The following is a 144,179-nucleotide window of genomic DNA, read 5'->3' as shown; positions in this document are numbered from 1 at the left end:
TTCTCCCAAAATCTTTCCATCTATTTTTAGTACAATAAAGCCATGATTTCAGATTTGTTAATAGAGTTGTAATCAAACCCTTCTATGTCCATTCCCACACCACAAATAAACCGCATTCGCCACGCAAGTCCATATGCTAATGATTGATTTTAATAATTGGACGCCTGCCACAGTTTCATCCAAGGCACTAAACAGATTTCTCCCATCGAGTCTCAGCCAAGAAGGCCGACGCAAAAGCGCTCCAAGCGGCTCTCAGCTATCTACCTTTAGAGGTTTCTGAAAGCGAGTGGCCGTGGAAACTTTCCCCTAGATTCATTCCAGCTCGAATGAACAGGCTCGTATAGCGCATATTGAATAACATCATTTAACCTCGGCGAACACTCTGTCTCATACAGTACAAAGACAGGATCTTGCATCACAGAATATCACAATATTTGATTGAAACGGATTTGGAACAATAGCATCCGTTCTTCAATTACTGCCATGTGTGCTCAGCTTAAAGGCAAACCGGTGCATTGAGTCAAAGCCACCGCTTTCCTGTCTAACTGGGCCAAGAGCAAGGGCACAGTCATTCCAGCGGCTGGGGAAAGCACTGCGTCTCTGCAGGGCTCACCTGCACTCACTGCCAGCCTCCTCACAAACAGCAATCAACAGAATATGAAGGCCTTTACAGAATCACACCAGAGATAGTGATCAATCATGAAAGACCTTAACAACCATGTCTTTGACTTCAAAACGACGTCCACAAACACACCAAAAAAGGCCTCATTTCTTGTGTTGTTGCATGTTACGGTGTCGTTTTACGTGGTTCCGTGTGGTCTGAACTCGATTCTGGACAAGGTGACTTTCTGTCCAGTGTTGCATGAAGCAAGCTGAACAAAGTCTGAGTTTCAGAGTGACCCGCTAAAAAGGTTCACTCAAACCTATGAACAAACGCTCTTCTAGTAACATTAATAGAACATTTGCTCAAAGTTCTCTGGTCTTTAATAATGTTCTCAAAACGTTACACAAAAAACGTTATTTATATATCATCCATGGAATTTTTTTTTCCTGAAACCCTCTAGCTGAACATTCGTCTAGCATATAGCTTTCATTTCTTATCACAACAGTTGTTATCTTCAACTACACCGTTTCTTCGTATACACGACTGCCCACCACAGACATTTATGATGCTCGCTATAAATGTTCTGTCAACTCAGAGTTTATGATTAGTGTGTGCACTTGAAAGTGTGGCATCTGCAGTCCAATCACACAAAACCTCAAGAGCGTTTGTTTGATTCACTTCTCACAAGAGGAGACGGTACAATCCACTTCTCTGCTGAAGATTAAGAGATTGTTACCAAAATATTATGAATTTAATTATGCATTTACAAGGCATTAAAAACGCTGCTGCTGCTGCCGTCAAAGATATTTTTTCCTTTTTTTATTTAAATCATGGCCACAGTTACTCTACTCATTCCCTCGTTTATTATTAAATTAAATCTTAATTCTTCATTATTGGCCTCAATATATACATATAGATATATTCCCCCAGCTGTCATGTAAGGGGTCAGCTGAAAGAAAGTATCTGAATAAGAAAGTAAATCAACTGAATTTATTTAATAATTTTGTTCAAAAAGAGCATATAAAAACATGTACATTTAGCTATTTTAAATGCTTTATATGTTCCAAACTGATTTTAATTCAGACTTCAAAACAGAATATAATATTGATCCAAAACGATCCCGTTCTTGGGCTGATGGAGAAGAACAGTAGGAAACGGAGCAGTTTTCTTTTTTCCCATGTTGTCTCGCTGAATAAAGATGTCTGCCCTGACAACATTTCCCAATCGCTTACAGTTTTTTAAAGAGAAAACGTCGTAATGACTTATGCATGTCATATCAATCCATCATTTCTGTTAGTGCGTGTTTAACAGGGCAGGTTATTATGAGCGAGAGGCGCTTGTGCAGCATGTCAGCCCCAAGGGATGCTGTTTCTCCTGCTCTCAAACACCGAGACGTCACTCCTGCTGATGCTTTTCATTGTGAATATTTCACAGAGCCTCTCCTGCCCATGAATAATGGATGGCAGCGAAATATAGAATCTCTTGTACATACATGGAGAATTCTGTCTGTGTTTGTCCTCTTTTCTCTCTCCCTGTTGTTTGTTTCCACGTCCCACTCGCTCTGAATATTTCAGTGTGTTTTTTAAATATGTCTCTCTGGCTTCCCTCAAATGGGTTTGTGGTGTCTCTGCTGCTCTCACTAGCCACGTAAATCATTAAAAAACAGCAACAACATAAAGATCCACCTTGAAAGGCAGGGAACAGGAACAAAGAGTTACGATCAGACTGCAGACGGCACAGCGTCTCTTTGCTGAACGCCTGTCTGAAAATCAAGATCTTTCACTGGAGAAACTGTTTCTGATAACTGGACAAATTCTGTCTCCAAACAGTGCGGAAACTGTAGCACAGATCTAAATGGATCAATGAACTGCAATGCAGACACAGCTCATATCACAGTAAAATATGACAAATTCCTAGAACTTAGAAGGTTCATCTACTTAATTTCATTCAATAAACCTAAACGTTATCATGGCTTAAAATCTGCCCATTTACACTCACCTAAAGGATTATTAGGAACACCATACTAATACTGTGTTTGACCCCCTTTCGCCTTCAGAACTGCTTTAATTCTACGTGGCATTGATTCAACAAGGTGCTGAAAGCATTCTTTAGAAATGTTGGCGCATATTGATAGGATAGCATCTTGCAGTTGATGGAGATTTGTGGGATGCACATCCAGGGCACGAAGCTCCCGTTCCACCACATCCCAAAGATGCTCTATTGGGTTGAGATCTGGAGACTGTGGGGGCCATTTTAGTACAGTGAACTCATTGTCATGTTCAAGAAACCAATTTGAAATGATTTGAGCTTTGTGACATGGTGCATTATCCTGCTGGAAGTAGCCATCAGAGGATGGGTACATGGTGGTCATAAAGGGATGGAGATGGTCAGAAACAATGCTCAGGTAGGCTGTGGCATTTAAACGATGCCCAATTGGCACTAAGGGGCCTAAAGTGTGCCAAGAAAACATCCCCCACACCATTACACCACCACCACCAGCCTGCACAGTGGTAACAAGGCATGATGGATCCATGTTCTCATTCTGTTTACGCCAAATTCTGACTCTACCATCTGAATGTCTCAACAGAAATCGAGACTCGTCAGACCAGGCAACATTTTTCCAGTCTTCAACCGTCCAATTTTGGTGAGCTCGTGCAAATTGTAGCCTCTTTTTCCTATTTGTAGTGGAGATGAGTGGTACCCGGTGGGGTCTTCTGCTGTTGTAGCCCATCCGCCTCAAGGTTGTGCGTGTTGTGGCTTCACAAATGCTTTGCTGCATACCTCGGTTGTAACGAGTGGTTATTTCAGTCAAAGTTGCTCTTCTATCAGCTTGAATCAGTCGGCCCATTCTCCTCTGACCTCCTCAAGCATGCCACGCTCAAAATTGCTTAAATCACCTTTCTTTCCCATTCTGACATTCAGTTTGGAGTTCAGGAGATTGTCTTGACCAGGACCACACCCCTAAATGCATTGAAGCAACTGCCATGTGATTGGTTGATTAGATAATTGCATTAATGAGAAATTGAACAGGTGTTCCTAATAATCCTTTAGGTGAGTGTATATTAAGTCAAACAAGATACCTTAGGATGTGTGCTATGCAAATTGTTCCCTTTAAATGTTCAGTCTTACATGCTTCATCTCATGTTTTCTATATGAAGTGCATATTATGGTGGTCATTTCTACAGCAAAAAAGGGGCCACTGTAGAATTCAGTGAAGTCAGGAAATAAACTTTCCCCTTTAAATTGGTTTCCAGGGATATTTATAACCTTTATAAGGGCAAATTCTTACATTTACTTAACAAATGCAATTTGAATAATAAGACACTATAGAGCGACTGTTATCAATCAAATTAAATCGCTATAAACAAAATCCATCTTTGCACTGCAGAAGTGGCACAGAAGCTGCATCTGAAGTGGCATTTAGATGCATCTACACAGACTGTTTAATGCAGCTCAGAGATGCCATGAATGCATTGAAATACACTACAGTTGCAATAGCCTGGTATTTCAGAAATGGACTGCCCGAACTAAAACCGGACAGACTGGCTATCCTATGCACATTAAGAACAAAATACGTATTGCTTAAATTAATGACAATGTCATATATTGTCAATGGCACTATATAAATATAAATATATAAATGCCTCATTCATTCGTTCATTCATGAGAACACCTATTACATGAACCCTCATGAGACGAAAACAACAGAAAAAAAGTCAAACACCGACTTCAACACTTGGTACATGACACACAACCGGATTGACAGTAAACTAGCTATTCACTCACGGTCAAGAGGAATCAAGATTTGAATTTTGGCTTCGGTCTGTTCCTGTCTGTCGTGCTGCTGAGAGGTTTGTGATTGTAGCTCTGTGTAACTTTGCTTTTCTGTTGAATCTCTATCTTACTTTCACTCTCTGTTGTTTAAGTGGTAAAATATAACTTAATTCCCACCATATTTCTGATATTATCTATCAAACTAACCTGACTAATTTGATCGTTCGCTTTTAATCTAAAACTTGCAGCGCGTTAGGATTTTGTTACATGGTTAGCTTGTCATAAGTGTTTCTACTAGCATCTATTACGGTTTTATTTTTTCTTGCTCTGTCTCATTTCTCTCTCGCTCTGTTTTTCACGAGTTCATCCAACAACAGTGGTAAGTGGTAAGTTAAGTTGGTATCATTCATCAATCACGGTGAGTAATGGCTTCTCCTGCTATTGTTGTTTGCACTGCTTGCCACATGTACAGTTTATCTCTCTCTGTCGGCGATGAGGGATTCACATGTGATAAATGCAGGGAAATAGTTAGGCTGACAGAGAAGGTTTCAGAACTAGAGACACACATCCAAACTTTAGTTAAGGACAGTAAGAATGTGAGGGCTGTAGATACGGGCTTGGATGCGACTAGCTCAGGGAGTACTGTACATTGTTCGGTTCCGGTAGAGACCGTGCAGCAGGGCAGCTGGGTGACTGTGTGCGCCCTAGTCGCGGGTCAAAAAAACACTGCTTTTCCGTTCCGATCAAAACATCAAACAGGTTCTCCCCACTCAGTGACGCACCCACTGAGAAACCTGATGAAAGTGCTGTAGTTATTGGTGATTCTATTGTATGGAACGTGAAAATAGAGACACCAGCCACCATAGTCCAATGTTCCTCTTCAGGAACTCGAGCTGCACCAAACGACGCTTTGGGGAACGCCTACAGCGAAACCGGCTCTGAATACCAATCAAATCTATCCAGAAATGGGAAGGGACGTCACGAGCGAGGTGACGTAATGACCAGCTGGTATAAAAGCACGTGCGAGTCTCTTTCTCCATCCTCACCTGCCGGATCCCGCGACCGCTCCCCGAGTCCGGAAGCACGCGCTGCGGTTTCTTCCCCTCGGGCAGCGGCATCGGCGCTTCTCGCGTCTTCCTCCGAGGAGATTGACATGGGAGGTATCGAGCATGTTGCACCCACTCTGTCGCCCCATATGAGGAGCCTGTGGAGTGTCTTGTCGAACCGCAGAGAGGGTTATACTAGCGTTCTCTGCGGTTTCAGACTCACCTCCACATCGGAGCCTGCCTTTTTTCCCGACCTCCACACTGAGGTGTCGAGGTCGTAGGGAAAATATTTCGGCCCGCCTCTTCGTCCCCTCATTCTATTACTACGGTAGTGTGATGGGGACGAGTGAGTGCGGTTACAGAGCGATGCCGCAGGTGACGCTGACGCTGACGCTGCATCGTCTCTGAAGGCAAGGGGTACGCGACAGCAGGTCGGGCTGGCTTATGTCTGCACATCATGGTGGCATGCCAGGCTGACCTGCTCAAGGAGTTGGATGAGGGCAGGGGATTAGTGCGGAGCACATCCGTGAACTCCGCAAAACCACTGATTTGTCTCTCCGCGCTGCCAGGGAGACCGTCATGGCGATCTATGGCAGCCCTGGTCGCGGTGGAGAGGTATCTTTGGTTGACCCTGTCGGATTTATGGAAAACCGCGACAGGGCCTTCCTTCTGGACGCCCCACTTTGCCTTCTGGCCTTCTTGGTTCGGGAGGCAGGTGGCGGCGTTCCAGCGGTTTCTCCCTCGCCGCTCTCTAGCTCACGGGGCTGCTGGGCGAGAGCAGCCCCTGCCGCGTGCTGGCTCCTCGTATAGGCAAGCTTGCGGGAGCGGGTTGGGGCGGTAAGAAGGGTGCGCGGTCAAAGACCTCCCAGCCAAGCAGGCGAAGAGGTCTTCGGCCAAGAAGCCCTGATGTGAGTGGGATCAGGGCTTATGAGGATAGCCCCCGCTGGGGTAGAACCCTGCCACCCTGCCACCTATGGTGCTTCATGGGGTGAATTCCACGTTAGTGGGCCCCGAGCAGGCTCTGGTAATGGAACAAGAGGTAGATACTCTCTTAAGGAAAGATGCCATCGAGGTGGGTCTTCCTTACGAAGAGAGTCCGGGTTCTACAGCTGGTACTTCATAATTCCAAGGAGGATGGAGGATTGCGTCCCATTTTAGATCTGCATCAGGTGAACCGCTCAGTCTGCAAGACTGAAGTTCAAGATGCGCAGGTAAGTATCTCAGATCAAGTCCGAGGACTGGTCTGACAGCAGGTAAGTTTCTCAGATCAAGTCCGAGGACTGGTTTGACACATAGATCTAAAAGACGCATACTTCCATGTCTCCGTGTTTCCTGAGGGAAGTTCCTGAGGTTTGCTTTGGGGGCAAAGCTTACCAATATCGGGTACTTCCCTTCGGCCTAGCACTCTCACCCCACACTTTTACGAGTGTATGGGTGCCGCGTTAGCTACGGGGCGCCCGCATACTCAATTACATCGACCATTGGTTGATTCTCGCTCTATCAGAGCGGAGGGCGACTCAACATTGAGGTGTTGTTCTCGCTCACTTAAAAGTGTTGGGGTTAAGACTGAACCCCAAGGAAAGTGTGCTTTCTCCATTACAGAGAACCACTTATTTGGGGGTGGTGGGGATTCGACCACGGTGCAGGCATGTATGTCTCCTGCTCATCGAGTCAATCCTCACGAAAGTCAGGAGGGTGAAAGAAGGCCAGTCACTCACTGTCAAGCAGTTTCAGATACTGCTGGGTCTGGTGGCAGCTGCGTCCAACGGGATACCTTTTGGCCTGCTGTACATGAGACCCCTACAGTGGTGGCTCAAGACCAAGGGGTTCTCCCCGAGGGGAAACCCGCTTCGCATGATCAAGGTCACGCGGCGGTGCCTACGTGCCTTGGACATGTGGAGACAACCTTGGTTCTTGTCCCAGGGCCTGGTGTTGGGAGCTCCTTGTCGCCACGTAACGCTAGCGATGGACGCATCCCTCACCGGTTGGGGAGCGGTCATGAGTGGCCACCCTGCCCAAGGTCGGTGGAGAGGTCGTCATCTCGCCTGGCACATCAACAGGCTCGAGATGTTGGCCGTGTTTCAGGCTCTGAAACACTTTCTCCCAGACCTGAGAGGTCACCATGTGTTAGTTCGCACCGACAACACATCAGTGGTCTCTTATAGCAACCACCAAGGAGGTCTGCGGTTCGTACCACCTGTACAGGCTGGCGCACCAGATCCTTGTGTGGGCTATGAGGCCGAGCTCTCCTGGTTGGTCGAGCTGGCATTGCTCCCCTCAACTTTGAGGGTCACCTTGAGCATGCCGCTCCCTTCTGAGCGTCTGAGTTAGCATCTCAATGGGGAGCAGACACCCTGCCGAGGCAGGGGCTGTTATCCGGGGAATGGATGCTTCACACCGAGGTGGTGAAGCAGATCTGGAGAGTGTTTGGCCAGGCTCAGATGGACCTCTCCGCTACTCAGGCAGCGCAGTGTCCCCTCTGGTACTCTCTACGTCATCCAGCTCCGAGGGGCTGGATGCCGTGGTACAGACGTGGCCGGGGCTTCGTTTGTACGCCTTTCCCCTGATTCCTCTGCTCCCTGGAGCTCTGGAGAGAGTGCGCCGGGACGGACTCCGGATGATGTATTAGCCCCGTTCTGGCCGGGCCGAGTATGGTTCTCGGACCTGATTTCCCTCCTCGACGGCTCTCCTTGGGAGATTCCAGTCAGGAGGGATCTCCTCTCACAGGCAGGAGGCACCTTGTGCATCCCCGCCCGGAGTTGTGGAAGCTGTGGGTGTGGCCCCTGGGGGGCACAGCTCATAGCTTCCGGTCTCTCAACTGAGGTTGTTGAGACCATTCTCCAGTCCAGAGCTCCCTCTACGAGGAGACGATACGCCCTGAAGTGGAGACTCTTCACTTCATGGTGCGGAGATCGCCAGCTCGACTCTCTGCAGGGTTAGCCCACTCTACCTTGAAGGTCTATGTGGCGGCAATTTCTGCTTACCACACCCCTCTTGGTGGACTGACAGTGGGCGCACAACCCCTAGTTACATGTTTCCTCCGTGGTGCACTGAGGCTAAGGCCTCCGGTACAGTCTCGGGTCCCTCCTTAGGACCTGGCTGTGGTGTTGAACGCTCTCTGTAGGCCTCCCTTCGAGCCTATTGAGGAGATCTCAGATCGCCCTGAAGACCGTGTTTCTTCTGGTGATTTCATCTCTGAAGAGAGTTGGGGATTTGCGGCCCTGTCAGTGGCCCTTTCTCACTTGGACTTTGCAAAGTTCCTTTGGTCACGCCACAGCCTGTCGTACTGCAGGCCTTTAGTCCTCCTCCCTTTCGGGAGCCTGACCAGCAACAGCTAAATCGTATGTGTCCAGTGTGTGCACTGGACGCATACGTCCACACAGCTGCCATGTGGAGAAGGGCGGACCAGTTGCTTGTCTGCTACGGTCCCCCTAAGAGAGGTCTTCCTGCTTCTAAGCAGACCCTCAGTCGGTGGACTGTGGATGCCATTCCGATGGCCTAGGAGTCTTCTGACCTCCCCTCGCCATGGGAGTCAGAGCTCATTCCATGGGGAGTGTGACGGCCTCCAAGGCCTTTCTCGCAGGTGTCCCTATCCAGGACATCTGCAACGCTGAGGGTTGGTCCACGCCTCTGACATTCGTCAGGTTCTATGGCCTGGACATGCGAGCCACTCCAGGTTCTTCCGTTCTCTTGCCCTAGCTGTGCGCCTCGTTTGGACACACAGGGCAGGGGTGCGGAAGTCTGGAGCCGTTGGTATCTCATTCCCCAAAGCGTCGTTTGATGCAGCTCGAGTTCGTGAAGAGGAACGTCTTGGGTTACTTATGTAACCCCAGTTCCTCGAGGGAACGAGACGCTGTGTCATGGGGCCACACTTCCGGCATCCCTGCCAGCGCTTGCTTCATTCTAGAAGCTGATGCCGGTTTCACCGCACGTGCTTTTATACCAGCTGGTCATTACGTCACCTTGCCCGTGACGTCCCTTCCCATTTCTGGACAGATTTGATTGGTATTCAGAGCCGGTTACGCTGTAGGCGTTCCCCAAAGCGTCGTTTGTTTACCGGGAGGCCAGAGCGCCTGAAATCTTGGCAAATTTAAAAGTGCTGGCTAATGCTAAACGTAAATTCAGTAAGATTGTTATCCACGTCGGTGCTAATGATGTTCGACTTCGCCAGTCAGAGATCACTAAAAATTATGATAAAGAGGTGTGTGAACTTGCAAGTACGATGTCAGACACTGTAATATGCTCTGCCCTGCTCCCTGCTTACCAGGGTGACGAGATTCATAGCAGACTACTGTCACTCAATGGCTGGATGCATAAGTGGTGCCCGCAGAATAACATAGACTTTACAGACAATTGGATGAGTTTTTGGGGCAGACCTGACCTGTTGAAAAGAGATGGTGTTCATCCCTCCTAGGGTGGTGCCGCTCTTCTCTCTATAAATATGGCACATAGTCTTAGAGTTCGTACTTTGTCAGGAAGCAGACAGACTGGCTAAACCGACAGTCTGCTAGCCGCCTCACGTCACAGAAGTCACTTAATTCTCAGCACATAGAGACTCCTTCACCTAGATATCACACTATAGAGACTGTGTCTGTTCCCCGAACTAGAAAATACAGAAAATGTCCAAACCAATTTATCAGTAACAACTTAATTGATGTTCAACAAATGAAAAATGTATATAACACAGAGAAACAAATGATAAAGCTTGGCTTATTGAATATCAGGTCCCTTTCTACTAAAGCACTTTTTGTAAATGATACGATCACTGATCATAAATTAGATTTGCTCTGTTTGACAGAAACATGGCTAAAGCCAGATGAATACATTATTTTAAACGAGTCTACCCCCAAGATTACTGTTATAAAAATGAGCCACGTCTAAAAGGCAAAGGGGGAGGTGTTGCTACAATTTATAGCAATATTTTCAGTATTTCACAGAAGACAGGACTTAAGTATAACTCGTTTGAAGTAATGGTGCTTCATATAACATTATCTAGTGAAAAAAGTATAATTATATAAAATTTATACACTCACCTAAAGGATTATTAGGAACACCTGTTCAATTTCTCATTAATGCAATTATCTAATCAACCAATCACATGGCAGTTGCTTCAATGCATTTAGGGGTGTGGTCCTGGTCAAGACAATCTCCTGAACTCCAAACTGAATGTCAGAATGGGAAAGAAAGGTGATTTAAGCAATTTTGAGCATGGCATGGTTGTTGGTGCCAGACGGGCCGGTCTGAGTATTTCACAATCTGCTCAGTTACTGGGATTTTCACGCACAACCATTTCTAGGGTTTACAAAGAAGGGTGTGAAAAGGGAAAAACATCCAGTATGCGGCAGTCCTGTGGGCGAAAATGCCTTGTTGTTGCTAGAGGTCAGAGGAGAATGGGCCGACTGATTCAAGCTGATAGAAGAGCAACTTTGACTGAAATAACCACTCGTTACAACCGAGGTATGCAGCAAAGCATTTGTGAAGCCACAACACGCACAACCTTGAGGCGGATGGGCTACAACAGCAGAAGACCCCACCGGGTACCACTAATCTCCACTACAAATAGGAAAAAGAGGCTACGATTTGCACAAGCTCACCAAAATTGGACGGTTGAAGACTGGAAAAATGTTGCCTGGTCTGATGAGTCTCGATTTCTGTTGAGACATTCAGATGGTAGAGTCAGAATTTGGCGTAAACAGAATGAGAACATGGATCCATCATGCCTTGTTACCACTGTGCAGGCTGGTGGTGGTGGTGTAATGGTGTGGGGGATATTTTCTTGGCACACTTTAGGCCCCTTAGTGCCAATTGGGCATCGTTTAAATGCCACGGCCTACCTGAGCATTGTTTCTGACCATGTCCACCCCTTTATGACCACCATGTACCCATCCTCTGATGGCTACTTCCAGCAGGATAATGCACCATGTCACAAAGCTCGAATCATTTCAAACTGGTTTCTTGAACATGACAATGAGTTCACTGTACTAAAATGGCCCCCACAGTCACCAGATCTCAACCCAATAGAGCATCTTTGGGATGTGGTAGAACGGGAGCTTCGTGCCCTGGATGTGCATCCCACAAATCTCCATCAACTGCAAGATGCTATCCTATCAATATGGGCCAACATTTCTAAAGAATGCTTTCAGCACCTTGTTGAATCAATGCCACGTAGAATTACGGCAGTTCTGAAGGCGAAAGGGGGTCAAACACAGTATTAGTATGGTGTTCCTAATAATCCTTTAGGTGAGTGTATATGATAAGTGAAGTGAAGTGACATACTGCCAAGTATGGTGACCCATACTCGGAATTCGTGCTCTGCATTTAACCCATCCAACGTGCACACACACAGCAGTGAACACACACACACCGTGAACACACACCCAGAGCAGTGGTCATTTATGCTGCGGCGCCCGGGGAGCAGTTGGGGGTTCGGTGCCTTGCTCAAGGGCACCTCAGTCGTGGTATTGAGGGTGGAGAGAGCGCTGGACATTCACTCCCCCCACCTACAATCCCTGCCGGCCCGAGACTCGAACCCGCAACCTTTGATTTTTTGAGTCCGACTCTCTAACCATTAGGCCATGACTTCCCCACTGAATCCCCATAAATTCCCTGTGATGCTTGTACTGGCTACTGTACACAGGGCACCACGCAGACTTTATTAAAGAATTTGCTGATTTTCTATCCGAGTTAGTACTGGCTGCAGATAAAGTCTTAATTGTGGGTGATTTTAATATCCACGTTGACAATAAAAAAGATGCATTAGGATCAGCATTCATAGACATTCTGAACTCTATTGGGGTTAGACAACACGTTTCAGGAGATACTCATTGTCGAAATCATACTCTAGATTTAATACTGTCACTTGGAATTGATGTTAATGGTGTTGAAAGTTTGCAGCATAGCGATGATATCTCAGATCATTATCTAGTCTTGCATAAACTCCATATAGCTAAAGCTGTAAATTCAACTCCTTCTTACAAATATGGTAGAACCATCACTTCTACCACAAAGGACTGGTTTGTAAGCAATCTTCCTGATTTATTTTAATTCCTCAACATATCCAACAGCGCAGAAAAACTTGAAAAACAGAAACTTCACTTTAGATACGGTTGCTCCTTTACGCTTAAGGAAGATTAAGGAAAAGAGTCCAGCACCGTGGTATAATGAGCACACTCGCGCCCTAAAGAGAGCAGCCCGGAAAATGGAGCGCAGCTGGAGGAAAACTAAACTAGAGCTGGGGTCGACAATATAAATGGCCCGGTGGCCCGGACGTGCTTTTAAAACCGTCAGGGCCACCAGATCGCTCCAACCACTAACCCGGTGGGGCCAGTAAAAATAATGCCTCGATTAAAAAAAGTCTAATTTCACATTAATTACCTGTGGTTCTGTGTTTTGATTTCTGTTAAATCGTCTCGTTAACCACCGCTAACACGTTACGTGATCCCGACAGCCTTACAGATGCAGCGGTTTATGCGCTCCGTGACGTCTGCACCGCCTTGCTCGCTCCCGCGGTTACGCGCGCAAACTGCACACTGCTGCTCAGCACCTACCTATAGCTAAATTAAGCTAGGCTACATGTTTCTGAAACCCCCATCACCCGGCCAAACGCCGGGTAAAAAAAGAGAAGGCAAGGAAGAGAAAATCACCAGAGGAATTGAGGGAAAGCGAAAGGGAATACGAAAAGAAAAGGCAGAGAAAGTTTCAGCCCCAGTGGCGAGACCGCTGGAATTGGCTGGGCTTAGGGGTGTGCGATATGACGATGTTTGATCGTGGACGATAAAAATGTCTCCACGATCTGCTTTTGAAGAAATATGGTAGTATCGTGCTACAGCGACATTATGTCAAATACAGTTCTGACGCCTCCATCTCTATATACTGTACAACACGACATACAGCAGTAGAGTTACTCTGACAGGACACTGCACTTATTCGCGATCGCAAAAGTACATTATTTGCACACAAGCCTTGCTGGTTAAATGTTTAATTCGCGCGCTGGTCTGACGTGCGCTTTATCTGAGCGCATACACCTGAAGCACGCGCACTAAAAAGCCTGTCTAACAGAGCCTGATTACTCAACTAACTTATCTTTTGCGCTAATACTTTCAAAACACACAAGGTTTACATGCAGACTCAGTTGGTTATCTCTAAAATGAAAGTAAATAGTTAAGAGAGAAACAGATGCGTGCCTGTATATTAGATGCGTGCAGCTCTTAAAGGGACAGGACACTAAACATGCTGTCGACTGTCATTAAAGGGATAGTTCACCCTAAAATTAAATTTCTGTCATTATTTACTCACTCACATGTTGTCCCAAACCTCTATTAATTTCTTGTGCTGAACACAAAATAAGATATTTTGAAGAATGAGGGTAACCAAACAGTTGCTGGTCCACATTGACTTTGATAGCAGGAAAGAAAAATCCTATGGAAGTCACTGAGGACCAGCAACTGTTTGGTTTTCCACCTTCTTCAAAATAGCATTTATGTTCAGCAGAAGAAAGAAACTCATTCAGGTTTAAAACAACTTTTGAGAAAATGATGGTATAAAAATAAAACATTATGACAGAATTGACAGACAGATGACAGAATATTTATTTTTGGGGGAACTATTCATTTAACGTTAATAAAACGCAAAGAGAAAAATCACTCCCTATTCTTGACTGAAAAACTTTAATACAGTTGCTTTAGGAATCAGTCTATCTAGTGTTTTATTTTTATATTTGTTCATTCAATTTCATTGAATGCTCTGCTAAATACACCTATTGTACCTGAAAATAAAGCACTGTTTGTTTTATTTGTATATTATGTGTATTTGTAATGTGTATCTTTGTTCTTATTTTTTAATAAGAAAGATAGAATGATGACAAAGATTTTTATCTTCGCCCACTTTGGCCTAAATATCTGCCATGTCTGTTTTTGTTGTTTTTTGTTACCTTGAAAGGCTTTGTCTTTCTAGTTTGGCTGTAATGCTCAGACAACTTGTAAAACCAACATGACAAAGAATCGTGATAAAACCGTGAATCGTGATATTTCAAAAAAAAAAATTGTGATATGATATTTTTCCCATATCGCCCACCCCTAGCTGGGCTACGATCAAGAAAAAAAAAGGGGTTTACTGTGAGCTCTGCAGATCAATGCCCACATATGCAGACAAGTAAGTTAGAGAAAAGTTAACGTGTATGAAACCTATGGTATGAACATAATATAATGAATTGCTGTGTGACTACGGAGAATGAATCCTATGCAATAGGTTTATTTGCACTTGTTTCATGTTTTTGCACAGTTTTGCTGCACTTTGCACTAAACCTACCTTAAAAAAATAAATGCTATTCATGTTGTTCAAGCAAACTGTTCTTTTTCGTGATTATTGGGATCAGTACCCGACGCGTTGACCTGGGCCAGTGAACCCGGAGGGCCAGTGGCAAATTTCCCTTATTGTCTCCCTGTAGAGGTATTTTGTATTGCTTGGTGGGAAAGTACCCTATCCTACAGAAAAGCATTAAAAACTGCTAGATTTGATTACTTTTCATCTCTTTTAGAAGAAAACAAACATAACCCCAGGTATGTATTCAATACAGTGGCAAAATTAACAAAAAATAAAGCATCAACAGGTGTTGGCATTTTCCAAACAGCACAGCAGTAATGACTTTATGAACTATTTTACTTCCAAAATCGATACTATTAGAGATCAAATTGTAACCATGCAGCTGTCAGCTACAGTATCGCATCAGATAGTGCACTATAGATCCCATGAGGAACAGTTCCACTCATTCTCTACTATAGGAGAGGAAGAATAGTATAAACGTGTTAAATCAGTTCCACTCATTCTCTACTATAGGAGAGGAAGAATAGTATAAACATGTTAAATCATCTAAACCAACAACATGTATATTAGACCCTATTCCAGCTAAACTACTAAAAGAGGTGCTTCCAGAAGTCATAGATCTTCTTTTGGCTATTATTAATTCATCATTGTCATTAGGATATGTCCCCGAAACCTTCAAATTGGCTGTTATTAAGCCTCTCGTTAAAAAACCACAACTTGACCCCAAAGATCTAGTTAATTACAGATCGATCTCGAATCTCCCTTTTCTGTCAAAGATCCTAGAAAAGGTAGTATCCTCACAATTATATTCCTTCTTAGAGAAAAATGATATCTGTGAGGATTTCCAGTCAGGATTTAGACCATCCCATAGTACTGAGACTGCTCTCATTAGAGTTACAAATGACCTGCTCTTATCATCTGATCGTGGTTGTATCTCTCTATTAGTGCTACTGGATCTTAGTGCTGCGTTCAACACTATCGATCACAACATTCTTTTAAATAGACTAGAACACTTTGTTGGCATTGGTGGAAGTGCATTAGCATTGTTCAAATCGTACTTATCTGACCGCCATCAATTCATAGCAGTGAATGAAGAGGTATCATACCGATCACAAGTGCAGTATGGAGTACTTCAAGGCTCAATACTAGGGCCGTTACTTTTTACACTTTAAATGTTACCCTTGGGATATATCATCAGGAAACACGGGGTTAGCTTTCACTGTTATGCTGATGATACTCAGCTCTATATTTCTTCGTGGCCTGGTGAAACACACCAATTTGAGAAACTTATGGAATGCATGATGAATATAAAAAACTGGATGACGAGTAATTTCTTACTGCTAAATCCTGGACAAACAGAGGTGTTAATTATCGGACCTAAAACCTCCAAAAGTAATAACCTAGAACACTGTCTTACACTTGATGGCTGCTCTGTAAATTCTTCGTCATCAGCCAGGAACCTAGGTGTGCTATTTGATAACAATCTCTCCTTTGACAGCCACATTTCTAGCATTTGTAAAACTGCTTTTTTTCATCTTAAAAATATATCTAAACTGAGACCTATGCTCTCAATGTAAAATGCAGAAATGTTAATTCATGCGTTTATGACCTCAAAGCTAGATTATTGTAATGCATTACTGGGTGGTTGTTCTGCACGCTTAATAAACAAACTACAGACGGTTCAAAATGCAGCAGCTAGAGTTCTTACTAGAACCCGGAAGTATGACCATATTAGCCCGGTTCTGTCAACACTGCACTGGCTCCCTACTAAACATCGTATAGATTTTAAAATCTTGTTAATTACTTATAAAGCCCTGAATGGTTTAGCTCCTCAGTACTTGAGCGAGCTCTTATTGCATTATAGTCCTCCACGTCCATTACGTTCTCAAAACTCTGGCCGTTTGATAATACCTAGAATATCAAAATCAACTGCGGGGGACAGATCATTTTCCTATTTCGTACCCAAACTCTGGAACAATCTACCTAACACTGTTTGGGAGGCAGACACACTCTGTCAGTTTAAATCTAGATTAAAGACCTATCTCTTTAACCTGGTGTACACATAACACACTAATATGCTTCTAACATTCAAATCCATAAAGGATTGTTAGGCTGCATTAATTAGGTCCACCGGAACTGGGAGCACTTCCCATAACACACAATGTACTTGTTACATCGTAAGAAGTTTGACATCTACGCTAAAATTAGTCTGTTTCTCTCTTATTCCGAGGTCACCGTAGCCACCCGATCCGGTCCGTATCCAGCCCAGATGGTCACTGCAGTCACCAGATCCAGTTCGTATCCAGATCAGATGGTGGATCAGCACCCAGAGACGACCTCTACAGCCCTGAATGTCAGCGGAGACCAGGACACCTAGATGAGCCCCAGGGACAGATCCCCAGTGATGACCCCGTCACCTAGACAGTATCAGGAAAAGACCACCAGTTGAGCCCTTACAATCTGACTTTGCTGCAGTTGGAATTGATTGCTGGTTCGTTTGGCCAGAGGAGAACTGGCCCCCAGACTGAGCCTGGTTTCTCCCAAGGTTTTTTTGTCCATTCTGTCACCAATGGAGTTTTAGTTCCTTGCCGCTGTCGCCTCTGGCTTGCTTAGTTGGGGACACTTTATTTCCAGCGATATCGTTGACCTGATTGCAAAGACACTACTTAAACTGAACTGAGCTGGAATGATGACATCACTGAATTCAATAATGAAATGCCTTTAACTGAAAATTTAGTGTTTAATCTTGTCATTTTACAATATTGACACACTATTTTCCTATTTTGATATTGTGCAGTTGCTTTGACACAATTTGCATTGTTAAAAGGGCTATATAAATAAAGGTGATTACTATAGCTTCAGGACTCAAAAAGCAAGCTGCAGAAATGCTTCATTATCTGTTTCCAACACATTGTGTCATCAAACTGACTGCCACAACAACACATCAACAATTTAATGTTAAACATCTTGTTTAACATCATGGCCTCTATCGCTCATCCACTGGGGCCTCATAGGCAAAATAAAAAGAAGAGAGCAGAACAAATGCTATTTCAACACAACAACAGATAATTAAGGGTTGTTCACAAAGGACGTGTTCCGTCTAACTTTTTATAATAGCAAGGATAAACTGAATAGACTTGGCTGACGGATGTTAGAAATTCAGAAAGTACATTTTTCAGTGTTGTTTAATTAGATTTATTTCCATTTTTTTATTTAAATCCTCGACCAGTGTTGGGTAAGTTACTTTCAAAAAGTAATTAATTACTATTACTAATTACATCATCAATATTGTATTTAAATTACTTTACTAATTACTCTGTCTGAAAAGTAATTTAGTTACTCAATAAGTAACTTAATTATTCAAATCGCTAATTAGGCTAGATCTTAAAATCCCTATAAACTTTAAAGCATAGACAAAAGAAATTAAACTCTTTATATGTCAAACATAGAATAGTTTAGCCTTTTAGCTTTAAAACAACTGTAATACTTAAACATTTTTTATAAAAAAATTTAACCTTCTTTGGTTAACAAATAGAAATACTCTCAAAATATCTGAAAAACAAAAAAGCTTAAGAAAAGTTAAACAATACATTTCAGTTTGGCAAGATGTTCAGGAAAAGCCCCACTAGTAAAATCCGCACAGGTTGTAAAAATAACTAATGTAGGTAAGAATAAATTACAGAAATGATCTCCTCCTCTGAATAAAGCCGTGTCAGATCGCGCTGTTCTTCTGAGGTAAATTCCTCATAGCAGGTCTTCTTTCAAAAATGATTAAAATTAGATTAATCTTGAATTTATTAATTTCTTTATGTATTTTTTGTATCTAGGTGAGGGGGTTTGCGTGCAGGTGACTGCATATGAGCTCAAATACGGGAAAGACTGTCCCTTGCTTTAGTTTCATACGGATTACATAATCAGGAATATTCATTTTTGCTTTGAATTCGTTCATTTAAAAGTAGACACATCAAGCTTTCTATAGACATGTACATTTCATTATATTTGAAATTTCATTACATTTCTCATGTTTCAGTGTCAAATATTCGCTGAGTTTGTGATGTGTAGACAGTTGCTCATGGAGACCGAGACGGCAGAAAGCGCATCCTGTTTGTTTTGTTTATTTTACAAAAGCACAATGTTTTGTTGTTATTATCAGTGCACACAAATAAAAGTAGGCCCTTTTTAGATTAGATTGATTTTAGTCTTATCTGTATTTGAGTAGTTAAGGTTTCTCTGTGAAACATTAAAAACTGAAAGTGCATAGACGCTTAAAGACGCTGCATTCAATTTTATCTTTAGACTGTAAATTTAGATTTCAAATTTTAAATATTGATTTTAGAACTGTTGAAATTATTTACAGTATGTAACGGTATGTAACGCAAGTACTTTATAAGTAACTGTAACAGTAACAGTAGAAGAAGAAGAAGTTTTATTTATATAGCGCCTTTCCATTGCTCAAGGTCGCTTTACATTGAGCTATACAAAACATTTACATACCCAAAAGACAATACAAACATAAGCAAAATAAAGCCACATTATCCAAAATGCAAATTAAACAGGTACGTTTTTAGCTGAGACTTGAAGGTAGATAAAGAAGATAAGTTCCGAAGTGTAAGGGGTAGTGAATTTCATAATTTCGGAGCGTTGACACTGAATGACCTACCACCTACAGTGGACAGCCGATAACGAGGAATAGACAAAAAACCAAGCTCAGATGATCTGAGGGGCCGGAGTGGAGAGTAGGAGTACAGTAGGTCAGACAGATATGGAGGTGCAAGACCGTTTAATGCCTTAAATGTGAGAAGTAATATCTTAAAATGTATACGAGATGCCACAGGTAGCCAGTGAAGATCATGCAGTAGAGGAGTAATATGAGCAGAACGCCTGGTGGAGGTAAGAAGTCGTGCTGCTGAGTTTTGAACATACTGTAACCTTGCAATAAGTTTTTTAGGCAGACCAAGAAATAGAGCATTACAATAATCCAGACGTGATGTGATTAATGCATGAACTAAGATTTCAGCATCAGCTGGAGTCAGAGAAGATCGAAGACGTGCAATATTACGAAGATGGAAAAAAGACATCATAATCTTACTGTACTGTATCAAAACAGTAATCAGTACAGTAATCTGGGAAGTCGTGGCCTAATGGTTAGAGAGTCGGCCTCGTAATACAAAGGTTGCGGGTTCGAGTCTCGGGCCGGCAGGGATTGTAGGTGGGGGGAGTGAATGTCCAGCGCTCTCTCCACCCTCAATACCACGACTGAGGTGCCCTTGAGCAAGACACCGAACCCCCAACTGCTCCCCGGGCGCCGCAGCATAAATGCTGCCCACTGCTCCGGGTGTGTGTTCACGGTGTGTGTGTGTTCACTGCTGTGTGTGTGTGTGTTCACGGTGTGTGTTCACTGCTGTGTGTGTGCACGCAAAAGATCCACCCCTGTCACCTTCACATCACTCACAGCTGCTAAAATTAAATAGTTTAATCGACCATCGATAGCTTTAATCAATTACATCTCTTATCGACGATTAATCGTTGACATCTCTAATGAAGTCGGGGAGTCGTGGCCTAATGGTTAGAGAGTCGGCCTCGTAATCCAAAGGTTGTGGGTTTGAGTCTCGGGCCGGCAGGGATTGTAGGTGGGGGGAGTGAATGTTCAGCGCTCTCTCCACCCTCAATACCACGACTGAGGTGCCCTTGAGCAAGACACCGAACCCCCAACTGCTCCCCGGGCGCCGCAGCATAAATGGCTGCTGTGTTCACGGTGTGTGTGTGTTCACTGCTGTGTGTGTGCATGGGTTAAATGCAGAGCACGAATTCCGAGTATGGGTCACCATACTTGGCAGTATGTCACTTCACTTCACTTCTTACTGTAACAGTAAACCCTTACTTTACTTTTGCAGTGGATAAGTAATTTAATTACAGTAACACGTTACACCCAACACTGGCCTCAACCCAGCCTAATATTAACACATTTAAACTCAGCAACAAATATTAATTACTGATAAAAGGGAATAAGTTTAAACGTGCCTCTGGATATACATTTATATTCACAGGGGGGAATTTGAAAAGGGGAAGGATCATGGCATTCAGTGAATTACAGCAATCTTGTGATCATAGGTCTCTGCACACATTCACTGCAGGCTCTCATGTGCTGTCACAGTAATTTGACAATGATAATCATGGGTAATGATCATTAAACCCAGCAGTAAACACTGTCATAGACTGCTTTACAGCAAATCAGCTGTATTCATTCATAACTATAAAACAACACAAAGAATTACATCCATCTTTAGGTCCAACACATGAACACTGAGGACCTTTTTCACTTTAAAAAACCTTAACAAGCACACCTGTGAGCACCTGAACCAAAGCGGGACAGAAAAAAACATTCACCCGTCCACCAAAATCACTCAAAATACATCAGGTGGAAAGCAGGTATCAATCAGCAGATTTATCATGCATTTAGTGACAATGGTTAAAACTAATTGCATCAAAATGACAAGGTCCAAACAGCTGCTGAGACCATCAAAAATGAATGTCAAGAAATCTGCTTTAATGTGAACTCATTTGACTAATTGCATTATTTTGCAAATGCTGTACTGTATGAATAATCAGTTCATCATACAAATCACTTAAAAATCAATCCAGAAAACCACAGAGAGCAGGGACTTACAGTCTGGACAGAGCCGCGTTCTTCTGAAACAGGAGCTCTGGAAGCTGGTGAAGCTGGTTTCTGTTCAGACGTCTTTGAGAAAAGAAGAAACAAACACATTCACAGGCTGAGCAAACAGTGCTAGATCTACATGTGATTAGCAAACCCATGATTAGGACACAAAACTGCTGATTCAGGACTCGTAAGGAGGCGCCTTTGGAGGCTTAACATTAGTTACTTCAGGGAAACTAAACCTGTAATAAGAAGATGCTATAGATAATGACAGCAAACCTCCTAAAATATCTCGAAAAATGCTGGAAACTATTCAAATCAATAAGATTAGTTCAGACACTTTGATATGTTCATATTTCTTTTTTTTTTGCAAGTTCTGGAATGTAATGTCTTCTTTAAAATAGGAAGGACAATCATTATTAAATAATAAGTTTGCAGATTTTATATTGTTACAATATCAGTAGAGTATGTGTGTGTGCTCTTTCTCCATGTTACCTGTGCCCAGAAATCCATGTTTAAATGTAAAGTACATAGTAGTTAAGGCCACCTAATATAAAGTGGGACCTATTTTTGTAATGGAAGAAGTGTTTACTGTTGAATAAAAGAATGACATAGTTCACTTCTGCTGTCTATCAGCAATTATCAGTGTCAAAATGATTGAGAAATCAAAGAAGGCAGGTTTTACTGAATATTAAATGTGATGTTTAACGATGAAAAATTGTGAGGTAATGTACACTATTCAATTTAGCCTTTTTGAATTTAAAATATATAACATATCATTTACAAATAAGACTAAAGTAAAATATTTTACAATGATGTTTATAGCATGCAGCTCGTATGACCTGGAGGCCTGTAAGGCCCATAGTTTGAGCGCACAGCGTGGCTGTTGTCAGTGAACACTCACAGTCTCTCCAGCTCTCTCATGTCATCAAACGCGCCGCGCTCCACAGTCCCAATCTGGTTCTCCATCAGCTGCCTGTTTAGAGACAGGACAAATCACCGGAAATGACTGAGATTTGAGGAGTGGAGCAGGAAAAGAGCTGGTGCTTGTGGATGAAGCCACTGCACATATAAGACTACAAAACAAGAGTTCTGTGAGCTTCATGTGGCTTTAGACCCGTTTCACAACAAACTCACGAGCAGGGTGTTAGCAAAGCAGCTGTGTATCTATACAGAAAATCAATTTTTGGATGAGTTTTCCTTTTTTTTACTGGCAATACATTATAAAATGCTTATAGCATGTTGACCTGAGAAACAAACTTGGTTGTCAAGCAAATAATATGAGGAGGAAGAGCACATTTCCATCCAAAACAACCAAAGCCTTAAAGTGTAGCTATAAACTGTTTATAGTACTGTTTGTGGGGGAGTTTGACAGATGTCTTTTTTTCAATCAACGGGTGAGCAGTTCACTCCAGTGTTTGCTTTACAAAAGCCTAGACTGCAAAATATAGTGCTGATAAATAGTTTCACGGTGCATTTTCAGTGATTTAGTGAAATAATATGGCCCATGCTTGTGTTTTTGGTTGCACCGCTCTGCCTACACAAGCACCGTGAAGAGAGCTCCCTTGGAAAGACATTTAGGACAAACTGGCTTTAATGCAGTGTCAGGATATTTGTCTGCCCTTGAGATTCTGAGGATGTCAAACAGAGATTATACCTTCACAAAAGTGTCAGTCCATCAAAATGCCATACATGCTTTTGCAACAAGAAAGAAAGAAAGAAAAAAAGGGAAGTATGCATGTAGAGCAACTTACAAAACTCGAAGATACTTGAGTCCAGAAAAGTCATTTCTGTTGATGCGTGTGAGATTGTTTCCATTCAGTTCACTAAAAAATGAAACATATGTTATTAGTAAATCTATTGTCAATACAGGTATGCATATAACATTACTGTAACGACTTATGCTCAACAGGTGTTTATAAGAGTCACTGGACATTAATACATAAAGCATAGTCAAGACAAAAACAGCCAGAGGGTGAATTAATATGATTTAAACTCTTAGGACAATTGATCAAATAATGTGCAATGAGTTGCAATTGACTGAGTAACGCATAACAGTTCAGAATGTTATTACATATACAGTTTGCCGCTGAAAAATACTGTGTGGGTTCTTTGCAAATGTCTGCTCATTATTGGGAACATGTGTTTCTTTTTTGTTGTAAACCTCTCCCCCAATCACTAACAGAAACACACACTCGCACAAATCTCCCATGAATACTGGATACAAAGTCATGCACTTTCTATCGGTTCTAATGACCACTCGTGGGAGCGCAGCTAAACAGAGACAGAGAGATTGCAGACAGATGTATGCACAGGTGCACAGGCACAGCCAAATAAATAATGGGCTGCCGGATCTCCTGATATGTAGATGTTCTGCGTATTATTGCTTTGGAGTTCAGCCTTTCTGCTCTCTCTTCCTTTAAGAGCTGGTGGCAAAAGCACTGAAGAGAAGTTTCCACAAGAAGAAACCAGCTGATTTTAAAATGGACATGTACAAGAACTGTCCCATATATCAGACTCCAATGAACCAATCAACTTACTTTGTCTACTTGAAATAAACAGCACCTGTGACAGTCAAGACTCCAGATTCATCCTGGAGCTCAATCCATCAAGTCTCCTCCAAAGTAGATGAGATCCCTCACTGATCAAATCACATGCCAACAATCCATACATTACAATATGTATTTAATACGAAACTCATGATGATAAGAAGACTGTTGCTTGTTTGGAAACAAAGCCATGGATGCAAAAAAACAAGAAAATATCCAACAAAAACAGCCTCAAGAGTAGCGGGATACAAAATAAAACCTAATGGATTGCATAAATCGAAAATTTCATCATAAGAGGGAATCAAAAATCAGAAATATTTAAGTAAGAATGAGCAGTTTTACTTGTTCACAATTCTTGTAAGGAGAGATTTAGTGCTGATTTGGTAATGTCTAGTTTTAATCAGTATAAATCTACAAGTGTGTAAAATATATAATAATAATTTCATACCTTGAACATTTGCTGGTTAACTTGTAAATCACATTTAATAATCTTTTGTCTTGTATTAAAGAACACTTATTTTGATGTGTTGACTAAGATATGAAATCACATGCACAGTAGCTATAATGTTATGTTATTTGATATTATGTAATTAATTTAATATATATATTTAAATATATCTCATTACAAAACTCATTACAAATGTGTAATTAAAACATATTACATGCAAGTCATACAAGTCATGCAAGTTTTTGCATTAAAATATATTTTCATCACAAATGCTTTAACCATAGTATATATTAACCATGACCCAAGACAATAAAAATAATTCGGAAATTACATTTAAAAATGTACTTAATCCCCATAAAAAGCATTGTTAAGTTCAACTAATTTGATTTTATATAAAGTGAACCGATAATAATGTAACATTTAATCAATTAAGTGTTCAAAGATTGTCCAAAAAAGTTGTGTTCATTAATTTCACTCTTAAATATATTGTTTTAAAATTATTATTTCCATTTGTAAAAGTATGCTGAAGTATACGTCTTTTTCACAAGGACAATGGTTCATATTTCTTTTGCTGTGACATTACCTCATAAATCTCTTTTTAAAAGCAATATGTCTCATTGACACTTCCGTTGAACTTTAATTATACTTGCAATTGGATCATCCTAAACACATCTCAACAGCAGGTCTAAAGAGCCTGATTAGATAAGCTAAGGCAAGTTTTGTGATGGGTAATTATGCCTGATGAAGGTCTTGCATCCCTTCAGGAGACTGTTAAAGCACTGGAAGCGGATCAGGATCAGGATTGATCTTTATCCAGATCAGCAGGACTGACTGCAGTGTGCACGGCCCACACGGAAAACATCTGCCATAGGATTTACTTTACACTCAGAAACTGGTAGTACATTTCACAAATAGTTACACAGAAACTGAAAGTAACACTTGTATTATTGCAAATTAAACGTGAACTTTTGAGGTAGAAAGACTGAAATCATTCGTTTTTTTGTAAAACAAACTCAAATGATCTTTTATTTTCAACTTAGAAAGATCTTGTTTTTTTTACAGCGCATGCAACCGTGATGAAAGTGGGAAAGTTTGAATGCACCAGTAGGTTTTAGCAATCAATAAACTCTAAATTCATGCACTATACCAATGAGTAACTAAATGTGTAAAAAATGTGAAACTATTTAACCATATGTGCTTACCATAAATAAACCTTTCACAGCCATGCTAAATGTCTCAAGTTTCATGTATTTATAAAACCCTTTAAAACTAGAACGATGGCCAAAGTGCTGAACATTATAGAAAGAAAGAAAGAAAGAAAGAAAGAAAGAAAGAAAGAAAGAAAGAAAGAAAGAAAGAAAGAAAGAAAGAAAACAACTGAAACTAACCATTTTAATTTACAATACCCAAAATAGTAGTGCGCACACTTTTTTTTTTTTTTTTGCCAAATTTCTGTTGTGATTCAGGTTGATTCTTTTGAATTGTCTCTAAGAAAATAAAATAAAATAAGCTACTGGTTCTCTGTAATGTAAACCTTAAAGGAATGCATGCAAGTCATCAAGCTCAGTCGATTATGCTCTAATGAACACAGTCCCTGTATGAGTAAAACATCAAGTGCTCATTACAGCTCATTCAGACCACTAAAAACCTGACTGTGATTTGAGTTTAAAGAGCAAACTCTACTTCTGGCAAAGTGCCACAACCATTTCTGCCATAACACAGTTGAGTTAGGGGGAAAAAAGCAACAGCTCATTATCCAGCTAATGAATTAAAAGAGAAAAAAGCACATTTCATAGAAACCCTTTGATGCTGTAACGCAGGGCTTGGTGGGCCAGTTATAGAGCTTAAACGAGTCGGATCCATCAAGCAACCTAATTCTTCTGAATGGATTGCTAGGCACGTTCTCAGGTAGAGGTTTCCACAAGGGCCACCCTGAAACGTCCTCACAGAGTTGCAAAAGAAAGGTCAAGAGGTTAATCAATGAGGGTTTATAAACGGCTCCTTGATTCCTCGTTTAGATCACTGAAAGCCAAATCATTGCTTTCACCTGCACAGAATCACCAGCTAGGCTTCTACTGCATTTCCTCGGCTACATTTGGAGACTCAATTTAGGACATTTAATCAAGTGAAAAATAAATATTCTAAAATGCATTTGAAAAACATTAATTTCCTGCCAAGTATACTACAAATACATTCACATATTTATGTGCTTAATAAAAATACCCTGCTATTGTACTTTTAGTATACTAAACTGCTATAGCCTACTTAAAGTGCTAAATTGGAACAACAAATGTTGTACTTGATGCACTTTAATTGTGCAGGAGTAGTGCTGAAGTCCAACTAAAGATATACTGAAGTATATGATTGTGCTAAAGTGGAGCTATTGCAAGTATACTTCAGGTACACTTTTAATATCTTGCAATATTAATTGGCTTAATATTAAGACAAGTAATAATAATAATAATAATTCATTACATTTATATAGCGCTTTTCTGCTTTTCTAAGCACTCAAAGCGCTCTACATTGTGAGGGGTGGTGTCTCCTCGTCCACCACCAGTGTGCAGCATCCACCTGGATGATGCGACGGCAGCCATAGTGCTCCAGAACGCCCACCACACACCATCTTACTGGTGGAGAGGAGACAGAGTGATGAAGCCAATCAGTGTAAGGGGATGATTAGGAGGCCATGATGGTCAGAGACCAATGGAGAAATTTGACCAGGATGCCGAGGTCACACCTCTACTCTTTTCGAAAGACATCCTGGGATTTTTAATGACCACAGAGAGTCAGGACCTCGGTTTAACGTCTCATCCGAAAGACCGTGCTTTTTTGACAGTATAGTGTCCCCGTCACTATACTGGGGCGTTAGGACCCACACAGACCGCAGGGTGAGCACCCCCTGCTGGCCTCACTAACACCTCTTCCAACAGCAACCTAGTTTTCACCGGAGGTCTCCCATCCAGGTACTGACCAGGCTCAACCCTGCTTAGCTTCAGTGGGCAACCAGTCTTGGGCTACAGGGTGATATGGCTGTGTGTAGTACTCCGAGTAAAGTTTAATTATCATTTTTATAACAGTAAGTCTCAAGCGATGTCAGCAAATATGTTAATAGATTTGAACCATAATTATTATGAAATAAATGTATTTTAAACATTTTCCCCTGGTTTCACAGACAAGGCTTAAGCCAACACCTAGACTAAAATGTAAATCTGTGCTGTTTTAACTGAAAGAAACTTGCACTGACTGATCTTAAAATATATCAGTTTCTTTGTTTTGTCTCAAGATGCACACCAGTAATTTTAGTTTTTTTTCTAAGCACGTTTATAAATATCCCTTAAATGTGCTAATTGAACTATGGTTTAATCGTGGCTTAGGCTAAGCCCTGTCTGTGAAACCGGGCCATTACTTTTTTTCTAGGGTAACCCTGTTGAAAAAAAACAGCATATGATGGTTAGGTATGTTTTGAAGAATGGCTGCTGGTTTGAGCTGGTCCTAAGCTGTTTCTTAGCTGGTCATGAGCTGGTTTAAGCTGGTTCTTATCTGGTCATGTGCTGGTTTAAGCTGGTTCTTAGCTGGTCATGTGCTGGTTTAAACTGGTCCTAAACTGGTTCTTAGCTGGTCATGTGCTGGTTTAAACTGGTCCTAAGCTGGTTCTTAGCTGGTCATGTGCTGGTTTAAACTGGTCCTAAACTGGTTCTTAGCTGGTCATGAGCTGGTTTAAGATGGTTCTTAGCTGGTCATGTGCTGGTTTAAGATGGTTCTTAGCTGGTCATGTGCTGGTTTAAACTGGTCCTAAGATGGTTCTTAGCCGGTCATGTGCTGGTTTAAACTGGTCCTAGGCTGGTTCTTAGCTGGTCATGTGCTGGTTTAAGATGGTTCTTAGCTGGTCATGTGCTGGTTTAAGATGGTTCTTAGCTGGTCATGTGCTGGTTTAAACTGGTCCTAAGCTGGTTCTTAGCCGGTCATGTGCTGGTTTAAACTGGTCCTAAGCTGGTTCTTAGCTGGTCATGTGCTGGTTTAAGATGGTTCTTAGCCGGTCATGTGCTGGTTTAAACTGGTCCTAAGCTGGTTCTTAGCTGGTCATGTGCTGGTTTAAGATGGTTCTTAGCTGGTCATGTGCTGGTTTAAACTGGTCCTAAGCTGGTTCTTAGCCGGTCATGTGCTGGTTTAAACTGGACCTAAACTGGTTCTTAGCTGGTCATGTGCTGGTTTAAGATGGTTCTTAGCTGGTCATGTGCTGGTTTAAACTGGTCCTAAGCTGGTTCTTAGCCGGTCATGTGCTGGTTTAAACTGGTCCTAAACTGGTTCTTAGCTGGTCATGTGCTGGTTTAAGCTGGTTCTTAGCTGGTCATGTGCTGGTTTATGCTGGTTCTTAGCTGGTCGTGTGCTGGTTTAAGCTGATCCTAAGATGGTTCTTAGCTGGTCATGTGCTAGTTTAAGATGGTCCTAAGCTGGTTCTTAGCTGGTCGTGTGCTGGTTTAAGCTGGTCCTAAGCTGGTTCTTAGCTGGTTTAAGCTGGTTCTTAGCTGGTCATGTGCTGGTTTAAGCTGGTCCTAAACTGGTTCTTAGCTGGTCATGTGCTGGTTTAAGATGGTTCTTAGCTGGTCATGTGCTGGTTTAAGATGGTTCTTAGCTGGTCATGTGCTGGTTTAAGCTGGTCCTAAGCTGGTTCTTAGCCGGTCATGTGCTGGTTTAAACTGGTCCTAAGCTGGTTCTTAGCTGGTCATGTGCTGGTTTAAAATGGTCCTAAGCTGGTTCTTAGCTGGTCATGTGCTGGTTTATGCTGGTTCTTAGCTGGTCGTGTGCTGGTTTAAGCTGATCCTAAGATGGTTCTTAGCTGGTCATGTGCTAGCTTAAGATGGTCCTAAGCTGGTTCTTAGCTGGTCGTGTGCTGGTTTAAGCTGGTCCTAAGATGGTTCTTAGCTGGTTTAAGCTGGTTCTTAGCTGGTCATGTGCTGGTTTAAGCTGGTCCTAAACTGGTTCTTAGCTGGTCATGTGCTGGTTTAAGATGGTTCTTAGCTGGTCATGTGCTGGTTTAAGATGGTTCTTAGCTGGTCATGTGCTGGTTTAAGCTGGTCCTAAGCTGGTTCTTAGCTAGTCATGAGCTGGTTTAAGCAGGATCTTAGCTGGTCATGTGCTGGTTTTAAGATGGTCCTAAAATGGTTCTTAGCTGGTCATGTGCTGGTTTAAGATGGTTTTTAGCTGGTCATGAACTGGTTTAATCTGGTTCTTAGCTGGTCATGTGCTGGTTTAAGATGGTTCTTAGCTGGTCATGTGCTGGTTTAAGATGGTTCTTAGCTGGTCATGTGCTGGTTTAAGCTTAGGACCATCTTAGGACCAGCACATGATCAGCTCAAACCAGCAGCCATGTTTCAAAACATACCTAACCAGCATAGGCTGGATTTTTCAACAGGGAAGAACTACTTAAGGAACTGAAGCAGCACTACATGCCTGTTTTTCTCCACTAGACAGAGCACATGATCGTACCCATCTCTGCTGCTATGTGACTGTCATCACAAAGACCTCTCACAGATAAAAGCTCTACATTCACAATCTAATCTTACATTGGTTATGAGATTTATCACTGGCATCCAGCAGCAGAGCCAACAGTGTTCATCTGAGCTGCTGTCCACTTTCAAGACAATCAATAAGCAATCAGTAGGAAGCTCACAGAGACATTTGGCCTGCATTCTTGAGCACATCAGAGCTGGACTTCATACGCGAGCGGCCCAATCCTCTGAGCAATCGCTGCAGTTTAAAGAGAATTCTCAATCAGATCACTCACTCTTGACACATCGGCGCCGTTTGATCTCAGGCACAGCAGCTTCCGAAGTGTGTATAAATAGATGCGCTAGCATAGATAAAATAAGAAGGGTCGAGTCTCTGGATGTCTGAAAATGAATGCAGGGTACATATAAAATGACTGAGATTATTAATTTAAAGAGCAGAGAGACTTATGCATCTCACAGAGCATGAAAAAATCTGTCTACATTAAACTCATACACCGACCGCATCATGTCTGCACATCAGAAAGCCTAGAGAGCTGCTCAAGGGCGGGGGGCGTTTACTTTTGCACACACTGTGTTAATGATGTAATCTGGGTGAGCACACCTTCACTACTAGTCGTCTGGCACATGCATACATTTACACAAGCCACATTCCCATGCAGAGAGCCAGAAAATGTTTGTCTGGTGATCTGGTGACGGCCTGTGAGAATGTGTTTTAGGTCTGAAGTGCAGGTTAATGGGGAAACCTTATGGGGTGAGGACAAGCGGGGGGCCGAGGTGTGATTTTCACACTTCCTGAACACATAGTCATTACAGAATCCATCAAAGACATCCAAGGGGTGGTGTTTGATAAAAACACCCTATGACAAGTGCAAATTGAATTGTTTTGTTGATCCACTCCCAACTATCAGCCTTTCCAGACTGAACGCAGAGACTGACGGCTGTTCCTGCCTTGTAAAAGTACTCGAGACACTCTGTCTGTATCAGTCGATCAGTCGAGTTATATACAGTCATGTAATGTATTTGACTTGATAAGTATGACTAAAGCAAAAACGATCCTGTTTCACTCTTCACTTCCACACAATGAGCCTCTGAAATCTCACGATGTAGTTCACTGTATATTATTCTAGTAAACTAGATCCGCTTGTTTCCTTGAAATTCGTTAGATTTCAAATCCGAATTCCTTCAAATTTCAAAATGGTTCCAGTGCTTCTCTGACATGTATAATTCATCAGATATTTCCTCAGAACTATTTCAAGAGTAGCATTTAGTGGAAAAAGGCTCCTTCAGTAAATATTTCATCCCAAATATATGACCCTGGACCACATCAGTAGCACAGGTATATTTGTAGCAATAGCCAACAATACATTGTATGGGTCAAAATGATACATTTTTCATTTATGCGAAAAATCATTAGGATATTAAGTAAAGATCATGTTCCATGAAGATATTTTGTAAATTTCCTACCACAAATATATCAAAACTTAATTTCTTATTAGTAATATGCATTGCTAAGAACTTCATTTGAACAACTTTAAAGGAGATTTTCTCAAAATTTAGATTGTTTTGCACCCTCAGATTCCAGATTTTCAAATAGTTGTATGTCAGCCAAATATTATCCTATCATAACAAACCATACATCAATGGAAAGATTATTTATTCAGCTTATGTATGATGCATAAATCTCAATTTCACCAAATTGACCCTTATGACTGGTTTTGTGCTGCATGGTCACATATCTCATTTGAAAGTGTGAAAGCGACTATAAAATGACTCTGGTCGAAAGAGTGAACAGAAAAGGGAAAGTTCTCAACAGCTGAAAGAGTGATAGGAAGTTTCCCTCCTCCCACAGCATGTGTCAACACACGGACACATCCGTGCCGGTCTGATCATACCTGTGCCTCATTGAGCTATTGTTCTCACTCAATTCCTCTTGGTAATGATGCAGACCCCCCCCCCCCCCACCAACACCCACACACATGCAGATGGATGTAAAGTGTCTACTCACAGCCGCTCTGTGGTTCGAGGTATGTTCCTGGGCATGGTTTTGAGCCCCAGCCCGTGGCAGTCCACTGTGGTGCCGCTGCAAGTGCAGAGCCCAGGGCATGCTGTGGCAGCCTTGCACAGCAGCAGTATCCGGATGCACGCCTCCACCAGTCTGCCTACAGAGTGTCCTCCTCTCGCAGGCATGATCTCGCACGCTTTGAGACGCGAGCGCCCGGGCTAGTGCTCTCCCGTTTCCAGAACGCGAGGAGAGAGAAAAAAAACAGCTCCTGAGCTCTCACTTTGTGCACAAACTCTCCTTTCCCTCTTCTTTGAGGAGTTGCTTTGCTGCTTCTTCTCCTGCCTCACTGCTTTGCTCAGCAGCGCTCTGCCGTCTGCCTGAAGAAAGGGGGATACGGAACAGCACAGGAACAAAAAATCTCTATCCTCTCTTACACACACACACACACACACACGGCAGTAATCCATCACAAGGATCTACAAATAGCAGTTCCCGGACTCCTCCCACCCCCTACCCTCTCTCGCACCCCTCCCTATCAAACCCTGCTCTCCCCCACCCCTGCCAGAACCTTAAACTCCCCTCTCTCAGGCTCACAGGAGCCCCTGCAGACAGACGGCGCAGCGATGGCCTCCCCACATGGCACGCCGCAGCCGTCCTCAGGCAAGGGCCCCTGTGAAGAGAGTGGCCCGGGGAGGGGTCCACTGGGGAAAGGCAGTGTGCCCATACCCCCCATCATCCCTCCCCTCCCCAAAAGAGCAGTATATAATCATGTTTTGGGATGGGGGAAGGTTAGAAATGACAGAGCCTTTGTGGAAAGCATGGAGGAGGACTTTTTTTTTTTGTCGCTCGACTTTGAAAACCAAATCTTTGCTCAAGTTTGAAGGAGATCTTGTGAGCATAACAAATTCATAACAATTCACATCTCCCATCAGAACAGAGCTCTTGTTTGTTTAGACGGTCATTTTTCTGCATCGGATGATGACATAAATGTTGATTGTCTCAACGTTACACTTTGGTGTTATTTCCTTGTAGTAAAGTTTAAAAGAATGAATGCAATGAGATCATGCTATTTTGTGTTGATTTGCAGCAATAGACAAGACATTGCAAAGCATTTATTTCCGTGCTCATACTGTACCAGCAAGAAGTCTGAATGTGGATATACTGAATGTGAATAATGATTCAATTAAAGCCCAAATGAAAACATGACTTCAAAAATCAATGACATTCTCTGTAGCAAGCAATTACTACAATGTTTAAAAGCAAAAAACATAAATTATATCTTCAAGCAGTAAGCATGATAAAAAAGTAATGGATTTCAATCTTATTTTAACTGGCTTTTATTGGTGTTCTTGTGTTAGATACAAATAACATGTCATAATACAAAGGACATAATGTGATGAATAAGCATTATGGCAGACTGGGACATTGTCATGTTGCATATCCATCCAGTGTAAAGTGTCAGCAACACTAACAATAACAATGTGTCCATCTTAATGAAAGGTTTTTCTGGACAAAAGAATATGCTGAAAAGACTTCTCCACACATCTGATTACTTCACACACATTCCTCCACTGCTCCCCCTTGTGGCTAAAATTAAACAATAATTTTGCAAAAGTTTCTTACAGTTGGTTACATGCATTTCTTTATACTGACTACTTCACTAAAACTCAAAACACTTTTTTTTTCTACAACCAGCTAGACATTTACCTAATTTAATTTCCAAAATGCACTAAAACCACCAAAACACTTCAAATGCTCTTGACTCATTCTACCATTGAATAGCCTATTCACTGTAGGTCTATTCACAACAAGACTGAATATTTGTTGCAAAAGTTCTTTGCAGAAAAATGATTGCTAAGGACCTTCACGTTGGAGAAGAGCCAATGAAGAACACTGACCAGTGAGACCAGATTGTAGTGATGCTGCTCAATGCAGTGCAGTGATGGTGCCAAACACAAGCGGAATTAGAAATTCAGATATTGGATGTTGTACTGTTCTCCTCGCATGTGCAAATGCAATTTAACAGTCAGCCAAACTCCATCTATAAAGTACAGACGAGTCAGGATTCATCTTAGTCTTTGTCGTTTTAATAAGATGCCATTGAGATGTACATTAGGAATTAGGAGTAAAACTGTAGAAACAGCAAACAAACAATAATCAAAATAATTATACAACAACTAAAAAACTATGCATATAAGTAGCTCTGATACTTATATCTCCATAAGGGCTCAAATGTTATCGATGCAATCAATTTACTTAAATGAGATTACCAAATAACCAAAATAGTGCCAAATACAGATATTGGCTCATATAGACAAGTTGCATATCAAAGTAAAATGAAATCAACATATTAAATAAAGGCTAGGCTAGCAGCTAGAGGCTATTACTAGAATTACATCAAATCGAAGATTCAAACAAACTTGTATGAGCACATATATATACGTAATCAATCATTACGTAACAAAGAATTAACTCACAGATGATGCTTTCACAAACGCAAAACAAAGGATGGCATCCAAAGATCGACAAGAAGCTGTCTGCACGAGAAATGTGCTTTACTCTCAACTCACTTTCACTTCGTGTAGAATTGCTACTAGGTGTCGCTAAACCTATACAACTTGGAGCAGAACACTCCCCCGCTAGACATTCTAAGGATGTCTCATTTAACTCTCCTTAGATAACAGAAGAATGACCTCTGTAATTGGTCTGAGGTATGTTACATCTTTTCCAGATCCACTTTTAGAAACTTTTAACTGAACTTTGCGCACTCTCCCATCAGTGCTCGGAAAGACTTTGGACACAAGAGCCATAGGCCCCTTGTTACGAAGGCTCTGATTGTCCTTTAGAAGTATGAGATCTCCTTCTTGGATGTCAGGTTGAATACTATTCCACTTCCGACGATTTTGAAGTGTTGGGAGATATTCCTATCTCCAGCGGTACCAAAAATTGTCAGCAAGACAACATTGTCGGAACATACCATCACCTGAGAAGTTTCCAGGAGATGGAGGAACACCAACCTTCTGGGTCAGAAGCATGGCAGGGGTCAGTATAAGAGGTGAGTCAGGGTCTGAGGAGATTGGAACTAAGGGCCTTGCATTAATTATTGCAGACATTTCTGCCATGAACGTCCACAGTACCTCGTGCTGGATCCACCAGCTCAAAGTTCTCTTGCAAGGTTGAATTGCTTACTGATGGTTTATAAAGAAAGCCTGGTCCTGTCAGCCACATGGTGTTCGCAAGAAGAGAAGCTGGATCAGACCTAGAGGCACAGTCAGCTGGATTGTGCTCGGTAGGCACATAATGCCATTGCTCAGCCTTTGATGACTGCCTGGTTCTTTGGACACGATTATGGACATACACATAAAACCTCCTACTTTCATTGTGTATGTAACCCAATACAACCTTGCTGTCGCAGAAAAACTTTACAGAGTCTGGTCTGAAATCGATCTCATCCAAGATTAAATCTGAGATCTCGACAGCCAACACAGCTGCGCAAAGCTCTAACCTAGGGATAGTAGGTTCATCTGGGGGTGTTAGTTTAGCTTTACCCAGAATGAAACCAAAGCTAATCTGTCCATCTTCATGGGTAGTCTTGAGGTATGCTACTGCTCCAATAGCCTTGAAAGAGGCATCTGAAAATATGCACAGCTCTGTAGATTTTGATTTTGAGAGTGACTTCAGGCTGTATGTCCTCTGAACATGAATTCTTTCCAGGTCTTGTAGTGAATTTCTCCACAGTTCCCACTCTCTGTATTTCTCTTCAGGGAGGGGTTCATCCCAATCATCTATTCCTTTTGACAACTCTCTCAGCAAGAATCTCCCATGGATCGTGACAGGTGCTGCAAAGCCTAAAGGGTCATACAAGCTGTTAACAGTAGAGAGAAGGTCAGAGGTTTAGTATTATCTGGTGAGTGGAATGTAAAGGTGTCTGTTGATATTTTCCAGCTCAAGCCAAGACTGTGTTGAGCAGGGAAGGTTACGTCTTCGAAATCAAGATCTTTGACACCTTCCGCAGAGTCTTCAGATGGAAAGGCTGCCAACACCACCGGGCTGTTTGACATTATTTTGTGAAGCCTTAGATTCGACTCTGCCAGAGACGCTTGTGTCCTCTGAAGTAGATCAATAGCTTCAAATGCAATTGGAAAAGATCTTAGACCGTCGTCCACATAAAAATCTCTCCTCACGAAGTTATAGGTGTCAGTTCCATGCACAAGCTCTCCTTCTCTGGGTTGTAACAATATACCAGTATGATGGTCTATCACGGTTTGAACGTACACGGTTATCATACCATAAACATTTGCATATCTATGGTTTAAAAAAAAAATTATGAAAAAATATATATATACATGTATAATAATCTCACCCGTGCATATGCTATTTATTTCGGCTGCTTCACTCTGCTGAAATAACAGAGACAGAGATTGTATCTAATCTCCATCCCCCACCGAAAAAAAGTTTAAATTTGCAGTATGGGAATACTTTGGGGAAAAAAACACGAACGTGGGGTTGTCCTTGAGGACGAATCCAATTTGCAAAAAATGTGGACGCAAAGTGGCTGCAAAAGCAGGCAATACATCCAACATGTTCGCTCATATTCGCAGACATCATCCCTCCGTGCAGATAAAAGTATGTTGCATTTATAACAAGTTATAAGGCTGTATAATTTCCGTGATGCAGAGGGAATCCCGGTGCCGTCGTGAACATGGGATTTACAGAATAACGTTAACGAGGTTGTCACTTAAAACGCGCAATTTGATGTATGGATAAATCAAAAGTAGATATGAGGGCACAGTCACAACCACCGTTTGGGAAATCGGACCATGCCGCCATCTTCCTCATGCCTGTTTACAAACAGAGGCTGAAACAGGAAGCCCCGGTGCAGAGGGAGGTCCAACGCTGGATGGACCAATCGGTGGCCGCTCTGCAGGACGCGCTAGATGACGCAGACTGGGACATGTTCCGGCGCAGCTCTGATGACGTCAGCTTGTTTACGGAAGCGGTTGTGGGATTTATAGAGAAACTAATGGATGATACGGTGCAGAAAACCATCATCAGGACGTTTCCCAACCAGAAGCCGTGGGTGGATAAAACCATCCGCGACGCCCTGAGATCCCGCTCCGCTGCCTACAACACAGGGCTCATCACCGGGAACATGGATGACTACAAGGCTGCATCTTACAGCGCGCGCAGAGCGGTGAAGGAGGCGAAGCAGCGCTACGGGAGGAAACTAGAGTCGCAATTCCAACATGGCGGCTCTAGGAGCCTGTGGCAGGGACTTAGAACCATCACGGACTATAAAACACCACCCTCCAGATCGGGGAATGCGGACGCTTCTCTGGCTGACGAGCTGAACACTTTTTATGCTCGCTTCGAGGCTGCAGCAAATCACGCTAGCGGCGCTAGCAGTGCTAACTGCATGCACGCTGAGGAAGCCGGTGAGGACAACGTGTTCACCATCACAGAGCATGACGTGAGGAGGGCATTCAGGAGAGTGAACATCAGGAAGGCAGCAGGACCAGATGGCATCACAGGTCAGGTTCTGAAGGCCTGCGCTGACCAGCTAGCACCGGTGTTCACTGTGATCTTCAACCTCTCCCTGGAACAGTCCATAGTCCCCTCATGCTTTAAGCAGTCCACCATTGTTCCTGTCCCCAAGAAACCCCAGACCACCTGCCTAAACGACTATCGCCCTGTAGCCCTCACATCAGTGGTGATGAAGTGCTTTGAGAGACTGGTCAGAGACTTCATCATTGCATCACTACCAGACACACTGGATCCACTACAGTTTGCATACAGGCATAACCGCTCCACGGAGGATGCCATCTCACACCTCCTCCACACCACAACAAGTCACCTGGACTGCAGAAAAGGGAATTATGTAAAAAGGCTGTTTGTGGACTACAGTTCAGCGTTTAACACCATAATTCCCTCCACACTCACCTCCAAGTTGAAGGTCCTTGGTCTCAGCACATACTTGTGCCAATGGATCTCCAGCTTCCTGAAGGACAGACAGCAAGCCGTACGGATGGGTAAACACACCTCATCCTCCATCACCCTAAGTACTGGAGCCCCTCAAGGTTGTGTTCTGAGCCCCCTGCTGTACTCACTGTACACTTATGACTGTGTGGCCACTTCCAACTCCACCACCATCATCAAGTTTGCTGATGACACTGTTGTGTTGGGCCTGATCTCAGACAACGACGAGACGGCCTACATACAGGAGATTAAGAACCTGGAGAGTTGGTGCCAGGTGAATAGTCTACACCTGAACATCAGCAAAACTAAGGAGCTGATAGTGGACTTCAGTACGAAGCAGGAGCGGTCATACCAGCCGATCACGATCAGCGGGACTCCAGTGGAGAGAGTGGACAGCTTCAGATACCTGGGTGTTCACATCACGCAGGACTTGACTTGGTCCTGTCATACCAGCACCCTGGTGAAGAAGGCCAGGCAGTGTCTGTACCATCTGAGACGCTTAAGGGACTTTAGACTTCCCTCTCGGGTGCTTAAGACTTTTTACACCTGCACCATCGAGAGCGTCCTGACGGGCAGCATCACTTCCTGGTTCGGGAACTGCACTATGCAGGACAGACGAGCCCTCCAGAGGGTGGTGCGTTCAGCGGAACGTACCATCCACACCGAGCTCCCTGACCTGCAGGAGATCTACAGCAAGTGGTGCCTGACCAGGGCCAGGAAGATAGTGAAGGACCTCAGCCATCCCAACAATGGACTCTTTTCTCTGCTGCGTTCAGGGAGACGCTTCCGCTCCATGAAGGCGAACACAGAGAGAATGAGGAGGAGCTTCTTCCCGCAGGCCATTCGGAGTCTTAACCTCTCTCCACTCTAAGCACATCACCCCACACTTCCACTTTGCACATTTTCAAATACAATCTGCACTAATTTGTAGAAGGTTACGTAAGGAAAATGAGTGGGACTTACATACCATTTGTCTTTTGTCTTTAGTATTCCTTTTACTCACTTATACACTTTACTGCACTGCACAGCACACGGACACTTTATCACTAACATACACTTTACTTTTTATAGAATCTATTTAGAATCATTCTATTTTTTATTCTTCATATCTATTTGTATTCTCATATCTATTTTTTATTTTATTTTTATTGCTAGTTTATTTCTGTATATATGTTTACTGTACTTTTTCTATTTGTATTTTTGTAAACTTGAGGTTTTTCTTAATTTTGTTGGACAATTTGTTGGACAGTCGTACAATACATTTCACTACATGTCGTACTATGTATGTATATGTATGTGACAAATAAAATTTGAATTTGAATTTGAATTTGAGTGGTGCCGTTTTATCTGCTACATACTGAAGTATGCATGCATGACACTAATGGTGTTTTCAGCGTCTACATAAACATGAACATCAGCAGAGCTGCTCTGAGAGAAAACCAGTTTTATTTGAGAAAAACCATTGTCAAATACACTAAACTCAAAGGTCTGCTACAACCCGTCAAAATAAAAGTTAAATTTAACTTGAAGTCCTGACAGAAATAAATTTGCATTGTACAATGTACTTAAAAGTTATGACAACAATGATAATATTCTTTATAATAATTAATTATAATAATTAATTAATTTAAACATTATTTTTAAGGAATATCATGTTTGTCCATGTTTTAACTTAGAATACCTCTGTTGTGCAGCACTTTGCCAAAAATAACTGTTGTTAAATTTTCATTTTATAACATTTTAAAACATTAATTAAAATGTTAAAGTGTGATATAGATATACATAAGACTTATGACTTTATTTTGTAATTGTTTTTTTGTTTTTGTTTTTTTTCCTCAGAAGGGAGGCTTACTTTCATTAAAATTATTTCAAGTTTGTTGCAATAAACTAAATTTGTTCACTCAAATAACTTGTTCTTATTATTTTAAGAGTCATTGTTACTGATAAGAATAATTCTTTAATATATACCGTGAAACCGTGATATTTTCTGAGACGATTATCATACCGTGAAAATCTCATACCGTTACAATCCTATTTGGCAGCCCGACGAAGTCCGTAAATCGCCACTGCTGGGGAAGGGCTATTTCCGAATACATGGACTTTCATCCTGGATTCGATTACATCCTTGTTGAGATCATTCTCACGGAACCATAGGAACCTCAAATAATCTCTGTGGTCTTCCTTCACTGTGAAACAGTGGAACATCTGCTGTATATCAACAGTCACAGCAACAGGCTCCTTTCTGAATCGAATCAGGACACCTAACAAGCTATTGTTTAAATCCGGTCCTGTCAAAAGGACACTCTTTAGCGAGAGACTCTGAAATTGTGTGCTGGAGTCAAACACCACTCTAATTTGGTTGGGTTTTTTGGGATGATAAACCCCAAAGAATGGTAAATACCAATGTTCCTGATCACCACTTAGGAGAGGGGCATACTCGGCATGATCGTTTTCAAACAATCTTTGCATGAAGTCTGTGAACTGCTGCTTCATCTCTGGTCTCTTCAGCAAAGTACGACGGAACGAGTAGAGCCGAGAGACAGCATGCTCTCTGTTATTGGGGAGTGGTGGTCTTGGGGATCTGAAAGGAAGGGGACCCACCCAACTATTGTCGCTATCTCTGAAAAACTCGTTATCCATGATCTCCATGAAGAGACGATCCTCAACAGATAAAGCAGGCTTGTTGTCATCCCTTGTGTGCTGGAACACAGAACAGCCAAGGTGATTTTCCCTGCTTGTACATGCACCCTTGTAGACATGAGGGATTCCTTGTACTTCAGCTGTGAGATTGAAGCTATCCTTCACATTGATGCGACTTTGACATGGGGAAAAGTATGAGGTTCTACCATTGTCCAGCACATGTGTCTTGTAAGTTGTAACTCAACACAGTTGGTTTATGGGAATTACCCAAGCATACGTCTCCAACTATCAGCCAGCCTAAATCTGTTTTGATAGCAAAAGGAGCATTATGAGGCCCATTTATCTGGCGTCTCACTTTATGGACTCTCAGAGCATCACGACCCAACAACATGAGGATCTGGGCATTGTCATCCATTTCTGGAATCTTGGAGGCTATTCTTTCAAGATGAGGATGGTTTCGAGCAACCTCTGGCGTAGGTATTTCTGCCCTGTTATCCGGAATGTCATTGCACTCAATTAAAGTAGGTAGTGTCAAGCTAATATCACCGATAACAGGCTCTATCTGAAATCCATCAGCTCTCCTTCCAGAAGCTTCAATAGTTCCAGCACAGGTTTTCAGAAGATAAGGAGAAGCCTGACTATTTATGCAAAAAAGCTAAAAAAAACCTCTGATCTCACTAGGGACCTATTGCTCTGGTCATCGAGCATTGCATACATCTTAACAGGGGCTTCTGGACTACCCTTAGAATACACTCTAACTAAGCATATTTTAGAACAAAATTTGGCTGGCGAACCTTCTCCACATATTTTGGTACAGGCGCTGTTCACAGGAGATGGTGAACATTCTTCCTCCCCGCCATGCTCTGAAGAGGAAACTGAAGTCTTGGTGACCCATGGTGCTGGCCCTGGGTGGAGGGCAGTAGCGTGGTCTTCACTATCACATTCTGAACACTTGACTACAGTCTTACAATTACGTGCAATGTGAGAAGAAGATGCACAACATCGAAAGCAGATACCGTTTTCCTTCAAGTAGGCCTTACGTACTTCCAATGGCTTCATTCGGAAACCGCGACACTTTTCCAGTGGGTGAGGTTTCTTATGTATTGGGCAGTTCTTAAAGCTTTCAGAGAATGAACATTCTCTGATGTGTTTGTTTGCTCAAGAATTTCTCACCTTTAGGAAGACTAGCAATTGTGAAGCTTGGATAATTTTTGGCTTTTGCCTCATAACAGACAAAGCTAACAAAATACCAGAATGGAGGAAAGGAGGCATTGTACATTTCTTTGTACTTCATGCCGTGAGAGAGCCATTTCTCTTGAAGAAAGTGAAGTAGCTTTTCAACTATGGGGTTTATACCTCTAGCAGTATCCAGATATGTTAGGCCAGGGAGGTAGCCATCTTACTTAGCCACCTGCAGTTCTATCAAGAGATCACCTAACTCAACTTGACATAGTCCTTGCTAAGAATCTTGGGAAAGTTTTCTAGCCTTTGCAGGAGTGCGTTTTCAATTATCTCAGGAGCACCGTAACATTCTGTTAATCTTTCCAAGGCCACATTCAGTGCAACCTTAGGATCACTGACATGGGCTGATCGTAATCTTTTCACATGATCAGATGATTCTTTGCCGCGCCACCTAATAAGAAGGTCCAACTCTTCACCAGCAGTCAGGCTTTATTGTCATTCCGCTACGTGTGGGGACATACAGTGGAACGAAATGTCGTGCCTCGCAGGACCACGGTGCTACATAAATACAGACATACAACAATGAAGTAAAAAACACTATAAACCTATACACAACTAACCTACTGACAGATTTTAACGAAGTATACTATATTTAAGTATTTACCCTATACAAACGAAAAGAATAAAGGATAAAAAATACAAACTATACGAATGCTTCACATAAATATTTACCCTATACAAACTAAATAAATAGAGGATAAAAAATACAAACTATACGAATGCTTCACAAATACTGTACATGAGCAAAGAGAGACATTTGAGTAAGCAGCTGGTTGGGGAACAGTGCGGGATGATTTGTAGTGCATGAGCATGTAAACATACATATATTGCTGAGTCTTTTGTGGGATTGTGTACACGCAGCAGTGTGTGTAAAGTGTCCATAGTGCACATAGTGTAAAGTGTCCATAGTGTAAAGTGTCCATAGTGCACATAGAGGAGAGTGTGGTACTACAGGTGGTTTGTACAGGCCCACTCACCTGTGTGTAGCACACTTCGGATTGCACATGGGGGTCCATGTTTCAGGAGGTAGGGGTTTCAGAGGGGGGCGGGGTGATTTGAGTTCAGGGCTCTCACAGCCTGGGGGAAAAAGCTGTTGAGCAGTCTGGCGGAGCGGGCTCTGATGCTCCGGTACCGTCTTCCTGATGGTAGGAGCTGGAAGAGACTGTGGGAGGGATGGGTGGAGTCCTTCACAATGCTGTTGGTTTTGCTGGAGCATCGTGTATGGAAAATGTCCAGGATGGAGGGTAGAGGGGCACCGATGATCTTTGCAGCTGTGTTCACTGTCCGCTGGAGGGTCTTGCGGTCAGCAGCACTGCAGTTCCCGTACCAGACAGTGATGCAGCTGGTCAGCACACTCTCAATGGTGCCTCTGTAGAATGTGGTGAGGATGGATGGAGGGAGACTTGCTCTTTTCAGCCGGCGGAGAAAGTGTAGGCGCTGTTGTGCCTTTTTGGAGAGTGACATGGTCATTTCAGATAAGACAGAGATATTACTTATTGGACCAAAAAACCGTACACAGAATCTCGTGGATTATAATTTGCAACTAGACGGATGTACTGTTGCGTCCTCTAAAGTCAAAAATCTGGGTGTTATTTTAGACAGCAACTTGTCCTTTGAAAATCATATTTCCCATGTTACAAAAACAGCATTCTTCCATCTTAGAAACATTGCCAAGCTTCGAAGCATGCTACCTGTTTCTGATGCAGAAAAGCTAGTTCATGCATTCATGACCTCTAGACTGGACTATTGTAATGCACTGTTAGCTGGTTGTCCTGCATCTTCAATAAACAAGCTACAGATAGTCCAAAATGCAGCGGCTAGAGTTCTTACCAGATCAAGAAAATATGATCATATTACTCCAATTTTACAGTCTCTGCATTGGCTACCTATTAAGTTCCGTATCATTTACAAATTATTATTACTTGCCTATAAGGCCCTAAATGGTTTAGCACCTGCGTATCTAACTTGTCTTCTACCACGCTATAATCCAACCCACTCTCTAAGGTCGCAAAACTCTGGACTTTTGGTAGTACCTAGGATAGCAAAGTCCACTAAAGGAGGTAGAGCTTTTTCACATTTGGCTCCCAAACTCTGGAATAGCCTTCCTGATAACATTCGGGGTTCAGACACACTCTCTCTGTTTAAATCTAGATTAAAGACACATCTCTTTAGCCAAGCATACACATAATGCATTTTATAATCTTGTACTGCAGTTATATCTGATCAAATGTACATTATTATTATTCTTTAGCTTGGGTTGAACAATTTATTTTTGCTTAGATGGAACAGCAGCTACGCTAATCATGTCTCTGCTTGTCTCTACGTTTCTGCCAGGAATTACAGAACTTCAGTCTGGATCTAACCATTACATGATCTGAGATGACCGAACACCTGAGATGGAGGATCAGCGCCGGGAGATGACGTATGTGTCCCTGATCGTAGGCAGAGGCCAAACACCTGGATGAACGCCAGAGACAGATCCCCATTGAGGACCCCGCCACTTAGACAGCCATCGGAAAAGACCACTGGAACCAGCTGAGCCCATTCAACCTGACTTGCTGCAGTTTGGAACTGAACTGCTGGTTTGTTTGGCCAGAGGAGAATTGGCCCCCCGACTGAGCCTGGTTTCTCCCAAGGTTTTTTTCTCTATTCTGTCACCGATGGAGTTTTGGTTCCTTGCCGCTGTCAAGCTTATTGACACTTTATTTTCCTTTTTTTTTTTGATATTGTGCAGTGCTTTGACACAATTTGCATTGTAAAAAGCGCTATATAAGTAAAGGTGACTTGACTTGACTTGACTTGACATGGTGTTGGTGGTCCAGGTGAGATCCTCTGTGATGTGCACCCCCAGGAATTTAGTGCTGCTGACTCTCTCCACAGTCAAGCTGTCGATGGTCAGTGGGGGGTGGTCAACGGAGTTTCTTCTGTAGTCCATCACAACCTCCTTTGTCTTCTCCACATTGAGGGACAGATTGTTTGTGCCACACCACTCAGCCAGCTGTGCCACTTCCTCTCTGTAGTGCGTTTCATCGTTGTTGCTGATGAGACCTACCACTGTTGTGTCATCAGCAAACTTGATGATGTGGTTGGAGCTGAACTTGACAGTACAGTCATGGGTCAGCAGTGTGAAGAGCAGCGGGCTGAGCACACAGCCTTGTGGGGCACCTGTGCTCAGTGTGGTAGTGCTCGAGGTGTTGTTGCCGACACGGACTGACTGAGGTCTTCCAGTTAGAAAGTCCAGGATCCAGTTACACAGGGAATTGTTAAGGCCCAGCAGGTTTAGTTTATTTATGAGCTGTTGTAGGATTATTGTGTTGAATGCCGAGCTGAAGTCAATGAACAGCATTCTAACATAGGAGTCTTTATTTTCTAGGTGGGTAAGAGCCAGGTGGAGGGTGGAGGAAATTGTTATGCATGACTAGTCTCTCAAAGCACTTCATCATGATTGGAGTCAGTGCTATGGGACGGTAGTCATTGAGACAGGACACAGGTGATTTCTTTGGTACCGGTATAATTGTTGTGGATTTGAGACATGTGGGGACGACTGCCTGGCTCAGCGAGGTGTTGAAGATATCTGTTAGGACATCTGTCAGCTGTGCAGCACAGTCTCTCAGAACACGGCCAGGTATGTTGTCAGGACCCGCAGCCTTGTGTGGGTTAATCCTAGATAGGGTCTTCCTTACGTCGGCTGGAGACAGACAGAGCGCCCGGTCGTTGGGAGGTGTGGGCAGTTTTTGTGCAGGTGTGTCATTCTGCATTTCAAACCGTGAATAAAAGTGGTTGAGTGCATCGGGGAGGGATGTGTCCTCATCACAGGCCTGTGGCGGGGGCTTGTAGTCAGTGATGGTCTGAATGGCTTGCCACAGGCTCCGTGTGTCTCTGCTGTCTGTGAAGTGGTTGTTGATTTTTTGGGCATATGACCGTTTTGCATTTTTGATGCCACAGGACAGATTGGCTCTTGCTGTTTTGAGTGCTGCTTTATCTCCTGATCTGAATGCTTCATCTCTGGTCTTTAGCAGCCCACGAACCTCTGCTGTCATCCATGGCTTCTGGTTGGCACGTGTGGTGACTGTCACATCATCAGTGCACTTTTTGATGTAAGCAGTCACAGTTTCAGTGTACTCATTCAGGTCTGTGTGGTTGTTGTAGGTGGCTGCCTCTTTAAACATGTTCCAGTCTGTGTCCTGGAAGCAGTCCTGCAGTGCTGAGGTGGCATTGTCTGGCCATACTGTGATCTGCTTCTGAACCGGTTTGGTGAGTTTGAGAAGTGGTCTATATGCTGGGATTAGCATAACAGTGATGTGGTCTGAGTACCCGAGGTGGGGGCGGGGTTCAGCCTTGTAAGCGTTCTTAACTGTTGTGTAAACAAAGTCCAGTGTGTTGTTTCCCCTTGTTGCAAAGTTCACATGTTGATCAAGCTTAACAAGACTTGTGTTTATAAGCTTACGACGTGCTAAATATTTAGCAAAATCCAACATACCTGAGGCTTCATTCTGGCGAATCGGTGTTGATTGTGGCCATGCCACGATGGGTTCCCGCTGAGAGAAACATGAAGTATGAGGGTCATATATTTCCTGCTTAACCTCATCTGTGACTAACTGATCAAGTGGCTGAGATGGCAGTTCAGTGAACACATCCTGTACACAATTCATTTTAGAAAGACTGTGAGCAGTACGGTTAATGTCCGAGGCCTCAGGAGACTGCTTGTAACTGATCTTTGAATCCTGCATATTTTTTTCATTTTGTTTATCTAAGTCCTCTTGAGTTTGATTTTCGACATAGTCTTTGGTGCGCTCCACTCTGCTATGTGAAGACACAGAGAAGCTAGCACTGGAAATACAATCCTCAATTGCTCCTACAGCTGCTTCCAGCACTTCTGCCTGGGCCAGGGCAGCAGCTTGTGCCTTTTCGTGATGAAGCACTTCCAAAACTGCCTCCATTTTTGCCTTGTCCAGTTTAAGGGTCATTTTTAATTTAATTTTGTCCAGTTTGATTGCGTTCTCTTTCTTTACAAACTGTACATGAGTTCGTGCTGCTTCTGCTTGAGCCCGTGCAGTGGCTGCTGCAATGCTAACTGAAATCCTTGACGAACGTGATGATCGTGAGGACTGCGATGTTCGTGATGAACGGGACCGTTTTGAGCCTGCCTCAGAAGCTCGGTCTATGATACTCATGGTTTCCTCTGCATTTTCCTCCGCAGAGGCTGTAAGTTTCTCATCGTGGTTCATAATGCAAATGTGACTGCAATCTTCTGCCATGTACCTTGACTTGCTTGTAGATTTATCATCTTTTTACTGTACTGTTCTCCTCGCATGTGCAAATGCAATTTAACAGTCAGCCAAACTCCATCTATAAAGTACAGACGAGTCAGGATTCATCTTAGTCTTTGTCGTTTTAATAAGATGCCATTGAGATGTACATTAGGAATTAGGAGTAAAACTGTAGAAACAGCAAACAAACAATAATCAAAATAATTATACAACAACTAAAAAACTATGCATATAAGTAACTCTGATACTTATATCTCCATAAGGGCTCAAATGTTATCGATGTAATCAATTTACTTAAATGAGATTACCAAATAACCAAAATAGTGCCAAATACAGATATTGGCTCATATAGACAAGTTGTCATATCAAAGTAAAATGAAATCAACATATTAAATAAAGGCTAGGCTAGCAGCTAGAGGCTATTACTAGAATTACATCAAATCGAAGATTCAAACAAACTTGTATGAGCACATATATATACGTAATCAATCATTACGTAACAAAGAATTAACTCACAGATGATGCTTTCACAAACGCAAAACAAAGGATGGCATCCAAAGATCGACAAGAAGCTGTCTGCACGAGAAATGTGCTTTACTCTCAACTCACTTTCACTTCATGTAGAATTGATACTAGGTGTCGCTAAACCTATACAACTTGGAGCAGAACAGATGTAGAGCTGCTGTTGTCCATCCCCCCAAAATAAACTATATAAAATATCTGCAGACCCGTGTCTTTGCTCTTCCTCTTAGTCTTTTATTTAAAATGTTCATTCAAAAACATAACCTTTAATTGAAGTAAAATAAAAAAAATCTTTACATATATCATACATTTTTTTTTTCTCAAACATACAAGCATATACAACTATTATTGGCATACTGTGTGTCTTCTACACTACATATTAACCTTTCAGAACACATGACAAGGGATCTGAGTGTTACATGTTCCTTGCTTTTGTTGAATTTCTTGTTTCTTGTCATTTCATTGTTGATTTCAGTTACATTGTTGAGTTCATCTTGATTGTCTCATTCCATCCTGATGATCCGACAATAGCTGCTCGCATCTCAGCTTGTCTAACAGACATTTCTTGCTGGATGAAGGACCATCACCTTCAACTCAACCTTGCTAAGACAGAACTGCTTTCAGCTAACCCATCACTTCATCACAATCTCACCATCTAGTTAGGAACATCAACCATAACTCTTTCAAAGACAGCCAGAAGCCTTGGAGTTGTGATTGATGATCAGCTGACTTTCTCAGATCACATTGCTAAAACTGCCCGGTCCTGCAGATTTGCTTTATACAACATCAAGAAGATCAGACCCTTTCTTTCGGAACATGCTTCACAACTCCTTTTTCAAGCTCTTGTTCTGTCCAGGTTGGACTATTGCAATGCTCTCTTGGCATGTCTTCCAGCCAGTTCTATCAAACCTCTACAATTAATCCAGAACACGGCTACAAGATTCATCTTTAATGAGCCAAAAAGAACACACATCAAACCTCTGTTCATCAGTTTGCACTGGCTACCAATAGCTGCTCACATAAAATTCAAGGCATTAATGTTTGCCTACAAAACCAGCACTGGCTCTGACCCCTTTACCTAAATTCATTACTTCAGACCTATGTGCCTCTAGAAGCTTGTGTTCTGCAAGTGAACGTCACTTTATTGTTCATCAAAATCACTTTCACAGACTTTTACATTAACTGTTCCCTCCTGCCCAACTGTAACAGTACGGCCAGGCTCTCCATCCAGTCAACTACCACGATCCACTTCACCTGACTTCTAATCACCCGCACCTGCACCTCGTCACCACCGTCATCAAGAACAGTATAAAGGCACTCACCACAGTCACTGCAGTTGTCCGATCTCGTTAATCCTATGTGGACTCAACTTCTACGGACTCTGTTCGATGAGTATAACCTTTGAATACTTACCTTTTGTACTTACCTCCTGTTCCAGGGGAAGTCGTGGCCTAATGGTTAGAGAGTCGGACTTGTAATCCGAAGGTTGCGGGTTCGAGTCTCCGGCCGGCAGGAATTGTAGGTGGGGGGAGTGAATGTCCAGCGCCCTCTCCACCCTCAATACCACGACTGAGGTGCCCTTGAGCAAGGCACCGAACCCCCAACTGCTCCCCGGGCGCTGCAGCATAAAATGGCTGCCCACTGCTCCGGGTGTGTGTTCACGGTGTGTGGGTGTTCACGGTGTGTGTGCACGTTGGATGGGTTAAATGCAGAGCACGAATTCCGAGTATGGGTCACCATACTTGGCTGAATGTCACTTCACTTCTCCACCTCGTTGTCTCCCCTGTACTCAGATCGTCTGCCGCTGTGGTCAGTGTCTACTGTGTTCCCGTCCAGATCATCGACTCTGCTCCTCACTCCTGGAAAACACGAAGACACAATCAGAATCACTACACAAGATACCACGCATGTCAACTTGAGAATCCTCACCTCTCGCACTCAGCTGCACGAATCCTCTGCACCCAAGCTGTCAATAAAAGTCACTGTGTTAACACCTACCTCTGTGTCCGGCTATCCATAACAGAAGATCGGACCAACACCGTTGACAAGATGAGCTCACCCGATCCTTTCCAAGAGCTCGTGGATTCTCTCAAGAAGTTCCTCATGCAATCCACCGCTTCACCGCCATCTTCCTCTCCGCCTACTCAACCAGCTACCAGTTCTCCTTCTCCTGTCATGTTCGCCAGTCCCATGGCCCGACCAGCGCCCTACTCAGGTGATCCTGAAGAATGCAATGGCTTCCTAATGCAATGTTCACTTACCATCGATCTTCACCCTCAGATGTTTCCTACAGAGCGATCTAAAATAGCGTTTGTGCTCACATCCCTCACTGGTCCAGCGCTGAAATGGGCGGAGACCATTATGAGTCAAGCCAGTCCCGCGACTCAATCTTTTGCTCAGTTTATGGCCCATTTCCGTGAGGTGTTTAGTCATTCACCTGGAGATTCATCAGTGGGTGAACAACTTTTTCGGCTGCGGCAGGGCTCCATGTCTATCCATGAATTTTCTCTGAAATTTCGCACCCTCGCAGCCACGAGCGGGTGGAACGAACCGTCATTAATAACTGTTTTCCGCCAAGGCTTAGATCCTCATGTGCGTTTGCATCTAGCAGCCTATGACGACACGTTCGGATTGGAGAAGTTCATCCAGCTAGCTATTCGTAGCTCCAACAGGATACAAGCATGCAGTTCCGACACCACGGCTCCAATTGCCAATGTCACTCCTTCCTCCTTCCAGTCAGAGACCAAAAACCAGCCAGAACCTATGCAAACTGACTCATATCATCTTACACCTGCAGAAAGACGAAGACGATTGCTGAGGGGTTTGTGCCTATATTGTGGGGATGATAGTCATAAGATCCAGGGATGCCCTATTCGACCGTCTCGTCTGATGGTGAGTGGAATCCGGCCAACTTTCCCTAAATTGAAACCCCTAACCACTTGTGCTCAGCTGACGGTTGGTACTACTTCCCTACCAGTTACCATCCTCCTCGATTCCGGGTCAGCGGGGAACTTCATCGCCGGATCCCTCTGTAAACAGCTCCAACTCCCGACTGGTACAACATAATCCAGTATTATCCTGGCAATCCGGAGACGTCCTGAAATGGGGAAACGGTTGTTTCCCACGATGCTTTCCCCAATTGCCTCGACCTTCTCCAAGAGGTTTCACTGCCTTACCACTCCACGCTACCACCATCGAGAGCCCTGTTGCCCAACAATCAGTGGATGTACCTGCCGAATATACCCACTTCAGTGATGTTTTCTGCCCCAAAAGGGCCTCCCAACTACCACCACATCGGCCATGGGACTGTGCCATTGACCTCCTTCCGGGTGAGCCAGTACCGCGGGGTAAGATTTACCCCCTATCGTTACCTGAGCAGAAGGCCATGGAAGAGTACATTGAGGAGGCTCTTAGGCAAGGATACATCGTACCATCTACCTCCCCTGCTGCTTCCAGCTTCTTCTTTGTGGCTAAAAAGGATGGAGGTCTACGACCCTGTATAGACTACCGGAAACTTAATGACATCACTGTCAAATACCGTTATCCCCTTCCTCTTGTCCCAGCGGCCTTGGAACAACTACGCGGTGCCACCATATTCATGAAGTTGGACCTCCGCAGCGCCTACAATCTTGTTCGAATCCAGGAGGGAGATGAATGGAAGACTGCCTTTGTAACACCCACTGGCCATTATGAATATAGGGTTATGCCCTATGTACTCGTCAATGCCCCCTCCATTTTCCAAGGATTTATGAATGAGGTGCTCCGGGATTTTCTCCATCGTTTCGTCATCGTCTATATTGACGATATATTGATATAATCCCGGAGCCTGGCCGAACATCGCCAACACGTTGCGGAGGTCCTCCAACAACTCCGCAAGTATCAGCTATACCTCAAAGCAGAAAAATGTACCTTCCATCAACCCTCCGTTCATTTCCTTGGTTACATCATCGATAGTGGTGGCATCCGTATGGACAAGAGGAAGGTGGAAGCCGTCACCTCCTGGCCACTCCCCAATTCCATCAAGGAACTCCAGCGTTTTCTCGGATTTTCCAATTTCTATTGACGTTTCATTGCCAACTATAGTACCATCACTAATCCGCTCACTGACCTGCTCAAGGGAGGGAACAAGACCCTCTCTTGGAACACCAACGCCACTAATGCCTTCCAACAACTCAAAGAAACATTTATCACCGCACCACTCCTTGTACACCCCAATCCAGCTTTACCTTTAGTTGTAGAAGTAGATGCTTTGACCACAGGAGTGGGTGCGGTCTTGTCACAGCAGCAGGGGACGCCTCCCAAACTTCATCCATGTGCCTTCTTCTCACGGAAACTCAGCCCGGCGGAGAGGAACTACGACATAGGGAATCGTGAGTTACTTGCCATCAAACTCGCCCTGGAAGAATGGAGGCATTGGTTGGAGGGGGGCATACATCCCTTCCTGGTTCTTACTGATCACAAGAACCTCCAGTACCTGCGCGATGCTAAACGACTAAATCCCCGCCAGGCCAGATGGGCTCTATTCTTTGCTCGCTTCAGCTTCAAGATCTCATATCGCCCGGGTCCCCAAAATGTGAAGGCTGATGCCTTGTCTCGAACCCACGCCACCGTGGAGAGTCAGGAGGAACCTGAGGGTATCTTACCCGCCGAAATCATTGCAAGCCCTATCCAATGGTCCTCTCCACCAGTAGCCTCCGTCACACCACCTGCTAATCCGCCGGGCTGTCGACCGGATCTCCAATACGTACCCAGAACCCAACGTAATCCACTCATTCATTCCACACACACTTCTCTTGGTACTGGCCACCCAGGGGCCAACGCCACTCTCTCGTTGCTACAAGACCGCTTCTGGTGGCCCAACATGGCTAGGGACGTGAGAAGGTTTGTTCAGGGCTGTCCGGACTGTGCCATCTCCAAAAGCTCCCGTCATCTTCCAGCTGGTAAACTACTCCCATTACCCACACCTAATCGTCCATGGTCGCACCTAGGAGTGGACTTCATCACGGATCTCCCACCTTCAGATAACTTCACCTGCATACTGGTCATAGTGGATCGTTTCTCCAAATTCTGCCTCCTTGTGCCTCTCCCAGGTCTACCTACAGCCCTTCAAACTGCTGAACTACTATTTAACCATGTTTTCAGACACTACGGCATCCCAGAGGACATTGTATCGAACAGAGGACCTCAGTTTATTTCAAGAGTTTGGAAAGCCTTTTTCTCTCTCCTAGGTGTGACCGTGAGCCTGACCTCTGGATATCATCCACAGTCCAATGGACAGATTGAACGTAAGATCCAGGAGATAGGGCGCTTCCTGAGAACCTTCTACCATAGCCGCCAGAACTCTTGGAACCAGTTTCTGGGCTGGGCCGAGTACGCTCAAAACTCCTTGCGACAAGGCTCCATTAGACTCACACCCTTCCAGTGCGTGCTCGGTTTTCAGCCCCCTCTATTTCCATGGTCAGGTGAGCCTTTCGACGTTCCCGCCGTCGATTACTGGTTCCGAGAGAACGAGAGAGTCTGGGACGCAGCACACCACCAGCTGCAGCAGGCAGTGCGCAGACAAAAAATAACTGCAGATGTCCGACGTTTCGCTACTCGCACTTACCATCCAGGGCAGAAGGTATGGCTTTCAACCCGGGACATCAGACTGCGTCTGCCTTGCCGGAAATGGAGTCCCAGATTCGTTGGCCCCTTCACCGTTCTGGAACAAATAAATCTGGTCACTTACAAACTTCAGTTACCTCCACAATATAAGATTCATCCCACATTTCATGTCTCTCTGCTAAAACCCTTCTCTCCTTCTGTTTCCCCAGAGCCTGGTCCGGTCGAGGAACCCCCTCTCCCGCTCATCATGGATGAAGGTGCCATCCATAGGGTCCGTGAGATCCTGGATTCCCGGCGCCGTGGTGGCAGATTAGAATACTTGGTCAATTGGGAAGGCTATGGTCCCGAAGAACGCTCATGGGTTCCTAGAGAGGATGTTCTTGACCCGACGCTCCTGGTAGAATTTCATGCCACTCATCCAGATCGTCCAGCCCCACGGGGTCGGGGTAGACCACCACGACGCCGGGGTCGGCCCTCAGGAGTGGGCCGTGGAGAGGAGGGTACTGTAACAGTACGGCCAGGCTCTCCACCCAGTCAACTACCACGATCCACTTCACCTGACTTCTAATCACCCGCACCTGCACATCGTCACCACCGTCATCAAGAACAGTATAAAGGCACTCACCACAGTCACTGCAGTTGTCCGATCTCGTTAATCCTATGTGGACTCAACTTCTACGGACTCCGTTCGATGAGTATAACCTCTGAATACTTACCTTTTGTACTTACCTCCTGTTCTCCACCTCGTTGTCTCCCCTGTACTCAGATCGTCTGCCGCTGTGGTCAGTGTCTCCTGTGTTCCCGTCCAGATCTTCGACTCCGCTCCTCACTCCTGGAAAACAGGAAGACACAATCAGAATCACTACACAAGATACCACGCATGTCAACTTGAGAATCCTCACCTCTCGCACTCAGCTGCACGAATCCTCTGCACCCAAGCTGTCAATAAAAGTCACTGTGTTAACACCTACCTCTGTGTCCGGCTATCCATAACACCAACTCAATCCCAGCAGCTGAGTCCTTAGCCATCTTCAAGAATCGGCTAAAAACACATCTCTTCCATCTTTATTTGACCCTCGAACTCTAGCACTCTCTATTCTAATTCTATTCTTAAAAAAGGTCCCTTTTAGACATGCACTCTTTTCATTTACTAACTGCTTGTTTTCTTTAAAGAAAAAATAAATAAATAAATAACGCTAGCTTTTCTAATCTTTTTGTATTCTATCTATTTGTTTTCTTTTTATTTATTATATAATTAACAAAAGCAAAAAAAGGCCTAACACTAGCTTGCTCTATTTTTTAATAAAACAAACCTTGCTACCTGTACTGTGTTAAGCTAATTGAGACTTGTTATAGCACTTACATATCATTGCTCTCTTGTTGCTTTTGATTGCTTCTATTATCATCATTTGTTAGCTGCTTTGGATAAAAGCGTCTGCTAAATGTAAATGTCTCCCCAGGTGTTCCTTACAAAGTAAATCTCATCATACATCAGAGGCATCTTGGTTTGTAATTGCAACAATCTAAAAAAAAAATGTTTTAACCCAAATAAAGTGGTTATATTGTAAATATATTTTCTTTGTGCCTGTGGTGTAGCCTACTGTCTCCTTTGCAGAAATAGTGGTAACACCACAGACATAAGTACAGACAAGACCAGTGCTTATAAACACCATCAGTAACTGTTTTTTTTTATTTATTTTTTTTACTAATTCTATCTCTTTTGTCACTCCATGAAGAGTGACCCGTCTGTAACTGTTCTAGCATTGTGTTATTTTGATCTAGCTGGCAAAGAGGCAAACCAGTAATAATTCAACACACACAATCATTGCAGAGAGAATGCTGTTGCTGCATGCACAGGAAAGTCAAGTCATGTCATATGTATTTCTATAGCATTTTTACAGTATACTGTTATTTCAAAGCTTCACAGAGATGCATGTTTCAGTGTCAGTAGCCTTAAGTGCAACCAAAAATTAAATTGGATATCACTGAATACCCCTTTCTTAGCTCCTGATGCCCAAACCGAACATTCCACACTGTAAAAAATTGTCCCGTTAAAAAACAGTAAAGAACTGGCAGCACGGTTGCCAGCTAGGCACTGTAAAATTAACAGTGTTTTACTGTTAATTAAAATTACAGTTGCCTACTGTTTATTAAAAAAACAGGAAATAACTGGCAGCACGGTTGCCAGCAAGGCACTGTAAAATGAACTGTGTCTTACTGTTGGTGAAATTTACAGTTGAAGACTGTTTTTGCAAACACAGCATAATGCTGTTTCTACATTCAAAGTATATATATATACTGTATGTAACACATACATACATGCATTTTTGGGGGAAGTCGTGGCCTAATGGTTAGAGAGTCGGACTAGTAATCGAAAGGTTGCGAGTTCGAGCCCCCGGCCGGCAGGAATTGTAGGTGGGGGGAGGGAATGTCCAGCGCTCTCTCCACCCTCAATACCACGACTGAGGTGCCCTTGAGCAAGGCACCGAACCCCCAATTGCTCCCCGGGCGCTGCAGCATGGCTGCCCACTGCTCCGGGTGTGTGTTCACGGTGTGTGTGTGTGTGTGTGTGGATTTGTTCACTACTCACTGCTGTGTGTGTGCACTTGGATGGGTTAAACGCAGAGCACCAATTTCGAGTATGGGTCACCATACTTGACAATACGTCACGACTTATACGACTTATATACTTATATATTTTCTAAACATTGTGATTTCATAAATTGCCCCTAACAGTCTTAAAATTACTACAGTGTATAAATGTACCTTTTGAAACAGTGACTTAAAAATGTAACAGAAGGAAAACAGCTTTAAAGTATTGTTTTAAAACATGTCTCGTTTTATTAAACTTTTGAATGACTTTCTTAGAAAAAAGCCTAGATAACAGTAAAGAAAAGAACTGAAATTTCAGCTATTTATGGGGAAGAATTGGTCATAACAGAAATAAACGTAAAATATTCCCCAAATCAGATTCTGACATTTGTACAAAATGAAAACAAATGGTAAAGCAAAGCTAAAAAAATTATTACATTTATTACAATAAATGTTAGTTCACTTTATTACAATAAATGTACATTTCAGCTGTATAAATGATAAATCAATTGCTTTAACAAAATATTCTGATAGCTGTCCAAGCCATACAGGCTGTCCAAAAAATTTACTCTGGACACAGAGATTAAGTGAACAACTTAAAGAACAACTGAGTAAATGTTTATGAGTGAATAAAAACTACTGAATACCTGAAAAAACAGTGATCAAGAGAGACTGTGAGTGAATGAATGAATGAATGTGTGTGATGTGTGTGTGTGGTGTGTAATACTTATATAAAGTCCCACTCAAAATCCATACATTTTTTAAGCAGACTGGAGACACGAGGGTTCACGGTTTTCTTTTTCTGTGTGACCTTCCCCGTCCGCTTTGATATGACTCCTCCAGCCTTGGTGCCCTTTTCCGGATTTATCCCGATGAACCACCTGCAAAACAAATGTGTGTGTTTATAATTAGTGTGGAGGGGGAAAAGATTACTCATGGGGAACATATAAATATAGCATATATCAGTATAGCAAGTCTATGCTTTTATCAAGAACACTTTGCTTTACATTGTCAGGCAAGGAAATTCTCTTAACAGCTCCAGCACTCAGATCTTTTGGGCTGAATGATGCGTTTCAGTCTAGATTAAAGATATCTCTTTGTTCAAGCATTGACATAACACATCTTATACCCTATATTATTTTAGTCATGACTTAAAACATTTTTAACAAATGCACATGGTCATCATTTTAATGGCAACAAAAGATGGGTCCTGGATGAATCTGCTTCCTTTCAAGGTTTCCACCAACACGTCACCACCAATGGACATAGGGCTCAAATATTTGATGCTAGATTCCCTGTTTATTAGGGCCAAGTGTTTAAATGAAACACATTTTCTGTAAAGCTGCTTTAAATCTATATGTATTGTAATAAGAGATATACAAATAAAATCAAATGTAAATTTAGTAAATTGAATGTATGCATCCAAGTATCTAACCTTTGGATAAATTCCAGTGTGCATGTGGCTTCAGCTTGGTATTGAAGATTGAAATTGTAGTAAGTAGAGAAAAGAGCTGCAAGCCCAGACAGGAAAGACAGTTGGATGTCTTCACAAATGATGTGCTCCTCAAGGTTGATCATCCAGTGCTGGATACTGCTTCCTGGTGTTTCACCTGAACCTTTAAAATGAAAAATCCATTTCAGCATTAACATAACATTAATTTGACATTGCCAATTACAAATGAATGAAAGGAAAGCTCAAATAATTTTAAACAGTCACAGAGTCTTGTCCTTCTAAAAGAAATGCATTTCAACATGGACTGCTCAGGACAGACCTTTAAGTCAAAATGTGTATAAATTTTGTATTGTTAAATTATGTTGCTTACATTTTTTCTTAATATTTTTGAAGTGTATTTCACCAAAAAAATAAAATCCTCTCATAAATTACTCTCTCGTGTTGTTCCAAACTCCTAAAAATAAAATTTTTCAAAATGTTAAAAATTAAGCCATCATTTTCTAACCCTGGTGTTGTGCTAAAGCTCTGTAGGTTCTTTTTTCAGACACACAAGAAATTATAAAAAAATCATCTGCTCGCTCTCGTCCATGTAATGGCAGTGAATAGTGACCAGCATCAAGCTTTTACAAAAAGAAGCAAAAGTTATCACAGAATGAGCCCATGGGACACATGTTGTATATTCTAAGTGTTTACAATAGGGGGTATACAATAGGTTTTGGTGAAAAACAAACTGAAATGTAGTGTTTTATTTCACAAAAATCCTGACATTGACTTTTGGTCTGCTGTGCGCAACTGTACATACAGGAGATTTCTATATGTTCTGTGTCGTACTGATTTGTTAATCATGATTTCTTACAAGTAAAGTTGTTTATTCTGGGAGTGAACTGTGGCACTAATAGTGTCTCATGAACACACAGTTAAGCACAGACCACCAAAAGCCAATGTCAGGATTTCCATTAAATAATAAATGAAATTTAGTTTTTTTTATTTTTCATTAAACCTATCAAATACCTATGAACACAACGGTCACACGGGACCATTCTGTGACACTTCTGCGTTTTTTTTTTCTTTCTTGATGCCAGTTGCTACACTGCTATTATTTGGATGTGCGTGATCAGGACAATTTTTTAAATACATTTCTCCTTTTGTGGTTTGAAAAAAAACAACAACGGCATATGACATTGGAAAAACACTAAGGTGAGTAAATAATGACAGAATATGAATGAACTATCCCTTTAACATTTCGCTGAAATAACAGTAAAAATACTACTACTACTATTACTACTTGCCTTTTCTTTTCTTTTTTTGCTTTAATGTAGAGTAATCATAACCATCCAAAAAAAGAGAGATTCTGCTATACTGTACATACCAAGGAGTATAAGCCGAGGAGCAGGTAATGTGAGCGTCCTTTCTACATCAGCAGCAGTGGCAGGTGCCTAGGACACAGATGTAATGATGTTGAAATAAGAACAAAATAAACAATGCCTTGTATGTATTATGCTTTAAATTAAAAAAAGATCATACATTTTGCTTGTCAGGACAATCATAGCGTAGAAAATAAAAAAAGAAGAAGTAACTTACGTTTGCAAGAAGGATTAACCCTTCCAGGCTCTCAGAGAAGTGAGCCATAAGACGCTGAATAACGCAGAAGGATGGCTCAAGGTCTGGGCGCTGTAAAAGGACAGCTGATAATAAGTATCACTTAGGCTAACTACAAAACCAACTTGGATTCATGCAAAAATGTAACCAACATAAGAATAACAGAACAAGCACAACAGCATTACAAAAAAATCGACCTCAGAATAAAGATATGTAGGCTACATATTAGAACATGCTTACTCAAATTTGCAATCACAATGACACCGAAATGAAGTTTTTTTTTTCTAACTCTGGAGGTTTCGCAGATTACAGAAAAGCAAACTAGCCTATTAGCGAACAACAACTGTCTTTTCAGCGCGCTAGAGTCATCAATGTGATTTCAATGCAACAGTGTTTGAAAAAAAAACAAACATTGCAGATGAATTATCGCATGTTGAATGAAACTCACCTTGTAATTGGGAATAATGTAATCAGAGTCAGAAATCCACTCCACGATGACGCATCTGGCGAGTTTATCACTGAAAACAGCAAATAAAAGATCATTTCACTTCCAATATCCACAATACAGGTCAGTTGCTGTAGCAAATGTAATGTATTTTGTCTATGATATCGTGCAAAACTCACCTATTAACAGTATGAAGACGGATGAAAGTCCCTGTGTGCTCCCTGAAGTTTACAAAAATACTGGATGGTAATGTTTTATTTCCTTCGACTAATAAATACAGTAAAGTGCCGTTATATTTTGTCTACGTCATTTGACAAAAACAAAAAAAACAGTAATGTACTGCTTTTGAGCATAACAGGATTATACTGTTGAAATTCTGCCGTAAATTAACAGCAATTTCTAAGACTGCAGTAGGGGACGATGATGAGGAGATTCAGAGAGAAGGAAGACTGACGCAAATAAATATATGGTAAAAATATGCTATATACAACCTTAGGTATATAAAGTTAAGCAATTATGAGCCAAATTAAATGAGAAGGAGGACCAAAAATGTCCTGTTAGGGACAAATTAACAACAATTTGAAAGATTTATGAATATGTACAATAAAGTTTAAAAACACTTCTTCTTCAACTTAAACATCAATTGCTGTCACTATCACTATGTACACTAAATGTGTCCAGCCTGTTAGGTTTTCTGACTTAACATTTTGACCTAAAATCAGCAAACTAAGTCTGAGCAAAAAATGCTAGCACAGAAGGTCTGTCAAATAAAGAATTTAATGTTTTTTGTTGTTGTTCTTTTAAATGGTACTTTTACAAAGAAGAATTTCTATTTACTTTTTCATATTCCCCTTAACAGGGTGGACATGTTGAAGATGACCACATCAGATCGGAACAAATAAGTAAAAACAGACAATTAACTAAACAGAGGCTCTCACTCACCTTCCCCAGTTGTTTTTCCTCCAAGGAAATGATGTCAGCTGTTTGATAAGATATCATTTCCTTTTCCAACTTTCATTTAAAGGGCCAGAAGTCGAATATAACAGGGTGGACAATATTTTGAGGTCATTATTTATTATTTTTATGAATTTAATACTTGTAAAAATATATATATAAATTAACCCTTGTGCAACCTTTTGGAAATTTTTGTCCTTTTCAGTTTTGTTTTTTTTATCATTTTGCCTGTGTTAATGCTAACTGCATAAATTTTGGCTCAGGTGTGTATTTTTATTGGAATTTTATTTCACCCCTATTTCCTTTAATAAATCTGTTATGCACTAGGTACAAAAAATAGTTCCTCTCAGGACCTTAAGGACAAAAATGTCCCCATTGAAACCCATTAAAACATATTTTTGATCGCAGTGCCATTCAACTGTAAAAGTATGCAATTTTTGTTAATAGGCTTTCATTCTGTTGGCAAGGCTTCAAAATATAATTTTTTACTATTTTTTACCAGATGGTGCCATTTTTTCAGGTTTGGTCTATAAAGGGTCTATAAAGCAAATACTCACTTTATTCCTGTTTTCTGCTTCTGCATATTATAGAGCCAACTGGATAAATAATGCAGCTATAGTTGTGTGAGTGTGTTGGTATAGATGTCGGAGTGTGGTTTGTATGTGTGTCATAAAAACAATAGTGTGTGTGCTTGTAATAATTGAGAGAGAGAAACTCTACTGTAAATCACAAACCAAGCACTGTGTCACCAGCGGAGTTCTGCTGGCATCTAATGGGGAACATTTGGTACTGCGCCCAAACAAAATCTTACTGAAAGCTCATTTTTTGAGATATCAACCTCAAATTTGGAACACAACTTGTTTAGATTTATGTCTTTGATTTTCTAGCGGGTTTAGAGTTCAACATGTTTTATAAAATATATATTTTATATAAAATATTGTTCATAAAGCATTTTCATAAACCTAAACCTGTATAACTTTTTATTGGTTTCACCTTTTAAACTTTTTTTTACTTCAACAATAATCTGCCATGGGTCTTATTTATAATGAGACAACACTTAAGTCTGTGCTCCCAAGCTTCAAATTTTTATGATTGTTTTTTGACATGGACATTTTTGTCCTCTATGAACCTAAGTGTAACTTATTTTTGTTTTTTTGATGCACAAGGGTTAAAGAAAACTATTACTAATATACCAAACTAGGTGGAAAATAATCACTCATATTAAGTGTTGTATTCATCATAAAAATGGCAGACAGGCCTGGGTATATAGGACAATTGGTGATATTTGATGGTTTAAAATGCTGTAAAATGTTTAGAATGATATATAAATAAAAAGTGAAATATGCTTAAAGTTCAAAGGGTGCTTTTTTAAGTCAAAGACAACATTAAAATGTATGTTGTTAAAAATGTTAAGGCAATAAAATCATCTTTACTGGAGACACAAATGACTCTGGTACTGGAAGAATGCAGAGAAGGAGATGGAGCAGGTGACCAGAATGGCCCTTTTATCTCAAGTAGGGCTCAATCATGACATTTTATTCAAAATGATGCAGTAGATATAAGCACATGTGTCCAGGACTGGAGTAAATATGTACAGAATGTCTTACTGATGTACTGTCTTTCCCCTGTTGATCTGACAATGTTGTGTTTGGTTGTGCTGTTATATAAATGCCTCTCCATTATTGTGGATATAATAATAGTTTTTATGTGTTACTATCGGCCATCTGTTATGATCAGGGTCATTATTTGTTGGCTGTTCTGCACGTTTAAAAAGCTTTTAAAAGCTGGATGGCCCAAATACTGTAGTTTGTATTCTGCCACAAATGCGTTTGCACAAATAAAGGTACAAATTAATAAAAGATCCCATATTGATCATTTGTTTACAGGTACAGCTTTTTTTTTTTTTGTAATTTATTTCAAAAAGTGAAACTTTTATATATATTTTATATTCATAACATGTAAAGTAAGACATTTCAAAAGGTTTCAATTTTGATGATTAGAGCTTACAGCTCATAAAAGTCAAAATCCAGTATCTCAAAATATATATGAAAGTTTCACTTTTTGAAATAAGTTATAAAAAATGCAGTTTTTCACGATATTCTATTGTTTATCTGTATTGTGCGGAGCAGTGCATTTGCGCGTCTTTACCAGCAGAAGTCCTCAGCGAGCGCTTCCAAACCTTTCAAAAGCCTCGCTCTCCCATCAGCTCTCTCTCTCTCTCTCTCTATCTCTCTCTCTCTCTATATATATATGCGTCCTTGTATTAAATATGATTAAATATTCGCGGGCTACAGAACAGAAGTATGTTCTAAGCGCAATAACAACATGTTTATCGGTCGCCATGTTGCCCCGCCCCCGAGGGTGACGTCACAGGCCGAGAACACCGAACTGCGGTCAGAGACTCTGAAGAAGCACATCATCATCTTCCTCTTGTTTGTTCGTCTGATCATCGGAGTGCTTCTGTGGTGTAAAATCAACCAGACAGTCGCCGGTGTTGGTGAAGCGAAACTCTCGCGGAAGGAAAGTTTGGGCAGGCCTGTGACGTCACGACCCGGGGAACAGGACAGGACGGGTTTATAATCATATATAACTCCGTTTTTAACTTCATTAAAGCAGGAAACACTCACACGCTCCGATCCGGATTCAGTCTCGGAGGAAAAACGCCAAAATGATGCCGGTGAGAGACTTTCATATTCTCATGATAGTTATATAACTTCAGAAGTTCAGGAAAAACACTGGGTTTGTTTATATCTCACCTGAACAGATATCACCTTAATGCTGTATTACATGAATCTTATTAATGCGCTGGTTTTATAATAAAGAATAATCTATAAGTCAAATCATTTCCCAGTATATCTTAAAAGCCTTCATTACTGTGCTTTAGTCCAGACAGTATAATACAATAGGATTCATTCACACTACAGTTTCGTTTAATTAGTTTTAAATGTTTATTTTCCAAATTCATAATAATAATGCTACTGAAAGCAATCCATTCCCCTTTAACTCCTTACAAGGACAAATTAAAGAAACTGTTCTTTACATTATATGGTGGTCTTGACAAGATTATGATGTTATTATTATATGAAACCCATCAGAATTATTTTCCAGTGTTAATTATTAATTAATTATTAGGGTCAGTCTTCATTGGCTGTCAGAAATCAAGTACTCTCTCTTCTGTTGAGTAACTACATACTACAGGACCATTAAACAAGTTTGATCCATAATACAGATGTACTTCATCGGTCGAGTGACCATCACACACCTGGAGCACAAAACCAGTTATAAGAGACAATGGGTTTACATCTTCTGAAGCTGAATAAATAATCTCTCCATTGATGTATGGTTTGTTATGATAGGACAATATTTGTCTGAGATACAACTATTAGAAAATCTGGAATCTGAGGGAGCAAAAAAATCTAAATATTGAGAAAATCTCCTTTAAAGTTGTTCAAATTAAGTTCTTAGCAATGCATATTACTAATCAAAAATTAAGTTTTGATATATTTACAGTGGGACATTTACTAAATATCTTCATGGAACATGATCTTAATATCCTAATGATTTTTGTCATAAAAGAGAAATGTATAATTTTGATCCATACAATGTATTGTTGGCTATTGCTACAGATATACCTGTGTTACTGATGACTGCTTCTGTGCTCCAGGGACACATATTGCCATGATTTTCAGTCCTGATCCTGAAAGCTCACTGCTCTGCACATTGTGTATGTCTTTCTCTCTCCTAACCAGCTGGTGATCATGTGTTGAATCAGAGAGAGGCAGTGGTGGGTGGTGTGATGTCTTTAACTTTATGTCTTGCTTGAAATCGAACTGATCCGCCTGTGTGATGTGTCTCAGCCTCCACGTCTGCTTGTGTTTTCCAGATGTTCCTGACTGTGTACCTCAGTAACAATGACCAGCATTTCACAGAGGTGCCCATCACGGCCGAGACCCTGTGTGGAGACGTGCTGGAGCTGTGCAAGGAGCCGGGCGAGGCCAGCTGTTACCTGGCTGAAGTATGGAGAGGCTCAGGTGAGAGCTTAGAGAAGAATGGGGCTTTCCTCACTAGTCTCTGACCTGTACCTTACACATTTGAGCACCAGATGGCTTTGCATTCAAATGAGGCACATATTAAAGGGTTAGTTCACCCAAAAATGAAAGTTAGCCTGTGTTTTACTCACCCTCTAGGCATCCTAGGTGTATATGACCACCTTCTTTCAGAAGAATCCAATCGGAGTTATATTACATTTTTAAACTGGCTCTGTTTGTGTGTCTGTGAGGAAAAGCCTCCCTGCTTATAACGAGCAACACATGCCAAACATCTTACCTTATAATGACTTGTTGTCCAACAAAAGAGAACATTATAACTTGTTTTTACTCCACAACATCAGTTGAATGTTAGAATAACTTCCTTTTGTGATCTGATGTGGCTTCCTATCACAGAATGATGCAGAAACATATTTTCTCTTCTGAAATAAAGGATATAAATATCCTTAATTATTATGAAAGCACCCGAGGTGGTATTAAGAACACAGATAAACTATACATTGTTGCAGCCGAGTGTTTGTCTTAATGTTTCATCATTGAAAGCGTGTCTATCTTCTTTTAATTCAGTGTCAGTGATAGCTGGGACTCATTCTTCCCATTGGTTGCTCTGCTGCGACTAACTCTCTCAGTTGGTCTCACGAGCGCTGTTTTGTGCTACAACATGGGATTAATCAATGCATGCTGATGAACAGTTCTTCTTTATTATAGTTTATAGTTATATATGGTAACTGAGTGGTTCACATTCAATCCATTCATCAGTATTATGCGTTTTGAATTCTGCGCATGGGAGTTCCTCTTCTGCAGCATTATAAGTCTGGCTTTGGACGCGTTCCCTTTCAAATTCACGATCTTGGTGTCTAGTTTTACAAGTAAAGATAATGCACTGTTCTGCTTAGATCTATACATTCACTGTTTAAGACTAAAGCAAATGCCTTGAAAGATGGATTCAATGGAATTGAAAAGCTCAACAACAATAAACAGTAGGCTACAATGACAAGCAAGCTTATATAACGGTTATTAACAAAATCGAATAAGACGAGGCACAGCATACAGCACATGCTGTATTATATATTGACTAATAAATTACAGAACGTTTAGCAAATACTGAGGAATCAAATAATTAAAAATAGTTAAAAGAGAGACTCCATAGCGTAACATGAGGTAAACAGCAAAGATAACAGGCTTTTCAAAGTGAAAACTAAACTGGCTGTCTGTGACCGTGCTTGCATGCTCACTTTCTCAGGTTTAAGAAGTGGTCTTTTACTTTACTTTTACATTTAGCTTGAAACCCAAATCCTCAGCCTGCCATGGTTTCCTCAGTATTTGCAGTATTTCTGCTGCACTGGTGCTTTATGGAGCAACGCAGACCATGCATTCGGACAAATGTGACCACGTCAAATTTTAAAGGGTTAATTCCCCCCAAAATGAAAAGTCTGTCATTAATTACTCACCCTCATGCTGTTCCAAACCTGTAAGACTTTCATTCATCTTGGGAACACAAATTAAGATGTTTCTGATGAAATCAGAGAGCTCTCTGACCCTCCATAGACAGCAACACAACTGAAATGTTCCCAGGTCCAGAAACGTAGTAAATGCATCAGTAAAACAGTCCATGTGACCTCAGTGGCTCAACTTCAGTTTTGCGATGCTATAAGAATACTTATTTTTGTTTCCTTTGCGCAAACAAAAACTATTTACTCAACCATTCTTCTCCCCCGAGTTCCATCTTCTGCCATTTTAGAGAGTATCACAACGCATACGCACGCTTTCCTCTAAGCGTAAACAACGCTGATTACGTGGAATGCATTCTGAGGTACTCTCCAAAATGGTGGAAGACGTAACTCGGGGGAGAAGAATGGTTGAGTAAAAAAGTATTCTCATAGCATCGCAAAACCGAATGAAGTTGAGCCACTGAGGTCACATGGACTGTTTTACTGATGCATTTACTACGTTTCTGGACCTGGGAACATTTCAGTTGTGTTCAGTGTTGGGGGTAACGCATTACAAGTAACGCGAGTTACGTAATAATATTACTTTTTTCAAGTAACTAGTAAAGTAACGCATTACTTTTTAATTTACAAGAAAATATCTGAGTTACTTTTTCAAAAATGTAACGCCAGTTACTTGGCAGCGGCTATTTGCACTCAGTGAAAATAGCAGTATTTTTTAACGATATGCTATGTACACTAAGTGCAAATAGCAATGGATTATATTTACACTGTTAAAATAGCAAGATTTTCTGCTGTTTATACTACTTATTGCAAATAGTGGCAATTATCTGCACCTCAGTATTGTAGTACATTATAAAACAGTACGCAATAATAACGTACTGAGTGTAAATTATAATTTTAATTCAAATTATTAAATGGATGCCACCTTATTGGGACAATAAAGCCCTCCCTACACCTACTCTAACCCTACCCAATACTTTATTTTCAACTTTTTGATTATTTCCTTCATCTTTATTGAAAATAAATGCCTTTCTGATGCGATATGAGATTTGAAAAGGGAGAAAAAAATGTTTGGCAAAAGGTGGGCTCGAACTCGGGTCGATCGCGTCAAAAAGCATGTGCCTTACCATCTACGCCACCGAAACTGATGTTGTGCTAACTTCTTTTTTTATTGTTGACTAACCCAATCACACGTTAGTGGGCGGAGTTAGTGTAAATAGCCTTTGCTAACAAGATGGGCTATTTGCACTTACTCCGTTACTTTTCCCCATTTATTGACTGACAGGTCCCTGTGTGAGCATGCTACTATAGATCTAAATCTGAATGTGCATGAACTCATCCCACTCACAAAAAACAGATTTAGTATTCATCAAAATGAATTAAAACAGTGAAATACAAACTCAGAATATGACGCAAACTGCAATAATTAAATATGTTAAACAACACAAAAGTATCTAATCCCATTTTATTAACCAATGTGTTTGCTGCTGACCTTTGATCCAGTTCAACCATACTAATAAGCAAAAATGACTTTAGATGAACTAGCAATTGTGCTTCATTGTTTTTTTATTGCCGAAGAGTGTTGAACCTTCTTATCCTGCGTTTTACTTTACAGACGTGAATTTACTCTTCCTTCACAAGATACAGGGCTTTTACATTTGAATTAATCTAATTTCTTGTATTAAAAACAAGCAAGCCCTGCTCATATTTAAAAAGTAACGCAAAAGTAATGTAACGCATTACTTTCCATTAAAAAGTAGCTACTAAGTAATTAGTTACTTTTTTAGGGAGTAACGCAATATTGTAATGCATTACTTTTAAAAGTAACTTTCCCCAACACTGGTTGTGTTGGTGTCTATGGAGGGTCAGAGAGCTCTCCGATTTCATCAAAAACATCTTAATTTGTGTTACAAAAGCAGTCATAAGGGTCCATTTTGTGAAATGTATACATCATCTGAAGCTGAATAAATAATCTTTCCATTGATGTATGGTTTGTTATGATAGGACAATATTTGTCTGAGATACAACTATTTGAAAATCTGGAATCTGAGGGAGCAAAAAAATCTAAATATTGAGAAAATCTCCTTTAAAGTTGTTCAAATGAAGTTCTTAGCAATGCATATTACTAATCAAAAATGAAGTTTTGATATATTTATGGTAGGAAATTTACTAAATATCTTCATGGAACATGATCTTAATATCCTAATGATTTTTGTCATAAAAGAGAAATGTATAATTTTGATCCATACAATGTATTGTTGTCTATTGCTACAGATATACCTGTGCTACTCATGACTGCTTTTGTGCTCCAGGGACACATATGTGGATTTTCTGCACGAGGGCACCCTCCAGCATGAATGAAATATAGCAGTAAATAATGGCCCATCCATAAAAATAATACTTCTCTCAAAATAAATTTGAAGTAGTTGTAGTTTTTCTATAGTGTACAGAAGTTTTTGGAGTTTTAATTAAAGTGTACTGGAGTTTTTTAATAAATAGTTAACCATGTAACAATGATGGTAATCAAAATAAGTTTTCCAAGGTTGGCAGGTTTGTAACCGTCACATCTTTATACTCATTGCTAGAGCAACAGCAGACTCCAGTTTCTAGCAAACGAAACATCTGCCATCTGAAGCTCTGGGGAAGATTGCACTGCATTAAGATCAATGATGAAGATCAGGTCCCATTGCCAGCAGCGGCCGTCCTCTCTGTTATGGCTTGTGGGAACCTTTAAACCTTCCCACACATTTGTTCCATGAATAGATAGTGCTAAATAAATGTTCCTTTTATTAATTGGATGTGAATGAATGCATGTGTGAATGCAGAGCGGGCGATAGGCGAGAGCGAGAAGATGATGGATCTGCTGCTGCAGTGGGGGCAGGAGAGGCCTGAGGTTCGCTTCTATCTGCGTCGAGGCAGAGCACCCAACCTGCAGACAGGTAAGCTCTCACCGTAGTGTTCACTGCTGCCGAAGGAATGGTTTATTCACTTCTGTCACAGATAGTCTTGCAGAGATACTTAATCCAAAAAAAGAAAGTTCCTGAACCTCTGTGATTCCAAAACTCACACACATAAGTACATTCACTGTGTGAGTTAAGTCAAAATGACTTTTCCTCTCAGTTCTTAGCAATGTGTCCGTGTTTGACAAAATATTATTACATTTTTAGATTTAACATCCTTCAAATATTTAGCAACGGTCAACGGAAACGGCTGCCATCAACCAATCAAATTGCAGCAGCTGATAAAAATGTCTGGTTATTATGAAGTTTAATTACAGGGTGTCTAGATGAGGCAATGCTTTACATAAGCTTACATAATAAAATAATAATGATCTTTACTTGCTCTTCCTTCAGGTGGTTTTACTACCATAACAGCTAGGCTCCAACAACTTTCGACAAAAATATTGGATAATAGTTTTAAAACATTGCACAGCTCTGTAGTAAAATGTTTTGCCATTTAATATGCTTAAAAGGTGTCATGAAATAAGAAATCAGAATATTCCTGGATCTTTTGACATAAGAGGTGCTATAGAAACAATCTCAACACTCAAAACTGACGCCGGTTTCACACTGCAAGCGTAAGCAGGGCGTAAGCAGTGCGCATTTTTTTCGGCGCCCATGTTAACGGATGAGAGCGTTCACACATCACGCAGGAGCGGCGCGGCAGCGCGTAGCAGGAGCAGAGCAGGAGCGGCAGTGCCGCGATCGTTTCGGCGCCGAGTCTATTTTTGCTGTGCTGCTTACACTCAATTAAAGTGACAAAGCATTGATTATGGACAAAATACACACGAAAAAGTGAAATTGTTCCCCAGCATGTAAATTAAGGACATCTACTATGTTGTAAATAGAGTATAAACTTCAGTAAAAAAAAAAAATAATAATAATACTATAGGCCTATATTACAAAAAACTAAATAAAATAAAGTTTTTGCTCTAATCACTAAAATTAGTTTAAATAATTTATACTGTTATTTCTGCTTAAGTCACTGGTTAATTGTATTAATTATGTTAGCCTATGTGTTATAACTATATAGTAAGTTGCCGTAAGAACAGGTGTCATGTTGACATCATGATGACGGTACTAGTGCTAATGCAAAGAAGACAATCATGGACGGCACTCGTCTAATCGTGGAGGTTGAGAAACAGTTATTTATGATCCTCATAATTTACTATATAAAGACTTGCAGGCGAAGGAAAAAGCATGGGAGGATGTTGCATCAGCACTCGGTGCAGAAAGTAATAACCTTTCTTACTTTTTTGTTTTCAATTTTTAGCATGCCCACGTACGAACAAATTAATAGCTAATTAACTAAATACAATAGACAGAATAAGGTCACACATGCTACATACATCTACGCTGTAGACTACTGTATGTCTATTTTAGACTTAATTCTCGATAAATTGATCATTAAAAAACGTGTCTATTAAGAAGTTTAAGGTTACTTATTACAGACATTTTTTGATTTTCTATGTTTTTGATGGGTAATGTATGTAAATTTTCTGTTTATAAGATAGATAAAAACTACAAATGATTTTCTAAATGTTTTTTTTTTTTGTAATGAAATAGGTAATTTATACCATAATTCATATATCAAAATATTAGCATTTAAATTATTCTACACATATATAAAATATGTAAAAGCAATTACTGTGCAAGGTTAATGACAACCTCAAAAGCACTGTCAATACTAATGTAATGTTCAGGATAAAGCATTGTGTTGGCCTCAGCCATGCAAATCCAATCAGTACAGTTTTTGAAGTATTACAATCAGTAAAGAAACAACACTGATGAAATAAAAACATTTATTTAAAAATGGATACTTTTCACACAATAATCACACATATATAAGAAATATGAGATATGTATACAATTAAATGTTTCAAGTTTCAAGTTGAGGAGGAAGGTGCTATTCTTCCTTCATCTTATATTGTGTAAACTGCATAGAGTACCCAAAGTCTGCGTCTCATCCTTTTTCGTATTCTTCTTAACAACATATATAGCGCGATTGCCTTCCTTCTGTCAACAACTCTCACTACACGCAAACAAAGCATAAAAGAAAATTGAAAACAAACTTATATTTCGTAATTTATTAAAAAAATGAGCTTCTTGACACGTTTTCCCTCTGTAATGTATTTTAAATAGAAATAAAACAAAGCTAACTTATTACCCATTATTGAGAATTCTGTACAAAATCCGCGGTTCAGGTGCGCGCTGCAAACGCTGCCAGTGTGAATAATGGATACGCGCTGCTTCTGCTTTGCTTCCGTCCTGCTTGCGCGCTGCGTACGCCCTGCTTACGCTTGCAGTGTGAAACCGGCGTTATGCAGTAGTCAAAAAACATTTTTTCCTGAAAGCAAGCACCCAAAACAACTTCTTTTCTGCTTTAGTGTTTTTATTACGTAACAGCCTGCACAGACACGGATCAATGCCTTGCTGTCTGTTTGGCTTCGCTCACCGGTCCGTGTTTGTGAAGGGAGAGATTCTAAAAGCAGGATCGCATGGAATAAAAATAGATTATTGGATTGGATTGGATTCAATTTATTGTCATTGCACATGTAGGTACAAGGCAACGAAATGCAATAAAGAAGAGAATACAGCACAACACGAGGAAAGAGAGGAGAAAAAAATAGTCCTCACACTACGCTCCTGAACGAGAGTGCAGTGTGAGAACAGACAAAAACCTCAGCATAGAGCACAGTCAACACAGGAACATAACTTGCATAGTAATCCAGTTCAGACGAAACAGCCATCCGGCCTGCAGCCATTACAGCGCGAACACAGACCCGTTATCAACTGACGGGATGAAGCAACGAAGGCGTGGGATGGGGGTAGGGAGGTGAATATCTGTATGTGTGTATGTGTAAGTTCGTGTGCCTAGAGATCCGCCACACTGGCACTCCAGACAAGTTGTCTCAGTCCGCAGATTGTATTGCCATGGAAACGACCTTGGCCGGAACCCAAACGCTCGACAATCACAAGGTGTTTGTTGAGGGGGGAGGGAAGAAAGAGCGTCTCTCTGCAGTATTCATCCGGGGAGTTAGATTCCAGAACAACCTTGCCAAGCTGTCTGTTGTTTTGGGAAGCCGAAAGAGATAAGATTGTTTGGTCTTTGGGCGAAAAGCTGCCTTTTAATTTTCACAGCTTATTCTCATTGTCCATTCTGATCTCCTTGTCCATCAATTTTCCTTTCCAAAGCCGAGAGCTTATCCGTGATCGAATCCATATTGCGGTTAATAGTCTCTGTCTCAGAGTTGACCGCTGCCAACTGCTTCAATCATGACGGGCAGCCTTGTGAGGTTTTGGACAGCTTTTCCCGTCTCCTGAATTCTCCGATAACAGGGTAACACCTAATCCAAACAGCAGAAACCCAGTTATCATGGTTCCGAATAGGTAGATGTCTTCAATGTCCTCCACGGAAAGAGCTGCCAGACACACGACCCGCCACCTCTCCCATGCGTCCATCATGTAGCCAGCTGCGAAAGTCCCAGCAGGACACTTGGGTTCTCCCGATCCCAAGATGGTGTCAATTGCATTAAGAGACCAGTTGATCAGATCCATAATTTCGGTTTTGTAGAATATTGCGGAGAAAGTCTCTTCAGTGTCAGACAAGGACAAGACAGGAGAGAGCAAGCAGGGGTGATAAGGGCAGGGAGGGAAGAAAAATGCGACCGCCTTCGATGAGAGCCAAACGAGAAGATTATGCTGAGTTTTTCAAATTTTGTGCATTTCTTAGTTGTAGAAGAGCATTGTCTCTGCAAACCTTCCGAAGGATTCTTACCAGGGGCGTTTCGTCCGAGGGGGCAGTGTCTCCTCTCCTCAAAATTGGATGAGAAAATAATCATATTACAAAAATAAAACCGCGCAAATATGACTAAATATGACATTACAAGTCTAAAAGTCACTCGTTTTTATAAAGTAACACTGTCCAACAGCGATACCCACAACGTATTTTAGGTGTTATAATATATGATTAAAAAAAAGACAATTATAAAGTTACATTTTACACAAACAAATTAAATTAAATACAACAGCAAATACAACAAATATACTAAAAGCCCTTTTGTAGTATAGGTGAACATAACATAACATTAAGTTGTTAAACACTTTGTGAAATTGAAAATCTTTATCCACTCATTATAGTCTCCTGGTCCATATCGTTTTGAGCCAATATACATTTATACATGTAAAGTGTCTAGAAAAAACATCTTCTTATAACCTTACATGAATTCTGAGGTCCTATGAAATCTGATTAATTTTTTCCCAAATTCCATTTTTTTTCCTTTCAAATTTTTCTGGAATCCTTTTAATGGTTACATTTTTAAGATTACATTTTATTAATAAAGCATGTCTAATTAATTAAAATCAGCGATCTGTCACTCCACATTAAACGGCGCCAAAACAGCATTTATTGTTTGAATACAGCAATACATGGACAGAATTTGAAATCTGAGACTTTGTTTCATATCAAAAGGACCAAAGCACAATGCTTATTGTGATATATTGGATGGGAGGTGCGCTACAATGTTCCATCCATTAACTGAACACAGGCTAGACTAATCGATTCTTGGGATTTAAGAATTGATATGGTTTCGTAAAAATGAGAATCGATTAAAATCGAGATATCAATGTTACAAACCCGGTCCTATAACAGTGATTTCCACTCGCTTAACTGTAGGCAAAGCTACATACAGCTGCTTTAAGTCTCTTTTCCTATCTATTAATATTACGGTTGTGTGTTGACCAGCTGCACTAACATGATTGTGTAAAATGACACCTTTCTATCTGCAGATCTGTTGCTTTATTATTAGAGCTGCACACTGATGCAACACAGCCTTAAATCACTTTTAAAACCATCATCAGTTCTGTGAACGCAGCCTCGCAGAGTCATTCGTTCATGACAGAATTGTTCAACAAATTCATTTTTATCGCACATTTTCTACGCAGTGGTAATTCAGTCATCACGATGTTGAAGAGTTTGGCTTCTCTGTAAGATGAAATCAAATGGGCTGACCATAAGGAGCACTGTCTGGGGCTTTTCCTAATGGGCAAGTTGTCCTGATACAGTGATGTGATTTTCACCTGTAGATTTAGATGCCAGCATTTTTTTATACTGGCATAGGTCCCTGGTTGATTTTAGTCTCAGTCCATTTATAACCACAGGTGTCAGTTTCTTTATGACGTAAATATGGAGATGTGTATCTCCTGCTCATTTACCCACAGCCCTCTAAATCACAGAATGACACATGATGAAATGATCTTGGAGAAAATGAGACGTTTGTAAAAACCTTCAATATGACAAAAGCAGTTTATTTATAGTCATGAAGGCTCTCAGAAGGTTACGAAGCAATATCTACATGACTCAATTCATGTAACATGCTCTAATTTCACATCTGGCTGCACATACAGGATGTCCTTGTGTTCAAAAACAACTAGACTGAGGGCACGTGGACCAAAACACAGGGTTGGATATGCACGTGATTGCCTTTTTGATTATTTTTAACTTGACATGCCTTGTTAAAAAGTGGTGCTTATGGCACATCAAACTGTTTAAAGATGGCTGTGCATGTTTACATGGGCCTAATATTAAAAACTGAGCCAGGAACAACAAAAAGGGAAAAGACTATCTTTGTGTTACCTTCAGGTTAGTGACAGTATATACAGTATGATCTTAAGCAGTTCACAAACAATCCACTCAAATGCTTCTTTTCGTTAGTCAGTCAAAAAGGCTCATGAACTCCTGCGTTTCAGTTTAAATCATTCTAACAAATCATTGACTGAATTAACATCTGACTGAACTGAAGTTTGATCTCATCATAAGTTTGAACAGAGAAGTGTTATGGTGTGTAACTGTGTGAACGTCATGCTGAAATGTGGTTGTTCACATAATGGTTGTGGTTCTGACGAGAGAAGTTGCATATGCATTGGTTTTTGTAATAAATGCCATTTAAATTAACCATTTCAATTCATTTTTACAATTTATTTTTAAAGGGGTCATGAACTGCCTTTGTTTTTATTTTGTATTGTTCTCTGGGGTCTACTTATAATGTTATCAAGACTTTTACTAGGGATGCACAATATTATCGGTATGAAATCGGAAGCAGCCGATAATGGCTTAAAATGTAAATAACCCCATCGGTCTGAATGTGCAATTATGCCAATATGTGTTGCAGATAAGATGAATAACTTGCATGTGCTCAGGGTGTGCTAGCAATAAGATCAAGTCAGCAGTGTGGTCATTCTTAAAGCTAATTTTTGCCTGAATGGTGACTAGATTCACTGTTTTTGATCGCTGCATATAAACTGAGAATGCATGAACAGAATGAAGCGTGTGCAATAGATTCAACTGTCGCTAGCCATGCGGCTGCAGTCTCCCCCCGGGTCCTAATGCCTGCTCAGCAAGGAGTTTTAATTCCCTAAGGGGTGCTGTTGGCCTACTTGGAATAAAATGAAAGTAAAATACTCCAATAACATTAAGATTGTATTTCTGATTAAATAAAGCAGTAACTGATGTCATAAAATCATGAGTATGTTTTGATTGAAAGGTCATAAGATATAGCTTACATGAATATAAATCACATACATGACACTTGTAAATTAAATGACTTTATATATACACATTTATTTATCAATGTGTAATGTTTTTTTTTTTCTCTTTTCAAACAGATTATGAGCTCTGAAAGATTTTCAGAATGTTTACAACTCTTTCTCTTTAGACATCTACAAATGTTAAATCTTTAAATAAAATGTTAAGCTTACCACTGCATCTGTCTGAAAAAAAGTGATTGATTTATAGTTGATTTATAATTATTTTCAAAGCTTTCAATGTACTTTCATTATAAAATAACTTCATTACTGTTTATTTAATTCTAACAAATAGGCCTGAGCTTTTGTTAAAAACAAACCAAAATTAAAAATACTTTGTTTAGACTCTCTGCAAAGGAGGTACTTGGGGTTCTTTCCAAACAAAAGGAAATATATCGGTATCTGCAAAAATGAGTTGAAAAATATCGGCATATCAGATATCTGCAAAAATTCAATATCGTGCATCCCTAATTTTTACTTAAACAAAATCATAATTTAGAAGTACTAATAGGCTATTTTCTGTCCTGTTTTTAACCCCCTCATCAGAACGCTCTGTTTGAATAAACGTGGTGGATTGTAGACTCAGAAGTAAACACCCACTGCTGTGATTGGCTAATAGTTGTGTATGCTTACTTTCCTCATAGATGCATAGATCCTCATAGATAAACGCTGCTGTGATTTAGGTTAAAAATGCATGAATAAATCAAATGATCTGTTTAACAGACAGAGTAATAGTAATCACCTAATAAAAACACATTTACTCCCATTTGTGTTGCGACATTACTGTCGGATCCAATATAGTCGGCACAGCATCGTCTTTTAGTTTCAATCTTTCTAAAAATCCCACGTTGAATTGTGCTTTGTTTATAAACGAGTGATGTAGAAGCAGGCGTTGATGTTCTTCTGCAGAGGCGGTGCTTAGCCACACTATTACATCATAGAGTAGATTAGAACATTTCAAATGCTGTGGTTTTGGCAGACTGCCTTCAGTATAAGCTGTTTCTAGACTAACAACAAAGTTTTGAGTTCTGAAACATACAAGATGTTTTTATAGTACAATGATCTCTTATATGTCAGAAGATCAAGGGAAGTTTTGTTTCTCAGTTCATGACCCTTTTCATGCATCTGTTTTCCCACATCAGTTATGTGCATTGGCAGAATCCCTTATCAGTTGAACCTTATATTAACAAGTGCTCTGATTACAGTAATGTGTTACACTCATCAGTTTCTGTAAGCAGAGTTTCTAAATTGAAGTTGGCATCGTTCAGGCTTACGCTCAGGTGTTTTCTGCAGTATCGCTGGGCTTGAGCTTGTGTTTGTATTTCAGACTCCAGGACCTGGAATCAGAAGAGGAACGGCGTCAAGAAGCCCACAGACAGACGGCCGGAGAATGGAGTGAGTCGGCCTGCACTCTTGTGCCTTTCATTTCCTCGTGTAACGTAATCCCGGTGTTTGACTCACACATATGAAGGCACGAGAGGAATGCAGTCTAGTCGAACAGGAAATTAACGAGTATGAGAGGATTTCAGAGACTGATGTTGGTGTGTTGTGTTGTGCAGGTGAGCAGCACGTGGATGGACATGACTCTAGCAGAGCTGCAGGATATGTCTGCCAGACAGCAGCGTCAGATTGACGCCCAGCAGCAGCTCCTAGCCTCCAAGGTACTGGATAACACGTTATTAGAAAGGGGAAAAATGACTGAGTTAAAGTGTCTTTGTTATTTAATAAGAAAAATGATGCAAATAAGAACCTGTCCTCTCACTGTCCTGAGCAGGAGCAGCGCTTGCATTTCCTGAAGCAGCAGGAGCACAGGCAGCCGCAGACGTCCTCGGAGCAGAAGAAACTGCAGCATCTGAGGGACACGGTGGAGAAACAGGAGGCGCAGCTGAAGATGGTGCGAGCTCTGAAGGGACAGGTGGAGCAGAAACGCCTCAGCAATGGGAAACTCGGTGAGCATCACAGCGCCGTTCATTATGAGCTCTAGCGATCTTACTGCTGATGTAACAGGTTTTTTGGCGATTGAAGTGAGATTTGCGTAATGACCTTTTTAAAGTACATCGTACAAGTACATGCATTCAGCACTCTCTGTAAGAGTTGCTTGACAGTTGGTTAAAAGTTAAAAAAATTCCCTCATTTATAAAGATGTGCACAGAATGATTCTAAATGTAAGCATACAGTAATATCCTAAATGTTCTTAGAAACATATGCAATTCATTCCTAGGTTCAAGATTCAAGATTTTTATTTGTCACATACACAATTATACAGAGTATAATCAGCAGTGAAATGTAGGTCAGGTCTACGGAGCCCCTAAGAGCTCATGGTGGTGGAAAGATTTCTGGGTGGGTGGAAAAAATTTGGGGTGGGAGGAAAAAATAGTTCTCTTGCAAAAGATTTGCGAGAGAACGCAAACATCTTTGCGAGAGAACGCAAAGTTTTGCGAGGGAACGGAAAAGTTTTACGAGAGAACGCAAAAGATTTGAAAAATATTTTTTCCTCCCACCGCAAATTTTTTTCACCACCATGAGCTTCTTAGGGGCTCCGTACAGGTCCGCTCCAAGGACAGTGCAATTATATAGAATACAAATATGAGAAAAAGAAAAGTAGAAAAAATAAAAGAATAAAAAATATAAATATAAATGTGCAGGTGTGCATGTTGTTGACTTAAATAGTAATATAAGAGGAATGTGCAAAAAAGTTGTACAGGGTATTTAAATAGCAGCAATATGAGGTAGAGAAAAATTATGAATAGCTTATTGATATGGTGATATTTACATGGAGTCAAGTGATGTTATGACACAGAGTTAGAGTTTAGGAGCCTGATGGCCTGGGGGAAGAAGCTCCTCCTAAGTCTCTCAGTTTTTGCCATCAGGCTACGGAAGCGCTTACCAGATGGAAGCAAAGTGAATAGATGGTTACCAGGGTGATTAGAGTCCTTGATGATTTTAACAGCTCTATTTTTGCAGCGTTTGAGGTAGATGTCCTGCAGAGAGGGGAGAGCAGACCCTGAGATGCGCTCAGCTAAGCGCACAACTCTCTGTAGTGCTTTGCAGTCCTGATTGGAACTGTTTCCATACCACACTGAGATGCACTGAGTCAATACACTTTCTATGGTCCCTGAATAGAAAGTTTTCAGGATTGCTGGTGAGACCCTGAATTTCCTCAGCTGTCGCAGATGGTACAGTCTTTGCCTGGCTTTCTTAACCTGTGTTTGGATGTGTGTAGTCCAAGTCAGGTTCTCGGAGATGTTTACGCCGAGGTACTTGAAGCTACTCACCCTCTCCACAGGGGTCCCACTGATCATAAGAGGAGTGTAGGGCTGCTGCTGTCTCTTCCTAAAGTCCATGATCAGCTCTTTAGTTTTGCTCACATTCAGAGAGAGACAGTTGTCCTGGCACCATGATGTGAGTCTCTCTACCTCATCCAAGTATGCGGTCTCATCGTTGTTGGAGATGAGGCCCAGAACCACAGTATCATCAGCGAATTTGACAATAGATGTGGAGCTGTGAGAGGACACGCAGTCATGCGTGTAGAGAGAGTAGAGCAGGGGACTCAGGACACAGCCCTGTGGGGCTCCTACGTTCAGGGTGTTTGAGGGTTGTTTCCGAAGGCACAGATGGTCCTCAGTCCCTGCCACATCCGTCGAGAGTCATTGAGCTGGAAATGAGACTCAATTCTCTCTCTGTATCTGTGTTTAGCGGCTCTTACTGCGCGTCGGAGAGCATAGCACGATGCTTTGCACTCGCTCATATTCCCGGTCAGAAGAGCCTCATTGTAAGCGGCAGTGCGTGTGTTAACCGCGGCACGGATTGTTCTGTCCACCCACGGTTTCTGGTTGGAGAATATCCTTATCGTTATTGTTTCTGTAGCTTGCTCGGTTAGCGTGTTTACAAAGCTCAATACTACATCCGTGAACTCGCTGACGTCAGAAGAACTCGCCCGGAACATGTCCCAGTCGACGTCATCAAGAGCCGCCTGCAGCATAGCCTCTGAGTGGGAGGACCAGCTACTCTCTGCACCGGAGGATCCTGAACGAGCCTTTGTTTGTATCCCGGTGTGAGGAAAATGGCGGCATGGTCCGATTTGCCAAAAGCCGGTAGTGAGCGGGCTTTGTAGGCATCCTTGAACTGAGTGTAGCAGTGATCCAGTGTATTTGGTCCTCTAGTACCCCTTTTCCACCAAAGCAGTTCCAGGTGCTAGTTCAGAGCCAGTGCTATAGCTGGTTCTTAGTTGGTTCGACTGGCGAGGCCTTTAAGAACCGGTTGCTTTTCCACAGGCTAGAGAGCAAATACAGAGCCAGGTCTTATGTCACTGAATACGTTTCATGTTTCGGTTCACTAGCGCGGCACAACAGGCTTGTTCGACGTGCATCAGCACCACGCAGATCGAACGATCGGCACACAACACACTAAAGCACCGCGAGAGTGATCCAAAAGCTTAAAGAGCCGTCTGCTTTCCAGTCGCTCCCGCAGCACCCCGATGCTTCGCACCGACCGGTCCGCGCAGTGCCGATCTATCCCGGACAAGCCTAAACAAACTATCAGCAATGGCGGACGTTGCGTTGCTATTGATGTTCATGGCTTTGCGAACCTACATCGACATCCAAACACGGCGAATCAAACGTGTTAGCATTTAGCTGCTATTTCAAATATGGCGGTCCAAGTTCCTGTTCGTCTTGTTGGTCACGGTAACCCAGCTCCTGACGCAAGCGGTTCTTCCTTCTAGCCCAGCAATGTTTTGGTGCTACTTAAGAACCGCTTTTCCTGGTTCGGAGCTGGTGCTTTGGGTGTCGAAAAACAAAGAACCGGTTCAAAACTAGGCTCTGGCTCCGAACCAGCACTGGAACTGCCTTGGTGGAAAAGGGATATAGTTGGACAGGATACATGTTGATGAAAGTTCGGCATGACCTGCTTGAGGTTGGCTTTGTTAAAGTCTCCCGCGATGATAAAGGCCGCTGAGCACATTGTGAAGTTTAGACAAAGCCAAGCCGGTGTCCGCCTGTGGTGGAATGTACACAGCATCGATGAAGACTCCCGGGGCAGATAAAATGGGCGGCAAATAATGGAAAGATGTTCCAGAGGAGGCGAGCAGGAACGCGACAGAATGGAGATATTCCTGGGGTCAAACCATTTCTTGTTGATCATGAAACGCACTCCTCCACCCCTGGATTTACCGGCCTCTGCTGTTCTGTCCGTCTGAAAAACAGAGAAGTTATCACTCGGCATTACAGCAGTGTCCGGGACCGAGGACGAAAGCCATGTTTTAGACAAACAAAGGATGTTACAGTCCCTTATGTCCCGTTGGAAACTAATCCTGGCTCTAAGATCGTCCATCTTATTCTCCAAGGATTGGACATTTGCGAGCAGAATGCTCAGAAGAGGAGGCCTGTGAGCCCTTTTCCTGAGTCTGACTCGAATCCCAGCGTGTTTCCCGCTGTGTTTCTTGATCCGTCGCCTCGGGGGGTTGTTGTTTGTTGTTGTGGATTATTGTTAAACTGCATGTTGTGTTTACTTGTGTTATCTTTGATTAATATTTAAATTAGTTTGATCTGAAAAATTAAAGTGTGACAAACATGCAATAAAATTAAAAATCAGGAAGGGGACCAACACTTTGTAGCAATAGACAAAAATACATTTTATGGGTCAAAATTATTGATTTTTATTTTATGCCAAAAATCATTAGGATATTAAGTAAAGATCATGTTCCATGAAGATATTTTGTAAATTTCCTACCGTAAATATATCAAAACTTAATTTTTGATTAGTAATATGCATTGCTAAGAACTTCATTTGAACAACTTTAAAGGAGATTTTCTCAATATTTAGATTTTTTTGCTCCCTCAGATTCCAGATTTTCAAATAGTTGTATCTCAGCCACATATTGTCCTATCATAACAAACCATACATCAATGGAAAGATTATTTACTCAGCTTTCATGTGATGTATAAATCTCAATTTCACAAAATTGACCCTTATGACTGGTTTTGTGGTCCAGGGTCACATTTATTGTGGCCTCAAATTAAGAGTTTGTTCCCTCGTTTTATTAATTTGTTTCCTCGCTTGTGGCCACAAATGTAAAATTAGTTCCCACATGGCCACGGTGTACTTTTTCATTTTAGGGACAGTTCACTCAACTCATGATGCGATACGATTGACAAAACTGATTTCACAATATGATTTTCACACTTTTTTTTTTTTTTTAACATTGAGATTTAGGACAAATTATAACTAAAAAGGCATCCTTTTATTAATTCTCAGACAAAATTCTGCACTTTTCTTTGTGAAGTTGAAATATGTCAAGTAACAAAACTAAATGTAATGTTTTAAACAATTCCCAAATCAAATAAATAACACAATTGTAAAGGATTAGCCCTTATTTTAAATAAAATTTCGGGGAATCTATTCTTAAGATTCAATATTGATATTTACATGTGTAACACCGCAAAAGTTGTCAGTATAACACTGTTATATCACTCTGAATAGAAAGGGGTCTAGGTCCGAATCTTGGGAGGATAAAAATGAAATTTGGGCCAAATGGTATGAAGCAGCTAACAGCCAGCACATTTATTGCACATATAACAAAAAAACAAATAATAGAAGAACAAATTAGTATTTTGCTGTATTGTCCCAACACAACACTGCTGAAATGGGGAAAAAATAGATATTTAGTCCAGGTTGTGCATAACAGGTCCGAGAAAGCAAAGAAAGAGAAGAAAACGGCAAGCTTTATTGCGTGTGTTTGAAGGCAGAGCTCTTCATCTGCGCTGACGGCACTCGCTGCTGCTGCAGGACACTAAACACCGTCGAGCCGCTCTTGACAGTCACAGTAGCACGGACTCGTGTTGTTTCCACCAGCGCGGCAATTTTTTTCATTAGGCTACTAATTGATGGATGTCTAAAATATAAAAATAAGGAGAGGCCTATAATAGGCCCGAGGCCCGGCCCGTGTCTGAACTATGATGTGAAAATTGGCCCGAAGCCCGTCCCTAGAGGCGTAAAAAAGTCAAGAGCCCGTCGGGCCCGGGCCGAAATGCAGGGCTCTACAGGCAATAAAAAAAAAAAAAAACAGTCTACACAGAACAACACAATTCAGAGTTAACATCTCTTAAGATTTCATATTAACTTTTCACAATAACTCCATACAAGTAAATAAATTGTCAGAAGCATCACTCACAAGCACACCAAACGCACACATACATCTCTGTTTAACACACAGATTGATTATCTGCATCTTATAATACTCACTTTCATGTATAAATTTTTTTTTTTTTCTTCCTATATTTATACAGGGAACATCATAAAATAAATTTAACAAAAATAAAATCTATTCGTTTCCCTGATCTCCGTTTGCAAAAAGTGCATTGAAATGAAAAACATTCAATAAATGCTTTTTAACTCTTGACTGTTTTTTTTTTTCTTGCACACTGTAACCCATATACAATTTTTTGATCACTAATCAGTTAAAACGCATCAACTTAACATTTCTGTTAACACAGAACCTCACCAGAGTTTGTAGAAATAACTTCTCATCAATATGAAATCCTTTTGAAACCCATGAACATACTCATGCGTACCCGCTGAAACGTTTTTTTTCTCCTAATCTCTACATCTGTTAACGAATTCATACAGCGACCCCTACAGGGAAACTACGGCACTGCATTGAACTTAAGTATAGAACAGAGTAAAACTCTAATTACACGTGATTAATCGATATTAATCAAAACGTCCAATTTATACATTGTTAACGATACCTCATTAACGACTTGTCCAGCAAGCATTCAAATCAGTACGCTATCTCTTAACAATTCAGTTTTATTTTATTTGTGGCCAACAATAAAACAAACCAAATAGTACTCTATCAAAATTCATGAGCATAGGTACATTTTGAGCGTAGGTAACGCGATCTTTGGCAAATAGTTTAAGACTTGGGAAATACACAGCACCAGACAAAGATTTCTTAATAAATTCAAAGTTTATTTACTACTCTACACACTACTAAGCTAAATAACACAAACAGAATACGTAACACACACACACAAACACACGTTGCAATGAAATATTTTGATCTGAAGAGAGTTCAAGGTTCTAATGCTCGTATTCAAGAATGCTCTGACTTCAACCTGAGGGAGTCACAAGCAAGGAACTTTACTATCTTTACTCTTAAAGATGAATGCAACCAGTTTCCAGCAGCATTAGGAAGAATTGTTTGAGTTTACTTGCTTCACGTTGAGTTCCGTTCCTTTCCTGTTCGAGGGCACCCCGGTGCGGTGCGGACTGGCGGCTGAAGTCGCTGTTGCGTGATGTCACTGGAGATGCCCTTCGTTGGTTGGTTGGCTTCTTTCTGACGTGATGACGCTCTCAGGAAGTTTGTTTCAGTTCTTAAGGCTTCAGATGTTAATTTCTTTACAAGTTTGACTAAGTCTTGATAGTTGTTCAATTGCTCGGCCAGATGTTAATGGCTGGAAGTGCTTAGCAGCGCGATCAGAGCAGGAGCCGAACTTTCAAACAGCGTGCGAGCAAGCAAAGAGAACGAAGAGCACAGACAAGGGTGGGCATCTGTCTTTTAACGGGCTGACTTCAGTCCGCCTCTTTTGCTGTTTGATCCAATCACAAGTGTCCCTGTAGGGCGGAGCCCCGTCCCGCACGGCTCAGTTTTCCACGCATAAATTATCTGCCCAGTTATTTTATCGCATGAAGAAACTATTGAAAGCAGATTTCTATACGTGTTGTAATCATACATTATGATAAAAAATACCATTTTCATCCACACCAGATTATTGCTGATGAAATCAGCTTTCATTCGATATCAAACACCAAGTATTTTGCATACCCAAAGTACATATAAATTTGATCTATTACGCTGTTAAGCCATAGATGAAACAATCCCAATAGTGATCGGGAAAAATTAGACATCAAAAGATTACAACAATAACATAGGTACAACCTGAATATATATTGTACATATTGCTTCTGAGTATATTGCTTTAATAGCAGGAACAATTATACTTTGTTCTTTTTGCAATCCTTAAGCAAGATTTGAGTCTCTTTGTCTGTTACTAAGAAGAAAATGATTGTTCAAATGTGTTGTCCGGGGGTCACGAGTGTCCCGTTGGACATGCATCTGGAGATTTTCTTAGCTCGGACGTTGGTTGTAAAACCGTCTTCATGGTCATTGAATTACATGTTAAGCAGTCAGGAGGTCGTGTCCAGATCCAGAGGTCTTGGTCCTGTTTCTGGTTGAATTATCTGTGTGTGTCCTTGTCTGTGCTGGATCCTTTCCAGATGCAACGGGCTTTGTACTGTTTGACTTTATTGATGGTAAACCGGTCACGAACGTTGAAGGTTCTGTTCTTTACAGACATCCAGATGTTCTTCTCAAATATCTCCTGTTTTTATGGGTCTCAGGAGATAAGACGATGGTTATCCTCTTAGACAGGGAGGCGTCGGTAGGCTTGGTCCCTTTCGGACTGAAGGGAGGGAATCGTCGAAGTTTCCTCTTTGGTATGCACGATTCTGTAATTGTTTGGTCTTGGTTCAATAAGGTTCTACACAACTGAAATCACTTCATATAAACAAACTAAGGCTTTGTCTGTGCACTTTCCATTTAAAATGAGAGGCAACCACTGCATTTTAATCGCAGTACAAACAAAGAGGCTGCAGACATACTGTACGAGCAGTTTTTGATTTAATCATTTAGATTGATTAATTTAGAAATCTCAAGCAAAGACAGAATGGTCTGACTTCAGCTTTGTGAAATTATGCTACATAAAACATCTGAACGAAACAAAAACAGCAGATGGGCTGAATGAGATGCAGATTCACTCTCTGCCAGCAGGTGGCGCTTATGAAACAGCAGCGATGCAGCATTTACTTGATTGCCGCTTATAAATACTACTTTAATATGCATTATACAGAGACAACACGAAGATAAATCAGTTCCAATCAAAAATACATTCATATAAACCCCCAGTTGTATTTCATTCATTTAACATCTCAAACGACTTGAATTGTCACACATTTGTTTCAAATTTTTAACTGGCTCTGAGTGCACCGTTACATCCCTAATTCATTCCCTCGTTAATAAATTAATAAAACAAGGCAATGATTTAGTACGGTGTGGCCACAATAACTATTTTTGTCTGCATGTGGTGTGGGGCTCCATACATGGGCATCTAAATATGACCACATTCATGTGACTGATTTGGATATTCTTGTGTGCATGAAAGCGATCGTCTCATATTCAATGTTTTCAGTGCAGGCTGAAGGATCTTGAGCTCAGGCGGTGGAAGTTATTCTGTGTGTGTGTGTGTTTGGTTTAGTTGAGCAGGTGGAACAGATGAACAATATGCTCCTTCAGAAGCAGAAGGAGCTGGTAGTCGCCGTGTCTAAAGTAGAAGACCTGAGCAAACAGCTGGAGACCCTAAAAAACGGCCAGCTGGATGCGCTTCACAGTAACCACAGCTCTGTGGCCGAGCTGGACAGACTCTACAGGGAGCTACAGGTAAGAGCCGAGGAGGTGAAGATTACAGCCTCAGGCCAATCTAATCGTCATTCAGACAAAACTTTGCTTCAAGAATGAGCCACACTGCTGACGTGATCTAATCACTAGCACACCCTGACCACATGTGAGTTAATGTATTCCTCTTATCAGCAAGACATATCGGCATCATTTTTCATAACGGGCCGATGCCGATATTTACATTTAAAGTCATTATCGGTCGATTCTGATATCAGTCCGATAATATCGTGCATCCCTATTCGAAACATATCACCTGTGTGTGTGTTCACCAGATGACGAAGAACATGAACCTGGAGCAGGGCGCTAAACTGCAGCAGCAGAGAGAGAACCTGAACAAGAGGAACCAGGAGGTGGCCAGCATGGACAAACGAGTCGGTGAGCTGCGAGATCGCCTGTGGAAGAAGAAAGCTGCCCTACAGCAGAAAGAGAACCTTCCTGTCAGCGTGAGCCTTTTCTCCTGTTCACACCACTCAATGCATTCATGCCAATTACAAGTCTGCATTTACATTCATGCATTTAGCAGACACTTTTATCCTAAGAAACTTACAAATGTATGTTTTATTAACAAAGTTTGGGAGGAGCACATTCAGTTTGAGACACCTTTTCGGTGGTGGGCCCTCGATTGTGGAATATCTTACCTGTACAAATTAGAATGGCCCCTAGCTTTAAATCTCTTCTTAAAACTCGCTTGTTTTTCTTAGCCTTTTCAAATTTGGTATGTGTGTATTCTGCTCGTCATTATTTTACTCATGTACAGCACTTTAGTTTTAAAAGTGCTTTAAAAACAAATAAACTAAAGCAAAACTAAAACTAAAGCAGAAGTTAATAGCAAGAATTGGACCTTAAAATAAAGTGTGACCGGAAAAATTTATTAAACCTGTAATATTGTATTATCACAACACTTTTTTGCAACCTAGTTTCAATATTATGTACTACCGTATGCAGTGATGAAAGCATTAGGAAATATCGTGATACCATCACATGCCTGCAATCAATGTAATGAAGTTATGGGGAAAGTTGTCAGTATAAAATGGTTCTATGAGCTGCAAATTTATTATTATTTTTTTAAATTTAAGAAAATTAGAAACAAATTACCACATTAGCTTGATTTTATGAACTTAATTTAGTAATTGTTTCTACTAGAACACATTGTACATACGAGTCAGAAGAATCATAGTGATTTTTATCCAGAGCAAAGGTTTTTAGTATATTGTTTGTACCTCTTGTGTCCTGTAGATGGCACTATCCTGAAACACAGAGGCCTTCAGAACATGTTCAAAAACTTCATACAAAGTTCCATTTAAATACACATTTAAAAGCTACAACTTCAATTATTGTTTGAAATATCAAAAAAGTACTACTTTTGGAATGTCAGAAATGATCCCGATGACAAACAGCAGTTTGAAAATTCCCAAATTCTGTCAGACAATATGGACGACTATGGATGTTACACCATTAGGACTGAAAAGAGAGCAGGATCATGGGCAGATTTGACAGATTTTATAAGTAGGGATACAGGTGCTTAACAGGTTTAACACTTAGTTATTTAGCATTCTGTTGCTTTAGTTGTTTAGAGAAGCTGATTATTTGGAGTGATGTGCACAGTAAGATCAGTATCAGGCACACAGCGTCCGTTGTGATTTCACATTGTCCTTGTTCTGGTGTGTGGTTTCACTGCTGATGTGTTCTTATTCCAGTTGCCTTCAGAAGTCCAGACAGCGCAGCAGACAGGACCGTCCCGTGTGGCTGCTGTCGGCCCTTACATCCAGTCCTCTACGATGCCCAGGGGCCCCATTAAACAGGACCTGCTCATTAAACACGCTTACCCAGACGGCACAGCGACTGTACCACATCAGGACAAGAGCACTCACCCTGACCCAGGTTTGCAGATCACCTGTTTACCCAACCGAGAGCACTGTTCAGTTAGTGTGGTCTAACTAGGGCTGTGACGGTCGCCGTGACAACCGCATCGCCGGTGGCAGTAGACCGTATTATGCTTTATTATGCTTTATAACAAGCATAATACAAAGCTTTGTATACAAGTGTAATCACAGTAACAGTTGTTGTTTTATTTAGACGATAAGTCTGTTAATTCAAACACCAGATCATGCTTTAAATTGGCAGGTGTGAGCGCAGGAAAATACAGTGTAAAAAAACTGAATTTCGAATATTTGTCAAATTTAAAATAAAAATCCACATTCAAATGCAAAACCATGGCATTGAGTCTGTCTACAGGACATTTGAACCTTGTGACAGCAGAGGATCAGACCTCTTCCAGTGTGGAAACGCTTTAGATTTGACACACTGCCGGGAAAACATGCCTAAACATGACTAAACATGCCTAAACATGACTAAACATGCCTAAACATGACTAAAACAGTATGCAAAGTAACATAGCACTGTATTTTATTTCAGAAAGTGTTTTTTCTGCTCATTTTGTTGAACATTTGACTTATATTCATGTGCAAGTTCAGGGTTTTGGTTCTTGAAAGTTTCATGGTTCAAGGTACTTACACTGTGTGTGTGTGTGTGTGCTCCTGAAATAAAAGTTCAGAAAGATGTGAGGCATTGGTTTTGTTAATATGACTCATCATATAGAGTCTCTTTTAAGGGTATAATCAAGTATTTTCCATTGTCTAGTCTTTAATAAGCAAACAAAAATCACAATAAATCATAATATCGAATCACAATAGTTATATAATCGCAGTACTCTATTATTGCAATAGACATTGAATCGGCGCACAAGTATCGGGATAGTATTGAATCGGCAGATTAGTGTATCGTCCCAGCCCTAGATTATGATTGGTTCTATAGCCTATTTAGTCGTGTCCGCTCGCCGCTCGCGTCCGGTGTAGACAGGGTGTATTTAACGTTCTTAAGTAAAGCTATTTTCGTATTTAACTGCATTATTTATTATTTATTCGAATGTTTTGCAGGCTGCGTGTTCACTGATGGAAGTGCTAAAAGAAACATGTTTGTTACTAGATGATCGAGCCTCATTTATTTTTGTGTTTCTTAATAAATATATATATAACAATACCACACCACCGACGGTAGTTGGTTTACTGCTGTGGTAAAAATCTGCCACGTCACAGCCCTTGGTCTATCTATTAAAATGGTAATATAATTCTGTATATGTAATTATACAGTTTCATGTTTACTGCAGGTTAGCAGTAGAGATGGCAAACATGCATACAAAACCATGTTGATCTGATTTTCCTTTATCTTTGTGTTAGGCTCTAATTGAGATGCATTAATTATCTGTGATGCACTCATAACTTTTGTACAAAACAGTGTCAATCTTGTGCATTTGACCAAAATACTACACAGATGAACAGCTAGCAGCTTAATCAAAACAGACAAAAATAACCAATATACTACAAGAAAACAGTCATTTAGACTTGAACACATCTCATTCTTCCCTTCCATCTTTTATGGTGAAGTAATTGTGCTCATTGTGCAACATCGTTAGAATGTCTTTTCACATCTTTATCCACTGTTTTTCCCAGAGTTTTTTCCTGTACTGAATCTGCAGGTATGTTGAGGATGCGAGTGAGGATAACTGAATCTCGCATGTGCACGAGAGAGCGATGAAGTGCACGTTGGCAAAGCATATAAAATAATGATCTGCTGTGTTACACTCATGCAGTCATGGGTAAATGGATTAGTGTCTGTATGACTAATTTGAAACTGTGGAGTGATGTATTTAACTCAAAGTGAATGATTTGGTCTTCAGGCATAATCCTGGTGCATTTTGAAAATAGACACAACTTTTTGTCAAGGAGTCAGAATTACTCTTATAATGGCGGAAAGATGCATAGAGAAGCTCACATAGACGTTCACAAAAGAATAAGACTGATTTGAGAGGCCTGTCACATAGTGGAAGTAAAAGAAATGTCTGACCATGTTGAGCCTCAAACTTGAGGACGAGAGAGTTACAAAATACAAAACTGATTTTGCAAGCTTTCCTCACAGCAAATTTAGGCTTCCTTCCAAAAACACACATACAAACCATATGATATATAATTCAGAACTACATGAAAAACATCCCAGAATATAATTTCATTAAAAAAAAAAAGATCTTTTATTTTTTATGATTTACATTGTATGTAAATAATGCAGTAGCAAAAACTGTGAGGAAAAAAAATATATTTTTAATGCAAACTTTCTTGTACATCTGGGAGATGTTCCCATAACATTTTGTTTTCTGCATAGAAAACAATTGTTACATACTGTATGCAACAGATATGATCATTTTATAGAAATATAGATAATGATACTATGTTTTGAAATTTCAGTGTCAATTTCAATTTTTATTCTTTGCACATATATTTATTTATTAAATTATTTTATTCTTTGCACATATAATCTTTGTGTATACATATATATATACATATATTATATTATATTATTATAATTTTTTTTATTTTTATTATTCTGTGCACAATACCAAGGTGCTGGCTTTGATTCGCATGGGAACACACATACTGATTATAATGTGTACAGTACCGTGAATGCATTGTGAGCCACTTTGAATAACAGCGTCTGCTCAGTGCATAAGTGTATGTGTAAATCATTCGGTTTTGACAAGTGAATAAAAAAAACTCTATTTTGCCTTTATAAAAATAGACAAATCTACAGAAAAGACAGCATATTCATTCTGTGGTCCAGTATGCAGTATTGTCTAACCCATTAATTCAGAGAGAGCCTTCTGTTTAAAGGGACGGTTGACCCAAAAATTCAAAAAATAAATAATTTGCTCGTCGCTCCAGACCCTGAAGACTTTCATTCATCTTGAAAACATCTTCTGCAACAATTTTTCATAAAATCTGAGAGGTTTCCATCCTTCTTCCTTTGGATGTCCATGTATCCAAAACTTTGATGCTTCAAAAAGTTTGTAAAGAGATTGTAAATGTAATCCACATTAATCGAGCAGTCTTCTGAAGAGACATAATCACTTCACAAAGATAAATGTAGAACTTCACTAATAATCTCGGATCAACACTAGTACGTAGAGCACATCAGAAGAAGCTCATGAGCTTTGTTCTCAGGTGGCAAGCAAGTGCGGTTTTGGTTACATGGACTTTCATTGGAGGAATTCAAATTTCTCAGGTTTCATTTTCTCAGGTTTGTGTTTGAATGAAAGTTTTTAAGGGTTCGGGTGAGTAAATGATGACGATGTTCATTTTTGGGTGAACACTGCCTTCAAGTGCAGCAGTTTAAATGGTATCAAAATAGTGTTTCCGGTTGCTAATATGTCTTTTGTTCAAATCGGCTAACACCAAATAGGATAAAGTGTTAACATTCATGTTTAAGTGAGGTTATCGCTGCATATGTTATTGTGTGACGCAGTTTAAGGGACTTCACTCCTATGCAGTCTGAATGTGAGCATTATCATCAGAATGAGCCTGAAGTGTAATTCTGTCTGCGTTCAGGCAAGGTGTCCTCAAAGATGTCTAACTGGAGTTCGGCCGCTACGAAGACGAGCAGTAATCTTGGGTCGTCCAGTCTGCCCCGCATAGTGACCCAGGCATCGAAAAACCAAGGTGACCCTCCACACCTCGCATCCCAGTTGGATGTATAACACCCAGTTAGTCTGTGTTTAAATGTATTGTGAATTCTTCTGCTCCCCATACCAGATAACACAGACGTACTGAAGCGGGACCCCAGGGTGCGTCCGGCCTCCATGTTTGAGTCCGTTGATCCACCGGCAGCTTCTTTACGGAAGAACCAGAGCAGCGAGGACCTTGCGAGAGACGCCCAGGTAGTGCCCAGGCATCATTTTATAATACAAGTTCTCTTGTGTTCAATACTTCCGTAATACCTGAACAATACCAGGTTGATATTTAAAGAGGTCATGAACTGCCACTGTTTTTTTTATTTTGTTCTGTTCTCTGAGGTCCACTTATAATGTTATCAAAATTTTTACATAAAAAAATCATAATTTATAAGTAATAAGCTATTTTCTAAGTCTTGTTTTTGAACCCCCTCATCAGAAGACTCTGTTTGAATATGTGTGGAGGATTGTAGACTCAGAAGTAAACACCCACCAAATGGATAATAGTTGTGTACGATTGACAGCTTACTTTCCTCATAAATAAACACTGCCATGGTTTAGGTCAAAAATGCATAAATAACTGAATACATATCAATATATCAATATCATTTATAACAGACAAAGCAATAGTAGTGATCAACTGATAAAAACAAACAGTTACTCACACTTGTGTTGTGACATTACTGTCGGATCCAAGATAGTCACACAGCATCGTCTTTTAGTTTCCATCTTTCTGAAAATCCCACATCGAATTGTGACTTGTTTGTAAACGAATCTGCCGTAAAATAAAGTGAACAAAGGACTGAGTTCTTACTGACGTGGTCTGGAACTTCATTAAAAATACAGTTCATTCACTCTTTCCTAACGTTGGGATCAGAAGGAAGGAGAAAGACTTTTTCCACAACTTGGCACTGCACAGCGTCTTGTTGTGTTTGGAGCATCTTTATCGTTTGGTTTCTGTGTAGACCTGTGTGTTCTGTGGGCGGGGCTAAATAGGCAGCGATGTGGAATCGGTGGTGGGCGGGGCTAAATGGGCAGCGCTGAGTCGATAGGCGGGGCTAAACTGGCAGTGATGTAGAAGCAGGCGTTGATCATCATCTGCGGAGGCGGTGCTTATCCACAATATTACATCATAAGAGTAGATTAGAACATTCCACAAGCTGTGGTTTTGGCAGACTGCCTTCAATATAAGCTGTTTTTAGACTAACAACAAAGTTTTGACTTCTGAAACATACAATATGTTTTATAGTACAATGACCTCTTATGTCAAAAGATGAAGGGAATTTTGGTTTCTCAGTTCATGACCCTTTTAAAAGTCCTCAGTGACACTTTGATATGTCCTTTCATTCAGAGCGCTGTCAGGAACACGGTCAAGGTTCCTCCTCCAGTTCCTTCTAAACCGAAACAGGCCAACCTTCCCTCTGGTGGCCAGATGGGATACGGCAAGACGGCCGGCACCTTCCCTGGGAAGAGTAAGTCTTCTGCTCAGCAGCCGCCCGCTGGCGTCCAGTCTGGTGGTACTTTACCCCTGCCCTCCAAACTGGAGGCTCCCCCGGCTGCCACTGTATACCCCTTCAGCCCCGAGCCTCCTGGAGCCAAAGACTCCGGCGGTCAGCTCCTGCACAAGCCACAGATGCTGAACACCAGCTCCATCTACTCCATGTACACGCAGCCGCAGAGCACGCAGGGAACGCTGAGCCGAGCCCAGAACCGCGGCAGCAACTTCATCAGCGGTGAGAGACGCTTGTGTTCAGATGAGTACATACAACATAAATGACTGGATCATCCTGACTGCCCTTTCACATCAAACTCACTCCAGAACAATAGATGCTGCAACACTATCAGAGCCAGGGTTGGGTATCGTTTGAATTTTATCAATACCAATTCCGATTCTTATCAATTCCCAGTTTCGAATCGATAAGACCAATCGATTTTAACCAATGTGGTTAAAAAAATGGCAAAAAAGCCAAACAATTAGATATCAGACATATTTACTTTGTGTGTCTTTTTGCAAAGCTTTTAATTGCTACTGAATACCATGAACAAAAATCAGCCGGCTGCATAAGAACTGGACTCGATAAAGAGCTGTTTGTGAGCAAAATACAGCGGCACAATAAATTGAGCCTTTTTTTAATGGAGGTCGTAGTTCTCTCACAATTCGGAAGAAAATTTATTAGACAACAAAACTAAATCTGCTGGAATTTCTGAATGGAATGATTCAAGATTGACTTGACGAATCAGTTTTTTTGAATGAATCTCTTGAATGAATGATTCAAAGACAAATACATTTTTTATGTATTTGGGCCCTTTTTGCCAGCTGAAAATAAGAGATGAGCACACAGGAATTGATAGGTGGAATCGAAATCTTAATTTTACAACAAATGTCTGATTCTTGACCTTTAGTATCTGATTCTGGAATTGATTTTCGATTCCCAACCCTAGTCAGAACAACAGAAGAGCAGGCAAGTTGCTCACACTTTATATTAGGTGGCCTTAACTAGTGTTGGGTAATATGATCAATTGTCATATCGTCCTATCGTCAGCCTGTGAGATCGCCGATACATGATATTATCGTGCAAAAATGTTATTTACTTGGTTTCATTGTCGAACCAACTCCAGCATAATGCTAAAAGCAGCCTAATGTTTTTAATATGACTGAATTTGTATTTAACATGATAATTTAATAGAAACATTGTACGTTACTAATCATAAGGCTTACATTTCCTCAGTTATTCAAAAAGCAGCTACAGAAAACGAACAAAGAACATTTACATAATCAAAGAACATCATCATTGACTTCAGTCTAGTGAGTTTATGCACTTTAAACGTTATAATCAGTGAAGCGGTCTACGCTGGGCTATGATGAATAAATCTCTTATACTTACATCGAATGCACATCTGCACTTTGTAGTTTATGATGAGAGAATTTGCGAGGCAGAATTCAGTCAGTGCGTGCTAAACAACAAAACTCTGCTGCTTCAGCGATGACTCATCTGAACAGCTCTGATTGGCCATTGCCTTCATGAGCTCAACGGAATCGTGTGTGATTGGTTATAATGCACAACACTGTGAAAACGTGGAAAAAGAAATATGATGGAAAAATAAGCCCTAATATTAATTAGATAGTATTACTAGCCTGATAATAATAATAAGAATCGCCTTGCTATTGTCAAAGGCATCAGCCACAGGTGATATCTCGTCTGTCGTCTATCAGCACAACCCTAGACTTAACCAGTATGTGCTAACATTAAACTATGATTTACTGTGTAATTACATGTTGTTCTGGAAGATTTCAACTATGGTTAGGTTTAGGTTAGGAGTAAAGTTAACAGTGTAACTACAAACATTAATTAAAGTACTTTAAATGTAACAACATGCATGTACATAAGTATATTGTATCAAATACTTGAAGGGATAGTTCACTCAAAAATGAAAATTCAGCCTCAAGTTGTTTTCAAACCTGTATTAATTGAACACAAAAGCAGATATTCTGAAGAATGTTGGTAACCAAATACACTGGAAGTCAATGGGGACCATTCCCTCACATACTGAACAGAAAGAATAGTTTGCTTTGTTGAGGTCTTTCAAACTCCTGAAGCAAAATCCTGATTCCTGATTTTTTTCTAAATGATGTCAAACTGGTTTGTTCTGTGATTTTGCTTATATTGGGGCCTTAATCCATCCATTTTCCAAACTGCTTTATCCTCTGCAGGGTCACAGGGGACTTGAGTCTGTCCCAGGGCCTTAATCTAGTTTTCTAATAAGATTTACATTGTACGCTATGAGTATTGTTGGTTTAATTGCAACATACAATCATTGCAGTTAATAGTGTTCACCATCTGATTGCATGCCATTAACTAGCTGCTTGAATATTACTGTACATTTCGGCCATATGGATATCAACTTGACATAGTCATCACTGATAAGCTACTACTAAAAATAATGTAGAAACTTTAAAAATAGAAACTTAAAGGGATAGTTCACCCATAAATGAAAATGTGATGTTTATCTGCTTACCCCCAGGGCATCCAAGATTTAACTCAAACCGTTGCAGTCTGTCAGTCATATAATGGGACTCACGGCTTTGAGAGGAAAAAACATACACAGACAAAACCAAATGAATCCCTGCGGCTCGTGACGATACATTGAGGTCTAAAGACACGAAACGATCGATCTGTGCAAGAAACTGAACAGTATTTATATAGTTTTTACCTCAGATCCGCCGCCCGGTCCAACTGTCCTGAGCGCGTTCACAACAGCCGGCGCGTGACGCATCTTCTTCTTCTTGCTTTACAGCGGATCGCAGACAAATGGACCATTGCCACTCTATCTACAATCTCAATTAGGAGTGTCAATGGTCCTTTGACTGAAATTGAATTGTTGGTAACAAGTGGCTTTGGATGAAAGTGTAAGAGCATTCTAAACACAAAGTTATTTGTTACTGTTTTGTTTAGCTGACAGTTGTTTTTGTCTTGATGCACATGCAGTTTATGGGAAGCCAGTGACCCCTGCAGGCCAGCAGTCTCAGAACCAGCACCCAGAGAACCCGTACCTGGACTCATCCAGTGCCCCCGAAACAGAGAAGGACCACAGCGCTGGAGCCTCCGAGAGCGAGCGCATCCCCAGACCTCTGAGTCCCACCAAACTGCTGCCCTTCATCTCCAACCCCTACCGGCACCAGAGCGACGTCGACCTCGAGGCCCTCAGGAAGAAGCTCTACAATGCGCCGAGACCCCTGAAGAAACGCAGCTCCATCACGGAGCCTGAGGGCCCGGGCGGCCCTAACATCCAGAAGCTGCTTTACCAGAAGACGACTCTGGCCGCGATGGAGACCGCGGTGACTCCTCCAGGAGAAGAGGAGAAGGAGACGCCCGCAGATGCTCAGAGAGCGGATGAAGCCTCGCTGGAGGGAGCAGAGCAGGCTGTTCTTGAGCCGGCGGAGCCCACAGTGGCCCCAGAGTCGGAAGGAGAGGACATGCCTCCTCCACCTCCTCCACACCCGGCCCCGCAGCCCCACACACCACTCTCTCCTCCACCTCCCCAGCCGGACAGCCCTCCTCCTCCACCTCCTGACAGCTTCCTGGAGGACTTCCCTCCGTATCCTCCTCCTCCGTATCCCAGCGGCGCTGAGCACGAGGCTCCAGAAGACACCTTCAGCATGAAGCCCCCAGAGGTCACCGGACAGGTTCCCTCTCCACCGGTAAGTGCACTAAACAAGGCTTGACTCTCCTCTAGGGCTGGGCGATATGCAGTGTTCTGGAAATGTAATTGGTTACAGATCACAAGTTATCTAAAATGTAATGTCTGAAATGTTTCAATTACTTTATTGTAATACAGTAATGTAACTGGTTATATCCAATTTTTTTTTCTAAATGTCTAATGTTTTGAACTGATAATCATTTTGAAAGCTGTAAAGCAGGCAGGGTTAACCTTACAGTAGAACTGAACACTGATTACTGTCACTTTCAAAATCCTTCATCACTTTAATTAAGATTATAATCATTTAATTTTAAAGCACAGCCACCACAAAATCAGACTTTGGGGTCATTCTGAGGTTAAGTACAGGTTTAAAATCAAAACAAGAAATAGTTTAGTAGATTATTTTTGCATAGCTATGACAGGAAACACTGGCATCTAACAATGCCTTGGGAAAAAACTGTTAATCTTAAAAAATAAAGCATATGCATAAACCCAAATAGAAAATAAAACCGTTACCAAATAAGCATGCGTCCTATTCTGTCCTGAACTCGTGAAACATTGCCGTCTCATATTTTTGAACAGTCACTGCATTTATGAAAGAAATCAATTTCTAACATTTTCATAAGTAACTGTAATCTAATTACACTTTTTTCCCAGTAACTGTAACTGATTACAATTACATTTATTTTGTAATTAAATTGTAATTTAGTAAAAAAAAAAAAAATTCAGAATGTTTGAATGTTTATTTTTTATTTTTTTAAATTTGTATCTACTCAACTTGAAAATGTAACTACAACATGATACTGAAGTAACTCTTTCATTATTAACCCTCTAGTTAAAGAAACTTCTATTCCAAGTGCAGCACATGAAGTTGTCAACAGTTAAACAAATCATTTGTTACATATCTTTACAGAAAAAAATGCATGAGCTAAACCTACATCTTGTACAAACTTGTCTTGTACATATTTTCAGAAATAATACAAGGTAAATGCTTTAAAAAAATCTCAAAAGTCAAGGTAATTCAAAATGACTGAAGTAGACTATCATTAACGATAAATGTTCTGTAAAAACGTTCAGTGTTTTGCATATTAATTCTGCAGCTAGTCAAAACAGCTTTGTGTTGATGAGCCATAAGTCACATGACTAATTTAACTGACCAGTGGCCTTTAGATTGCATATATAATGACGAAACTGTCAATATTGTTGATAAAAGCCCTTAATTACCAAAGTAAAAATACAGTCACTGCTCTAATTTTACTTATTTGGGTGTATTTAAATACCAATGAATCCAAATGTTAAATTAAGAATAAAAACTGACTCATTTCCAATACAGAGCAGCTGCTGCTTTAATTAGTATTCATCTATCGTATCTAATAATTGCCCAGGGAGACTTGGGATTCACTTTTTACCCATAATACTTTTCTTGTGCTCTGAGATTTCTGTGAGTGAGAAAACAGCCAACTCATAAATTCTGTGTTGATACTTCAGCATGACACACAAAAGTAGTTTGGAAACACGTTTTGTTGAGAAAAAGGACTGTCAGCAAATATGGTGTCAGAATTACACGTGTCCATGTTTATATATGTGTCCCTGCAGCACAAAAGCAGTCATCAGTAACACAGGTATATTTGTATCAATAGCCAACAATACATTGTATGGATCAAAATTATACATTTCTCTTTTATGACAAAAATCATTAGGATATTAAGATCATATTCCATGAAGATATTTAGTAAATTTCCTACCGTAAATATATCAAAACTTCATTTCTGATTAGTAATATGCATTGCTAAGAACTTCATTTGAACAACTTTAAAGGAGATTTTCTCAATATTTTGATTTTTTTTGCACCCTCAGATTCCAGATTTTCTAATAGTTGTATCTCAGACAAATATTGTCCTATCATAACAAACCATACATCAATGGAAATATTATTTATTCATCTTCAGATTATGCATAAATCTCAATTTCTAAAAATTTGACCCTTATGACTGGTTTTGTGGTCCAGGGTCTCATATTGCTCCTGTTAAAATGCTGCTTCTCTGTGAAAATGCCCAATGAAATCTAAATTCTGATCATTTTGTAGCTGGAGATAGCAAGTTTAGCTTTTGGTTTTTAGCCATTTCCCCTTTGATGAAAGCGTCTGTGGAATGTGTGAACGTGGTGGTGTTTTGTGTGCAGGGTAAGAGGACGAATCTGCGTAAGGCCGGGTCCGAGCGCATCGATCACAGCATGAGAGTGCGCTTCAATCCTCTGGCTCTGTTACTGGACTCATCGCTGGAGGGAGAGTATGATCTGGTGCAGTGGGTCATCTACGAGGAAAGTCACATTTCACTGTTGAAACCTGAAGATCTGTGTGTGTGTGTATGATTGAGTAGTAGTGTTTTACAGATGAGTTCAGGAATATGGCAGTAATGTGATGAATGGGTGGGTGTTTTTCAGGTTGAGGATCCCAGTCAGCCTAACGATGAGGGAATCACGGCGCTGCATAACGCAGTGTGTGCCGGCCACACAGACATCGTGAAGTTCCTGGTGCAGTTTGGAGTCAGTGTGAACGCTGCTGACAGTGACGGATGGTGAGGAGCGTTTCAGCACTGTCACACACTCGCATGCTTCCTCATCTCTCACAGAAACTCATGCCTGTTTGTCATTTATAGCAGCAGCTTTTCTCTGAAATTAAATGTTTGTGAAATCTAATAGGAGTGGGAGAAAAAAATCAATTCTCAGATTCATCGAGTCTCTCTTTAATGATTCTGAGCGTTGTTTTTGCCACATATGCAGGACATTGTTGCACTAGATGGCCACAAACACACACCTATATATTTTTAGAAATACATCAACATTGACTGTTCCCATTTGAATGATGACGATTTAAAATAATTTGCAGATAAAATTATAAAACAGTTTGAAGTCAAATCAATATTTAATGTCACATTTATTGTACGAGCAATATGTGTGATGATCTTCAGACAGCGGTTCGTCATTATAAAATAAAATTATATCAGTGTTTTATTCTGTGTATATCAAACAAACACTGACCAGGGTACAACAACACATCGAGTAAAGACAGATAATGATAACCCGCCTGTAGCCGCGTCCCTGTCCTCAGACACATGCAGCTGTTTTGATGGCAGTGTGTGTGTGTGTGTGTGTGTGTGTGTGTCTGTTTAGGACGCCCCTGCACTGCGCTGCGTCCTGTAATAACGTGCAGGTGTGTAAGTTCCTGGTGGAGTCTGGGGCGGCCGTGTTTGCCATGACCTACAGCGACATGCAGACGGCAGCGGATAAGTGTGAGGAGATGGAGGAGGGATACACTCAGTGCTCTCAGTTCCTCTACGGTGAGTTACTGCTTCACAGCAAATAAGCCTTGCTCAGACTGCAGGGCTCCAGACTAACATTTGAGGGCAGAGGCACCAGCGCCACTTAAGTTCTGCAGATGGTGGCACCAGGAGCAGATTTGGTGTGGGTGGTATTACAAATAAAGATAATTTAATTATAAAATTACTATTGTTTTGCATTAATAAGTGCAGTTGCTAAAAATATTACGTGTTTATTTCTTGGTAATGCACATTTGACAGTAAAGCACTGAGCTTGAGTTGGTAAGCATACAAAATGTACTTTTATTAACAACAGTAACATGCTAATTTTATTCTACTCTTATTAAAATTACTATTAATTATTCTTATCAAAAAAGTGCTTAAATTTCTCTCTCAAAAGGTTGTACAAACCCTGAAAGGAATAATGTAATAACGACTATTTCTGCCACAACACCATGGTTGTAGACAGTTACTTCTTCTGGTTTTCTAGCACTGTTTGAGAATTGTGTGCAGAATTTGAATGCTTCTCACTTGAGCTGTTTCTGCGGCGAATGCAAACGCTTCTCACTGGATCTCGCAGCGCTCTACAGTAACAGTGTCATGAGATCAACACTGATTCCAGAGTAAAGCTGTTCTGAGTTCGGACCGCTGCGCTGATCGCTATCAAACCAGTAGCACGCTTGCGTTACGCTTTGGTTTCATTTGCCTTCTGATGTTTCTCATATGCAACAGAAATAAGAGCGCTTATTAATTGGGCAACGTGGTGGTCGTACCAGAGCAACCGCTCAAAATATACAGTTTTGAGCCCTGGACTGTGAGTCCAAACCTGATTTTTCTGCACATTCGATTGGAATCTGATTATATTTAGCATCAGATTAGGACTGACAGTCTGAACAAGGATTTAGACTAAGAACTGTTCTTTATTGACTGTTTAAAGGGTTAGTTCACCAAAAAATGAAAATTGTCATTAATTACTCGCCCTCATTTCGTTCCAAACCCGTAAGACCTTCATTCATCTTCGGAACACAAATGAAGATATTTCTGATGAAATCCGAGAGCTCTCTGACCCTCAATAGACCGTAAGAGTACTACCACGATCAAGGTCCAGAATCGTAAGGACATCAGTAAAATAGTCCGTGTGACATCAGCGGTTCAACCCTAATTTTACCAAGCTACAAGAATACTTTTTGTGCGCAAAGAAAACAAAAATAACGACTTTATAATAGCTCTCAAGGCTTATTTATCATGATTTTAGAGGCATGTACCTCAATGCTAGCAAAAACTAGATTACAGGATTGATTCAAATAAAATAAATTTTCTTTTTGTTATTTGTTAGATTAATCCTGGGATTTTGGGCATGAGCAAATGAAACCGCATGAAATATGGAAAGAGATTGTGATTGAGTCACTTCTGCTATAAAGATCAAGACATTTACATTTAGTCATTTGGCAGACGCTTTTATCCAAAGCAACTTACAATTGGGGAATACAAAAAGCGATTAATCTTGAAGAGGCAGTCAGACAGAGGAAGTGCTCGTAACACCAAGTCTCAGTCATTGTTCAAATAAGTACAAGCTAGTAAGCGGAGAGAAATATAGGGGGAATTTTTATTTATTTTTTTCTTTTAGTTTAGGATGAAGTCAAGTACTGCCGAAAGAGATGAGTTTTCAGTTGTTGCTTGAAGATCATGTTCTTGATAAAGATCAAGAATTGATATAAGAAACCGAGCCCGACCGATATGGGTTTTTTGGGCCCGATACCGATATTATGGAGTAAAAATATATAGAGATAGATATCGATATATCGGCCGATATTCTTTGTGTATATTATAGTACACTACCAGTCAAAAGTTTGGAGACACTTCCTATTCGTCAGTTCAAACTTTTGACTGGTACTGTATATAGAATACGGTATATACATAAACAGAATATACAGTATATATACATAAACACATTTTTAGCTATGATAATTCAAATGTGGTGATCAAGCACTTATAATGATGTGACACAAATATGTAAAGGAGTCAAGGTATTTAACAATTTATCAATAAACTTTATTATCCAAAATGAACCTGACATCAGTTCACTTAACAGTACACTTCACATCACTTATTATAAATAACTTAAAAACACAAATAGAACTATCTATCTATCTATCTATCTATCTATCTATCTATCTATCTATCTATATATATATATTATATAACTTGATAACTTGATATATATTATATAACTTGAATTAAGAGAATAAACAAGGTAACTGTGTTGGGCAACAAGCTACTGCCAATCCAACAGGGGCAGGTTTATGCAGGAAGCACAGCTTTTCCAAATGTAAACATAATATAACTAAAATTAATAAATAATAATAATGAATAATGTTTTTTTCTGGTAATCAAATGAGCACACAGAACATGAGGATTCATATTTAAATAGTCTTTTTGCAGTGTAATATCCACAAACACTAGGCTATATCGTGATTTGATTTAAGTGTACTGACCTGTTTATTATTTATTTATCACAAATATGACAGATTCTGTGAAATTCCGCGTTATACAGTAAATTCTGCTTTTATGACTAGATTCTGTGCTTCCATCCGCATTTTCTCCATCGCGGGAATCACAGGGCTCTACTAATGTAGCAAAAGAGCATGATAAGCTCATTGTGAGAGTAAAAGACGAGGACATTTATTTACTTTATAGCATTGCGTCTCACCAGCTAGGAGACAACAGTAGCGTTAAATCACCATTCAACAGACTCAAGCCACCACTGCACTGCCATCTATTGGACTGCAGAAAGATACTAACTTTTCAATCTGCTACGTTACTGACAAACTGTGCTGTGTAAGCATGAGTGATATCACGATGTGATGCGCATGAGTTCTGATATAAACACAAGCACTGACTGCCGCGATCAGCTCCGGTGCGTCGCAGAACAGCTCTAACGTCTGCTGTTAAAAATGAACCATCAATTCATCATTTCATCATGCAAAACTAAGAATTAGAATCATTGTAATGTGATCAAATATAGGTGCGGGTGGGTGATGGGTGGATCATTTGAAGTTTGTGCTCATCCGCTCATCTCTACACTGACCTGGGTCGCCAGGAGCAAACCAATGGAGCGCGCTCTGCTGAACTAACTAAATAATTACACCATCTAGAAGCACTTCATCTGCGTAATGGCGGTGCTCATCGTCTATATGTTCATCGTCCTAAAAAGGTCTATATGTTCATATCGGCGGCATATTCGCTGATACAATATATCTGCGACAGGCTCATATCGGCCGATAAAATCAGCAAAACGATATATCGGTTGGGCTCTAGTAAGGAAATATATAAAATCTAAACACATTTAAACAACAAGAAACACCGCTTCTGCTCCCAAAATGGATGGGATCCTGGAATATGCACATTTTGACCCTGGTGCTGAGTTTGTAGTTAAAAGAAAAAAGGAAAGTTGAAAATGAATAACTGAACACTCCTATAAGCTCAGAAGCGCTCCGTGTGTTTTTGACCGCTGTGTTTCTCGTGCTGTGCAGGCGTCCAGGAGAAGATGGGCATCATGAACCGCGGGGTGGTGTACAGCCTGTGGGACTACGAGAGCGAGCAGGACGACGAGCTGTCCTTCAGAGAGGGCGACTGCATGACGGTGCTGCAGCGGGAGGACGAGGACGAGACCGAGTGGTGGTGGGTGCGCTCGGCCAGCGGAGAGGGCTACGTCCCCCGAAACCTGCTGGGGGTGAGTGATTCACACAGGACACCCATAACAGGGGAGGAACCAGTTATTGACCTTTTCACACTGTATCAGGGCCTACAATAAAACCTGAAAGATTTATCCTGTTATGGTTTTTACTCTTGAAGGTTGTGATTTAAGATATGATGACATTTAGTGTAAAAATTAGTTTTTAAAACCAGTTTAACGATGTTAAAAATATGTAACGCAGGGGCGGAGCTAGGGTTGGCCTCCCTTCTCACAACTGCTGCTTTGGTCTTTTTTTCTTGACAAGAATTGCGTTTATTTAGATACAGAGCGTCTTTATGAGCACATCAAACAGAGAAAATACGATGCGCTTCAGATCCATGGGATGTTCAGCAGCGGCAGCTCTTAAAGTAACAGCAGCTAAATAACCTAACAATCAGCTGCTGATTACTGTTCATCAGAGAACAAAAGAAGAAATCAATAACTTAATAGCTTTAGTGATTCATCTAGATTTGATTTAGAATTTAGTGTTGATACATTTATTCAATTTCTGTACATTTCCTACTTGCTGAAGGGCATTTATTATATGTGAAGATTGTTTGAAGTTCACTTAATTTAGAAGTTATTAAAGTCTAATAAATGTTCAAATGGATAGCTCTCAATTATACTGTAATGTTAGTATAGTCAACATTACAGTCAATGGTTTAATATTAGGGGAAAATTGATATCATTATATGTCAAATAAATGTCAAATAAATAATAAATAATAATATGTATTGATATCAGTAATACTCGCCTTCAGTCATAAAAAAAAATCATTAAACAAATATCAAAATATGCTGTCTTTGTTGTTTCTACATTAATTTGAAGATTTAATGTAAAATAATTATTGCTATATAAATGTATATTTAAAACCTTTAATGTTAGGTGGTGTTAATCACGATTAATTTCGGGAAAACAATGTGTGATATGTATGCAATGTTTGCCAATCTAAAATGTGTTTTTCCGACTGATGTACTAAAGCAAAAGACATGGTGTCTTAAATCAAAGGTTTTCTGAAGCCGCTAATGTGCCAAAGACTGAAAAGGCAGCGTGTTCACTGTGTGTGTATTATAATTGTTTTTGTTCTTCCTCATCAGTTGTACCCAAGAATTAAACCTCGTCAGCGGAGTCTGGCTTAAGTCCTTCAGAGAGGAGCACACGAACCCACCAACACTAGTTAACCTCCTCGTGATGCTTGCAGGATCATCTATCCCGTCTGTGTTGTAGTTGTTTTTTGGATGTTACTGTTGATATGTTACAGTGATTGTCACAACAGTTGCATAGAAATGAGGTGTTTAGGTTGTACTTTATATTTGTATATCAAGATTTTTCACTGAAATATTTTTAATTGTGGCCTGTTTTGTATCACAGGTATTTTGCATACGGTGTTCTTTCAGTGCTTTATTGAAAGGTTAGGGAAAGGAAATGAATTGTGTTGGAAGCAGAACTCCTGAATCGGGGAGAAATATTTGTTCTCATGAGCACAGTCAAATGAACTAGTTGTACAGTGCTAGTGAAGCGGGGTTAGTGCAGTGAGATTTACAGTAGATGTCCGGCAGCGATCTCTCGCTTCATCTCATCTTCAGCTGCATAAAATGGTGATATTCATATTGAAAGACAGCTTTTATTATACATTATGTTCCTCTGTTCAGCAAATACAACCTGCATTTTCCATGTCCTCATCCTTTTGGACAAATCAGCTGCAGGTGAAATGTAACCTGATCCAAACAATCATTAAAAACACTGAACAGTTCTCATGTGGATACTGTCGTCTGTGAAGTGGCTTCAAGTGGCTCCATTTTTCTATTTGATTGCTTTTTTACAGACAGAAGTGAAATTACAAAGTGTATTAATTGTTTATATATTCCAATTTATTATTTACTTGAGACAACAAACATCAATTTGAGTTGACCCATAATAAGGGGCATACAAGCAGAACCCATATTTAACGGCAGGGCAGGTGAGACTTCTTGTTATTTGATACGTTTCTTTTTTAAATTGTTTCATGTATTTCCTGTGTCCCCTTGAAGATAAAATAAATGTGGTGCCATAATGAAGCAGATGGACAGGTAATTCAGTTGCATGCTGATTTTGAGGATTTCCCAGTGACACTAGGAGTGTTTATATATAATCAGAAGGGAAACAAGAGCCAATAATACAACCGCCAGCATGGAAATTGTACTTTCCTACCCATTGTGACTGTGAAAACAAGCATTTCCAAAACAAGCTGATGAATTACTAATGCAGGCTTTTGTTGGGCTGGAAACCGTCATGAAGTGACATGAAAGAGTACTGGAAAGACGTCAGAGCGTGTGGGTGGAAGGGAACACACACATGTACACACAGACAGACAGCATCATGTCACAGTCACAGGAGTACAGAGGCTGCAAACAGCTCATGCCTGGCGATGATTCAGGTGGACTCTACGTCTTGCTGCTGGTGTCCTTCTTCCCGCTGTACTACTGGTGCTTTACAGACGGTGAGCCTTTGCTCAGGCAGCTTTATTTTCACTTCTCCTCAGGTAAGAGTAGAGAGACAGAGCTAATCTTCATCTTTACAGGACAGAGAGAGAGAGAGAGTTTCCACCCAGACTCTGGTACCAGCCAATATATCAGCAAATGAAGGAAAAAGTTTACAAAGCAAACTGGGGAAATATTATTCCAGTGTTTATTCTGCACTGTAAAATTCTGCATTACGCACAGGATATGTGATATAATAACAAAACAATTAAGTCAAATGACTGACCAAAGTTGATCTATTAGAGCCCGCATGCTAAAAGCTTGACCGCAGCAAGGAAATACATTTATGGTTAAAGAAAACAGAAAGTGAACACACTTTGAAATCTCTTCTCTTTCCTCAATCGTTTCAGACTTGTACAAACTCAGCTGATGTAAAATTGCAAATTGCTTGATATTTTAAATGGTGTTGCCAGAGTAACAAATACAAATAAAAATGCACAGAAATAGTTGTACAGTTTGATTTGTTACTCTGGGAACACCATTTCAAATATATTTTCTTGAAATTCAGCACGCACGTCAGTTATTGGATGTCAATCGTTGGCAAAAGTTCAGAAATATGCACCATATATGCGCCATATTTTGACTACCTAGTCACGAAACACATACAGTGGAGATCAAAATTAGAGAACAATCTATAAAAAAATTGTTAGTCTTCATCGCTCAAAATTTGAAGGAATATTAGCTGTAGGTCTTGCACTGTTCTACTAACATGAGGAATAATAAGAATTAGAGAACTGTAGCCCGAAAGATGATTACAACTAAACGTTTGTAGAGTTACAGCTGTCAGAAATGAGTATGAAGAGTAGAGGCCCTTGCTCTGAATGGCATCTGCGGCCGCAGCACGTCACTAGTCTCTCTGATATACTCCACTCTTCTTCCAGTCTCTTCCACATCAGTGACTGCAGTGGCTTTCTTAGCCATAACTTCAAGGAACTGCCCAGTCTTTCCCCAGTTTGACGCCAAAAGTCTAGCGTTTTGATTCTTTCTGCTGATGAGAGGCTTTGTCACTGCAGAGTGTGCTTTCAGTCCAAATTCTCTTAAACGTGTCGAGACAGATCCGTACCGTGTTCAGCACTGAACTGGCGAGCAATTCCAGCTGCAGTGCTGAACCGATTTCCCATTGAGAGCCCTGCATTGTCCTGTCGTCTTGTGCATTTGTCTTACATGGACGACCAGCCTTTTTGGGGGACTTGAACCTGCAATATTTGAGAAATCACAGATTTGGAAGGACTAACTTCTCTTGCAATGACTGAAAGGGTCATCCCTTTGGCCTTCATCTGGACAACCTGTCGCAGGGTTTCGTCACCTTAGAGCGGCTCGCCATCTTGCAATCTCAGTGAAAACTGGATGAATTATGCCAGTTAAATAAGGGTTCTCATATAATAAAGGAAATTAGCTCCAGCTGCCAGATTATCATGGAGGTATCTGTAAGTGTTCTCTAAGTTCTTTTTCAAATATCTCATTTAAGTTTTTTATACTTCGCTTCAGAATGCAATTCATTTATGAAATATGTTTAAACTGCGCTTCTACGCCTGTTAAGATGTTGAATGTCTTGCACAGTGTTGCCATAGTCACGGTTTAAAAGCAAGAGGCTCATATGTTCTAAGTGCAATGTCTAATTCAGTGTTGATTGAACTGGTGCTTTATATTCTCTCACAAGGGCTGATTGATGTGGCTATTGTGGCTCATGATCGGCAGCCATGTGCAGTGTGACATACGCACCATGCATTGTTTTGATAAAGCCGCTGGGTGCTGGTGGCGTGCTTGGGCCCATCACTGCCGCTTGCAGCTGCTGTTTAATCAGAGGAAGCAGAGTTGTGTGATTCTGAGCTTTTTTATTGTACTTATTAGATATTTTCTGTTTATTTATTGCATATTTTGAAAGTGAGTTTGATTTGCCACTAAAGTGTTACGCTCCACACTGTAATAAACTTCACCTTAAAATGAGCCATTTATGTCTGTGCTGATAGCCTTGTGTTTAGTGCGTTGACGCTGAGTTCGAGTCCCACCTCGAGGTCCTGATCCCACTCCTGTTTCTCTCTACTGTCCTCTCGCATTAAAAACATTCACCAGTTATTTCACTATTAGTGTGATGTCGTCAATTTCTTCATAACACTTTCTCTGAAACACATGAGACGTGACATTCAGTTATTAATGTATTTCTCTTACAGAAAGTACTGAGGATGAGTTTGAAATATCCTTCGTTTGCCATCGGCCTGATGATCTGGAAATACTACAGGAAGAGACTGAATTCAGCAAGAAAGAGCTGCAGTTCCTCTACAGGGCCTTCAAAAATGTGAATGTTGCTCTACTTACGTAATTAAATACGGAGGAAAGTCAGTACATTATCTGGGAATATCACCCTTTGTGTGGCACACATAATTGTTTCTTTATTTCACTAATTCAGAATTAGAATTTACATTTCAATCTTGTTCTGATCTTTTTCTGAAAGACATATTGTATTATGTGGATGTGTTTTGGTCCCAGTGGTGTTTTAAGATGTGTTGTGTGTTTCAGGAATGTCCCAGTGGAGTGGTGACTGAGGACGTGTTTAAACTCATTTACTCTCAGTTCTTCCCACAGGGAGGTGAGACAGGATATAATGCTCATTTAGATGACCTTTCCAAGTATTTCATTATAAAACCCTTTAGAATCTACAATAACATTAAACTTATTTCATGTTTTCTCTAAACCTTCTTGGATATTAAGACAATTCTGGCCAAATTAAAGATATAGTTTTTATTAGGTAACTTTACATTCTCTACGCCGCTTACATGTCTTTTCAGGAGCACTTGTGATTAGGAACAGCTTCTGATCATTGACAGAACTGAACCTTTCCAAAGGCAATATTTGACTCCTTAAAGGTTGTTTTTTTCACCTTTATAATGCCTCTAACTTTATTAAATGTATGTAATCTTTCGTACCAAAAAATTTAGATTTATAAACTTTTATAAAAACTTTAATTAAACAATAACTTAAATTAAAATAATAAGATCCAATCAGGAAGAATAAGTTACTAGTCACATGAAATCAGCATCAACAATTCATCTCTGCACGGCACAGAAGAGCACAAATGTGGCATTGAGGAATATTTACAGACTTTTTGACAAGACTCAGAGGTGGCATTCATACATTTCATAATAACAATATTATGAAATTAATGTTTTAAATATAAAGTTTTGAATATAGAAATGTTCAACTATTTAATTAACACAATTTATACTGAAGCCGCCAGTAGGTGGCAGCAAGTCACTGTCTTTGTCACTGAATCATTCAATCAATCAATTCGTTCAAACGGCTGATTCATTTAGGTACGAAGCAATTGACTCTCTTTATGAACGGGTCATTGAGTCATTGACTCACTAGATTTGTTCAAAAACGCAGATTCATTTATAAACGAACACCACTGTTTGCAGTGGCTCAGCTGTGGTTTGTTTGGAACTATTTTTGTTGATGAATTAGAGCACAATCACACAACAGTGATCCTAAAATGAAAGTCACTTAATATTAACTTGTGTATAAAATCAAAAATGTATAAAACTGTTGTACGTTCAATTTCACATTTGCAAACTCCCTTTATAATCATTAAAAGTTGTCACTCGTCTTAGTTCATCGCAATCTCACAAACAGTCCATTTTATTGAATGAAGCTCTCTACAATACACAATGAAAATATATATTATTTATATTGTGTCTATACACTCTGTTTGTTATAATAAATGCCTTCACGATCTGTGCTGTGAGAAGCATCACGCCCACCGATATAGAAGCATTTCCATTGGCTGCAGGCTGCAGGTATTATGGCCAATCACAGAAGAACGCATTGCGCAACTAACCATAGAAACAAATATATCGTGCTAGCATTATGTGCAGAACTGGGATGCTTTCGTAGTCTTTTGAATGGGTAAAATAAAGAAATCACTTTCATTTCCAAATAAACCTACCCCCCCCCCCCCCCCATTTACAGCCCTATACATGTAGCAATGTTTTTGTTAATAATATAATGCTAAGTACAGTTTTTAATTTTTTTTGATGTTGTTGTTGTTAATATAATGTGAGTTAAATTTCAGATAATTATCGATGTATGAATTTTTACCTCATGCTAAAGGTGTAGACCCACCTTGGCTATGATTTTTGGGAGTCTAAGCACTAAAAATGCTGGAACCCAATTGATTTAGCTAGAATTTTATTATTAGTTTGTATTAAGCAAATTATACATATACAATTATACATAGAGCTCAAACTTGGCTGCAGGGTCCAAAATCCCACCCACTACTCACAAACACTCTTGGTTTTGTCATTATTTTTTCTGAAGAAGGATCAACATGTACAGTGATGAAAGCCAAAATATTACATGGGGGGAGAGGGGGGTATTTGGGGGTTGCATAATATAATGACAGCAGTCTACAGTCTTTGTTGCATTATGTGGCAGTGGTGACCGTTCGAAAATGGGGAAAAAGCAAGTTTGCATGCCTGTAACTCAAGAAGTATTAAAGATATCTTAATGCCCTTTCAGATTTTGGGTCTTAACGAACTTTCCTTTCGGCGTCTACATTTTTAAAGCCCTATATGGTTAAATTCCAGCAATTTTGGAATCTCAATATGGCTCCAGGAGTAATTTGTTAAATTGTGCACATTTTCAGTTCAAAAACTAAATGTGGGTCACTTTGCACACAGATTATACTTTATCTCTTTTGAAGAGGAATATCTGAAGAACAAATAATGTTGAAACTAGAAATGTATTCTTGTGTCTATAAAAACAATGGCATAGAACATACTTGTTTGAGTGCCATAAATATTCTTTTTCCAAAGTTTGTGTGTCTGTAACTTAAGATTTATTAAAGATTTATGATTTTCAGATTTGTAGTTCAGTCCCAGAGATATGGGGATCTCAATGTGGCTCTATGTCAAGATTGTTGAACATTACTCATTTTCAGTGGTCGAAAATCAAATGTTGGTCACTTTTGCATACAGATGATACTTATATTTAAAGGGGAATGTCTGAAGAATAAATAACGCTGAAAGTAGAAATATATTTTGTTTCCCTCTATTAAAACAATTGCATAGAACATAGTAAATACATCTATGACATTTAACATTTTTGCCTTCTTCACTAAGTTTATCTTTCTTGAGAAAAAAATATTGACAAAATTAAAACTTTGAGCTGGGGACCACTGGTTGAATTGGAATCACATATTTGTGCTCATATCTACACAACCTTATAGGCTAGAATCAAAATTATTCTTTTTCCCTTAGTCACTGAATCACATACTACACAATGCATATCTATAAATTACATTTGCATCATATACATACACACACACACACACATATATATATATATATATATGCATAAAGCATTGTCAAATTCCTTTTTCTTTCTCTCCGTCAGATTCAAGCGTTTATGCACATTATCTCTTTGAGGCATTTGACACTAACAGGAATGGCTGTTTGAGTTTTAAGGTAAGTAAGTTTTTTTTAATTCTGGTCGTGAGGATGGACCACTCTGCATTTTCTGTCTATCTTATCTAACACACTTGATTCATATCACCAACTGGTTAGGAGAAGATCTATGAGCTGAACTAAGTGTGTCAGATAAGAGAGACATAAATGTGCAGAGCGCTGGGTCTACAACGAAGCTTGTAAGCTGTCTTCTAGATTGTATTTGTTTGCTTCCTGACAGATTTATAATTCTTATTATTGTCATTTTACAGGAGTTTGTTGCTGGTCTGTCACTCATCCTTAGAGGCTCAATATATGACCGGCTAAATTGGGCATTTAATTTCTATGATCTTGATAAAGATGGATTCATCACAAGAGAGGTACTTGAAATGAAGCTTTGATCCGTTTAGTGTCTAGAAAGACTAATGTAAAAGTATGTGTGTGTGTGTGTGTGTGTGTGGTTTCGGTCTCCTAGGAGATGATGAAGATCATGAAGTCGATTTATAATTTGATGGGGAAGTATGTGTATCCCTGCATACATAATGATACTCCCAGAGAACATGTGGAAAACTTCTTTCAGGTGAACGCAAACACACCGGAAGTTCATTAATGTCCATGTTGTGTCTCTACATTTCTTGCACCCAAATATTTTTGTTTGCTAAAAAAAAGTATGGAACACTATTACAAATGGCACTCCATGTTCTCTCTCCGCATCAGCTACAATTAATGGAAAGTAATAATTCAGTGCTGTGAAAATGTGTTTGCCTCCATTCTGACTCCTTCCATACTTAATTGTTTCAAAAATGAAAACAAAATCTAACACAAAATAAATGTAACTCAAGTAATAATATAGCTTTAATAATGTTATATATTGAAGTTATCTAACACCAACTGGGTCGATGTGAAAATTTTGAAAAATTCCCAAATCTATGAAACTGCATTCATAATGGGGTTCAGCTGAACTAGATACGGCCAGGCCTAATAACGCCCAGCCCAGTTCAATTAAATCAACACACGCAACTTTTTCAAGAGCAACTCGGTTAAAATTTGTTAAGCAATAACACGAGGCCAAAGGTGAAAGAAATTACAGAAATTATAATGAAGAAGGTGATTGAAATACCAGTCTAGAAAGAGTTACCTCCACCTGGTTCTGCACCCCCATCTCATTCACCAGAATACTGATCATCATCACCTGACCCTCATCACAACCCCAATTGCGGATTGTGTATATATATAGAAATACCACTGGCTGTAACAACCTTCGTCACCTTCTGTATCAGAAGACAAGACCGTAACAGCATGGATCCAATGAGATTGGGCCTGGACACGTTCACTGCAACCAAAAAACTGACGCAGGAATTGCATTTTTGTTGGCCAATCCTAACTGTTTTTTTGTGCGACCTCGTCCAACCTCTATAAAACCAGTGCATCAACACTCCCCATACACTTCTTCACCCAGCTCTTTTTCATTGCTACCATCAGTGCTGAATGTGGGATTCGTGTCACTGTCAGTGCCATACTCAGGGAGCAGCGAGGGATGCAAGGGTGTTCCATCAGGCTTGAATTGAATCCTTACTTATTTCCCACTGAGAGAGCCAAAGTAGGATTCATTATCTCTCATCTCTCTCCGGCCATATGCTGCAGTGGTTTCAACCTTTATGGCACCGAGATGGAGCAATCATAAATTCTCTCTTACCATTCCTTTCCCATTTAAAGCAAGTGTTTTCGAGGAGTGTGGGAAACTTGTTGTGAATAGGGAGCAACTACTCTGTCTTCGGCAGGAAATAAATGAGTTTTGTTGATTACTCAATTATCTTCTGTACCCTGGCAGCTGTGAGTGAATGGAACGAGGCAACACTACTTTCTGCTTATCGCTGTGGACGTTACACTCACTTATGGGTGCAGCCAGTGAGATGTGATGATTCCATGGGGTTCGGCACTCCATCTGTGACCATTTGGTAAGTTGCAGCTGGGAAACACCACCAGTCTAGGCAGTGTCCTCACAAGATCGTCCTCCTTCTGTTACAGAGGAACCTATTCAAGTATACTAATCACATTTTACTACCTCGGAACATCAGCACTGTCTTCAATCCCAACTCTGCCATACTTCCAGCATCTTCTCGCAAAGTGTCTTGTTTGGCCTCCTCTAATCATGGTGCGTTCCATCCACCCAGCATCTCCTCTGAGTTCTCCATTTCATATGCCAGTGACTGTTGATGATTATGATGATGATCCATTTAATTTATATTGCGCTTTTCAAAGTACAGAATATAAATTACAGAATATAAACTGCTTAATCTGCCATCTTCAGTAAGATTTAACGTTACTAAATGTGTTTGTGTGCCTGCTTTTGTGCGTTTAACTGAATCATGTTCAACAGATATCTGTTTAAAAGCAGTGTAATTCACTCGTTGATTTGCTTAAATTCTACTTTTCAGTTCTGTTGACAAACATGTTTATAGCCCATTCTATTCAATGTGTTTATTGCTAGCGCAGCAAAAATAGACAGAGCAGCAAGAATTCTTTCATATGGCGCGTTCACAAAGATTGATAATGGTGATTAGTGTTCCCTTTAGTTGAGCACTTGGCCATTGACTTTGGTTGAATAAACTCTGTTTCAGCAATTGTTAAAATTGCAAGCTATTATTATTTTCAATAATCTTTCATGGTTGACTGCATCTGACTGCATTGACATGCATTTTACTATGTGCACTTTTTGAAATCAGTGACTGACAGCTGGATTTGGACATGTGACTGAGGTTGTTATTAACTGTCCCATTGAAAGAGCTCATCTCACAACCCCTGTTATCCAGTGCACACAAGCTGTTTTTAACTGATTTTAACTGACAGCTGGCCTACTGACACTCGACCCTACAAAGCCCATGCTGGTGAACCAGCATCACCTGCTCCATTTTCCTTGAGAACAGCATGCTTGTATGTGCTTTTCCACCAGCTAGACCAGTACTATACCAGTATAAACCAGCCTGGACCAGCACTATATCAGCACTAACCAGCATGGACCAGCTTGGAATCAATCTGTCAATCTTTCATCTGGTTACCATCCAAAGACAAACAGCCAAACAGAGCACAAGATAGAATAGGTGAGATGTTACTTGGACACATATTGCCATGACCAGCAGGACCAATAAAGTTGCATTCTTGCCTGGGCTGTGTAGGCACAAACTCCCTCAAACAGTCCACCACAGGGATGACACCCTTCCCATGCATACTTGGCTTTCAACCTCCACTCTTGCCCTGGACTGGCAAGCCATCAGAGGTACTAGCCATGGACCACTGGTGTCATCAGACCAAGAGGGTTAGGGATTCTGCACGTTCATATTCATTGAGTATTATGGCAACATCAGAGGCAGGCTCATCCCCGGAGAGCCACTCCTCCCAGCTACCAACCCAAACAGAAGGTCTGACTCTCAACCTGAGATATCCTGCTATGGCTCCCTTCAAAGAAGTTAAGTCCTCATTTCATCGACCCATTCCTCATTACTTACCAAATCAATCCTGCTACTTACAGACTACAACTTCAAAATCATTATAAAATTTACTTAATGTTTTTTGTTTTACTTCTAGATCCTTTTCACCCTTTTCTTGCTCCATAGAGCCAGGCGATGAAACTGCTTTCTTCATCCTGGATGGAACATCTCGGATTTCTGGTGCCGTGGAGGTTTTCTTGAGTATCTGGTGGACTGGGAGGGATTTGGACCAGAGGAAAGAAGGTTTGAGGATTGAGGCTTGAGACAACATCCTGGATCTGGCCTTGCTTACAGCCTTCCACGCAGCCAATCCTAACTGTCTTGTACTGCATGGAAGAGGCCGGACAAGTATTACTTTCCATCAAGCATTTTGTGTCCTATTTGTCTTCTTCATCGGACATCTCCAAGAAAGGACTGTTATTGTTTGTGCTTCTTTACCATTGATGTGATAGTGTTCTACGCACCTCCCTCGTCATGTTTCATTGTTCATTACCTCCATTTAAAGTCTAACAAATGCCACTCACTGCAACAATCTCTGTCATCTTTATCCTTCTGTGACAAGAGAACCTTCACAACAGCAGTTGAGGGAAACATGAATTCAGCTCTCTACCAGATTATTATTTATAATCATATGATTTTCTTTTAGTGGAATTTAGTGTTTAGTTTATACCAGATGTAACAGGACCCCTTTCGTCTAAACTGTTCCCTTTTCGACTTATCAATCTACAAAACATTCTCCCAAAATTGAGAATGTCTGGTCTTCACAATGAGCTAGACAATGATCCAAAGCATAGGAGTAAGTCCACCATGGAATGGCTGTTTTGGAGTGGTCTAGTCAAAATCCTGATTTGAACCTAATTGTTATGCTGTAGCAGGACCTTAAATGGGTAGTTCACACTCGAATACTCTCTAATGTGGCAGAACTAAAGCAATTCTGCAAAGAAGAGTGAGGTAAAATACCACCACAGCACTGCTAAAGACTGATCTCCAGTTATTGGAAGCGTTTGGTTGCAGTTATTGCTGCTAAAGTTGGCACAACTGGAGTCTTAAGTTTAATAGGGCAAACAGTTTTTTCACATGGGTGACAGCTGTGTAATAACTTTTTGTTTTATAATGAATGACCAAATTAATTAATTAATTAATAAAAATTGTATTATGTATTTACTCAGGTTACCTGTTTTATGTTGCATTTCATGTGATTTAAAACTATTTTGTATGAAATATACAAAAACAAAACAATCAGGATGGGGGCAAATACATTTTCACAACACTGTATATTGCTTGAACTCAAGGATTTTCATCTCTTTTCAAGGATTCAATAATGCATCGTGAACTTTATTAACTTTTTCCAGAAAATGGACAGAAACCATGATGGAGTGATTACCATTGAGGAGTTCATGGAGTCATGTCAAAAGGTTGATCTCTACAACTTATTATTTTTATCAAAATGCAAAACATCATAATCAAAGATGAAATATCTCCAGGGAGTATTCCAGACACCAGGTTTAACTTGAAGTCATGACATTGTGATTTTCATAACATAACCCAAAGTTGATTAAACAGTATGCATTGCTTGTTCACAGCCCCAGTATCAACCCTTGTACAACTAGGGCTGGATTCACAAAACATTCTTAAGAAAATAAAGTCTTCTTAACTGCCATTTTTTCTTAAATTTTTAACTTAGGAAACAAGTTAATACAATGTTGTATTCCCAAGAATTAACTCAGAAGAGAACGCAAAAACACAGCACAAAAATGAATAAAACAGTTCACTGCAACTTGAGACAAGTTCATTTTATGCATTTTATCAATAGTGTCCCATTACTACAAGGCTCTTTAAAAGTAACTGTTCAAAAACACTGCACATTAAAAACACGAAACCGAATGCCAGTCAAGCCGGTTGTGATGAAAATAGTGTGTGTAATCTGGAGGAAGCACAAAAAGTGTAAGTTTATCAGTGTGTCTTCAGTCATGTATTCAGTCAGATAAAGACACATTTTTCTTAAGAAAAAAAAATTAGATTGTTTTTAAGAACTGTCACACTTATAGAGTTGTTTTGGTGTGTTTTCCCTCCCCATGTGCTCCATGACCTAGTTTCCCTCTCGTTTGTTTAGTCATTTGGTTCAGGTGTGTCCTGTTCTTTACCCTCGTTTAGTTCAGTATTTAAAGTGTTGTCTGTTCATTGATTGCTTTGTCCGGTGTTGTAAATGCTATGTGCTACGTGTGTGTTCCTGCCAGCCCTGTGTTACCCCTTGTTTTGGATTTATTGTTCTTCGTGACTCTCCTTCGTCTCCGTGTTCCCTGGCTCCACACAGTAGCAACCATAACAGACCGAACAAAGAAATAAATAAGTGAGCGTTGCCTTTTGCCCCCCGTTTTCTTTCTCGTGTTTTTGTTTCTGTTTTCCCTATGGATCCCTTCGCCTTGATGTTCACCTCCCTAGCCCCTCTTGGGAGTATGCAGTTGAGTTCAGCCAGCTCGCCGGTTTAATGGTGTTCGATGACGCTGAGTTCACTGTTCTAGATCGGGGTAAATTACCACCACCCCGTCGCCCTCCCAGACACCACTGGACTGAGCTGGAGGGAGGCTATCATCCAGTGTCTGGAAAGCATCTATCCCCTATCCAAAGCACAGCCAGACCCAGAACCCAGCCCTGCTGTTCGGAGCCCAAGCCTGGGCCCACCGATGACGGACAGCCTGAGCCCGCTGCGACCAATGAGCCATTGCCGAACGGAGCAACAGTACTGAGGATCGCTGCGGAGTGCAGTGGACAGCGAGAGCGTGGAGAGGAGCTCTGCCCCCTGCACCATGGCTGAGGGTGAGCTCAATGTGGATCTGGGACTGCTGGACTTAGAAGGAGAGGTTTTGGATGTATATGCTGACCTGCCCCCTCTCCTCCCTCCTTCATCTGAGCCCTCTGTCACTCCCGTTTCCCTGTCTAGCCCAGAGAGTGCTTCCGTTCCCAAGTTCGGCCCAGAGAGGTCTTCTATTCCCGAGTTTAGTCCAGAGAGGGCTCCTGTTCCTGAATTAGGCCCAGAGAGGGCTCCTGTTCTTGAGTTTGGCCCAGAGAGTGCTTCTGTTCCTGAATATGGCCCAGAGAGGGCTTCCATTCCCAAGATCGGCCCAGGGTGGGCTCCTGTTCCTGAATTAGGCCCAGAGAGGGCTCCCGTTCCTGAGTTTGACCCAGTGAGGGCTTCCGTTCCCAAGTTTCCCTGTCCAGCCCAGAAAGAGACTCTATTCCCGAGCTCAGCCCAGAGAGTGCTTTTGTCCCTGAGTCCAGCCCAGAGGGGTCTTCCGTTCCAAAGTTCGGCCCAGAGAGGGTTTCCGTTCCCAAGAAGGGCCCAGAGAGGTCTTCTGTTCCCGAGTTTAGTCCAGAGAGGGCTCCTGTTTCTGAATTAGGCCCAGAGAGGTCTCCTGTTACTGAGTTTGGCCCAGAGAGGGCTTCCGTTCTCAAGATTGGCCCAGGGTGGGCTCCTGTTCCTGAATTAGGCCCAGAGAGGGCTCCCGTTCCTGAGTTTGGCCCAGAGAGGGCTTCCATTCCCAAGTTCGGCCCAGGGTGGGCTTTTGTTCTTGATTGTAGCCTTGAGAGCCTGGAGGCTCAAAAATGCCCACCCACTCTCCTGCTCCTTCCTCCTCTACCGCTGCTCACCCTCAGCCCACCATCTGTACGGTGCGAGCACCGCAGGTCTGCCAGTCTCCATCGTCGGCGTGGTCGGAGAATCCCTTGCCTCCGCCTCCAGCCTCTGAGTCCCAGACTCTGCCTCGGCCCGTCGACCCAGCGGCTCCACCATGGATTCTAGCTCATGGTTTCTGGCTTGGGTCCCACCTGGTTCTGCCTGCTCCAAGTCCCTCCTGTCTCCTCCCTTCTTCATCACCACCCTGGACTCTGTCTGCCAGCCCCCTCCCCTTCTCTGTTGTTTCTACGGCGCGAGGATGCGCCTTCCGGGAGCGGGGGCGATATGTTAAGCTTATGGACTTGTTTTGGTGTGTTTTCCCTACCCATGTGCTCCGTGACCTAGTTTCCCTCTCGTTTGATTAGTCATTTGGTTCAGGTGTGTCCCGTTAATTACCCTCATTTAGTTCAGTGTTGAAGTGTTGTCTGTTCCTTGATTCCTTTTGTCCGGTGTCGTCAATGTTATGTGTTACAGTACATGTTTGTTCCTGCCGCCCTGTGTCACCCCTTGTTTTGGATTTATTAAAGACTGTTCTTCATGACTCTCCTTCGTCTCTGTGTTCCTAGACTCCACACAGTAGCAACCGTGACAGGAACATATTTGAGAACTTATTAAGAATTTTTCAAGAATTTCACTGAAGAACATTATTATGAAGTTTGTGAAATTTATCTTAAGATTATTTTGTGCATCCAGCCCCTGGTGTAATTGTATATTGTGACAAGCATATGCACCACATGCATTATAACTGCATTTTTAAAATAAAATGTATACAGAAAACATCCCCTTGGAGAAAAATGCAGCAATGTGTTAGAGGAGAAAATGTTGGGTTTAAGATTTGCAAGGTAGAATAAGCTGTGCTGTAGTAACGCTATATAATTATAATATGGCGTGTAGTCTGTGCTGCCTTGCACACTGGAGCCTCATCAGAAAGGAACACATGTGAAGCTGAGAGACATTAAACTGAAGTAAACTAACTCTGGACCACAGGTTCATGGAGTAAGTTGCTGTTAAAGTTCCCCCAGTTTTGAGGACTGAAAGTTGAAGTTAATGGCTTTCTCTGGGATAACTTACTAAACGTTATAGTTACTTCACTTACTGAATATTTAGTTGCTAACGTTGCTTTCTGGAATATCCTGCAGGAAAATGTGACTCTTGCCATTTACTTGTCTTTTTTTCTGTTTATCTGAGGATGCAAATATCATGCGGTCAATGCGGCTGTTTGACAGTGTCTTTTAGGAGTTTCTGCCCAGCTGTGGATTTCAGCGCATTCTTCTCTCTCCATCAAGAACTTTCTCCATCAAGAGTCTTACTGTGTTCACACTGTACTTATATAGTATGCATTTTTATAATATTTATGTGGAGTTTGCTTTTTTAAAAATATATACATAATAAATATAAACAGTACGCACACATATATTATGTACACAAAAACTTTTATTTTGAATGTGATTAATCACGATTAATCGTTTGACAGCACTACTTTTTAGCTCTTTCTGGAAACATCAGTATGCAAAAAAGTATGTTTCATTTTTAACCTTACTGTTTATTGTTTTTAGTTTTTATTATTTTATTGTTATTTTATTTTTAGTTGTTTTGTGAGTTAACTCTTGTTCTTTTACTTAATGATAAGTGCACTACAGCAGGAATGTGAGGGTTAATTTTATGCTACGAAAGGTAAAAAGGGAGGAAATGCGTGTGTCATTAGAACAGAGCAGATGAAAAGACAGTGTATTTTGTTGAGCTGGAAATAATCATGTACCCAGGGCCGCTGCTGGCCAAATGGGTGGCCTAAGCAGGACTGTATTGCTGTGCTCCCTCCCTCAAATATTATGGAAGTAAAAAAACAAACAAACAAAAAAACACCTACTATAGGGCTCAAAATAGAACTTTAATAAAATATAAAAGTGAATAAATAAATTGTAATTAAATTGTATTATTTACAAATTATAATTGTAGCTCTAGACAGTTACCTATGGCTGTGATTTTATTAATGCAGTTGTCTGATTGATTTTATAGTCTCGAGAATTCAGAAATCACACAAAAGAAACCTAAGCAGTTTTACTACGATAAAACCACAGTTTATTTTTGTAAGGGATGTGATGTCCACATGTTTTTTGTTGAAGAAATTATAGAGGTTGTGTCATCTATAGCAAAGAGGTGGCCAAAAATGAAAGATTAAGTGGATATATGAATGAAATGTTTGGTCAATAGCCTATTAAACAAGGATTTGATCGTCCTGTAAGTGTAACAGCAATTACTTTGGCTCCCTTTGCAGGCATTTGTAATAACATATAATGTACATAAATTGTTTAGTTTGTATTACATTATGTATTTTAACTGTGTTATTCAATGAAACCATATAATTATTCATTAACCAATCATTATTGCCTCATTGGTTTTATATAATGCCTTTTAAGTTGTTGGCTTAGGCCTGTTTTTATAACCACAAAAAAAATATTATCTAAATACTTCTTTGTAAATTATTATTTGTTAATTTGCGGTTCCCATGGCTACAAGAACCATGATTTTTGGTATTATTCGTGTTATGGCTAATTTTCGTAAGGGAACATGGAAACTTATTAGATATGTTGTTGTTAAAACGCGTTATTAACGTCAACAGCCAAAAAAGTTTCACAGGATTATGAATGTACCTGAAAGTGAAGCACAGGCTTCGTTTTCAACCTTTTTTTTTTCTCTCTTTTTCTTTTCTCGGCGTCAGATTGCCGATGTTTTTGTTCACGGGTATATTTGTCCATCAATTATGATCATTTCCACAAACACCAGGATTGTAGTCCCTGTGTAAATACATCTATACTTCCTTTGTGCAATAAATATTTTGTGATAATGGAGAAAAGTCAAAAGCTTCAGCACCATTTTCATCACTTGCTCATTTAGTTTGTATATTTTCTCATTTCTCTGGTCATTGTGGTATCTGTTGTCTTTCTCAGCAAACTCTCTGAATATGGCCAGTTTTCATTATTACATTCTTCATTTTTAACACTGCACTGAGAGTATGATGGGACATGTTTCTACAACAGTGACAGTGTGTTTTATGTTTACTGTTTATTGTTGAACATGTATTTACATATTCAGGCTTAACATCACTTTGTAACTCAAAAGGATCTTTGGCTACAGTTTCCTAAAGTGGCCCTCTCTACTGCTGGCTTTAAAGTGTATACTAAAGTATACTTAGTATCCTATTCAAAATAAAAATAAGATTGCACTTTCAGTCTACTTTTTATGTATTATCATATATATATATAGAGAGAGAGAGAGATTTGAAGAACCTCAGACACTTTGATCTTCTGAGGTACAGCCAATGCAAATGACAGGCATCTGTTCCCACATCTCACTGAGAGAATATGCAGGACAATGTCTTTCTCACCTATGAATTAGTTTCTTTTCTTCCCCTTCCTTCCCCTCTCCATCCCTCCTCCGCTCATCTCACTCAGAGTGGTCAATAACGTAATATGTTTTACTTGAATGAAAGTGATATTCACAGTCATGTTTGGTATCTGTCACGAATCCTGTCCATGCACTTCCGTCTGCTCACCACCAGATGCCGTCTTCTCTTTACATTGACTCTCACACCACACAGCCTTTTATGTGTCACTCCGGACTACAGTTCCCATGATCCATTGCACTGATTGCACACACACAGCTGAATCCATTCAGACACGCTTTATAAGCCTTGGACTTCCTCTTTCAGATCTCCGAGTATTGTTCTGCGTTTATCACTCATCTAGTCATAGCTGCCTTACGGAGCCTAGTTTCTAGTTCTAGTCTAAGTCTAGTCATTTTGTGTTGCCTTGTTTCCTGATCTCCTGCCTGTGTGTCTTGGATTAACCCTTTGCCTGCTGTTTCAGACTCTGCACCTCGCTTGGACTGTTGCTCGTGTACCTGGATTATCTCGTTGCTTTGCCTTGTTGCATATTGTTCGCTGATCGAAGACCCTCGCTTGTCCTAGGATTACTCTTTGTCTTGCCTGAGTTGTACCTGTTTGCCATTATTGAATCCATGCCTGTTACCACGTCTCTGAATAAAGCTTTGCACATGGATCCGTACGTCTCACGTCTCGTCGACTCTGTAACAGTATCATTTGAATGGTCTCTGTGCAACTGGTCTCAATCTTACAAGAAGTAGACTAAGGGCCAGCACGAACCGATTTTGGCGTTAAAATAGTACTGTCAGGATCACTATTACAGGATGCGCAGTAATGAATTGGCGCTAAAAAGGCGAGGACACAGTTATTGTTGCATCTGACCTTATTGAACATGCATTTGTAGGAGTTTCCTTTCAGACACAATTTATGGAAGGAGAATATTCAAATGAATCATGCAACAAGATTTACTAACATTTGCACTCGTCAAATTACTGATATTTGTGCCATTATTTAACGCCAAATAAAGCATGTCTTAAGCTATTTTGCGCTTGAAAAGGCTGCAGTTACTGTTGGCACCGCAGAGAACAGAGAGCGTGTGGTAGAAGGGAGAGGACTTTTACACACGAATTCATTTATTTGGAAAGCCAGAAGAACACATTATCTGAACATATCATTTGCCGAGCCATGTTATGTTTCATTTGCTTCAGGAAATAAAAGACGACTTCAAACCCACAGCTAGGAGTCACACAATACCAGCTCTATCAAAACTCCTTACAACCCTCTTATAAAGTCTCGGTCATCACTTCCTGCTTCAGCCTTGTGCTCGCTGGCTGTGTTTGCTCTGTTTGACTTTGCCAGTTAGTTACAAACCATGTCAGTAAGACTGAGAGTATCTTTGTTTGTGTTTAGTTGAGTGTTCGCCTGTGAGAGACTGATAGTTGTTTGCTTTGCCCATTTATTCATAACACTGACTGCCGCCTGTTCTCTGACTTTAATTCTGGATTACCCCAGTTTGGACCTGTTCGCTTTCTATTGTAAATAATTGTATATAATTATATATATGATATTTTGGGGAGTTAGGGAGATTGACACCAATTTTGTTGGAACCTTTAATTGATTGTTTTTGGACAGGGAGTTAGGGAAGTAATTGTATTTAATTTAATTAGATTTTCAAAGTTTGGTTCTACACCAGAAACACAAACTATCTATAATGCTTACAAGAATAGACTACATCCTAAAATATAATTAGAAGTACAATTAGCATCAAGCTACACTTGAAAATGTATTTAATTATTAATGTATTTTCTTACCCACTTTAAACCACCATTGAGTGCTTGTAATAACTCTATAAGGATCTATAGTTGATTTTGATTCTATAATAAGCAGAGATGCACTCTTTAACACAGTAAAGTTGGTCTTCTGGAGTGGTTTGGATGACCAGCTCTTCCTCCAAGCCCCAGGCAACCCTCCAGCACGGCTTGATATGCTGCTTCCTCAGTTCTCAGCTCCTATCCTCTCTCCAGCTTCAGAAATATCTTCATTTGTGTTCCAAGATGACTGAATAAAATACATTTTTATACGCATTTCACCCCTAAAATGTCAGGCTCTGTCACAGATAAATTTGTATGTGTTAGAGTGGTTAGCATGTTCTTATTGGTCACATGTCCCTGACTGTATTTAACATGGTTTTGTAATTCCTATAAGAAATATAAGCAACTTTTTGCTCAACTGTAGTACACAAAATTCACAGAATACCCTCCGAGCACTCATATAGCTGTAAAAGAACTACCTTTACATAGGAGATTTTTACAAAAGCATAGTAGTGGATTGTTGTATATTTCACAATAATGAACTTCAGGACCTCATCTGTTTTTATTCCCACACGTCTTTATTGACTTCTTCATGACATCTTGGTGCGTCTCTATCGCTGGGATATTAGCAACATCTTCTGTTCATGCACGTATCTCAATACACACACCCCACCTTCATCTACAGCTAAAGACATTCATTCATCAATATTTCCTCACATTTTTATATCATTATTTCCTGCGTGACAGGACTGACTTTATGGATTTCTTTGTTTTGTGTTTTGATAAGCATTGCTATTTTAAATTATTAGTATAATGTTAATGTAATATTAGACTGGTAAAGTTACTGCCACACAACCATTTATCAGTCATTAAAAGGTTACTCTATTCAATTACTGTGTAGTTCTATGGAAATATAACTTCATAATATATAAAGTACATTTTACTATGATACAGCAAATGTAATAGCCATTTGAGTGAAGAGCAGAACTGTGGTGGCTCATCATCCTCCGGCTCAGTAATAACAGGGTTATACTATAGTAATATCTACATTACATGGTAATAGTGGAAATAACATGCCATTCTCAGCTAATAATGTAGATATTACCATGTTATCACACTGGCTGGAGCTGCAGCCTTTCTCGTAAACACAGGATTGTTGTTGTTCTGTATAATTTGTGTCTTTGGTGTCAGTCAGTGGATATTTAATAAAGCACAGTAAATATGATCATCTCTTCAGCTCAGCGCGTGAGTTTTGTTCTCTGTCCAGGCGTTTAATTCGCTTTATACAGCGGCTCATGGGTTTCTGTATATTATTCTCGTTTCGTGTGTATTTTGTCAACGAGGTTTCTGACATATTTTCTTTTCGATCAATCGATTAAAACCTCCGAACGGTTCGTTGAAGACTCGGACTGAATCGGTTCAAACGGATCTCGAGTCATCGACTCACTGAATCAAGAGCAGTGTTGCCAAGCCCGCGGTTTCCCCGCGAAACTGGGCTACTTGTACACTGAGTTGAGCCCGCGGGTGACAGAGATCTCTCCCTCCACTCCTTCTTAAGCGCGCAAATGAGACGAAACCCGCGGACAAAACGCGATTAGTAGGCTAGTTTTGAGTAGCAACTGTGCTGGTTTTATTTCGCGGACCTGGCGACCCTGACTCTGAAGCACTTCCGGCGCTGGACCTTCACGCGAGGTAACGAAACTCAACAGAAAACAGCATGAAATATGAAACAAACACATGTTTAATCACTTCAGTAATGTTAAACACGCGTGGCATTTTAGGAGGCATCGTGTTATCAATCACGTCCGCTCGCTTTACGACCACTGTTCGGTCATCTGCTCTTATTTGACTGTTAAAGCTGTTCTGAGTGATTCTGTGTAATCTGAATAAACTTAAACACTTCTGTGAAAATGTTAGTATCAGAACAAGTTTATAACTTTTTGCCATGACAGATCATAGTCATGTATTTTATTCCACTTGCAATAATGATAATAATAAGTAATTCCCAATAGCAGCTAGTATTGTAATGGTACATTGTGTTGTTGCAGATGATGGAGGTGTGTGTGGACTCTGTTGAGTCAGCCATCAGTGCAGAGAGAGGAGGTACAGTACACAGTAATGCATGCTCAGATTCACAGCACTCATCTTCTCCATCAGTGCAGAGAGAGGAGGTACAGTATACAGTAATGCATGCTCAGATTCACAGCACTCAGCTCCATCAGTGCAGAGAGAGGAGGTACAGTACACAGTAATGCATGCTCAGATTCACAGCACTCATCTTCTCCATCAGTGCAGAGAGAGGAGGTACAGTACACAGTAATGCATGCTCAGATTCACAGCACTCAGCTCCATCAGTGCAGAGAGAGGAGGTACAGTACACAGTAATGCATGCTCAGATTCACAGCACTCATCTTCTCCATCAGTGCAGAGAGAGGAGGTACAGTACACAGTAATGCATGCTCAGATTCACAGCACCCAGCTTCTCCATCAGTGCAGAGAGAGGAGGTACAGTACACAGTAATGCATGCTCAGATTCACAGCACTCATCTTCTCCATCAGTGTAGAGAGAGGAGGTACAGTACACAGTAATGCATGCTCAGATTCACAGCACTCAGCTCCATCAGTGCAGAGAGAGGAGGTACAGTACACAGTAATGCATGCTCAGATTCACAGCACTCATCTTCTCCATCAGTGTAGAGAGAGGAGGTACAGTACACAGTAATGCATGCTCAGATTCACAGCACTCATCTTCTCCATCAGTGCAGAGAGAGGAGGTACAGTACACAGTAATGCATGCTCAGATTCACAGCACCCAGCTTCTCCATCAGTGCAGAGAGAGGAGGTACAGTACACAGTAATGCATGCTCAGATTCACAGCACCCATCTTCTCCATCAGTGCAGAGAGAGGAGGTACAGTACACAGTAATGCATGCTCAGATTCACAGCACTCAGCTTCTCCATCAGTGCAGAGAGAGGAGGTACAGTACACAGTAATGCATGCTCAGATTCACAGCACTCAGCTTCTCCATCAGTGCAGAGAGAGGAGGTACAGTACACAGTAATGCATGCTCAGATTCACAGCACCCAGCTTCTCCATCAGTGCAGAGAGAGGAGGTACAGTACACAGTAATGCATGCTCAGATTCACAGCACTCAGCTTCTCCATCAGTGCAGAGAGAGGAGGTACAGTACACAGTAATGCATGCTCAGATTCACAGCACTCAGCTCCATCAGTGCAGAGAGAGGAGGTACAGTACACAGTAATGCATGCTCAGATTCACAGCACTCATCTTCTCCATCAGTGCAGAGAGAGGAGGTACAGTACACAGTAATGCATGCTCAGATTCACAGCACTCATCTTCTCCATCAGTGCAGAGAGAGGAGGTACAGTACACAGTAATGCATGCTCAGATTCACAGCACCCATCTTCTCCATCAGTGCAGAGAGAGGAGGTACAGTACACAGTAATGCATGCTCAGATTCACAGCACCCATCTTCTCCATCAGTGCAGAGAGAGGAGGTACAGTACACAGTAATGCATGCTCAGATTCACAGCACTCAGCTTCTCCATCAGTGCAGAGAGAGGAGGTACAGTACACAGTAATGCATGCTCAGATTCACAGCACTCAGCTCCTCCATCAGTGCAGAGAGAGGAGGTACAGTACACAGTAATGCATGCTCAGATTCACAGCACCCATCTTCTCCATCAGTGCAGAGAGAGGAGGTACAGTACACAGTAATGCATGCTCAGATTCACAGCACTCAGCTTCTCCATCAGTGCAGAGAGAGGAGGTACAGTACACAGTAATGCATGCTCAGATTCACAGCACTCATCTTCTCCATCAGTGCAGAGAGAGGAGGTACAGTACACAGTAATGCATGCTCAGATTCACAGCACTCAGCTTCTCCATCAGTGCAGAGAGAGGAGGTACAGTACACAGTAATGCATGCTCAGATTCACAGCACTCATCTTCTCCATCAGTGCAGAGAGAGGAGGTACAGTACACAGTAATGCATGCTCAGATTCACAGCACTCAGCTTCTCCATCAGTGCAGAGAGAGGAGGTACAGTACACAGTAATGCATGCTCAGATTCACAGCACTCAGCTTCTCCATCAGTGCAGAGAGAGGAGGTACAGTACACAGTAATGCATGCTCAGATTCACAGCACTCAGCTTCTCCATCAGTGCAGAGAGAGGAGGTACAGTACACAGTAATGCATGCTCAGATTCACAGCACCCAGCTTCTCCATCAGTGCAGAGAGAGGAGGTACAGTACACAGTAATGCATGCTCAGATTCACAGCACCCAGCTTCTCCATCAGTGCAGAGAGAGGAGGTACAGTACACAGTAATGCATGCTCAGATTCACAGCACTCATCTTCTCCATCAGTGCAGAGAGAGGAGGTACAGTACACAGTAATGCATGCTCAGATTCACAGCACTCAGCTCCATCAGTGCAGAGAGAGGAGGTACAGTACACAGTAATGCATGCTCAGATTCACAGCACTCATCTTCTCCATCAGTGCAGAGAGAGGAGGTACAGTACACAGTAATGCATGCTCAGATTCACAGCACCCAGCTTCTCCATCAGTGCAGAGAGAGGAGGTACAGTACACAGTAATGCATGCTCAGATTCACAGCACTCAGCTCCATCAGTGCAGAGAGAGGAGGTACAGTACACAGTAATGCATGCTCAGATTCACAGCACTCAGCTTCTTGATGTTGTGTTGATGTGCAGGTGCTGCTCGTGTTGAGCTGTGCTGTAACCTGCTGGAGGGAGGACTGACGCCCAGCACAGGTCTGATCTGACTCCTGCACATGCTGCCAAAACTCAAGAAGAATTCATTTGACAAACTCTCCATATCAGGAGTATTTAATGTATAAGCAAAAACTGGCTGACTTCAACTATATTATCTTAAAAGAGACAAATAATAGTATCTGTTCATTTTAAATGGTCAACCAGATTTATAATAATGTCTGTCCTTATGAAAAATATTTTTGATATCATTAATATACATTAACTTTTAAGTAGCAAATAATGGTCTATAAGTATGTTGGAGATCACAGATTTATTTGCAAACTGCTTGTATTAAACTCAGTGGGTTCCGGAAGTAGATATTGTAATTATGAATGATTATTCATAAATTTGTGAAAGTTATTTAGCCAAGCTGTCAGATTTATTTTGCTGTTCTGATGCATTAGTATTACAGATTTCATATGTCATTCACATGGTGGTCATTTACAGATTTGTTGTGGAATCAGAAATTCAAGAGTTCAAGATTTTGAAAAAGTGTGTTTTACATTTTGAAAATTAAAAATGTAAAAGTTTAAAAGTTTCTGTCTCAAAGATGTAGAGGAAAAAAAATTAATTGAACGTAAATGATATAAAAAATGCAAAAGGAAATGTAAAAATGTCATTTATTTTTTTACAAAATGTGAGGTTTTCTGCATCCCAGCATCTGTTATTAATAGTGTTCAGTGTCAGGTTTATGAGATAGATCTGCTTCATCAGTGCTCTGCATGTCTCTTCAGGTCTGTTGCAGGTGGTCAAAGAGAACGTGCGGATCCCGGTGTATGCCATGATCCGGCCCCGCGCCGGGGACTTTCTGTACTCAGACTGGGAGCTGGAGGTGATGAAGAGGGACATCGAGCAGATGAAGATTCACAGAGCAGACGGGCTGGTGTTTGGAGCTCTGACAGAAGACGGCCGTGTAGATACTGAGCTCTGCATGGAACTACTGGGTAAAACATGCTTGCCTTCTCTCTTCAGTCTAAATATAGTATTTTAACTTAACAATAGAGGAATGGAGAAATGTGTCATCCCATCTCTTGCTCACCTGCGGATCCTCTGCAGTGAATGGGTGCCGTCAGAATGAGAGTCTAATCCACTCCATCACAACATCTTCAGAAGCCCTCATTAAGACCTTTTAACTTCAAACCATTGATTTTCGGCTGAAATACGAGTCTGTAATCCATAATAACGTATTTATATTCCCATCATAATATTCAAACAAACTTTGTCCGATAATCTCCATTTTATGAAATATCATGTGGTGCGACCATCAAGAAACTACCTTTTTGGTACTTTTATGTTGAAATCCATTCGAAGATAGTACGTTGCATCATATAACCATTTGTCAAGGACCCATAGAAGCATCAGGCAGGTTTGTAACTCAAAATCACCTTTTTAACGGCTGGTATGTAGTTACCACATATCATGTGGTATGACCTCAAAAAAACAATGAATATTACGTTATTTCTACAAGCATTTGTCTTTATTCTAAATTCTATAGTGACCTTTCATGGGCAGCTAGCTTGTTTAGTTTAGGTGGCTAATTCTGTGCTCGTAAATTTTGACTGAATTTGAAAATATCATGTGGTGTGTTTTCCATTATAGATATGTCCCAGATTTGCAGTTTTTGCACTTTTATATTCAATTAATGGTGTGTACATACAAAATACTTTATTTTAATATCATTTGGAATAGATTTTTATGCAATTTGGGTAATTTCGAGCGGTTTATGTGTAATCTTTGTACAATATGAGAAAAAATGCAAAAAATAGGAATTTAGAGCATCTAATTTCAGTTTGGTAATTATGCATTCATTAGTAATTTATTATATATTTATTGATAACTATTTTAATCTATTTCACCAGATTTCACTGCCAAGCAGAGTATGATAAACGCTCACCATAGGCAGCATGTTAAATCTGCTGTAAAAAAGATGTTTATGATTTCATCTCAGAACCTGAGCCAGAAACTCTAAATTGACCCTTAGCAAAGACCCTTAGTTACTGTTGCTACGTCAGACAAGCCATCCGACAAACCATGGCACTTTTATGCCACACATCATGTTCTCATGCAGTGAAAAGTACATCGGAGCAAAGAAGACACTGACAGCACGCCGACATACAAGACAGAGCAGGTTACCTTCGGGATTAAACAAAGTCTCAGAGTTAGTCGTAATATTGTTTGGTTTATGTTTTTCCTTCCGCCGACAGAACCATATATGGCTCGAGAGCCTGTGTTTCTGAACAGACTGGGGAATATCAGTCACGCAACGCCTCAGATTTGACAGATATGTAAAAATAAACAGGAATTTTCCTACTTTTGAGCAATTAGTTACTGTTTTGTACACATTGTCAGGTTAATTATAATTGAAATGCATTTTGTTTTATTGACCACAATATCATTGCTATTTGTCTGAGAGGGGCACTTTTGAACTTCTGCACATGAATGTAAGAATACAAAGCTGATTGGAACCTGGTAAAAGTAATGTTTCATAATCTAGCAGTGCACAAATGCCCATTCTTACTCCACTTCTCACCCAGTTTGGCTCCGATGATTGCTGGACCGAGCCACACAGAAATGACTGAACACAATTGTATCTGATCTTCAGAGTGGTGTAGCTTGTAAAGCACTGGGCTGTTTGCATGTTCAGTCCCACAATGGAGTGAAAGAAAAACATTTTAGTGGGAATCTGAACATACCTGATTTTAGCATTGCATATTCTATATATATCATGTAACACCTGCTGGATGTTTTATTTTTGTTTTCTCTACAGCGGCTAGTCGACCTTTACCAGTTACATTTCACAGAGGTAAAGTAATATTTGCTTGAATATGCTGACAGGTCATTCTCTGAAGTGTCTGTTTGTCAGAAACCTCCTCTTTCGGTGTTTCCTTCAGCGTTTGATATGGTCCACGACCCGGCGGTTGCGTTAGAAGCTCTGATCTCGCTGGGCTTCGAGAGGATTTTGACCAGTGGTTGTGACAGCTCTGCGCTGGAAGGTTTGCCTGTGATTAAACGGCTGGTGGAGCAGGTGAGACATCGACTATTAGATGTTCAGTAGACCACAGAGTTTAATGCTGTGCATGTACTGTAGAGCGTAGACAGTGTTTTACCTTCATAGGTGAGCCCCTGACAGGAAGGCTATTTAACTGTCATTACTTCATGATATATTTTTCATCTGAATAGTTTGAAGTCGAGAGAAATGAAAATAGAAAATGGTTCCCTCTGATTACAGTAAATTATTTGCTCCAGGATTTGTGTGACATGTATTGTGACTATGATTAGTGACCAAAACAATCATGTCCTGTTTATTCTAAGTGTGGGCTTCAGTTTTTTCAGTGAAATTAAAACCGCTGCTTTAAAATAGGAAGGATTTTAATTGGCCGTCAGTGCTTTATAGTCATGGACTCTACTGAACAATTTGTAAAACTTTATGGCTACAATTATGAGACCGTTCACCAAAAGATGAAGCTTCTGTCATTGTTTATTCATCCTCATGTTGTTCCAAACCTGTATGAGTTTCTCTCTTCTGTTGAGCACAAAAGCAGATATTATGAATTTGAATAATGTTGGTAAATAGTTGCTGGTAGCCATTGACTTCCATAGTCTGGACAAATACTAAAGAAGTCAATGGGGACCATCAACTGTATGGTTACTCACATTTGTCAAAATATCTTTTTGGTCACACTTTAGAATAGGGAACACTTATTCTCGATTAACTACGACTTTTCCCTCAATAAATTCTTAATTTGCTGCTTATTAATAGTTAGTACGGTAGTTGTTAGGTTTAGGAATTGGGTAGGATTAGGGATGTAGAATAAGGCATTAATATGTGCTTAATTACTACTAATAAATGGCTAATATTCTGGTAATATGCATGCTAATAAGCAACCCTAAAATAAAGTGTTAAAAATAAAATAGTAGTTTTTTATATGTACAGATGACTTTCTGCTGTTTAATAGTTGATGCTGTTAAAATAACATTCTGTTCTGTAAATGCATTGTCTGCTGGTTTATTTAGCTCAGTACACCATATTAATATGCCACTTAGTACAGTAAGAGTTTGAATATTGAAGTGCTAATTAACACCTGACCGCTTTAAAATTAAAAACCATCAAACGGTAAAAACATGCCAGGCAGACATTGGTATGTAAGCAACACAAATACAATTTAAATCGGTGTGTTATTTAGTGTGTGAACAATCAAGCATTGACAATAATCCGTCATATCGGCGGCACCAAGGGACTGCAAATACAATCCTGCTTAGGGCCCCATAAAGGCTTGGGCTGGCCCTGCATGCATGCTATTTCAAACACATAACAGTCCAACATATTTCTTAAAGTAAGAGCAATTTTTGGTCTTGGTTCAACATCTCCTTGAAGAAAAAGTCAGTTGTGTTGAAATTCGTAATCTCACCAGAAAACCACTGACGAGGATGAGAAACACTACATCACTGCACTCATCTCACAATATCAAGTTCCCAGGCAAGAAGGCCAGAGTTTCTCTCTGTGGGGAAAACAAAACTAATCCCTTTACCTAAAATACACATCAGGACATGCATAGAGGATTTCAAAGAGCCTCCTGCATGCACTATCTCAGCCCTGATGTGTTCAGTGAACCCTATTTTTTAGCTTAAGTTGTTATGAATTTTGACTTGTTTGTGTTCAAATATTTTTGCTTTGTTAAATGTTCTAATTAGCTAAGCAATAATGACATGTTCTCTCTTTACACCATTAGGCAAAAGGCCGGATAGTAATAATGCCAGGTATGTGGATTCCTCAGAGCATTTATTAGCACATGTGGCGGTTCAGGCGTGGGTCTGAAGGATGCTTGTGTTGTGCAGGAGGTGGAATCACCGAGAGGAACCTTCAGAGGATTCTAGAAGCGTCTGGATCTCAGGAGTTCCACTGCTCTGCTCGCTCCAGCAAGGACTCCAGCATGAAGTTCAGGTGTGTGAAAGAAGGAAAGCTACACTGCTCATGTACACACTATACAGTATTCTTGTTGCTGGAGCAGCGCTTCTCAATTCTTTAGGTCATTTTTACACAACAGCTTTTGAAGACTCCTAAGTTTTGTTTTCAGAATTGATTTTAATCCATGGACAGTCTACTAGTTTCTGTAAATCAAAATAAGTGATAAGTAATTAGAATAATATATAGTATAATTATAATAAAATCAGTAATTATAATAAAAATGAAAATATTTGCATTTTAGGAGTCATGTAAATTAATGTTTGTTTGTTTTTTTTTGTAGTTTTTTTTAATTATATGACATTTCTAGTTGTTTATATATATATATATATATATATATATATATATATATGAAGGATTATCATATTGTCACGGTATGCTCCACGAAGGACTGCAGGAACCAACGAGTAGGTAGAAAACAAACTCTTTAATAACATTAAGACACGAAGACTTATAAAGACCAGGAAACAAAAGAGCAACTGAGATAATTAACACAAAACAGGTGACAGGACTAAACGATGATTACTAATTAACTAATCCAGGACAGGAACTACAAAATAAGGTAAACAGAACTGAACAGAAACTGACACGTAACACATATATAAAGGATTTTTAAAAACATTTTGCTCATAACTACGAAAACATCTTCCTTATAAATATGTCCATGGTGTTTTAAAATATTATTTTACATGACTTTTCCAGGTCTAGAAAACTGTTTTAAAATTAGGCTGCTGAATACAGTCAAACTGAAATGTATTCAGACACCTTCAGCATTTCTCACATTATATCACAGTTTATTGCTATAGTTTAGAAAACGGTAATAAAATATGAGAAGAGCTCAGAGTTAAACTGTATCAGAACAAACTGATCTTGATAAAGTCAGATAACTTTGATAGAAAGGTTTGTAATGAATTCAGTTGAATAGCTGTCAGCTGTTACATTTAAGAACACAATGAGATAAAACCAATTTAGCTCAACCAATCACCAAGCAGTGCTTCATTGTGTTCAGTCTGTGGAGGAGAAACATCACTTCAGCAATTAAAGAAAAACACTTCAGCAAAACATGGTCGGCTCAAAGTGCTCAAATCATTTTTGCTCCCAAATTTGACTGCTAGTCCACTGTATGAAGAATGTTTGGGTAGAATATGTAACAGTTTAATTTATTTTGCTCTCCTCACTTACAGAAATGAGCTATAGTGCCCTGCACCCACTACTAAAAATATCAAACATTCTATCTGGTGTCTGAATAATGTTTGCTTTGACTCTATAGGTTTTCCAAGAGCATGGGAACCGTTGTTACTCAAAGAAAAAAAAGTCGTTTTTGAGGGTTAGAATTCAAATAAGAATTGTGTTGATTTTTAGTTGTTTCAGCTTATTTAAAGCTTTTATGCAAGGACTTGATTTATGTTTATGCTTTCTTCTATAGGAATTCTAGTGTGAGTATGGGAGGCTCTCTGTCCGTGCCAGAATATGCCGTAAAAGTGGCTGACGTGACTAAAGTACGTACACTGAACGCCATTGCGAAGAACATCCTCTAGGATACGTGGAGCGTCCTTCATTTATATCTACAGAAATCAATGAGACCTGTACAGCAGTACAAGAGGGACAATCTTGTAATTCCTCAATTTGTAGTATATTTTTGTGAATCTACTCTATAACGGTTTACAGTGAAGTTGGAACAAAATTAAAAACTTTAAATATGTCAAAATCAACAGCACAATGTGGTTTAGCATCCTCCTATTCTCTTGATCCATGGCATATGTTCATACCACTTTCTTTTGTCTCATTCTCTGTAAATAAAATAAAATAATAATATAAAAATTCCAGCTGTGTAATGAACTTTATGTAATTTTGTGTAATTTGTTTTGAACTTTTCATGTAATGGTCATTGACACAATCAATGTGGCCAGTTGTTTTGAGTGGTGTGTACACTTACCTGCTTCATTAGTTATCTGATGGATGGGTCTTTAAAGAATGTGACCTGTGGGTTTAGCAAGAAACAGCTGCGTTCACAGGCAAGTAACTTATTGTGCTGCTAATAATGTTTAATTTGTGTACGGACAGGCCCATTCACACCAACTTAAACAACTATCCCACTGCTTGATATCTAGTAACATTTATAAAGAACTTTTGTCAAGACCATTCAGAGTCTCCTGAAAAATACCGGGTTAACAGCCGGAGCTGGGTTTGGTTAGATGTTTGAAATACCACAGGTTACCCAGGTTTATTTTATTTTATTATTATTATTTTTTAAAAGTTTACTATGCTGCTGGGTTAAAATAAACCCAAAATGGGTTAGAAATTAAAACCACTTTTAACCTGCAGAATAGGCCATGCTAATAATCAAAAGGTTTAGATCAAAAGATAAAATAATCAAAAGATCAATTTGTCACGGAACGCTTCGGGAACGGCGTGAAAAGAGGGAGTCAGGGTCCAAGTGCAGGGAAGGTGCTCTTTAATTGAAACAAAAATGCCAACACGGCAAAAAACAAAGTAGTAACGGACTGGGATACAAAAACGGCAACACAGTGCATGTATCCCAGACCCGAGCAGACACTAGAAACCAAAAACACATCAACTACCAAATACCAAATCTCAAATAACGCAACCAGGCAGAGTGGTGGGAGAGGGGAGACTAAATAGTCTGTGGCAATGGGGAACAGCTGCGGGTGTCGTGAGTGTAATAATGATGCGGCAGGTGTGAGTGATGTGGCAGGTGTATTTGGTTATGGGAAATGAGTCCGGGAGGACGGGAGATGGCGGCCTCCTGTGGCGACAGGGAGAAGTGCCGGACCCGGACTCATGACACAATTAGTCTCTCTCTTATTGAGTGCGTTGAGCTTCAGGATGCAATGCCAAACTTGCAGTTTAATTTGCAGCAAACAGCTTGCTGAAGATATATCTATCTAATATCCGTGGAAGGCTGTACACACGTAGTCAGAATTGTTGGCACCCTTGGTAAATATGATCAAAGAGGGCTGTGAAAATTAATCTGAATTGTTAATCCTTTTGATCTTTTATTTAAAAAAAATCAACAAAAATCTAACCTTTCATTGGATAATAAGAATTTAAAATTGGGGGAAATCTCATTATGAAATAAATGTTTTTTCTCAAATACATGTTGGACACAATTATTGGTACCCCTAGAAATTCTTATGTGTAAAATGTATATGAAGTATATTCCCATTCGTATTTACATGTTTGAGCACTCCAGGGTGATTATGAACATGAAAATATCCAGCCATGGCTTCCTGTTTCACAGAAATATAAATAGGAGGGAAAACAAAGCCCAAATTCCCTTAATCATCCATCACAATGAGAAAAAACAAAGAATATATTTCTGATGTGAAGCAAAAGATAATTTAGCATCACAAATTAGTGAAGTGGCTTTAAGAAAAGAGCTAGAGCAGTGAAAATCCCCATTTCCACCATCAGGGCAATAATTAAGAGTTTCCAATCAACAGAAAATGTTATGAATCTGCCTGGAAGAGGATGTGTGTCTATATCGTCCTAATGCACGGTGAGAAGGAGAGTTTGAGTGGCTAAAGACTCTCCAAAGACCACAGCTGGAGAATTGCAGAAAATAGTTGAGTCTCGGGGTCAGAAAACCTTTAAACATAATTGTTAAACAGCCCCTACATCACCACATGTTGTTTGGGAGGGCTTCAAGAAAAATTCTCCTATCTCATCCAAAAACAAACTCCAGCATATTCAGTTTTCAGACACGACTGGCACTTCAAATGGGACTGGCTTCTATGGTCAGATGAAACTAAAAAATGAGCTTTTTAGCAGCAAACACTCAAGATGGGTTTGGTGAACACAGGGATAAAACGTACCCCATGTGTACAATGAAATATACTGCTGTATTTGTGATGTTGTGGGCCTATATTTCTGCTGGAGGTCCTGGACATCTTGTTTAGACACATGACATCATGGATTCTATCAAATACCAACAGATAAAAAATCAATAAGTGACTGACTCTGTTAGAAATCTTATAATGGGCCATGTTTGGATCTTCCAACCGTACAATAATCCAAACACTATTATAGGAGAAAATCTAGAGCTGTTAAACTGGCAAATGGTGGTTTCGAAAAGTATTGAATAAAAGGGTGCCGTTAATTGTGGCCAATGTGTATAAGAGAAAAACATTTATTTCATAATGATATTTCCCCCCTTTTTAAATTCTTATTATCCAATGAAATGTTAGATTTTTGTGAATTTAAAAAAAATAAAATATCAAAAGGATCATTTACTTTGATCATATTTACCAAAGGTGCCAATAATTCTGACCAGGTGTGTATTTGTGGTGATGTGTGTTGGCTAAAGGGAGCCTGTAAGCTCTCGCACATTTGTTTGTTTTGTTTATTCATTCATTCATTCATTCATTGAAGGTAGTAGGGTTCCGGCTGTAGTGGCCTCCTGAGCTCCCTGCACCGCCATGGCGCCCTGATCTGCCTGATCCTCCATGGGTCCCAGAACGGGCACCGCTCTGGAGGTCTGCCATCCCGTGTCTGTCCTGAGGGACCCCCCCCCCACACCATTGGCTGTTGTATGGCGCGAGGACGCGCCTTCCGGAGGGGGCAGTACATGTCAGGCTTGTCTTGTGTTTTGTTCCCCTTGTGCTCCCTTATGCCCTTATTTGGTCCTTCCTGTTTCCTGTCCTCGTTTAGTTCCAATTATGTTAGTTTGTTCCAGCTGTGTTTTAGTAATTACCTAGTGTTCTTAAGTCCTGTGTTTCCTTGTCTTGATGGGGTATTGTACGTCAAGCCCCTTGCTACGTGTGTGTTTCCTGCTTGATACTAGGGATGGGCGATATGGCCTAAAATTCATATTGCGATATACATTGCAGCCTCTTGCGATAACGATATATATTGCGATATATAAATTATAGTAGAACCATTTCAGAACAGGTTACATAGACCCTTAGGAAAACCAAACTGCTAAATGTATTTTTTTTTTTTAAGAAATAAAGAAACGTTGTATGTCGTTTTGAGAACATTTATTGTGCAAAAGCAAAACTGTAATTATACAACACAATGTTGCAGATAAATAAAAGAAAATCTTTCCTTCTAAAAGGCACTACACTTAGTTTAAGTCCTTGGTTCTTAAATGCCACCCAAGTTGCAGGGAACAAAAAACTGGTGTATTTTTAGTTAAGGAACATACACTGTACTGAAAATACTTCCAGTATTAATTAGGCAAAGAAAGTATTTTGTGTAATGCACAGATACTTTAAATAAAAACATATTTCAAACCTGCAGCCTAAGGTAACGCATTTGGTTTTAAACATTGTGTTCTCCTAATGAAATTAAAACTGGTGTCTTGTTAATAAAGGAACGGACACTGAATTAGGGATATACTTCCAGTATTAGGCATGGCTATTTTAAATAAAGAAAATTCTTAAGTCCTTAATAAGTCCTTACACAAGTAAACAGTTATGGCCCTGGTAATTTCAATCCATCGCGGGCTCTTCCTAATATAAGGAGTACCTTTTGAAAATGACTGTTGGATTGAGGTTTGGATCAGTTCCTGTTTTTTCTGTCCTATGTTCTTCGTACTGGATTTTGCGGATGGCGGCATTGCCTGGCAATGCTGGTATTCAACGACATGTTTAGTTTTGAGGTGGTAGAACAGATTAGTCGTGTTACCTTTCTTAGCTGGAACTTTTGCCCCACACACTCTACAGAGTATATTTTGCTGCTGCTCGTCGGACGGCTTAAATCCAAACCAAGTCCAAATAATAGATGTTGCACCAGTTTTTCACGAGCTCCTCTGTTTCGCTGACGCTTTCAGCCATGTTTATTCAAGATGACGAATATGATGATGCGTTGCAGCCGGCTGCAGGTCGTTGTTCTAAATTTCGCGGGTAGATTGCGTCATCAACATGCATTATCGCGATTTAAAATCTCTATCGTAGGCCAATTTTGTATCGTTTATATCGCATATCGTTTATATCGCTCATTACTACTTGATACCCGTGTGGCTTTATTTGGATTGATAAAGACAGTTGAATGTGAATCTCCTTCATCTCCAACACAGTAGTAGAGTGTGACATATGTCTCTTCTAAAACTGGTTTTATTGTTTAAAAAATAAAAATAAAAATCTTTTTCTGAAGACCTCATTTCAGTGGTAAAACTAGAATCCTTCAGATGTCCTCATTATTAATGGTAAATTAGTAGATACTACATAAAGTACTGATCTATCCAGATTTTAAGTTCGCATTATTAAATCTTTTCAGAGTAATTATAGCTGTTGAACACAAATTAGATGAGGACCTTCTGTATCTTCTTGTCTTGCAGAAGTAAGTCAGTGAAGGAGGGTGGCGTACGTTTCAGAACATCTTCTGGCTGCTCTGGACGATCTGGACACAGAAAAAACTGAAGAGGTTTAAATGGCACCTAAAGAATCGTTATTGTCTTTCCAGTGCTGCTCTGGAGAAGGCAGACACTCCAGACACAGTGGATCGGATGATGAAGCGTTTTGGACCAGAGGAAGCTGTGACGATCGCTGTGGAGATCCTGAGGAAGATGACCCAGAACCATGTGGCTGAACAGTTAGAGGACAAAAACAAGCAAGGTAACAGGTTAATGCTGAAATTAAGCTGTAAAATTTGCCTTTTCAAATATAAATACATTTAAATCACAAAATAGATTTTTCAACATTATAAAGTCTTCTCGTATCACAAATATTATTATAAGCTTTGCTGATGTACTTGTATTGTATTGTAATGTCACTGTATTTTCATTCTGATCTTCTCTCCTCAGCTCCTCAGGTTGAGGGCAGTACTAAAGATCCTGCCCCTGTTGAAGCCGAATCAAAACCGATCGAGGGTAAATGATGATCACAGTCTGTACAGAGAAATGCCAGATTTAAATTTATTCTTATTTTGTCATATGGAACCATTGTGTAGGTAGAAGAGAATGTATAATTTCAAGTAGCCATTGAAGGGCAAAACTGCAAGTGTTTTAAAAATCTCAACTGAAATAGAACTGACATAGAAAAAAATGCTTTACAGGTAAAATAATCCAGTGGATGAAATGTGGTTAGTCTTTTGAAGCGATATAATCAATTTGTATGATGAAGAAAGCAGAATTGAAAGGGTTACTTCACCCAAAAATTAATTCTAACCTCTAATTCTTAACACTAACCTCTTCATGTTCATCTTCAGAACACAAATGAAGATCTTTTAACTTGTTTAATCTAGAGTTGCAGGTATCATTTAATCGCCTCAGCTTTACTGGAGTGCATAGAAAACAAACACCAAAAGCCATGTAGGTGAAACCGTGTTACCTAGTGTTGTAGTCAAGACCACCTACCCTGTTGATAAAAACAGCGTATGCTGGTTAGGTATGTTTTAAAGCATGGCAGCTGGTTTAAGCTGGTTTTGAGCTGTTCCTGAACAGGAGCTAACCAGTTTAGAACCAGCACATGGCCAGCTTAAACCAGCTCAAATAAGATGTCATGCTTCAAAACATACCTAACCAGAATATGCTGGGGGGCTTTTTCAGCAGGGTAATCCAAGACCAAGACCTATATGCGTTGAGACCAAGATAAGACCAGACTGGCACTACTCAAATTCATCTAAAAGATCCACATTTACTGCTTGAGATTTTATATCTTGTCTTATTTTTATTCTTTCGGAATAATCAGTTCCTTTAATGAAGTAAATTAACAACAAGATAAACAGCATGAACATAACTTTAAGACATGACGAAGACTACTACTGAACTCAAGGCTTATAAAGAACACAAACTAATAAGGAAACAAGATGATTAATACAAGACAGGCGAAAGTAATAAACGATGATTAACTAATGACAGGAAACCGACCAAATAAGGACAAACAGGAACTAAACAGAAACCAAACCGTGACAGATATCGCCCCCCTCCCGGAAGGTGCGTCCCGCACCGTAACAGTTACATCGGGGAGGGGTGGCGGGTGCCTCCAAGGCGGATCAGGAGACTTGGGAGGCCATGGCGGATCTGGGAGCTTGGAAGGCCATGGCGAATCTGGGAGCTTGGACGGCCATGGCGGATCTGGGAGCTTGGACGGCCATGGTGGATCCGGGGACTCGGGAAGCCATGGCCTTATTTTTTCGGGCGGCCAAGGCGGCTCAAGGGGTTCCGTGGCCTTGACTCTAGGCCCGGCCACACAGGCAGAGGGTATATGGCCCCCCCAAAAAATGTTCTTGGGGAAGTTCCCCTCTGGGAGCCATTGAGGAGGAGCGGGCTCTGAGGGGGGCTCTGGAAGCGCGGACTCTTGGGGGTGCTCTGGAAGTGCGGAGCTGGACGGGACCAGCAGAGACATAGGAGAGCGCTCTGGAAGCGCGGACACTTGGGGGCGCTTGGGCAGCGCGGAGCTGGACGGGACCAGCGGAGACTCAGGAGAGCACTTGCGAGGAGCAGGCATTGGAGGGCACTTGCGTGGAACAGGCACTGTATATATTTTACATGTCTACATCTTTAAATATGTTTATGTTTGGATGCTGTCAATATGCCCATATTGAATATTTCATCATCAATCCAAACATACAAAAAGTAAATGTACCTGTAAATGGTATGTATGGATAACTGCAACTGTAAGGTTGATACTGTCATGGATCTGTCTGTTCTCCACCAGTCACGACCCACGCACGCACCTGGTTTCACCTAGCCATTGATTGAGCACACCTGCACATCATCTGTTCACTAATCAACACAGCTACAAATACACACACCTCACAACACTCTTTAAGCACAACACAGTGTCCGGTCTCTTTAAGGCGTTGATGCGTTAATCGTTCGTACGAAGAGGACTACCATTGCTATCGCAGCTCTATGCCTGATACTTACCTCCTTGTCTACTTACCTGCTGTGTTTTCTCCCGAGTGTGTTTTCCAGCGATCCCTAGTCTGTCTGCTCTAGAGTTCAGTCCTTGTCAGCAGTGTTGGTGAGGTGTGTGTCCAGTTCCTGTTCCTTGTTTCCTGTCAAGAGAAGATACTCAAATTAACGTTTCTCCAGTTTTCCGAAGATATCCTGAATTACCACTTACCTGATTCACTCCTTGTTGCTCATAATCTGTCAATAAATACCTGTTTAATTATCCGTCACGCTGTCTGAGTCCCTCATCTGTAACAGAAGACCGGACCTTAAAAGGAATGGATGACCGAGCCCTATTCATTTCCCTGGCCCATTCTCATCCTGATCCGCTCAATTATGCAAGGGCATTCGTGCCGCTCGCCCTCACCAGTACCCTTGAAGACCAAGTCCTCAAGACACTGTTCCGGCTCAGGATCACGTACCATCAGCCCGTGAAGCTACCAGACACCTCCAACCAGAATTGGAAGGAGACGGTCATCCGGTGTCTGCAGAGTCTTCAATCCCGAGCCGAAATCTCATCCGTGGCCAACACAAAACAGCCGCCGTTAGCGGCCAAAGCAAGTCTGCCACCCGTGACTCTATAAAACCCGCCGCTGATCGCGGCCCACGTAAGCCCACCGTCTGAGAATATGGCAAGCCCGCCAGAGAATTGCATGTGCCCTCCAGTGCCTGCTCCTCGCATGTGCCCCCAGGAGTCCGTGCTTCCAGAGCACCCTCCTATGTGTCCGCTGGTTCCGTACAGCTCCGCGCTTCCAGAGCGCCCCTGAAAGCCCGCGCTGTCCGAGCGCCCCCAAGAGTCCGCGCTGTCCGAGCGCCCCCAAGAGTCCGAGCACCCTCTAGTGCCCGCTCCTCCAGAGGCCCTCTAGTGCCCGCTCCACCAGAGCGTCCTCAAATGATCACGCTTCCTGTGCACCCACCGGAGCCTGCTCCTCCAGAAAGGAGCTTCCCCAAAACATTTTTTGGGGGAGGCTATATATCCCTGTCCTGGATAGCCATAGTGACCATGGGGATTGTCACTATGGTTCCTCGAGCAAGCCCTCCTGAAAAAATAGTTCCGCCATGGCCGTCCAAGCTCCCAGATCCGCCATGGCCTTCCGGGCTCCCAGATCCGTCATGGCCTTCTGGGCTCCCAGATCTGCCATGGCCTCCCGAGTCTCCAGTGCCGCCTTGGCTTCCCAAGCCTCCAGTCCCGCCATGGCTTCCCGAGCCTCCAGTCCCGCCATGGCTCCCCGAGCCTCCAGTTCCGCCATGGCTCCCCGAGCCTCCGGTCCCGCCGTGGCCACTGAAGTCTCCTGACCTGCCTTGGAGGCTTCCCCTGTGTCCCTGCCCTGCACCGGGCTCCAGGGCGCCCACCCCCCCTACCCTGTGTTGCTGCTTCCAGGAGGGGGAGGTAATGTCACAGATCTATCTGTTTTCCAACAGTCACAACGCTCGCACGCACCTGGTTTCACCTAGCCACTGATTGAGCACACCTGCACGTCATCTGTTCACTAATCAACACGGCTACAAATACACACACCTCACAACACTCCAGTGGCCGGTCTCGTTAAGGTGTTAATGCGTTGATGCGTTACTTAGTCCAGGGGTTTTCAAAATGTGGGGTGCCATCACCTGTCAAGGGGGGCGCGAGCAT

The 144,179-nt window shown here is 40.7% G+C and overlaps 5 protein-coding genes across 6 annotated transcripts in view; 3 read left to right on the top strand and 2 right to left on the bottom strand.

The window, feature by feature from the left end:
- The window catches only part of slit1a (slit homolog 1a), a 117,105-nt gene extending 84,741 nt beyond the window's left edge, over positions 1-32,364 (bottom strand). The window contains exons 1-4 of the mRNA XM_079439510.1: positions 31,916-32,364; positions 23,158-23,229; positions 22,308-22,379; positions 21,413-21,484 (exon numbers count right to left, since the gene is read on the bottom strand). Of these exons, the coding sequence (XP_079295636.1) occupies positions 21,413-21,484; positions 22,308-22,379; positions 23,158-23,229; positions 31,916-32,097 (398 nt within the window). The 5' untranslated portion in view covers positions 32,098-32,364. The remainder of the gene's footprint in view (positions 1-21,412; positions 21,485-22,307; positions 22,380-23,157; positions 23,230-31,915) is intronic.
- Positions 32,365-55,991: 23,627 nt separating this feature from the next.
- LOC306884316 (uncharacterized protein) lies at positions 55,992-59,548 on the bottom strand. The gene is made up of 6 exons (XM_079440065.1): positions 59,435-59,548; positions 59,259-59,328; positions 58,793-58,882; positions 58,581-58,647; positions 57,194-57,374; positions 55,992-56,639 (listed from the first exon to the last, which is right to left on the bottom strand). The coding sequence occupies exons 3-6, from the start codon at positions 58,838-58,840 to the stop codon at positions 56,486-56,488; spliced, it is 450 nt and encodes a 149-aa protein (XP_079296191.1). The 5' UTR covers positions 58,841-58,882; positions 59,259-59,328; positions 59,435-59,548; the 3' UTR covers positions 55,992-56,485.
- A 2,830-nt stretch (positions 59,549-62,378) lies between these two features.
- Positions 62,379-105,667, top strand: tp53bp2a (tumor protein p53 binding protein, 2a). 2 transcript variants are annotated; one of them, XR_013785430.1, is made up of 18 exons: positions 62,379-62,886; positions 64,093-64,240; positions 68,532-68,645; positions 76,615-76,682; positions 76,847-76,948; positions 77,062-77,236; positions 85,604-85,785; positions 86,076-86,246; positions 87,501-87,684; positions 91,239-91,349; positions 91,443-91,567; positions 92,712-93,093; positions 95,848-96,560; positions 98,741-98,882; positions 99,002-99,135; positions 99,731-99,897; positions 103,410-103,609; positions 104,710-105,387. XR_013785430.1 is itself a non-coding variant. In XM_079440063.1 (18 exons), the coding sequence occupies exons 1-18, from the start codon at positions 62,878-62,880 to the stop codon at positions 104,749-104,751; spliced, it is 3,165 nt and encodes a 1,054-aa protein (XP_079296189.1). In that variant the 5' UTR covers positions 62,556-62,877; the 3' UTR covers positions 104,752-105,667. The 2 variants fall into 2 exon arrangements, 1 of the variants encoding a protein (XP_079296189.1); XM_079440063.1 differs by having other exon boundaries at positions 62,556-62,886; positions 98,741-98,879; positions 99,003-99,135; positions 104,710-105,667.
- A 272-nt stretch (positions 105,668-105,939) lies between these two features.
- LOC306884315 (A-type potassium channel modulatory protein KCNIP2) lies at positions 105,940-121,966 on the top strand. The gene is made up of 8 exons (XM_079440064.1): positions 105,940-106,091; positions 108,303-108,427; positions 108,649-108,718; positions 111,523-111,593; positions 111,845-111,952; positions 112,048-112,152; positions 116,413-116,475; positions 119,922-121,966. The coding sequence occupies exons 1-8, from the start codon at positions 105,947-105,949 to the stop codon at positions 119,967-119,969; spliced, it is 735 nt and encodes a 244-aa protein (XP_079296190.1). The 5' UTR covers positions 105,940-105,946; the 3' UTR covers positions 119,970-121,966.
- A 3,400-nt stretch (positions 121,967-125,366) lies between these two features.
- On the top strand, positions 125,367-135,480 carry cutc (cutC copper transporter homolog (E. coli)). The gene is made up of 9 exons (XM_079439827.1): positions 125,367-125,618; positions 125,975-126,029; positions 128,664-128,723; positions 129,458-129,667; positions 131,491-131,526; positions 131,615-131,748; positions 133,454-133,481; positions 133,560-133,665; positions 135,113-135,480. The coding sequence occupies exons 2-9, from the start codon at positions 125,975-125,977 to the stop codon at positions 135,222-135,224; spliced, it is 741 nt and encodes a 246-aa protein (XP_079295953.1). The 5' UTR covers positions 125,367-125,618; the 3' UTR covers positions 135,225-135,480.
- Positions 135,481-144,179: the final 8,699 nt, after the last annotated feature.

This window comes from Barbus barbus, assembly GCF_936440315.1.
Source record: "Barbus barbus genome assembly, chromosome: 18".
In the NCBI taxonomy this organism is placed as follows: domain Eukaryota; kingdom Metazoa; phylum Chordata; class Actinopteri; order Cypriniformes; family Cyprinidae; genus Barbus; species Barbus barbus.
This window is presented reverse-complemented; position numbering and strand designations above follow the sequence as displayed.

Bases quoted from the DNA above. Each gene is read 5' to 3' on its own strand.
- LOC306884316 (XM_079440065.1), bottom strand. From the start codon at position 58,840: ATGGCTCACTTCTCTGAGAGCCTGGAAGGGTTAATCCTTCTTGCAAAC. The intron at 58,648-58,792 runs GTAAGTTACTTC...TCTGTGTCCTAG, and splicing joins GGTTAATCCTTCTTGCAAAC to GCACCTGCCACTGCTGCTGA. The intron at 57,375-58,580 runs GTATGTACAGTA...TTCATTTTAAAG, and splicing joins TCCTCGGCTTATACTCCTTG to GTTCAGGTGAAACACCAGGA.
- tp53bp2a (XM_079440063.1), top strand. The intron at 64,241-68,531 runs GTGAGAGCTTAG...GTGTGAATGCAG, and splicing joins TGAAGTATGGAGAGGCTCAG to AGCGGGCGATAGGCGAGAGC. The intron at 77,237-85,603 runs GTGAGCATCACA...TGTTTGGTTTAG, and splicing joins CCTCAGCAATGGGAAACTCG to TTGAGCAGGTGGAACAGATG.
- LOC306884315 (XM_079440064.1), top strand. From the start codon at position 105,947: ATGTACACACAGACAGACAGCATCATGTCACAGTCACAGGAGTACAGA. The intron at 106,092-108,302 runs GTGAGCCTTTGC...TTTCTCTTACAG, and splicing joins CTACTGGTGCTTTACAGACG to AAAGTACTGAGGATGAGTTT. The intron at 111,953-112,047 runs GTACTTGAAATG...TCGGTCTCCTAG, and splicing joins ATGGATTCATCACAAGAGAG to GAGATGATGAAGATCATGAA.
- cutc (XM_079439827.1), top strand. From the start codon at position 125,975: ATGATGGAGGTGTGTGTGGACTCTGTTGAGTCAGCCATCAGTGCAGAG. The intron at 131,527-131,614 runs GTAAAGTAATAT...TGTTTCCTTCAG, and splicing joins ACCAGTTACATTTCACAGAG to CGTTTGATATGGTCCACGAC. The intron at 133,482-133,559 runs GTATGTGGATTC...TGTGTTGTGCAG, and splicing joins CCGGATAGTAATAATGCCAG to GAGGTGGAATCACCGAGAGG.